Here is a 142,085-nt window from a genome sequence, read left to right as displayed (position 1 = left end):
ATTTCTCTCTCTCTCTCTCCTCTATTTGAACATGAATCCTTAGTGAGGCCCAACAATGAAGGTTTAGATATTTGAAGAAGGTGAACACCCCATAAGAGTGTTTTTTTTTTTTTTTTTGAAAAAAAAAAGATCAATTCAGCTCACTTTGTTTGAAGATCCAAACCGTTCATTTGTTGCAACCAAATGTACATAGGCCTTGCACCAAAAATCATCTCCCTGAGATGGTCCTAACTCTTCGAACCTTAAAGATTTTTATGAGTTGTTGACGTATTGGATTGGAGGGTTAGATCATCGAGATGAATTTTGGGGCACAACCTACTTACGTTGAGGTTCAGCAAATGAACGGTTTGGATTTTCCAACAAGTGGTCCCAATGAATTTTCTAAAGAATAATATGTGTTATATGATGCACGTAGTGCCATAAAATAGGTGGGCGCAACCTGTCTTAGACCCGTTCGTCAATGAGCATATATTTCGAAAAATACAATGAAGCCCACCTTGTTCAAAGATCCAAACCATTTAATTGTAGGGCGATATGCCCCCAAAATCAGTTCCATCGGATGATCCTAACCCTCTAATTTGACGATAGACTGTGCCATGTAGAAATGTCTATAAATCGAAGAGTTAGGATCATCCTGTGGAGATGATTTTCATGGAACGATGTATTTACACTGAGGCCTACCAAACTAAGCAGTTTCGATCTTTGAACAAGGTGTCCCCACATCGTTTGATGCATATTTTAAAAAATAGAAGAGGTGTAGCTGCTTCTGGTGGATTTTCAGCATGTCTTCTTATTCAGACATCTAGCTCCAACATGGTTTGAAATTTGAGTAGGATGGTGTGGGTGATCTTAATTACTTGATGAGAACTGATAAATTGTGCTTGATGTGCAGGATAACAGAGTAAAGTGACACTTAGTTTCATTTTAAGTGATGTTTTGATAGAGATTTGACAGAAGGGAAAGCTGAAGCTTAATCAATTTAATCCTTCTAGAGTGTGTTAGAGAATTCGAGATGTCCTTTGATTGTATGCCTAACTTACTTCTCTCCCCTTTCCAAGCAGTTCATGTTCCTTCAACTCTCTTGCATTGCATCGAGCCTTCATACTTTTAGGCGACCCAAACCAAACCTTCTCACCACTACTTTTTCTTTTCTTTTCTTTTCTTTTCTTTTCCTCATTTATACACTTTACGCCAATCTAGATAAGTGTTCACAATATATGTTAGATAAATGTCTGATTATAGAAAAAAAATTTTGTGATAGTCCTTTCAATGTTGATTTTCTTGTAGTATGATTAGCCAATTATACTTTACTGTTTGAGGATAAATTCATCCCCTTTAACATTTTTCTTTGCCTTTAAAACTTAATGAATAACGTTAAGGGGGAGGGGGGAGGAGAAATATCATTTCCATTTATTTTTTATTCTCTTTATACACAAATTAAAAAGTACATGTTTATTTTGGAAAATCATCTTCTTTCTACTTTGACTACATTTTTCTTTCTCTTTTCTTTTCTATTTTAACTACACTAGTGACCCATGACAGAATTAGGGCTGAGGAAGCTTGAGAAAGGCTAGCACATTCGAGGAAGCACAAAGGCACAAATTATCCAATCACTACACCAGGCAGTGACTATAAATAACAATATTGCGCTATTTGATTCCACTAATTGGAATGAGTACAATATAAACCCTCAAGGAAGAATTGGAGGGAAAATAGGGTGCCAACAAGTGTGATCGTATAGTATTATTATTATATAGAGTAATGATAGAATGAAGGGCGTCCTTGCAAAAATCAGCTCCAAGGGCGCCCCTATTGGTGGATTTTTGCAAAGTGTAACGCCGAAAAAAAGGGGTGCCCTTGGAAAAATCCCTATTAGGGGCGCGCCCTTGGAGCTGATTTTTGCAAGGGCGGCAGGGCGCCCTTCATTCTATCATTCCGCTTATATACAAGCAGTCAAGTACATCATTTTCTGTTTATTCAAGGCAAATCTATCCCCCCCCCCCAGTGTCTTATGTGTTGGTTCAGCTCTCCCCAACGTAGATTGGCTGTGGATACAAAGTCAAATTGATTGAACAATCCTAACCATTATATCTATCATAGAGATCAAGAAAAATGTATCCCTCACTTGGTCCTTGTTGTCGAATTGAGATTTTAAAAAAGAAAATAATAAAAGGAGAGGTTGGAACCAAGTAGGATCTAACTGACAATTCCATGATTTCTGATTCATAAAATGTAGGATCTAAGTGACAACCTCTAAAATACAGCGTTCAAATCAGAAAGGGGAAAGATTGTGCCAAAAAATACAGTCCACAAATCAGAGAGCAAAAAGATTATGTGCCTACTAATGCTTGAAGCTTCAATTAGGATCAATAGCTTAGCAATTAGCATTCAGGAAGTAAGAGTTTGTCAGAACTAGGTGATAGCTGACGTGCATATTGGACATGAGCTTCTTCTTCTGAGCCACGGATCAATACACTGCCACTCCAAGAGAACATATCACCTATTTAGCAACATTGAATAAAAAGCAAGTTCTAAAATTACAAAGATGAGGGGAGTGTCTACTTCTTTGTGAAATTTATGTAAGCATGGAAGGTGGCGAATGATATCTCCTGTGGATGGGGTCTCAAGGCAGACCACACATGCTTCTTCAAAGTTATCAGTCTGCATGTGAGACTAGAAAAGAAAGCAATCAAAATCTTACTTCTACTTATAACACAGGTTTTTAAATGCTTATTTCTATACATTAGGCACTGCCTTTCAAATGCTTATTTCTACATGATTGTTTGCTGTTTCTTGACCATCACGGTCTTGGGAGTTTTCCCCTTTTATGCATTGCAGTTAAAAAATGCTTATTTACACATTGATCAACAAAAAGCAGGAAACTGTTACCTGGACTGTTGACCAGGGCAAGCTATTGATCTGATTCGAAGATGCACCTACATGTTGATGATTGTCCTCATCAAGAGCCAATAGCATCTCGTAGTCATTCCTACAACCAAAAATGAAGCACAATCACAGTATCCATCCCTTCAATTCAGAAATATTCTGAAACAATGTATCAATTAGCATTTTAGTGGCTCGTCTTAAAACCTTGGACCAGTGCCTCGCCCATTTGCTGAGAAATACAAGATGAAGCAAGAGCAGATAAAAGCAGAATGGGAGAAAATATGACCTGGAAATGAAGATCTATCTTAAACCAGCACCAAAGTGGTTATTAATAAACAAAAGAAAAATAGTGAAGGAAAAAAATGGGAAAGCACCCCAAAACACAGTAGGATTGGCTGGGAAACAAATCATGTCTACAGTGTCCATGGTTGGCCAAAGAATTTGCAACTGACCAAGTTACAAATATGTGGCCCTTCAAAGACTGCATGGGGGAGGAGTGAAGACAAGAGAAGCAGAAAAAATGGACATCTGCATCTAGGAAGAGATAAATTGTTCTTCATCAGTGGACCACATTGGAGAGGGTGCGTCCTCTCAACCAAGTAAAACGGAAGATGGGGTTTCAGAGGTTCTACTTGTACTAATAAAGTGTCAATTAGTTGTCAAAGGCCCAGAGTGTAATGAAAGACCATATTCGTATCAGTATGAAGTGCACGACCAAAATAGTGGGACCAAGAGTATCCTACTCATCACAATTAAGCATCCTAAGGAACTAGTAAGTGACGCATGTTGTCGACGTGCCCATATTAAGTCTGACAGTTCGGCTAAATCATAGTTTACCTCTCAAACTTTTCTTATTTCTCTTTTTAAAATTTTAAAATTATTTCCAGTTCCATTATCTTTTAATATTTTTAAAATTATTTCAGCAGATTCCACAATCCAGTTACATGATTCGATTTTTTACACACACATGCATTTGGGTGAAAAAAGAAAAGTGGAGGCATTTAGTAAATTACCATTTGAGAAAAAAATTTACAATTACAAGAGGTCAACAGATAGAGTTGATAGTGTGACAAATGAAGTTACAAGAAAAGAAAGGGCTACGGGTTTAACTTGGACTGTTGTTCTCAGAGAAGTCACAGATATGTCACCAGAAATTGAGAACACTAGTAACCCTATTGAAAGGTAAGGATCCCTTTGAAGTCCCAAGTTGAAAACATGTTTAGAATTTCCCACACATACCACAGTTGGCAATGAAAGTGCAGATTATTAAATAAGGGAAATGAAATCTTACTCATTAAAATCACGCTGAACTTGCAAGAAGTGAGAAGTTGTTGCCATTGCACCGCTGTTGCCAACTGTAGTTTCCAGTGCTTCCAATAAATGACGTCTCTGCTCAACACAATAAATAAATAAAGCTGCATCTTCATATACAAAAGAAAACAAAGCAAACTGTTTTGAGCTCGTCAAATAAATCATCAAATAAAAAAAGCAATGAACAATTGGTAAGCATTTGAAAGAAAGCCAAGAGGAATAAGCAATTTTGACCTACAATAAACAGAAATATCCCGGAACAAGAGCAGGGAAATCATATTTATTGTGCCTTTTTTCCCAGATCAAATGTCAAATACACAATTTTCTTTTGGCTATCAAGTACGAAGTGTTGCTTTCAGAAAATGTTACAAAAAACATTAAATTCAAACAATCTTAATCTCAAGAAACATAACATGGAAGATATGTATAGAAAGCAGTACCATGTCGAAATCCATATTGGAAGGGAATTGGAAATTCCTTCCTTGGGAAGATACACCAACAGAATGAACACGGAAGATATGTATAGAAAGCAGTACCGTGTCCAAATCCATATTGGAAGGGAATTGGAAATTCCTTCCTCGGGAAGATACACCAACAGAATGAGTAAGGAAATTTCCCCTTAACTGTTGCATTCTTGCAGAGGAAGGCAATCTACCACGGTTGTTGTTGACCGAACTGAAAAACTTTGAAAAGACTGTGATGTGTCATGTCTATTTAAACGGTCATGTGTTAAGTGTCTCCGAGCAGAAGGTAGAAACAAATGAAATTCTTACTCGCCAAAGAATAAGTTCAACAAACTTATTTAATGGTTTATAATGGAGATGCATATAAAATACAAGATATAGAAGAGAAGTAATATTTTCCCCCTTTTGACCAAGTTTGTTTTAATGATTGAAATTACTTGGAAGACTATTTTTCATTGTAGAAATGCTTAGTATATTTGAGATACATATTACTTTTTTTGGAATTTTGATAACACCAATTTAATTGAGAAAGAAAAGAAAACACTTCTAAAAGAAAGATAAAGATGACCCAATACACAGTTCATGTCACAATGCACCTCCTTTTTCAATTGTTTAGGCAACCTTACCAGCCTCACATAAATGTGGGCACAATACTTAATGCTGCTACTGCTAGCCTAGTCAAGAATCCATCAATGACACATGAAGAACTCCATAAACCCATACTACACTTCGGCATACGCCTAATTACATAAATTCACTAATACATCACAATATGGTTCCAAAACAAAAAAGAAAGAAAGAAAAGAAAAAAGGAACCATCGCCTTAATTATCATACTGCCTATATATCAGCGTAATTTCGATGTTCTGTCAAAACAAACCCCCAAGTTCATGTGGAATCTGCTGATCAATAATTACCTATGTATAATGGGAGATGATAAATCTGCCCTCATTTCACCCTTCTTTCACCCCCTTTGACTGGCATCCTCTCTCTCTCTCTCTCTCTCTCTCTCTCTCTCTCTCTCTCTCTCTCTCTCTCTCTCTCTCTCTCTCTCTCTCTCTCTCTCTCTCTCTCTCTCTCTCTCTCTCTCTCTCTCTCTCTGTTGTGTGTAAATGAGGGCATTGTTTGGGATGGGAATGAGGGTCAGAGTCGGGGTTGGTTTCTACGCAAATTCAAACAATCTTCATTTCAAGAAACATAACATGAAAGATAACGGATAGAAAACAATACCATGTCCAAATCCATATTGTTAGGAAATTGGAAATTCCTTCCTTGAGAAGATACACCAAGAGAACGAGTATGATAATTTCTCCTTAACTGTTGCATTCTTGCAGAGGGAGCCAATCTACCATAGTTTGTTGACCGAACTGAAGAACTTTGAAAAGACTGTGATGCATAATGTCTATTTAAACGTTCAATTGTTGAGCCTCTCTGTGCAAAAGGTTCAAACAAATGAAATGCTTACCCGCCAAAGAACAACTTCAACAAACTTATTTAATGGTTTATAACAGAAATGCTTAAGAAATTCAAGATATAGAATTAATATTTCCCCCCATTTGACCGAGTTTATTTTAATGAATGAAATAACTTGGAAGACTATATTCCTTGTAGAAATGCTTAGAATGTTAGAGATACATATTACATTTTTGGGAATTTTGATGACAACAATTTGATTGTGAAAGAAAAGAAAACACTTCTACAAGAAAGGTAAAGATGGCCCAATGCATAGTTCATGTCACAATACGCCTCCCTTTCAAGAGTATAGGCAACCTTACCAGCCTTGAATTAAATGTGGGCACAACACTTAATGCTGCTAGCCCAGTCAAGACTCCATCAATGATACATGCAGAACTCTATAGACCCAAATAACTCTTACCCATACACCTAATTTCCTATATATCATTGATACATCACAATATGGTTCTAAACCAATAAAAAGGAATTCATCTTCTTCAATGCCATATTGCCTATATATCAACGTTATTTCGATGTTTTGTCATAGCAAACCCCCAATTTCATGTGGATTCTACTTTATCAATAATTAGCTATATACTAATGGGAATGAGGGTCAGAATAGGGGTTAGTGTCACGGGCATATCTGATCCTCACAACTTTTCTTTCAGGAGATGATGGGTCAGGAGGATGGATTGATTTCTGGTGTTGATTTTCCAAGAAAGGGAGAATAATTGGAATATGAAATGAGGAGATTGTGATTGAGGTTAGTAGTAGGGTGAGATTGGAGAAGAGGTTGTGGTCGAGTGGTTAGGAAGCTGAATGATGGCGGTTTTGGTTATGTGAAGCAGTAGGGTCAATGAGGACCATGCCCTCAATAAGGAACCAAAATCATCCTCTCCTCATCCTCCTCTTAGGACAAAATTGTCGTCCCTCCATCAACACTCCCAATGGTAAAATCAGAGGCTTGAGGTAGACTAAAAGACTAGTACTAATAATAAGATGAACCTTGTTTGCACTGCAAAGGAAGACATGTAGAGAGAGCGAGCGAGAGAGAGAGAGAGAGAGAGAGAGAGAGAGAGAGAGAGAGAGAGAGAGAGAGATGCTTCTCCGGGTTGTAATTGGTCTAGACGTCGATGCTACAATCCACTTAGATCGTCTTTCGAAACTTTTTAACTTTGATAAAAAAAGACTAGGATTTTGGAAAGCAATTTGAAATATCATATTTGAAAGCTTCAGATTACTTCTGGGAACATTCTCATAGAGGTTTTTCAAAAATTAAAAGGGTTTTAAAGAGTATTTTGAAGTGGTGCAAACTCGTGTTTCAAATATGGTTATACTAAACATCTTTAGGCTCAGATCTCTAGGTTTGCTTTCAAAATGGTTATCCTTTTGGTCTTTAGGCACTATTTAATAGATGCTTTGGCACATTCAAAGAAACAAAACAGATCATCATCCCACACATGACCTGATTGATGTCAGGTCAGGCAAGAGAAAATGAGGTGTCTACACAGTGACAAAAATCTCATGATATTAATCTTATAAAGTGAAGAAAAAAAGACAATATCTAAAGATTTTCAAAAAATAGCTAGATTTAACTCCCTTTTTTCCTCTCTACACTATATTGTCATTGTTTTTTTCTTTTCTTTTTTTGGAAGTGAAAAACCGACCACGATATTTTTGTTGTTACGGTTTTTTATAAATTTTTTCCTCAATTTTACAGTTCTGTAAATGATATGAAGAAAGAGAAATAGCAGGATCTTTGAAGGTAAGTTCTCTTCAATCAAAAATATTATCAGAGAAAATATATGATTAGATGGACTTTAAATTGAGTTCCACATGAGGTAGGTAAGATCTATTCAGTGAGTGGTTAGGAGCTAATTTACAGCCAGCACTAGAAGGAGAGGATGTCAAGATAGATTATTCCACCCACCATGATTATTAAGCTCAAATTAAACCAAGAATAGGGACTTGCTCATATCAAGGATGAGATTTTAGACTTAAATTGAGAAGCTAATATTTCTTTTAAACAGATTTTGAGAGACGCAAATGAGGTGGCTGACTCACCCTCGAAAGTGGGTACAAATGGAGATGTACTAAAGTGGGTCAATTGCCACCCCTTTTGCAATTTTTTTTTCCTTTTTTTTGCAGTACTATTCAAAAAATAGAGTCTCTAGAATACCAAGGACATACTTTTCTATCTTGATAAACAGGAAATTATAAAGTAGAAGCTGACTGCTGTCTTTTCATTAGTGAAAATCGGAATCTAGAAGGGCCCACTTACAAGATTTTGTAGTCCTTGATTCCTAATGGAATCAGCAAGCAGGGCTTCCAGCGTCCATGCAATATTTGCATCAAACTGTTACTTGGTATAGAGGAGAAATCTGTCAGACAATAGCTTTTACCCTTATCCAAGAAAACAACTTTATATATTAGAAAAGGGGAGTCAAATAAAGAGAATCAATAAACAATTAGCTGATATGATCAACATGCACACAAGAAGCCTATATTTAAGAATGTATATAAATATCCAATAAGGAAAATGAGAACAGACCTCAGAACCCCCAACTGCCGGTGATTCATGATAGAGTTCTGCTTGGAGTTGACGAGCCAATATCTCATCTGCCTCAACTTGTCTAGTCCTTGCACTAGAATCATCACTAACTATACAACCTGGACCTTGGGGGTTGTTGCATCTTGTTTCAGGAGAATGCAACTCATCAACTTCTATAACCGGTCCTAAGATGCCACGATGCTGAGAATTGTAACTTCTCGTTGGTTTCACATTTGAGGGTTCCCCTGATGAGCAAAGAGATGAGACTTTTGTATTATCAAAAGTAGAACTAGAGCACCTGCCAAGACGATTGCGTGTTGAAGTAGACTTCTTCATTTGTTTTTTCATCAGCCTTTGTGATCCACGCTGCCTTTCATTTTCAGGGTCAGACTCACTCATAATGTTAGGAGAAGCTTGAAATGGATGTGCATTAGACCCAGCATGCTGAATGGGGCTGGGATCCCCGAATTCTCGTAAATCAATCTCGGGATTGGCATTAAACACAGTCATATGATCTGGACCGTCCGTATTTCTTTCATGTCCCCGATCAAATGAGTTACATACATCATTGTCTTGAGTTGAAAGATACAGAACTCCATGAGATGAGGGCATAGATGTCTTCTTTGAACGATTACGTGTGCTTCTCTCCACAATTATTAACAAATCCCTGCAGAAAGACATCATACTATCAATAAAAAACAACATCATAATATCCTGAAGAAGCAAACATATATACAATTGGTCTATGTAGATCATCAAAACCATAATAACCAATAATAAAGAGTAACAGATTAATAGAAGAGTTGACCAGCCAGGGCGCACTTTGTCAGTATTCCGAGAGTATAAATGATGGTGTCGCAGTACCACATCCAGTTGAAGCAGAATTAATTGGGCAGGACATTACAAATACAATTAATGACTAACAAATAAGATGGCCACATTACTCCGATTCGCATATCAATTTGCATGCGTAGCATGATTAGCATCTCCCCAAGACACATAACCTGCCACTTGAGCTGAGAGAGTCCCAGCCTGAGATGTCTCACTTGTTAGAGACATTTTGGGGAACTTGGACACCCATCAACACAACAACACAACACTCCAACACGAATAAAGGTAAAGGGTCTTATGACTAATGAGATAATATAGAAATGTTATGTGTCGGTAACGCGATATGGTAAAGTGAAATGATTTTTCTTAGTTAAAATCTATCTTGCATTTGACATTTATTTGAATTTTATAATTATTGTACATCCAAAGCAACCAATAAAATTATTGCATTTTATAATGCATATAATTGAGGCTGATGAAGAGTGGATATAGAAAGAGATGTATTTGTGTTGCATATTAAAGATCACAAACAAAACATGTATCAGTGTTGGATTAAGTCCCTTAGCATGGAAAATGGTCATATCAGTTAATGGAAAGAAAAATTATTCATGCATAAGGTCCACGCTATCAATAGAAGAATTGTATGCTTTAAAAGCCCAAGAAAATGCAGAATTTTTTAACTACAAAAAGTAATACTAAATCAGAACCAGCCAATATATTATGAATAAAAAAATAACGTGAGATACCTGCTTGACGAAGATCTAATTCTAGCATTGCACTCATTGGCTAGCACAGTGTTGTCCATTACCCCTTTTCCTTTCCTTCTATCAATTTGACTGCCTTCAGAACGAGGATTATGGATGAGTATCTGACATGTCCTGTCAGAAGAGTTCTTGAATGCCCCTTTTCCATTCCCATCCAATTTACCATTCACGATACTGTTGCAATTATTTTCAGATGTGCTTTTGCCCTTTGCTATGTTATATGGAGAGATACACCCATTACGCACTAGCCGCCTCTGCTCGTTCTTCCTTGGTAAAATAACAGGTTGCAACATTGCTGAAACATTTTGTCCAGTCTTAGGTTGAGAGTTACTGCATGGATTGATCCCTGTCCCATAATCCCTATATTTCAATCCGAAAATAGCATCCACACGATCCACACTCGTACCAGCATCATCATATTTACCATTAAATGCAATTTTCTGGGTTACATCAATAATTTTTCCTCTATTTCCACATCGAGCTTTGACATCAGAGGCAACACTTTCACTGATATCAAGAGAATCACTGCAAAATTTAGCTCTATCAGCAAGGTGACCACCGGACACATGAGAACTAGAAGGAATATCTAACTCGATCCTATCAAGATTAAGCATGGTTCCCCCATGTCGAGTTTGTGCATAATGTTTATTATTCTCAAGCTTCTTGGAAGTCAAGTCAGCAAGCTTCATTTTTCTGAAAAGAGGGTTTTCAGACTTGTTAAAGCCATTGGATGTGGAGGTCATACCCGATCCAGATGCAACGAACAAACTGCTGCGCATAATTCCATCATGATTTCCAGTATCTCTCTGACGATCAGAACACAATTTCTTCTCAATTCCATTACTGGAACTCAGCCTACAACTCCCATTTAGTCCAATTGGAATTGGGTTATCCAATAAGCCCACATCTACAGTATCATCAATCACAGATGAAGTGACTTGTTTCATTATATATCTGCCCCACCAATACGCATAAATGACCCGTTAATCTTACGTGAGACCAATCTATCTGGAACATCAATGACCTGATCAGTGTCCATATAGTCCATATTGACCATTAAAGATCCCAAAGAAGCAACACCTACCAATATCAAAACCCTAAAAACCCACTTGTGATAATACCTTAAAATCTATCACAAGATTCCCTTTGTCTCATCATATTAAAACAGTACAGCAAAGAATCAAACAACAACAAAAGACAGAGATTGCACTCGAGCATTCCTTCAATTCCATTAGCATATATGAAGTAAAATAAAAAAACATAAAGAAATCAATAATCCGATCGTAATTCAACAAATAACGCGCATCTACTTCGCTTGCATGTCAAATCTACCAAAGTAAAGAAAATCTTAAAAAAAAACCAATCGATGGTTTAAAATCATGAACAGATGTGAAATCAAAGAATGTAATAAGAAAAAGGCAGGGATAAATAAAACAGGGACCCTAACCGAACCCTTTGAATTAGGAGCCCTAGATTCAAGATCAAAAGAATGTTAAAAATTCAGATTACGGAAATGCGGGTGGAAAATCTGAGAGAAAGGAATGGTAAAGGAGAAAAGAAAGAGTACCTTAGGGTTTGGGTGGTGGTGGTGGTGGATGAGATGTAAGCTTGCGAAGAGCCTAGAAGTAGAAACGAGGATGGAAAGGTTAATGGAGAGGGAGGCATACACACACTCCTTTACGCGAATACATTCCCAGTCCTGGAGCGTCGAGACGACATTACCGTTGGGCGCACGACACTAACGTGTGTACGAGAGTCACATTTCAGAAACGATTCGTCTTAAATGAAAATTCAAAAAACAAGGCTCCTGAGGGCACTGCCCTGTTTTGATAATTGCACTACCTCAACTTTATAAGCTAAAACCTGGATTTTATAAGCTAAAACTTGGATGGTACATTTTCAGTACTGTAAAATCAGAAAGGAAAGTTAAACCAAACCAAAATTGGCCGAACCGAACCAAAAATTCGGTTTCGGTTCGGTTCGGTCTGGACAATGATAAATGTGCCCCTTTTCATAGGAAAATGATACATGCGCCCCTTTTCATCGGTTCGGTTTGGGGGTTTGGTTCTGTTTCGGTTCGGTTTGGTTAGGTTTGGACCAAGGTTTTAAATTTCGGTTTTGGAATGCGTTTCGGTCCTCACTGAAACCAATCTTGAAATTTCGGACGAAATCTATCGTGACTAAATAAAGTAATATTTTATCTCGTCCCGTAATTTCCACGAAATCCCCGAAATTTCGGGATAATATTAAATAATAACTAAAATCTGGATTTTTTCGTTATACTCCTTAAATTTTGACCGAAATTTTAGGGAAAACGAAATTGGAATTTCGATTGAAATTTTGTAACGTTTCGACTTAACCCAATTTCGGTTTCGGTCTCGACCGAAACCCGAAATTTGAAACTTTGGTTTGGACATATATATATATATGTTCGGTTCGGTTCAGTTCAGTTTCGGTTTGGAGTGTAAGCATGTTCGGTTCGATTTGGGGGTCAAACCAAACCAAAACCGAACCGTTGCCACTCATAAGGGAAGTGATACATGCGCCCCTTTTGATTACTTGGGACATCCAACAGTAGTGTACGTGGCCATCAGCCCCATTGAATCCTTCTGACGTGAAGTACATCAGCCCCTCTGCAGTCATTTACACACTGCTGCTGGGTGTCCTGAGTAATCAAAAGGGGCGGACATATCACTTCCCCATAAAAAGTGTATTTAAAAAAAATCACTTTAGCTCACTTTGTTTGAAGATCTAAACCACTCATTGGCTTTGGCCCATTGTAAATACATGCTACAAAAATCATCTTCTTAGGATGATACTAACTCTTTGGTCATAGACTTAGGGAAATGATTTCAGCGCTCCAATGTTTTGATAAACATGCGCTCACTTGTTTGTCGTGTAGTATTTAAAGGGTTTTAAGAGCTTTTTGAGAACCATAATATCCTCTGACATCCCTTTAAATACTACACGACAAACAAGTGGAGTGCATGTTTATCAAAACACTGGAGCGCAGAAATCATTTCCCTAGACCTATATATGGTATCAGTCACATTTGCCCCGTTTTACCTTTGCCGCTTTTACTGGTTGTGTAAAGGTACATCATAAATAGTATGATTTTTTATACGGTGCTTGGTCAGGCATGTTCTTGAAAAAGGCACCACCCTTGTTATTTGATCCAACAACAACCCCTTTTTCATCTTTTTAAGGGACTGTTGGATCGACTGTCAAGGGCGGCATTCTTTTACCAGAGCATGCCCAATTGGGCACCATATAATTTCTTAATGAGTATAGCGCTCTCTCTCTCTCTCTCTCTCTCTCTCTCTCTCTCTCTCTCATGAACCTTTTGCCGGCCTAACAAGTGAATTGTTTAAATCTTTAAACAAGGTAGGCCCTGCATGTACCCTCTTGCCTCTTTGTGGGCTTGTTACATGTAAAATAATAGAAAATTATATTAATCTTGGATGATTTACATTGAACAGAAAGAGTGGTTTTATAGAACACTCAAATGATAAACATAGTAAGAGAATAAGATAATTATGGAAAGACATTATCCTAATCTAATTCACTTGCCTAATCTAACCCAACCAACCAATATAGCCTAATCAAATCAAATCTTTTAATCTCAGAATATTTGACCTTGATTTGATTTCATTCTCTAATATGCCCCCTCAAACAGTCAAACGTATATGGATTGAAAATCGATATATGTTTGATTACAACAGATATCCCCAAAAAGAAATAGAAAAAATTGTAAATTTTGATGCACACTGTCACGATTGATGTCCGTTTGATGTATGTTGCGGATATTGCCGAAGATGATTGTCGCATGTTGTTGAAAAATGTGCCGCATGACAGATGAGCCGCAAAGAGCTTCAATGAACTGGATTTGACTCAAGCCAGAATGAGCGAGTACATAGTGTGATGTAGTTGTAATTAGTGTGATTGAGTAGTCTTGTAGTGTGTGTAAGTGGTAGTGAAGGTGCTGTAGCGTAGGGGGTGGGATGAAATATACAAATAGTTGCCCATGTGGCTGTTGAAACCATAGTTGCGGGGGTTCGAAGCGAAAGTGGGAAGCGGAAACGGGAAGCAAAGGCTTTCGGGGAGGAAGGAAGCGGGGAGCGTCAAGGGTTGGGGAATAAGTTTAAAAAATAAATAATAAAAATAGAAATAAGTTTCAATAATTTAAAAAAAAATTATAAAATTTAAATGCAAGTGTATTTAAGTTTCCAAGTAAGATAAGCAAATCAAATCTAACTACCATTCACGAATTGAAATTTCAATCGAAATTAAATATTAATTCCAACCAAAATAACTAATTTGCATGCGGATTCAATTCCTGACCATTAATCAAAATATCAAATATCAAAGATGGTACAAAATTTTCTCAAGTATGTAAAAGACAATTACATGATTAATCAACTAAAATGATTAAATGATTACTTGCTTAAATGGAGAAATTAACTAACATCACATATCAATTGAAATCATTGAATAAAACTAAATATGCAAATCAACATTACTTATACACTAAAATGAAGTGGGCAAATGGATAAGTTTTTAGTGAATTGAATCATTAAAGAAAAATGAAGAATATGGAGGAAATAAAAAAAGGAAACTTTAAAGACACATTTTTTTTCTTCCTCTTCTTATAATTAATCAATTAAGAATTACAAATTTTCACAAATGAATATTATTAATTTAATAGAAAAGATTTATATAAAAAAAGTGGAAAAAGAATAAGTAGAAAAATCACTTCTCAAAATTGGGAAACTTTCTTCCCAAGAAATGGGAAACTCGCATCCCAAAATTGGGAAACGCGCTTCCCCAGTTTTGGGGAAGTGCCGAGTTTTCCCACTTCCAAAACGCGATTCGGGGAAGCACGCTTCCCACTTTCGTGGGGGTGGTTTGGTAACCATGGTTGAACCAACTAGCCACATCAGACTTTTCAACAACCAACTTGGGCTAAGATTTCTTCTAACTCAGTAAGGAACAGCTGGACATCACTTGCCCTAACTGCCAATAAAGCTAGAAGGTTCATCTCTAGTCTATAAATAGGAGTAAGAGAGGGGCCATTTCAGGAGTTTTTTTTTAAGATTAAGAATTGGGTCCTGTGGTGTTTCCTTGGGGAAAATTTAGGCGTTCCATGGATAAGAGAAGAACTTCATCTCCTCTCCTATTTCCATATTTTTCCTTGACACAATCCGTCATTTTTTAATATTCTAAGTCCAGGATTATTATGTCTATGTTCATGATAATGAATTTCTGTTAATGGAGCTTTCTAGCTTTTATTATTTTCCTCTCAAACTCAAACTAGTTTTTCTTGCCTATGACCGACTAAAATGACTGCTAAGATGATTAAAATATCCCTCAGATAGGAGCTCAAGATTCTGCTCTGGAGGTAAGTAATGTCAAGAACTGCTGATCTATGATAGCAAGTTCACTAATAACTGAACTTGTTGCCATGGATATATAGTTGCATGTCTTAAATGAAGTTCACGATTCCATTTACATATGAGTTTCACCCAGTTGACATTCGAGGTTTCCTCACTTTGTGACCCACAAGACTTGAAGAAAACTTAAAACTATCATACATTTCCCAAAATCTAGAGCTAGTTTTAACAACTAGCTCTTGAATCCTTGTTCTCAAATTTTTTATCAATCCCCGGATCTTCCTATGCTTTGTCTTGAGATTGATTGCGTGGTGTAATCAAAGCCGATCAGATCTTATTCTTGTGCCTGAGCTCCGCCAATCCAGATCCACATCAAAATTGGTATCAGAGCCAAACTGAGTAGAGATATCCATTTCTCTCCGATCCTTAATAGTATTCATGTGTCTGTGTGGTCGTTTCCTTAAACTCCCCTTCCAATCCATCAAAGACTCTTCTTCAATTCCATTTCCAACCAGTGCTGAAGAAGTTAAAGCCAAGAGTTTTCTGCGGGAATTGAAATTAATGCCAGTGCCTCTGATCTGAGGAGGTTGCTAGGGATATGATGTGTTTTCCAGATCCACCATGCTAGCAACTCTCTATATTCTGAGTGGCCTGCAGTTTGATCTGCTAGAAACAGATTTCGAATTCTGATGTTCTTATATGGTTACAAAATTTTCCTCTAATGGCTGCCTTGTCCAAATCTCTGTTAGTGATTTTGGATTTTCAAAATCATGTGTTTTGCATGTTTTAGTGTTTTGGAAAATGTTTTATCAAAAGCGTTTGGGAAAAGAAAATATTTTCTTGGAAAGAATTGCTTTTACAAAAGGATGTAGAAGTGTAGTTGAAAAGATAGTCCCGTACCGGATGAGAGAAAAGAAAGAAAATGGCTTATAAAGCACTACACTTTTCTATTACTTGTTTGATTGCACATTGGGTTGAACCCATGGTTGGACCCGCGGGACGGTGCAACGCACCGTTCGCACACGCGCACGCACGCGGCGTGGGCAATGGGCTATAGGGCACATAGTGGCGCTTTTTTATGCGCACTTTGCACTTCCCCCAACGGTCAAAGAGTGTGATCAAATGGGTTGTGTCCCTTCCCCCAACGGTCATGTGCCAAGGGGGTGCGATCCACACCATAGATGGTTGATCTAACGATGACTGGGTTGGAGAGAGGTTTTACTCAAACCAACAGTCACATCTAGGATCGATCAGGACCGTTCAATATCAATGGGTGCGATCTAACGGTCAGATTTCAAACATTCTGGAAAGGTGCCCTGTAGAGGTGTTTTTCACACTGAAAAGACACCAGGTGGTCTACAAAATGTGCAGAATTCAGTCATTTCAAGATAGAAAACGAATTAGCAATTATGACAGACTTTACACTCTCTTCTACACTCCTACAAAAATCCGAAGTATTTCTACATACTGTTTTTCTTTTGTTTACTGTTCTAGATATTGTTTTTCTGCAGAAACAGAATCTAGAGATTTCTCTAAGGCTTCAAATTTTGGAAGGGCATTTCGGGTTTGATTCCGCTAGTGCTACGCGTCATCAAACATTAGTAGGGCTTTCCTACTGGGCTTCATTGTATCTTGGAGGCAATTCGCGGATCCCCTTTGCACATTACTAGTGAGGGGCGAATCTTGTCTTAAGGAAAGTGATATCACGCCTTGAAGCAACAAGTTTCTGTTTTCTATCAACAACAGTACCCTCAATTTTATCAACAATCTCTACCTGTGTCTATGCAAATTTACAGTTGATAAATGAAATTCATAAGATGTGATCCTCACTAATAACATGATTTCAGTCAAGCTCCAGGAATGTGTTTTCTAATCCTATACACGATGATTAAATTAGAAAGTCATAAGCCATGAAAACCTTCAGGTCCTTGGGTTTTGATCTCAGCCGTCTTCTTCCTACTCAATGATCACAACCATCTCATTTTCCCTATCTACTTGAGTTCCTAAGGGACATATCCTAAGAAGAGTACCGGCAGAAAATGTGTTGACTCACAGATAACTATGGAAGTCCTAAGTTCCTAACTTCTTGAGATTTCTCTGAGATGAGTTAGCTCCTGACCAAAGTTTAAAACCAGAGAGCTCAAGAACTTTCCCCGCAAAAGAGGTGGAAGAATACAATGCGTGATGAGGATCTGTTGTTCTGAGTAAAAGTTTTAGAAGAAACTATCCTTTTTTGCTCTTAGCAAATACATCTCGGTGAAGGCTTATAGAAGAACAGAGAAAGATTCTCCAAGAAGGACTGAAGGAAAAGATAAATGGACTGACTTGCAATAAAACAAGAGAAACTCTGGATGTTCAAACAGACTTGTTCACCACCAAAACCAGTCACGGGCGTGTTGATGCTGAAAATATGAATCTCTCGAGATTGAAGATCGACTTGTGTTCTGGTTCAGGTAGCAACTCAAAGATCAACAAGAAACTCGACTCAGGATAAAAGAGCTAGTCTACTGCATCTCTATTTGATATCGGTTTCACTATACTTTTGGATACATTTACAAGAAGATGTATGTGTGTTTATATAGAGCACTTACATGAATGGAATTAAGATAATTATAGAAGGAAATAATCCTAATCAAATCTACTTTCCTCTCCTAATCCACTTGCCTCATTTAGACAACTTACCCAATCTACCTCCAAGATGATCCAACGGTGAGATCTTAATCCAGTCGAACCATTGGATCCCACATATTCTAACGAGGAAGATGAGAGAATCTGGAGCCCTGAGAGTGATGGAGAATTTTCTGCAAGGCCGTTCTTCGCACATATGAATAACGGAAGTAGGAAGCCATCTAATCGGGCACAAATCTGGAAGGCAGGTGCCCGGATTGTGGCTCTCGAGTGGACTATTGTCCATAGATGCATAAACACATGCGATCGCCTTAAAAAAGAGAAAATTTCAGCTGGCAAGCAGATGTGTTTTATGTATCAAAGCAGAGGAATCGTTGGATCATTTACCACTGCATTGTCCGTTTGCGTACCATCTTTGGACCACGGCTTTGAGAGCATTCGGCGTGTCTTGGGTGTTTCGTAAGAGGATCACTAGTGTTCTCTTGAATTGGGGTGGTGGAGCCTTTGGTGAAACTGGGCGAGTCATATGGAAGCATCTACCATATGCAATCGTCTGAAACATTTGGAAGGAACTTAATAACCGTATCTTCGAGGATAAGGCTCAGAATTTTGAACGGGTGGGGCTAAGTATGAAAATCGAACTCATTACATGGGTGAGACAAAAATGAGGGCTGGCCTATGGGATTGGTGAAATACTGCGGAATTGGAGGGCAGTGATTCGAGAGAGAAAAATTGAGGCAAATATTCAGCCAAAATGGGCTGCACCATCCGAGGGCTGGATGAAGCTTAATTTTGACGGAAGCTCGATTGGAAACCCAAGTAAAGCATGTACTGGAGGAGTTATTCGGGATGCCGATGGGAACGTTGTCATGTCATTCTCGGGACCGGCGGGGAAGGGCGACACGAACGAGGTGGAAGTTAGGGCTCTACTGTATGGCTTGAAGTGGTATTCAGCTAACAATTTAGAGCCTATTTCGATACCTCCAAAAAAAATATTTGGACAAATGATCGCTCCTCTCTCGACATTTCCAAACCCTCTTTTGTTTTTGTTTTCCTGAGAATGACATTAATTTCAGGAGAAGACAAACAAAAGAGGAAGAAATGCTTAGAAGTGGGAAAGGGGATGGAAATTTATAAGTAATAGCTCCAAATAAAAACTTTTTTTTTTTTGATGGGTGAAATAAAAACTTCTTGAGCGTGATATATGTTAGGTATATAATATAACCCATGTATGTTCTAATATAAGCCCAATAAGATAATGGACCGGTGTAGTGGGCCTATTTGGGCTAGAGCCCACTAACCTATTAAAACCCTAGTGTATCTCTATATATAGGGGCTGGAGGCAACAAACTTGGTATTCCAAATTAGATACCTTGGGTGTAATGCTTCAAGCAACCTCTTGCTTGACCTAATTTCTCTAAAAATCTTGAAGCACTATTCATTAAAAAAAAAATCCTAGCCGTCTCTCTCGTGTTCGGATTCTTGGGCGTCTCTCTTGAAATCAAGATTTGGGTGCCCAAATTGGATTCACGCTTTGAGGAATCTGTTGGCATCAAGGAGGAGGAAAAGCCGCTGAACTTGGGGTTGTGTATTCTTTGAGCTGGATTGCACCATCGTTTTCTTTGGGCCGAACTGCATCAGTTCTTGTAAAATTTGGCACTCATCTTCCTCCCACAGAAATTGATTTTTATCGTGTGTTTCTCTCTTCCCCACCAAGTTCGCCTACCTCAGCCCTCTGTTTCCATAAAAATGAGACATCGAATAGAACCCATGTCTCTCTTTCTAGGGTTTCTGTTTCTGGGTTTCTAAAAAGGAAGGTTTTGGGTATAGGGTTTCTAATCTTGCAGGTCTTCTAACCCTCTCTCATACCCAATTGCAGAATCAAGCAACCTGTTGGAGGAGGAAAACTCTGTAAAATAGAAATTGCAGCCCTCTCAAGTTGGGTTCTTCTTTAAGCTGTTTTTCTTTCTCGTATAAGAACAGAATCTCCGTTTTGGGCATGGGTTTATTCCCACATAGAAACAGATTTGGAGCCCATCTTAGTGAGCCGCCGGATTTTGGATTCGGTTCTTAAACTTGTCGTCGGCCTCCTCTCTTGCCGCCGGTTGCTTGGTGAGCCGTCGTTTCTTGGATTCGGTTCTTGGATCCGATTCTTGCTAGTGGAGTCTGTTTCGGTTCTCGGATTTGGTTTGCGATTCGGTTCTCGGATTTGGTTTGCGATTCGGTTCTCGGATTCGGTTTTTGCGATTCGCCAATCAGGTGCACTCTTTCAAACTTTTTAATTTCATCTGAAATATCAAATGGAAAAGAATTCTATGCCTTTTGAGATGGTCAAACTTCAATCCTTTGGTGGGTCTGAGTTTAACTCTTGGAAGCGAAAGACTCAATTCGGTCTAAAATACATGAACTGTTTTTACACCGTTTTGAGTACCTTTGCTGAGACGGATGAAGAAGTTGATGAATCTCAATGGCTTAGAGATGAGGATTTCTGCAAAGACTACTTGTTGAATTGTCTTTCAGATCGTCTTGCAGAAACCTATAGTAAATATAACACTGCTAAAGCAATATGGGACAACTTAGATGCTCAATTCAAGAAGGAGGAATTGTCCAAGACCCATCTGGTGGACAAATTCATGGATTTCAAGTTTCAAGAAGACAAGGAAATCACTCCTCAAGTCACTGATCTAGAGAATTTGAGATCTAAGTTACATAATGAGAAAATAGTTGTCTGTGATTCGTTTCTTGTGGGTGCCATTATATACAAGTTACCATCTGTATGGCACTCTTTCAAAACCAAGATGTATCGGAAAAAGGTGCAAGTGGGACTGGATGATCTCAAACGATTCATTCGAATCGAAGATGAGAATCAAGCTAGGAATAACTTGGAGATGGTTAGATAGCAACAATCTGCTGCTAACGTGGTAACAAATCCCAACAAATTTCCTTGGAAATCCAAGTCACCTAAAAGTGAACATCCCAAGTTGGAGGCCAAAAAGACTATCTTTCAGAAAAAGAAGGGCAAGTGCCACAACTGTGGGAAATGGGGTCACTTTGCTGCAGAGTGTAAACAACCTAAGAAGGCTAAATCTGACACACCACAAAAGGAAACTCATATGATGGTGGGCAGTGCTGCGCCTAAGAGTTTTATTGCCATGTTAGGCAATGGTAAGGCCAGTACTTCTTCAGACTGGTGGTTAAATACAGGAGCCACCTGCCATGTTTGCAACTCGAAGAAACTACTTACGGCTGTTGTTGGCGTGAAAGAGACCGTTACAGTGGCTAGTGGAGCTGAGGCAAAGGTGACTCACACTGGAACTGCGAACCTGGTCCCTTTATTCAGGTAAAATACTAACTTTAAAAAATGTTAAAGTAGTTCCTGCTATTCAAAAGAATTTAATTTCTATTAGTCTTTTAGACAATGCTGGCATGTGTTCATCTTTTTTGGGTGGTAGAGTAACTTTAACTGTTAACTCTTATTATTTTGGTTGTGCTTTCTTAATCGATGGTATGTATAGATTGAGTTTAGCAAATGAAACTGTTAGTCAGGTTAGTTCCACTTTGATTGATCCTAAGTTGTTACACACTAGATTGGGACATGTGAACTATAGGAAAATGGCCACACTTACTAAAACTCATACTATACCTTTAGATACATCAATTAGATTTGACAGATGTGAAGTGTGTGCACAAACCAAGATCACTAGAAAACCTTTTCGTTCGGTTTCTAGGAGCACACAACTTCTTGAGTTAATACATTCTGACCTCTGTGACTTTAAAAGTTTCACTACTCGAGGTGGTCGGAAGTATTTAATCACTTTTATAGACGATTTTTCTAGATATTGTTATATTTATCTCCTAAAATCGAAAGATGAAGCTTTTGATAAATTTAAAATTTTTAAGAATCGTGTTGAAAATCAATTGAACTTGAAAATTAAGCGATTTAGGAGTGATAGAGGAGGAGAATACACTTTGACAGAGTTCAAGGAATTCTGTGCCTCTCAGGGCATAATACTTGAAACTATTGCTCCTTACTCACCTCAATCTAATGGCATAGCTAAACGTAAGAACCCGACGTTTACTGAAATGTTAAACTCTATATTATTGACAGCTGCCATGCCTACTAGCTATTAGGGAGAAGCAGCTTTAATTGCAAATCACATCCTGAATAGAGTACCACACTCTAAGTTGACCACTACTCCTTATGAGTTATGGCATAAACATCCTTGTAGATATGACACTCTTAAGACTTGGGGCTGTATTGCTTATGTGAGGATACAAGACCCTAGGAGACCTAAGGTAGGACCTAGAACCAACACTTGTGTTTATCTAGGTGGTGCAGAAGATAGTGCTGTTGATCGGTTTTTGGATCTATCTACCAATTTGGTTATAGAATCTCGAGATGTAGTATTCTTTGAGAATAAATTTCTCTGAGATCATGGTTTGAACCTACCTGGCGATACTGAGATGGTTACAGAATCACATGTAGAGTTTGAAAAGAATATTTCTGACACCTGTCCTACACTGATTTCTACATCAGAACCTTTACGAGTTTCTACAAGAGATAGAGTACCCAAGAACTTTGGTGAGGACTTTGTGACCTACCATGTCGAGATTGATCCATCAACCTATAAGGAAGCGATGAGATCTAGGGACTCTTTGTTGTGGGCAGAAGCCATTGATGATGAAATGAGCTCTCTGTTACAAAATCAAACTTGGCAGCTAGTTGATTTGCCAAAAGGGGCTAAGATTGTGGGCTGTAAGTGGATTTTGAAGAAGAAACTTAATCCTGACGGATCCATAGCTCGGTATAAAGCACGTTTAGTAGCTAAGGGCTATACTCAAGTCAGTGGGATAAACTACTTTGATGTTTACTCACCGGTCTGTCATTTGGCAACGATAAGAATTCTTCTTGCTTTGGCTTCTATTGAGAAGTATGTTGTGCATCAAATGGATGTAAAAACGGCTTTCCTTAATGGAGACCTCACAGAGGAAATCTACATGAACCAACCTGAAGGATTTGTCATTGAGGGTTTCGAGAACAAAGTTTGTAACTTACACAAATCTTTGTATGGTCTTAAACAAGCACCTAAATTGTGGCATCAAAAATTTGACAAGGTAATAAAGAGCTTTGGTTTTCAGACCAGTTACTCAGATAAATGCCTTTACTTTCGTTCAGTGTCGAATAAGGTTGCGATTATTTGCTTGTATGTAGACGATATGTTGATTCTTGGTTCCGATCTCTCTGTAGTGAGTGACGTGAAAACCACTTTGGCTCAAGAATTCGACATGAAAGATCTTGGTGTGGTTGACACCATTCTTGGTATGAAAGTAAGTTTTGAAAGGCAAGGAATTACTCTTAGCCAAGCCCATTATATTGAAAAACTACTTTCTACATAGGGATACAGTGAGTGTAAACCGATTGAGACACAATTTGATTATACCAAAAAGCTGATCTCTAATGAAGGAGACAGTGTGAACCAGTTAGATTATTCTAAACTGGTTGGTAGTCTCATGTATGCTATGAGTTGCACTAGGCCAGACATAGCCTTTACAGTTGGCATGCTGAGTCGTTTCACTAGTAATCCTGGCCATGAGCACTGGGATGCCCTTATGAGGCTGATGAGATACCTTAAGGGTACTCAAGGATATGCTCTATGTTATAATGGCCATCCTCTTATCCTAGAAGGGTATTCTGATGCCTCATGGGGCTCAGAATTAGGAGACAGTAAATCTACAGTGGTTATGTTTTTACACTGGGTGGAGCCGCTGTTGCATGGAAGTCAAAGAGACAGACTTGTATTGCTCTGTCATCTATGGAATCGGAACTTTATGCTTTAGCTTCTACAGGAGATGAAGCAGAGTGGATAAGAGATCTGATCCTGGACATTCCATTGACCCATTTAAAGATTAACTCTTTAAGTTTGTTCTGTGATAATCAAGCTACAATTACGGTTGTGAAAAACTCACTCTTTAATGGTAAGAGGAGACATGTCAGGCTGAAACATGCCACGCTGAATTATCTTCTAGAACAAGGTATTATCACTTTGGTTGATGTGAGATCGAAGGATAATATGGCCGATGCTCTTACGAAGGGACTGAACAAAGATCGAATATTCAAAACTGTGAGGGAGATTGGGTTAAAGACTGTGTAGACGTGTCTTAACCTACATTCATATTATTTTGAATTTTTCGAATCTCCCTATCTTGGCCAAGATAAGCACTTGATATGTTTCAATGATGTTTACAGTTGTCTTTATGTCATTCCACATTTGATGACATGTCCTTCTTGGGAAATGTTGTTTCATTCCAAACTTGATGATACAGCTTAACTCAATTTGGATATGATGCCTGTAACATTCCAAATGGAAACATGGAATGGTTCTTTGTAAAAGAAACTGTTTAGGTCTTGTTCTTGATTGAAACTTGACATTGAGCTTATTGATATTGATATTTATTTTTTCAGCCATTATGAAATTGTACTAAGTTCTTCTGGTAGAACTAGATACTTTTAGTAAAACACACAAATGATTGGATTCATTTTTAATGAAATTCATATTTGGTAATTTACAGGAATTGGCGAACATGGAGGAGATTTCCTCAATTTGGATCTTGATGAGGATGACTTACTTGATGAGTGAATCCTCATAGAGCAATGGAACTATTATTTTCTTTTCAGTTGATTAAATAGTTCACCTACATATGAAACTGCTTATGTTTGAGTTTAGATTATTTCTAAAAATTTTGGTTATACTTTAAAGTATTCTTGTTTTCAGTTGGATTACAGATCTTTATTGATATGGTGATATGGATGATTCAATAATTTTGTTTGGACATTACATTATCTATCTATTGGATTGTGCTATATGTAGAACATAGGAGGAGATTGTTGGGTATATAATATAATCCATGTATGTTCTAATATAAGCCTAATAAGATAATGGACCAGTGTAGTGGGCCTATTTGGGCTAGAGCCCACTAACCTATTAAAACCCTAGCGTATCTCTATATATAGGGGCTGGAGGAAACAAACTTGGTATTCCAAACTAGATACCTTGGTGTAATGCTTCAAGCAACCTTGCTTGACCTAATGTACTCTAACAAGGAGGACAGGATGAGTTTCAGATGATCGAATTAACAGCTTGGATCTAGAGAGTTTAAAAGAAATTCTAGCTCTTGCATAGGTGGGGAATGTTATTAGTCTTTAATTTGCCCATTAATCAGGGGACAATCATTTCCTAACCTCGGAGTTTAAAAGAAACTTCTAACTGTCATAAGGGACGGAACAAAGGCCTCTGTCAGGCCCTGTTTGTTTTTGGTTTTGGGGACTGATTGGGAGTCCAAAATTGCTTATTGGACTCCAAATTACTTTAATTTTGAGCCTAATAATCAGTTTTGGATTTGCAATTGGTACTCAAATTCCAAAAAAAAATACAGGGTCTTAATTCAAGTAAATCCCATGTTGGATGTTAGAGAAAACAGCACGTTTGTGTGTTATACAGGGCAAACTAAAATTGGTTCATCACATATCACTACTTTAAAGTTCTAAAATAGAAGGGATCGGAGGATCTGAATTGTTGGATCAAGATAATTTTGTGACTTCTGCCTCACGACGGCCGGTGTTGTATAAGGCCGGGCCGACATAGATGAATCCTAGCTAGAAAAACGGGGAGTTGTAGTAGTTATAGGATTTGTGGTTGTTTAATGAGTTGTGGTTGGTTTAGGAGTTAGTATTTGTTTTGGTAAAATTCTAATTAAACTAGAATTTCAGTTTTAGTTAGAATAGGAGTTGGTTACCAAGTTTTTTTGGGTTTAGTTTATTCACAAGCAGTTGATTCTCAAAAACATTCTAATGGTTGTTACAAACAGACTCCAGCATCTCAACCAACATTAATAGTAGTGACAGAGACAAGGCCATTGCTCTTAATCTGGATCTTCCTTTTCTCCCCCAAGAAAAGCCCCTGAAATCTTACAGATATATCCTCCAGATGGAGAGACGGTAAAATTGAATTCTGGACGATGGTAGGGGATATAATCGGAGAGAGCAAAAACTCAATTCTTGCTTCACCTCCTCCGACGCATCAAAAAAAAGAAGTCACCTCCTCTTCCATAAACGAACTTGAATCTTAGATGGTCTTACTACTTGGGTCGAGTTTTACCCGGCCCGCATTGACCCGACCCGACCCGAAAATAGCATGGGTCGGGTTTAGAAATCATGGGTCTTGGGTAGGGTCGGGCTTTAGTTTAAAAATCCGGCTCAATCTTGAGTAGGGTCGGGTTTAAAGGAAAAAAAAACCCGAAACCCAAAAACCGACTTATGTAGGTGTACTATGACATTTTTAATTATCTCTTGAATAAGATAGCAAATTATTTTTCAATATATGGATATTTTGTATTTGGATTTGGAATTGAGTTTTGAATACAAAATGAATAGATCCGGCAACTCATGTGGAGGGAGACATAGAGGGAACGGGGTACTTCCTAGTGGAGGGGAGAGGTTCAGGAGCAAAGAGGGTGAAAGAAACTGCCAGAGGATTTCCAATTTCTTATTTCCACAGCAAATTTAGAAGTCTGATTTTTTTCACTGTTAGCTGCTGAATTAGAAACCAAGAATTTGATCCGATCCAAATTACAATGCAAAAAGGGCTGCGAATGTGAGAAATCCAAATCCAAATCTTCTCGGCATCCAAACGGGCCCTAATTGTTTTCATTGAGGTGATCATCTTTGCAATGTGGAAATATAGTTCCTTCTTCAATTTATACACTTGATTACATAAATGTAGAGATTTTTGGTGTGAAGATTTTTATTTTTTTTACTACAACGCGTCAACGTGAAAAAACCTGACCCGACTCAACCCGACCCGAGAATTATCATGGGTAGGGCCGGGTTTGGGAATCGTGGGTTTTCTGGAAAAAAACCCAACCCGACCTGACCCAAGATATTTCTCGGGTAGGGTAGGGTTCTTCAAAACCCGACCCGCCCGATCCGAGTTGCACCCCTAGTCTTACCCTCGCTGAAGCCCACCATTCCAAGGCTATATGGATTGAATCCGATTCGATGGTAGCAATTAAAGTCATAAAAGCCACAATCAACTGCCCTGGCAGAAGATTCCAACTCTTTCCAAGATAAAGGACATCCTTAAATTTCTCATATCTGGAGAGAAGCAAACAGAGCTGCCGACTTTTTGTCAAAAATCGATGTCTCTACAAGGGCAAAAATATTCCTCACTACCTTCTTCCCTCCTCACTCCTTGATATCATTTGTAACGACTCCTCTGAAGTCTCCTACACCCGATTGTAATTATTTTTTTGTTCTCTATTAATGAGGGTCTGCCTAACCCCAACTTACCAACAAAAAAAAGGTATCCATCTCGCTTGGATGCATGAGTTATATATAATTTTTTTCAATATATAAAAGCATATATTAGTGTAAACATATTATTTTCTACAAAGTTAAAAATAAAAACCGAACAATTACTGTAATATAAGATATCTTCGTTGCACAAAAATCTTCGAGCTCATACTTAAATAAAAAAAAGTGTTTTTGTTAAATATTTTCTTCCTCTATTTTCACTTTTATATATTTTTTGAATATTCTCTGTCATTTATTTACAATCAATGGCATGCTAAATAATGAATATATGAGATTATTAAATTGTATTGTAATAGATAAACTCACAATACCCATATACTTACAGATGTGAATGAAAGTCTGTCTTTGGGTTTTTTCAGTTTCCTCCAATATCTGAAGTTTTTAAGGAACTCTTAGCATGCAAAATTCCTTTAGAGAGAAGTAAAATAGAAGATTAGAAAGCAATTCTGGAAAAGATTACTCATTGAATGATAATTTAGTCTTTTTAAGACGTTGAAGATAATACCTCTTCGTCTTACACTTGCAAATTTTGAGTAGAAAAAATAAATTGGAGTTTATCCTTCCTGAGGTAGAAAATAGGAAGTTTCAATGTCATTCTTATATCTACTCACCTCTATTTTGGCTCCAATGGCATGAATGAACACAAAGATAAATTATTCTCGTGCTTGATCAATCACACAATCAGAGTTAATGGCATCATGCTAAATTGGAGTGCATGCAATTGTTACCCCATCCCCTAATTGGTTGAATACATCATGCTTCAACAGATGTGTGTGTGTGAGAGAGAGAGAGATATGATGGGAACATGCTAACTTTATATTTGCGCGAGTTTGAGTTGCCCCCTGAAATCCCAAAGGCAACCCAAGGGGGGTGAATTGGATTTATAAAACTTTTGCAAATCAAATTAGATTTTCAAATTAAACTAACTCTCGTTAATTGAGAATGAAAATAAGGCAATGCAAGGTAAAGATGTTACCAATCACCAAAGATAGTAGGAGGAATAGGAAGAAGATGAACACCAAGATTTAAAGTGGTTCGGTCCTCCACTAAAGTGTGCTTTGAAAAGACTTTATAGAGAAAAGTGCTTTTGTTTTGTAAAAATGGGTGCTTTTAGAAAAGAGGGAAAAGGTGTTTTGGAAAGATAATCCTACACCGGTTAGGCAAAAAGTTGTAAGTGGGTTTATATAGCTTTTCCCACTTCCTTCTATTGCTTTGATACACAATGGGTTTCAGCTGTTGGGTGGACCAACGGGACGGTGCAACTCACATGCGTTGCGTGGGCAGTGGACTGTAGGGCGCTTTTTTAGGCGCAAGGAGCAATTGGAGCACTAAGTTTTTTCCAGACTAGAGCACTAAATTTTTTCCAGATTAGATCTGGACCATTGGATCTAGATTGAGTTGGATCGGTCAAGTGGATAGACCGACTGGTTCGGTCAAGTTGGAATTTGAGTTCGGGCCGAACGACCGGCCTAGTGACCTCCAACAGCTAGTGTGGCAACGGGTGCAATCGGGTTCGTCAGACTGTGTGGTGATCTGGTGTGATGAGGACAGTTGGATTGTGTCCTATCCTCCCAACGGTCAAGAGCCCAAAGGGTGCGATCCGCATCGTGGATGACAGATCTAACGGTTAAGGGGTTGGAGGGGTTACACACAAGCCAACAGTCACTCTAGGATTGATCTGGACTGTAGAATTGCAAACGAGCGTGATCTCATGGCCAGAATCAAACCCGCATTGAAAAGATAGGTTTTAATGGTGCAAATTAAACAGAAAGGGTGCTAGTTGCTATACAAAAATAGCAGAAACGTTCCATTCTTTACGGGATTCGAAAATTCACTTGTGGGACTTGAATTTCATAATTTCCAAAGCCAAATACTCTCTTGAAAGCCTTTCTAAAGTATTATTTCCAAATTACATTCAGGTATTTTATTTTCTGCAGAAACAGTAACTTGTATCTTAACGGTATAAACTACACCGTTCTTCAATGTATCTTGGAGGCAAATTCATGGTACACCTTGCACTTACTAGTAGGAGCGAATATTATCTTAAGGAAAGCGATATCGTGCCTTGAAGCATCTCTTCTCTTCTCTTCTCTTCTCTTCTCTTTTCACCATTCTACAACCAAATTCTCCAACACTCCACTCTTCCCAAGTTTATCTCCATGGGGGTTTCCACTAACTTGATCCTTCTTCAAATGGCTGGATCCAAGTTGCTTACAATCCGAGTCTTGAAACTCTCAAGGGATTTAACTTAGGTGCCCTTCCACCTCTTTACAATGGTTGAAGATGAAATAGAAGAATAGTACCCTCTTGCCTCTTTGTAGGCTTGTACAACAATAAAAGCTATCTTTAATATCTCTCCAAATGATTACAATAACAGCCTATCGAGATCTTTTTCACAAATGGTAAAGTACAAGTTCAAAGCTCTAAGAAGTAGAAGAAGAAGAAGAAAAACTTGAAAGAACATGAAAGTTTAAGTATGTAAATGATTTGCAGTTTCAAAAAGTTGTAAATGCATATCGATGCTATATTTATTAATAGGTTATAGAAGTAAGAAGTAATAAGAAACTAAAACAAGAGTGTTAGTATCATTTCCCTATTTCATAATAGGTTATAGAAGTAATAAGAAACTAAAACGAAACGAAGAGTTTAATGGTGTGGGGGTGCCATTCAAAACAAGAGTGCGAGTATCATTTCCCTATTTCAAAATATGACTAAGAGAATTTCATTACTGCCAGACCCTGGAATTTCTCTTCCCATTGAATATTTTTCCTTAGGCTCTGTTTGGTTGCAGGCATTTAGATAAAAGACGGGAATATGTCTGGAATTTTGAAATGCCAAACCCCATTTGGTTGCCATTTGCATTTCATTGGCATGCTTGACCACCGGGCTTGTCGGGTGCTTGTCTGCCCACGTGGACACCCAACCAAAGCCAAATGGCAATCCACATATTTGGAATTTTTTTGCTGGAATATCAAGATCCCTAGCATGTAGAAATGACGGAGACGTGCTACGAGAGTGTTTTCTACACATGTTTCGAACAAATTCCGACAACCAAACGTCCAAAGTGGATCATATGCCGCCCAAATGCCTGAGCAGAGCCTTGTAACCAAACAACCCTTGGACGAAGTTCCAAAAATCTCCCCCTTGACTGCCCGGCTTTGGAAATGCCGTTTGACTATGCCGTTTGGAAATGCCGTCTTCTCTCATCACACCCAAGCTCCTGCAACCAAACAGAGCCTTAAGGAATTTCTTTTCCCTAGATCCAGATAGTCCCCAGCATGGGTGGAAAGTACCTATTACTTGGGAGGTAAAGCCACACTTCCACAACCCCATTTATATTATGGGAAGTGATATATTCGCCCTTTTTTACTTGGGACAGGCCCTTTTAGTGTAGCTGTCCCAAATAAAAATAAGGGACGAATGAACATACCATTTCCCTAAATATTATGTACAATATCTGATCGGGTCGGATTGGGACGAGCTTTCAGTGAGCTAAACCCAAACTGGGCATGATTGGGAGCCATAATCAATTATTCCTTGGAATATTTGTGGGTCCAATTATAAAAGAGGAGCTGAGAAGGAGAGGGATGAAACTTGAGAGGGCACGAGTACAGAGCACGGAGAGAGGATGAGAAATCCCCAAAAATAGTGAAAAATAACTCTACTTCAAATTGGGTTTTTTTTCCTGTTTTTCATGGACTTTTCATGCTCCCCTTACTCCCACTCTCAAGTTTCTCCCTCACAGGATAATTTTTCATGGTTGCCAAACATACCCATTGGGACTAGAAAGCTCAACATGATCCGACTTGAGAAACAATAACAGAAAAAGAAAAGATGAAAAGAAGAGAATGAAGAACTGGGGGAAAATATGAGCGCAAACGGAAAAATGGGAAAAAAAACAGAAAGAAGATAGAAGTAAAACAAAAATAAGAAACTAATAAGCCTTGCTTGAGGTATCTTCTCTTACTAAAATTTGAATGTCCTCTTTTCCAAGATCATTCCCATCACATATATCCAAGGTCCCTAATCCAGCACTATAACATCCAGCATTAGAAACATTTTCCATTGGTAACAAACTAGATTCTCCAGAGAATGGCTTGGTAAAATGTATGTGCTGATTATCACCATTTTCTTCTGACTGCAGATTCCTGCATTTTTGGTGCACAGGTTTTCTTCCTTCCAAATCAATGCCATCAATACAACTATTTCCAGCGAGCTCTTCCGTAAATCCAACTGTTCTCATGGATTTGTCATCAAATCCTGCAATGCCAAAAAATAAAGAACTCAAAGAATTTAATTTTTTTTTTTTTTTTTTTTAACAATTTGTAGCAATTCCAAACCCTGGCCTAAGTTTAGGATCAGGTATTCCTTCCCACCAATGTAGGGAACAGATTAGTACATACTAAAAGATAATCAATGCTAGAGAAATAGAGCCAAGGATGAAAAGAACTGCTCACCAGCTTTTTCAGTTTCAATAACCCCATCTCCATATAAGTCCTTTGTCATCAAGGTTGTTCCAGGAAACAACATCAAGTTAATGTTACTTAACTGTTCTTTCTCTTTATCTTCCATTAGTTTAAACCCAAATCCATAAGTCCATGTATCCACTAAAGTTGGAATTGCAGATAGTACCAACTTTTTCACCTTGAAGGATTTCAACATCTGCCACCCACAAAAGGCAAAAAAAAAAATTAAAAAAATAGTAAAAAATGATCAAAAAGTAATTTGTGGGAAAGCACAAGAAAACTTACCAGATGTCTGCAAGTCTAAACGCACAAAATGAAAATACATCGTGCCAGATGCAAACTAGAGAATCAAAAGATATTTGTAATACACAAAAAGCACCAAAACATCCTCATTTGTTGACAATCGTGTCAACAAAACAGGCTAGAATGTGGGAGGTTTCATTGGCTCAGAAGAGATCTATGAAAAACTTGTCTGAGTTTATACACAAGGTGTTTTGTTAAGGGCCAAAATGAGTCAAGTCAGCCTACTTATGAGTTGACCACGAAAGTTTCAGGACACTGGTAAAAACCATTTCTTGTAAGATCCAATAACAGTTGGGAAATGCTTTGTTGAGTTGTTGAGTATGAGCCCAATAAATATGTTGATTGGCATTGGGGATGGCCAAAAGACCACATAACATTTGAGTAAGTTATCACTCTGTCAAAGATACATCCATACCTATTGGTCTGACTAGTGTGTACATGGCTAACCCATTATGGAAAAGAAACCCAAGCACACAATATATATTCCATGTAACTGAGATACCTCTTCAATTGCATTCATGAGACGTCGACACATTCCTTGGCGGCGATGTTCGCTGCAAGTTGCAATAAGAGGCAACTCCGCCACTGTTACTCCATGCACCCTGCACAACAATGAGGGCTTTATTCCAAGTACGCTGAAAAAAACATACCAACATTCGAGTACATCTTTTTCTACTTTTCATACATGAATTAGACAATGAGAACAATGAAAATGGACTCTATTATCTAGGCATATATTAAGTATGACGACTTCCAAAGAAGTGCTTGCGAAAAATGGTAAATCTTTTTTTTTAATGGTAAAAAATGGTAAATCTTCCAAATAAGAAAAGATAAGATACTTCATGGAAACTTCTGTGGCCCAAAATGACTATCATGTTTTAATACATCTCCCTCTCTTCAAACTAACTATGATGCTTTTTGATAGGTAATGTTGAATGCTTGCAATTTATAATTTTCAGTACATACATATTACAGATGGTATTATAAATTTACTATAATTCTGTCTCCAAATGTAAATCTAATCAGGTTATATGGTGTTTTATCTCATTATTTGCACATGTTTTGTGTTTTATCTCATGGTATGGGAGATTTTGGAAAATTACCGTGATGTAACTCTGTTCACATGTCTGGGTAGATAGGTGTCAGCCCCTTAAAGTGTTGGCACACATTGGCTTGTGGTGACACCTTGCACCCTTGCCAATGTGCACTGAGAAAATCAAGGTGGGAAGAAGGCCATGGGACCAAGGCTTTGGCATGGCATAAGGGGCATAGGCATGGGCTATGCTCATCTTGCACTAGACTGGTTGTGGGCACTGGTTAGGCACTGGACTGGTTGTGGACACTGGTTAGGCACTGGACTGGTCGGGCATTGAACTGGTTAGGCACTGGACTGGTCGGGCATTGAACTGGTTAGGCACTGGACTGGTTGTGGGCACTGGACTGGTTGTGGGCGCTGGTTTGGCACCATTCGTAGGCACCAGATTTGGTGTGCACTCATTGGTGGGTGCAAGCAAAACCAAGGCACCAGTGGGCACCGGACATTTGGCAACAAATTGGCTTGGTTGCAAATGGCGGGAACGGTTACAAGACAAACCTGGGCGCTCTTGGGCGTCACTTGGGCAACACTAGGGTGTTTTTGAAAAAGAGTGGCAACGGTTATATTCAAATGAAGGCTGTTGTTTGTGGCTATTATGCTCACATTGTGGGTAGTTGTTTGTGCCACATGGTGGCTTTGTATTGGTTTGTAACTAAGCACATGGATTGTGCAAAGTTTGAATGTAATAGGCACTCATGGGCAAAAACGCCCAAGGCATAGGCAATCTTAGGCAACTGTGAGAGTTTCCTTGTAATTGTACTATTGCAATTGTAAATCCGTGGAGTAGGCAGAGATTTGGCCGAACAACGTTAAAAAGTCTCTTGTGTTGTGTGTGGTTGTGTGTTCTTTGATTGTTGCTTGTTATTTGTGTGTGAAAACTTGTTTGGCTTGACTAGCTTGGTGCTAGGCCATCACGGACAGCCCCTCTATCAAACGAATTTTGTTTTTGAGTGAGTTGAACCGTGACAATAGGTCAGTACGTGCAACATGCTTGACATGCGGGATAGCACTTCTCTTATAAGTAGAGGTAATCAACAGACTAATTGCATACTAAAAACTATCAAACATTAAACCAGATTTATCAATTCATAAAGGGCGGTGATAAATCGACCCCCATGTAGGGCAGTGCTGAGAGAGAGAGAGAGAGAGAGAGATGGGGGTCCATTTATCACTGCCCTTCATATATTAGCAAACAAATATTGAGACGATTTCTCTAAACAATATAACCACATTTCACTAAAAACATGAGAACACTTAATTCTCATGCAGAAAACCATAGAAAAGTTACACACGGCCCTATCCCTAGATCAATATCTAGTGTCAAATAAATGTTCAGTGACACTTTATATTAAAAATCCCTCCTTTTGTGTGAATAAATATTCAAACCCACGAAAATTAAGGATGCAACATGCACAAATATCAAGAATTGAGACTTAAGTGGTATAAAATATTCCCAGGCATTAATTCATAAATCCAAATCTAAAGAAATCCCTGGCACAATAAATTGGTACCTGATAGATGCTACAGAAATAATTTCATCACCTTTCTCCAAGACAACCGTGTAAAAACCTTGAAAATTTAAACGCGGGAAATTTGATCTGAAAATCACATGGACAACAATGAAACAGCATATCAATAGTCACAATTAAAAAAGAGGGAGGCAACAAGGAACAAAACTAAAATCAGAAAACATCTGGTGTACAATTTATTAGAAGTTCCTTAACATTCTTAAGAGATAGTTAGGAACCATGAAGGGTAAAAGAACAGTGGAAAGGCTATTATGTAAAAATTCTATTTTAAACTACATTGAAAGAAGTGGTTCATTTAAGAGAGAACTAAGAGAATATTTTTCTTCCATTTGCAGTGAACAGAGCCCAACTAGTTTGGGACAAAGACTTAGTTTGAGTTGAGTTGTTGAGTTGCAGTGAACACAGCACCTGAGGCAGACTTCTAACCATGCATGGCAGTATATTTCTCAAATCTATATGGCCTTGAAAATACTAAAGGAGATTAAACAAGCTGATTGGGTGGTTTAATAGTGGAAAATTGTATACCATTCAACTTAGGGAATGATATTCCCACGCCTTATCCTCAATAACCACATGACCTCTGTTTTCTTTTTGTGTGGTAGGAGGTTCTGGGCGGTACATTTTCCTTTCTAGATTTTTACTCTCCCATTTCCCTCTTTTTTCTCTGCAACACAGATCTAATTCATTTTTTTTATGTCACGTGTTTGTTTATTGGATAATGATGAAATCAAATGGGATGAGAAGGTAGCATTCTTCAGAATTACAGATTGGTCAGCATGGTGCCAAACCCTAATCTTCTTATTCGGTATGGTGTTGAACCCTAATCTTCTCGGTGTTTTCTCCCGAATGCCCCACAACGTCGAGAGTGATTCCCTGAAGGTCTCACATCCTGACGATGCTAGAACTACCTCCAAATTTGAGCCCATCGACACCAGTAGCGATCTCTAAGACTACAAGCTTCTTGTTAACAGGTGAGATGTCTTTCTTTGAAGATGGATCTGAGGTGTTTGTTAAGATTTTTATGTCATTTTTTGGTTTAGCCAGTCTTGGGAGACAAATCCATTGAAGGAAAGGAGTGATTTTGGATAGGATAAGATAAAGTTAGGGTTTTCATGGTTTAGTGTTTTGGGCTTTTAGTGTTTTTGGATTTTGTAGTTTCAAGATTTGGGTGTGGGAGTGTTAGGGCTTTATGTCTGGTGGGGTTCTTAGGATGTTGTGTTTTGCAGTTTTTGAAATTTTAGAATTTTACGGTTTAATGCATGGCCTTGTCTCTGGGGAAAAACGCCCTTACTCATTAGTTGTTGAGCAAAGAGATCACTTGTATAAGATTATGAATGCAATGGTTTTGAGACTTTTAATTTATAGGTCAGTTCTGCTTTGCTATTCATTGCTTGCTGTGAACAAATATTCCACAACTGGTGTTACCCCAGCTGGTCCTACCACACAAAACAAGAACGAAGGCCATGCGGTTGTTGAGGATCGGGCGTGGGAATATCATCCAACTTTAACTTCCATCAAAGGAAACGTTAATTTTTGAATGAACAGTCTATTCACAAGAGGAATTCTAAACTGAAGGGCACCCTTGAAAAAAAAATGGGGATGAAAGGGAGCCCCCATTGGTTGTAAATCACCAGAGTGCATTTAATGTTCTTGGACTTTTCATCCCATTTAATGCACTTTGGTGATTTACAACCAATGGGGGAGCCCTTTCATCCCTTTTTTGCGAGGGCACCTTCAGTTTAGAACTCCTATTCACAATTCAACCATGATATAAATGATTCAGAGGAAGGTACTCACTCCCAGTTGTATAAGACATGAGGTATCATGTCAATGCATGTTCTTGTATCCACCATGGGGACAAAACATTCCTCCATAATAGTAAGGGCCACAGCTAATTTTGTGTTGCATTCTGCCATTAGTGCAAATTTTTTAGCAGAGTGAACTTTTTGGTTACCATGAATACATTTCAGAAGTGTCCAGGAAAAGCCATCAGAAGTGTGGTTCAAGACTCCAACACGAGAACATAGACCTGCGTAAATCTGCTAACACCAGTGAATCAAATTGTCTCAAGAAAAAGAAGCATAACAAAGTCATAACAGCACAATTCACGCAAAATATTAACACAGACGTCAAGGAAACAACCAAATACACATAAAAAATAATATTTGTCTATGATAAGCGGACACGTATAAGAGGTGTCCGACAACGGCGACCGCTAAAAATCTAGAAACGTGGGCACGCCCTTACACATGTACATATAAAATTATTGATTATCAATCAAAATTTGCAATTGCGAGTGTAAAATGTGTATTCATTTAAAATACTAATAAATCGTAGGATTAAGCAATTGCGAGTGTAAAATAAACAGCAAATAATCAAATTGCAATGCATTCATCAATCTAACCTAGTTCTCTTCATTCTCCAAAAAGCAAATGGGAAAGAGGCACCAATAGGAGCTAAACACAATATTGAAAGGAGAGTATGTTTAGGTTTTAGGTTTCAGAAGAGAGAGGGTGGGAAGATAGAAACAAATAATTATTAAAGAAGAGTTATTAATTAAAAAAAAAGTTACTATAAAAGAGGAGATAAACATAATCTTCAATAATAAAATTGTATTTCAGACGTGACATGGTACAAAAAAAAATGTCGACACGCCCACATCAAGTCTGACACTTAGTAACGAAGGGAGTATCGACGCATGTTGAAACGCGTGTTAGCGTTGAGGCACATGATATCAGTAAATCCAAAATGTTGGCTAAATCATAGATATTTATTAAAAACAAAAGCCACGTCTACAACACAAAGCTAAGGCCTTATGAAGTCATTGTTGTCTTTTTTTTTCTTGTAGGAACTACTCCTTCCATTTTAGTACTTTTGTGTGCCCCTTCCATTTCTTTCAAAATCAGAGGAATGGTATTGTAAAATTAAGAATGCTTCTACACCATGGAAAATAGAAGTTGATACCATTAAGTCAAGCACCACCAATGCTAACATCTGAGAAAAGGTTCTACAAGATTTTAATTAGAGCTTGCAAACCTCTCCACAAAACAATAACACTTATGAATTAAGAAAAAGATGAGTACCATGTCGGAAATGCATTGACAAGCAATTAGGAGTATTAGTAAGTCGAGTGTGAGTTTATCCAATACTCACAAACAGATACTTCATGGAAACTTCTATTGGTCAAAAGAACTGTAATTTTTTACTCTCTTCGAATTGCATACTAGTAAGTATAATTTTGAGTATGTGAGTTTGTAGATGATATTTTCAATTTATTATTGGTTTCATCATTTAAGGTTTGTGCTATATATTATTATATTTATACACGTCTTGTGTCCTATATAGAGTTACCGTTATCCATATCCATGTCCTAGAATTAGGAAATGCTGATATGTATCACTGCTCATGTGTCTGTCTGTATTAGTATTTGTATTAGGTGATGTACGACCGGGAAGAGAAATAGAAGAAAGAGGCTTTATGGGGCCATTGGGGCTGTTTCGGCTGAAGCTTAATCACCTAGAACTAAGGATGAATGGAGAGATTAAAGTGCAGAGAAGTGCCGCTGATATTAGGTTTGGTCTTTTTGCAGTTTGAAGGTCTTGGGTTGGGTTCGGACAAAGAGGGGATGGGAGTATGGAAGAGGGTATGATGGTGTAGGGAAGAAAAGGCTAGGGTTATCAGGGGTTTATATGGGGACTGATTTGGGTATATTTTTTATGGTGTTGTGGGTTCTGTTAGGGTTTAGGGAAAGGGGCTAAAATATGGAATTGCAAAGGGGTGTGGTGGGGCTGAAAATCTGGTTTTGGTTTGGAGATGGTGTTGAATGAAAAATCTGCAAAGGGATCATCGGCGATTTGGATATTTGCTCTAGTGATTTTTTTTCTTAGATCTTAGGCTCTGATACCAAATTTGATGTAGGACTAGGAAGAGAAATAGAAGAAAGGGGAGAAAAGAGAAGAAGAGGAAAATAATAGAAGAATAGGGAAAGAAGAGAAGGAGAGGAGAAGAATAGAAGAAGAATAGGGAAAGAATAGAATAGAAGAAGAAATATGGGGGAGAATAGGAGAAGAAGAGGAGGAATAGAGGAAGGAGAAGAACCTGTAGAGGGGAGAAGCCAATCAATCTTTATTAATCATCCAAACTTAAAATCTCTAATACATGAGGCCTATTTATAGGCAACTAAAATAAAATTCCATGGAGAGTAAATAAAAGCCCTAAATCTAAATAACATGGAAAATAAAATCCTAGAAACTAAATAACATGTAAATAATAATCCTAGAAACTAAATAACAAGGAAATAAATCCTAATGGGCAAATATGCCACTTATTGGCCTACTATCTGAATCATCAAGGTATCATAGGCCACATAATATACGCACGCGTACACACACATGCATATGAATATATATATATATATATATATATATATATATAAGGAAATGATATCTGCGCCAAGGTGTTTCGATAAGCAAGCGCTCAACTTGTTTGTCGTGTAGTATTTAAAGGGATTTCAGAGGATATTACGGTTCTCAAAAAGCTCTTTAAACACTACAAGACAAACAATTGTTTATCGAAACACCTTGGCACAGATATCATTTCCCTATATATATATATATATATATATATATATATATATATGAGGAAAAGGATTGTACGCTCGAGCGTACCAAGCTTATGGTACGCTCGAGTGCCCAATCTTTGTTAGGATGATCTAAAGCATTCATTTGAAAGGCCCTCACATAGATGGGATGTGTACCAAAAATCAGCTCCATTGAATCATCCTAACCCCTCCAAAAGTGGAGGGCAAAAATGGGCAGATTTGTGGACAAACAGTGTGTGTCCATTTTGACCTCCACAAATGGATGTGTTAGGATGATCGTATGGAGCTGATTTTTGATACACATCCCATCTATGTAAGGGCCTTTCAAATGAATGCTTTGGATCATCCTAACAAAGTGGGCCCACATGTGATTGGGCACTCGAGCGTACCATAAGCTTGGAACGTTCGAGCGTAAAATCCTTTTCCTCTTATATATATATATATATATATATATATATATATATAGAGAGAGAGAGAGAGAGAGACTTTTCTACATGTGTTGACATCACTATGCTGTAATTTATACTGTTACGGTATTTTATCCTATGCAGGCCCGAGCGGAGATTGTGATGTTGCGGACACAGAAGTTCGCACAATATCAAATGTCAGACTGATTTTCCTAATCTATGTTCAAAGTTGTGGGTGGAAGGAGATCTGCTCAACACTATTTGGTGCTTCATATGAAGTCTACCCCTTGAAGATTTAGAAATATCGTTAGAGAGATCTACGGCATTTTTTAGGGTGGAAGACTTGGCGTATGATATCTGCTTTATAGTTTTTCTTGTGTTCTTATTTCGGTGAGATTGCGTCACTCCACCCCTTTTTTGCTTCTATGGCATTAATCTCCCTTTGCTTTCTATTAGTTTTACCTATTCGAAAAAAATATATGACTTTTGGGGGTGTTCGAGTCAAAGTTTTCTGATTATTGTGCAAAAAATCCTTGGATTCATACTGAGAAAACTTAAAGTATTAACAAAAGAGGAAGTTACATTTGATGGCTATAAGGTTTTAATAGCTAGGAGAAAATTAAAATTTATAAGGTTTTAAATGAACTAGTGGGTCATCAAACTTTTCTAAATTGTATGGCTGCATAGATAAGGTATTTAATAACTAAGAGAAAAATCAATTGATAAGGATTTAAATGGCATTAGAGGGGGCACCCAAATTTTCCAATTATGTACTATATAGATATAGATATAGGGTATAGATGAGAGGAAATTCAAATTATAAAGTTTTAAATGACTTAGGGGGCACCAAATTTTCCTATTTTACATTGTATAGATGTATGTATTTAATATCCAAAGGAAGCTTTATATTTAATCGTATAAATTAAATCTAAAATTTATGTGAAATGTAGAAGATATTTATTTGTATTAATTAACTTACGTTTAAAAGGTATTTAATAATTAAAGGAACTTTATATCATTAGGCTCGGCCTCAATGGAAAAAAGGAGCACCTAACAACGCATCCTCATAGACCAAGAACTACGAATCACCCCCTTCATTTTGGGGTGACGGAATGATCGTACCATTCGAGCCTTTTCCATGTTTTTCCCTGAGGTCTAGAGAACGCAGAAATCCATTGAACTTCCCTAATACTCCATTCCCGAAAGGAAGAACATGAAATTCTTTTTCCTTTCCATAGGCAGGGACCAAGCCCAGCACCGATCTTTCAATTTGTTTCGGTATTGTTGTTTGGCAAACCGAGCCAACTTCACATCATGCCTTGGTTACACATCAATTGTTTTTTTTTAATGGCAACAAATCAATAAGTTTGTTGCTATAACTGGGGGAAAGTGGTCGAACAAGGGGTCAGCCTGTCTCTGGTTCAATCCCTAGCAAGAGTTCATCGGCTCATCCTAGCCTATTCTATCCTCTTGGCTTTTCCTATCAAAATGGGAAATAAATAGATTTACTTCCTGCCCGAATCGATCTCAGAATCAGGATCTGGATCTTCTTTCATTGGCCTTAGCTTGATATTTAATTGTATAAATTAAGTTACCTATATAAGGTATGTAATAGTTAAAGGAAACTTTATATCTATGAGAAATAAAGAAATTTACATTTATAAAGTATTAAATAGCTATGGAGAAATTCACATAAGATATTTAATTAGACAAATAGATAGATAAAGAAATTTACATATATAATGTAATTAATAGCTACAGAGAAATTTCCATTAGATATTTAATGGTATGAATTAATTTACCTTTAAAAGGTAAGTAATAGTCAAGGGACACTTTATATTTAGAATGTTTTATATGACATAGAAGCACCCAAAATGTCCTAATGGGCCACCGAAAATTTTCAATTATATGTTATATAGATACAAGCTACTTAATAGCTAAGAGGAAATTCAAATTTATAAGGTTTTAAATGACTTCCAAATTTTCCAACTGTATATTTTATACATATAATGTATTTAATAGCTAAGAAGAGATTAGACGTTGAGACTCTAGCTCAATTGGTAAAGACTATGTTCTTCAACCCTGAGGTCGGAGGTTCAATCCCAACTAACCTAACCACAAAAATAGCTAAGAAATTAAAATTTATAAGGTTTTAAATGACTCAGTGGGCCACCAAACTTAATTTGCCAAACTTTTCCCCTTATACGACCACTTAGATAAGGTATTTAATAGTTGAGGAAATTCAATTTATAAGTTTTTAAATGACATTAGGGCACCCAAAATTTCCAAATATACACCATATAGATATAGGGTAGAGATGAGATGAAATTCAAATTATAAAGTTTTACATGACTTAGGAGGCCACCCAAATCTTCCTATCATACATTGAAAAGATATATGTATTTAATAGTTAAAGAAGAAATTACCATTTAAAAAAGAAATAGCTAAAGAAGAAATTTATATATGATGTATAGGATATTTAACGGTGCATTAATTTACTTTATAAGGTTTATAAGGTATCGATTAGTTAAAAGAAACTTTATATTTATAAGGTTTCCACCCTATTTAATAGCTATGGAGAAATTCACATAAGATATTTAATAAGATAGATAAAGAAATATACATCTACAAGGTATTTAATAGCTATGGAGAAATTTAATTAAGATTGTTAATTTATTTAGATAGAAACGTAAAGAAATATACATATATTAATATAAGGTATTTAATAGCTACGGAGAAATTCACACAAGATATTTAATGGTATAGACTAATTTACCATTATAAGCGATGATTTGGCCGACATTTTGAATTTATTGCCAACACACGTGTTGTGTCGTGTCCGGGTCGTGTCCGACACGACACCCTGTCCACACGTGTCCACACTCCTTTAGACACTTTTAAATGTACTGCAAGAAGTGTCAATAACTTTACACGTATGTATGTGTATGAGGGTGCTACTATTTTTAAATTTTTAGGGGTTGCCATGTCAGATACCCCGTATCCGTGTCAAAACTCGAAACATTAATGATGAATATGTGTCAACAAATCATGATTATATGTACTTTCTATTTTAGCCATGTCCCCGTTTCTAAATTTTGGAAGCTTGCCGTGTCCGACACTCCGTGTCAACATGCGACTCTCATATCCGTGTCCACAAATCATCGGTTATAAGGTATTTAATAGTTAAAGGAAATTCATATTTATAAGGTTTTAAATGTTTTTTTTCCGTGTGGAGGGAAGGAGGGGCAGGCGCACCAAAAAATGGCCTACATAGCAATCCCAAATTTTCAATTATATGGTCTCTCTCTCTCTCTCTCTCTCTCTCTCTCTCTCTCTCTCTCTCTCTCTCTCTCTCTCTCTCTCTCTCTCTCTCTCTCTCTGTATATATATATATATATATATATACAGAGAGAGAGAAGTGTTGGTGCGGTGCGCTTAAGCACACCATTTTTCTGATCCGCTAAAGTGGTTATAACGCCTCCCATTGGTTCCTGTATGTGGGACCCAAACATTTAAACGAATGGGAGGCATTATAACCACTTAAGCGCACCAACGTTTTTCTCATATATATATACTCAACTCAACAAAGCCTTTGTCCCAAACTAGTAGGGGTCGGCTAAATGAATCCTTTAGAAAAAATTTCATGAAGAAGATGAAAGGAATCTACCCGGCTCTAATCATGGCTCTAGTTGGGTTCTTCTACGTGGATCATTTTCTTCCATTCTATCCTATCCAAGGTCATGTTCTCTGTTATGTTCCTAGCTATCAAGTCTTTCCTCATTGTTTCTACCCAAGTTGTTTTCGGTCTGCCCCTACCTCTGTGTGTGTGTGTGTGTGTATATATTATATATATAAAGTAATTAATAGCTAGAGGCATATTCAAATTCATAAGGTTATAAATGACCTATTTGGCCACCAAACTTTTCCAATAATCTATATAGATATAAGGTATTTAATAGCTAAGAGGAAATTCAAATGTATAGCAATATATTTAAATAAATATAGATATCATGGGGAATTGGGAGTGCTCATCAACAGTGGGGTACAAGAAATGTATACTGGCCTTTTTTTTAATGGTAAATGTATATTGGCCTTAAGCATGAGATTTCCATTCTAGAAGAGATCAAGAGCAATTGAATCGCCTCATGGTGCTCTACAAACTCCCCGTCGGACCCATATATGAGAAGGAACTACATTGGTCTCACATATAGATTTAAACTTTTTTGTTTAAATATCAAATTTTTGCAATGTTCTTTACGTGATTGGATCTGTTGATCCCAATAGACACAATAAGGCCAGCCAAATGACGTTGATATCACCCTGATCAGATGACCCTAGGCCATTGATCCATCAAGCCAAATTTTGGGTTTTGCCAAGAATGCGGTTCATTGATTTTCTCTATTCTTGATCTTACACATGGGATGTCCGTTTGGAAGAGGTCCAAGACCGAGTCGCCTCGTGATGCTATACAAGATCAACGGTCATGATCTCAGCTACATGCACCCTGTATCCCTTGTAAGGCCAATATATGAGAAGCAACCATATTGATCTCGCACATTCTGAAAACAAAAATTTTGCAGCCTCGCTATGTGATAAAAAAAAAGGATAATCAAAACCCAATTATAGGGTTAGGGTTTTTAGGGTTGTGAAACAACCAGATACTCCAAAAGCTTAAGCAGTTGGAGATGGCATTATTTAATCTTTTATGCTTTAATACTCCCCCTCACGTGTGGCCCCTCTTTTTTTTTAGGTTGGCCTACACGTGGCACATGTGGCCCCACTTTTGGGTTGGCCATTGCATGTGGATCTTTACTAACAGGGAGGTTTGAACTCGGGGCTTTTGCTCTGATACCATGTGAAACTACCAGTTACTCCAAAAGCTTAAGCTGTTGGAGATGGTGTTATGTAATCTTTTATACTTTAACAAGGGTTTTAATATAAAAGCACATGGTTTACGCTTCAAATATATATATATATATATATATATATATATATATATATATATATATATATATATATATATATATAAGCACATGATTTCTTTTTTGAATCGACCTACCTCTTCTTCGTCTCTTCAGCTCCTCGTCGATTTATCATGCAAACAGTGATAGTGGCCCTTCCTCACACGAATGGCAGCAGCAGCAACAGCAACTCATGTCCACACAACCATGGCCGCCAACAATGACCGGCAACCTCGATAACTTGTTTTTCTTTTTCAAATTTACTAAATCATATACATTGACATTTCTGTCATTTTTCACAAAATCTCCTCTGAATATCTGTTTGTCAATTTATAGTTGTCAAAAATGTTTTTTATCTTTCAGTCAAAATGTTGGAATTTTGATCAATTTCTTGAATTATTTGCATGGATTTGCATTGTTTCGGTCAACATGACTGAAACAAAACAAATATGGGTCCAAAATTGTTAAAATTTTGATAAAAAGATGCAATGACACGAATCTGTTGCATTTCGTGCCGGGTACATGTCGGATTCGACCGAAATCTTAAACCATGACAAGAGGGACAGTCTCACACTAGGAAGCGCTCCTCCGCCTCCCCCTCCCCCCCAATGCAGATAGTAGGATTTATTTACATGTTATTTAGTCTCTAGGATTTTGTTTTCCATGTTATTTTTAGGGATTTTATTTCCCATAGAATTTTAGTTCCATTGCCTATATATAGGCCTCATGTATTAGGGATTATTAACTTTTGGATGATTAATTGAATTGAAAGCTTCTCCCCCAGATTTCTTTCTTCCTGTATTCTTCCACTTCTCTTCTACTCTTCTTCCCTCTCTTCTCCTATTCTTCTTCTACTCCCTAAATTCTTCTCTTCTACTTCTAATCTTCTCTTCTTCTTCTTCTTCGTCTTTATCCTCTTTCTCTCCCCTTTCTTCTATTTCCCTTCCCGGTCCTACATCCCTTCCCCTGGCCCCCCCCCCCCCCCCCACATCCAGGCTCCCCCCCCCCCCCACATCCAGGCTCAAATCAACCATCCACTCTTGAAAAATCATCTTTTCTCACTATAATGCAATCAACAAACACATTCATCACCTGGGATAACTCCTTTTGTTTGCCCTCCCCTAATCTTTGTTTGAACTTTCATTTCATGTGGTCTCAAATTCTTCATCAAAAAAGACCAAATTTCCCTTCAAGCCGAGCTGATATTCCACATGTCGAAATATTCCTCACATCCATTGGATCCACAAACAATTTGGACTTCGAAATGTGAGGAGCTCCATTGTAGGATCCTCATGTGCAGACATATTACCATTTTAATTTTCACATGCAATCATTCCAAAGCGTGGGCAAGAAGACTCCACTGAAAAGGCCCAAGTAATGTTGCACGCATACTGCCACATAATTCAGCACTCGTGTCCACACTAGTCATGGGATGTTAGGGATAGTCATGTCAACATCCCTGACCATGATCTCCCTAAAATGACCATCCAGTCTCATCTTGGCAAGATGGAACCTTTATAGATACTCTTCAGTTTCGCGAGCCGTGAAGACCGCAAAACACAACCCCACACAAAATCCACTCATGAGTAAAAAGGGATTTCTCTATAAAATTGAAGCAAGAGGCAAGAATTCTCCTGCCAAATCCGTAAGACAAACTTCCTGTAACATATATTTGTCTGCCTCCTGGTGTAGATAAGGATGGAAAGAAATTGGCAATTCAAATATATATATATATATATAGAGGAAAGTGAAGCTACACCGCCGGTGTAGCTAACTTAGCTACACCGCCGGCTTAAAATACAATGGGCCCACATTGTTTTGGTGATCCAAACCATTCATTTGATTGGCCCTCACATAGATAGGGTGTCCACCAAAAATCAGCTCCATAGGATCATCCCAACCCTTCAAACTGTGGAGGCAAAAATGGACAAATTTTTGAAGGTTTTTACACGTTCATTTTTGCCTCCACAAATCGTAGGGTTGGGATGATCCTATGGAGCTGATTTTTGGTGGACACCCTATCTATGTGAGGGCCAATCAAATGAATTCTTTGGATCACCAAAACAATGTGGGCCCATTGTATTTTAAGCCGGCGGTGTAGCTAAGTTAGCTACACCGGCGGTGAAGCTTCACTTTCCTCATATATATATATATATATATATATATATATATATATATATATATATATATATATATATATATCTGTGTTTGTGTATTAATGGCCTCATTGGGTGAGGCAGATAACCCTCATCGAAGCCTCTCTCATAAAAATGGTTGGTGAAATAGGACGCACAAATTCTCTTAGAAAATCTGCAAAACAAACTATCTACATCATATATCCATTAACCTCATGGTGTGGACACCACTTTGGCCGGCGACACTGAAAAGGATGGAAAGAAATCAGCCATACAAAATAATGGCCAATCTTTGGGTGAGCGGATTTCCTTTAGCGAAGGCTCTCTCACCACGCTAGCAGATTATTTCATGTCCTTATTTGAGATTCCAAGTACCATTGCAGAGAGACTAAAGAAGCATAAACGGGATTCCTCCGGGGAAGGAAGAGAAAAAATTCAGAAGATTTAAGTATCTCAACAATTGGAAGGAAAGAAAACACGAAGAAGTTGAGTGTTTCATGCCTCAACAATCAAATCGAGGAATTGGACCTCACTTGTAAAATGTGGGTGTGAGTGTGTGTGGTGGTGGTGGGGGTGGGATCAATAAATTATGTCTTTAATTCTTTATCCATCAAAAGATGACATTTAATGTATTTTCTTTCATTTTTTATTTCTTTGAAGTCTCATGGGTTTTCTCAGCATTGACTAGGAATATGAGCAATTACAGATGAACAGCGATGAATCCTTATAATTTTTTCAATAGCAAATCCTTATAATAATTCTCCTGCCAGATTGGGATTACGGACTCCAGTGAAGCAAAAGTCTGAGTGTTGCTTGAGGAGGCTTCATATTTTTATGGTGGATTCTACTCGTAATCTTTGTTTGAAGGTTATTTGCCTAATATAATAGCAAGGCCTAAAAAAAGAACTCGGCACATTGGAGATTAGCCAACTTCATCTAGAAAATCTTGTATAGAGAGCTCTCCCCATCTTTTTCTCATATTCTGCATAGTACAAATGACATGGCAAATGGTCTCTCTAGCAAAGACGTTGATAGTAATACTATCCCTTACGTATAGGGCTTCTGTTTTCCTTATCCTATTTTTTCTCTTTTCGTTTCATTTGGGCCATCCTGACCCTCCTGTACCTTTTTGTTTTTGAATAATTTCTCTCATATTCTGCACAGTACAAACGACATGGCAAATGGTCTCTCTAGGAAAGACGTTGATAGTATTACTATCCCTTACGTATAGGGCTTCTGTTTTCCTTATCCTTTTTTTTCTCTTTTTGTTTCATTTGGGCCATCCTGACCCTCTTGTACCTTTTTGTTTTTGAATAATTTCTGTTGCACCTCAAAAATAATACATAATAAATATGGTTTCATTTGAGTCATCCTGACCCTCTTTTCACTGTTGAATAATTTCTGTTACTCAAAAATAATATATGATAAATATGGTGTGGAATGATCACATATCAAGTTCATCTTTAAAATCAAATTTAAACCAAAAGTAAAATGATTTTTTAGTCTAAGCCAGATCCCTCTATTCAATCTAAACTAGCCATAAAACAAAATATTTAAAAGAACCATTAAAAAAAAACAAAGTATTCAACAGCCATTGAAAAAGCATACCCCATGACAGTTTCCTCCACAAAACCACATGTCAGAGACCAGTTCTCCTTTATCCATGCCATCTTCAGTTATGCACGCCTTGTGATCTGTTAATGACAACAAAGTATCAGGAAGCAAATATGGCAGAAATTCAAGACCAAAACATTAAGTTTACCGGGCAACCCATCTTATGTGTCCTCGGGAGTGCCCAAAAATTAGCGAGTCGAGAATGATTCATAGCAGGGAATTTGTGCAACAAAACTTCAGAATAAATTTAGGATAACATTAAAAAAAGGCAATTGACATTGGCATTATCGTGTTTTGATATTGCACAAACTCATCTAGTCTTTTATTATTTAAACGGCTGTCAAAAGTTATTACATTTCCCAAAAAGCTCTCATAAACCAATTCAAAAAAAAAGACTAAGTTGAGTTTGCGCAATTATCAAAACATGGTAGTGCCAACATCAGTAGCTTTTCCTTCATTCTGTCAAGAATAAAGTTTATGTTGTGTATGATTGAAGTGCACAAACATGATGTCAGAAATAAAAGCGAAAACATTCTGGACCACTTCATTTTTTATTTTTTTTGAATGGTGGCGAAATTTTATTAAGGAACAAAAGGACGACAGATAGAGTCAACCCAAAAGAAGCAATACAAGCAAAGAACAACGAGCAAAGAAAAAATACGAAGAAATGGACTAATGAAGGAGGCAAAAATTCAAACCCCACTCCAAGGCCAACCTATCTACTCCCGCCCTAGTCAAATGATCAGCAGTACTATTTGCTGATCTTTTAACATGATTGAAAAAGATGGAGGACCTGACAACATAGTCTGCAATCTCATCAAAAAATTGTGCAAACCTCCAAGGAGGAATCGTAGAACCCCGAAGCCACCGGATGGTATTTAGAGAATCCCCCTCCACAATTACACGATCAAGATCTCCCTTTCTAACCGAAGAATCCCTTGGTGCACGGCTCTTACCTCAGCTTCACTTGAGTCAACAATCCCAATAGGCCCTGAAAAAGCCCAAATGACTTCACCACTTTGATCTCTTAGAACACCTCCTATACCTCCTGGACCTGGATTACCTAAGCTAGATCCATCAAAATTCAATTTCAAAAACCCAACTAGAGGGGGTTGCCAAGCTTGCACAACAGAGGTCCTGCACTCCACACCAAGACATATCTCCCTCCAACCTTCCCATAAATCATAAGACGATAGAAACCGAAAGAGAGGGGTGCTTCTGGCCCAAGCTATTGTCAATGCTATGACTTTGATGAATAGTGAGTAAGACGACTTTGCTACTCCCTCAAAAACCCTAGCATTTCTCTCCTTCCATAGAACCCATAAAGTTGTTAAGCAAAGAGACCAAAGAACTCTCCCCTTTCTCTTCCAAGGGGCGAAGGACCAACCAACAAGCAAATCTGGAAGATTGGAGGGGAAAACCCAAGAGATCCCAAACCTCGTTAAGATTCCACTCCATACCTCCCTGGCCACTCAACAATGAATGAATATGTGGTCCATTGATTCCCCTGACTCAACACACAAAGCGCAATGATCAACTATTACCATTTTATGCCGTCATCATAAACATAAGATCGTTTTAGTAAAAAAATGAATGAATCAGTGTTTACAAACTCGGACCCGGACAAGAACTCGGCCAAGGTAGAAGTGAGTCGGCTCAGGCCTATCAATGGTTGAAACAGTCAATTGGGCGAGTCGAGGTATTCTTGGCAGATTAGATAAGAAAAAGGGAGCTGACAAATCTGCCCCTTTTAATTCTGTGACACCAACTATGAAGGGCAAGAACCGGTTTTTTCTCTTCCTTTATCTTTTCCCTCTCCCATGTGGGCCCCACGTACAATACGGCTCGGCTGGCTCTTCACCTCCTCTTTTCCCGTTTTTTATCAGAGATGCTCATTGAGCTGGCATTTTCGATCGAATGAGCCCAGATAACTACCTCCACATCACCATTACCATCATTGAAATTCCTACCATCTTCTAGGTTTTGGTTACTCATCAGGGCATTTTTAATTCTGTCCTTCCTCTTTCATTACTTCTTCTTCCATGGGTTTGTGCGTGTTCTCATTGGGTTTTTTTGGAAACAAGAAAGAAGGGGGTGGTGGTGGAGAAGGTGAATGCTGCCAAACAGTAAAGTATGCTATTGTATCTGTTATTTTGCATTTCTGCAAAACTTGGGAGAAAATAAATCAATCCTAGATTGATCCAAACTATTCAACCACAGACAAATCAGTGGCTTCCGTGCTCCTTGGAGTGCTGCTGGTACTTGAGGTGGCGACGCTCCTCGAGGAGAGCGACGAGGTATGAGATCATGCTGCCGAAGCAGACATGGAAGAGAAGCTCAATCAAAGCCCCTGTTGATCACTTTCTTTATGTAATTGATTCAGAACATCTGCTTCAGATGAGAGGGAAACTCCTTCACTTTCACCCCTTTGATCTCGTAGTAGAAATTTCTCATCGCCATTGGAGCTGCAGAGAAGAGGGGAAAAGATCTCCAAATCCCAAATAACCTAGCCCTGGTTTTTCATTGATTAGGAAAAAACTAAGAGATGGATGAGAAATTGAACTCAGATCTTGTTGGGTGTGGTTGCATATGACAAGAGAGAACGGTTACCGTTTCCACCAAGTAATAGCGGATATCCCCAGAATATAAAGGGGCAGATTTATCAGCTCCATGAGAAAAAACTCAGGCTCAAATGAGAACCTGTAGTCAACTAGGGCAAGTTGATGGGTCACATGTTTTTTTGGTGTGTGTGTGTGTGTGTGTGTGTGTGTGTGTGTGTGCGCGTGCGTGCGTGCGCGGGGGGGGTGACTGAATGAATGAGATTCAAAATCTGCAGTGATTGATCGACCAGCTTTCACAAATGATATTTGGAGAGGAGGGAGGATCAATCCTCCATATAAGTAGTGACTGTCATTCAAGATATTTGATTTTTTTTAATGGTCATTCAAGATATTTGATAAATTATAAAAGTTGGGACAGTTCAACAAGTGAGAAAAAGCAACCTCACTCGCACCGCCATTAGCACGTACAATGAGATCCATACCGCATCAAATGAAGACCAATGCTAATATATAGGGAATATTTTCACAAATTGAATGCAAGATGGCTTTTCTCACTTGCACAGGTGATACAGGTATCAAGTTGGCAAAATGATCCTGACATTAGGACGTTTCTGCCTTCTCAAAAACTAATAATCACTTCCAGAGCACTTTTTCCTCCTTTTTGGTTAAGGTACTCAAAATGATAGCCTTTATTGTCATGTATAATCTAAGTCCATATCCCGTGTTCATCTAATAAATGGCACTATTTTGTTCTTATATTTTCACCAACAATTCAGATTGCATTGGCTTTCTACCCACACTACCCGACAGTTTATGTTATTTCCAACACTTAAAATTCAGATTATGAAGTGTTCCGCGTGATTCATCACTGACAAACCAGTTTGTGCATTCTTCGTCCATACTCTTTAACAATTTGCTTGAAGCACAACCACACTTCCCAGCCAGGAAATGGACTAGGGCAGCTACAAGGCGCCCAAGGTATATACAGCTCAAATGATAAAATACTAGCAAAAAAAGTTACAAGGGAAAAAAGTTACACTTATGTTCACATTGAGAGCATTTTAATACAGCCATGGAACTTGAAGGATCTTTGTCATTGACCGCATCCTGACAAACTTCACATGTGCAGTTTGAGCAGTACCAACTGCCTTCAGGGAGCTCCTGAAATAAAGAAACAATATTAGGAAAAATCAAGAGATTGTGCATAAACAAGCATGCCATCCCTACAAAATTTGGGACAAAAACTAACTCCCAAGTGTGGGCCGTGGGGAATATCTTGGCCCAATTTGTGAGGTAATTGGATCACCAGATTAAGTAATTTATGATGTATACTGTAATTTGCAAGTGGCTAGTTCATCATCTCCAGCCATACTAACGTTCACAAGTCACCGCTTTCTGGGGTGCAGAACTAAAGATAGCATGAGAAGATGATACCGTCACCATTATCCTCTCATATCCATATATAGCTTGGTGAAAGTAGCAATGTATTATATCTTTTCCTTTTTTTAAAAAGAATTAAAGAATTACAGCATTGCACTCAACTCAAAAGCAGCATGTAACCTATAGGTTTCCAGTTTCAATTTCGGTATGCATTTCGGTAGGGATGGATATGGAAACATGTCGGTTTCGGATGGAAATTTCTGTAGAAATCCCTTAAAATTACATAACCGTATGGAAACATATGCAAAGGATAGAGATTTAAGATGAAACTTCAGGAAATGCTAGAAAAGGCAAAAAATGCACACTCAAAAATCCTCACATGAGCAAAAAACAGCAATGATAGTTTAACACATCAAACACCTAGTGACATGCACTGTCGAGCATGTCTAATATTTCACTACATACTACACTTCACATGTGATTTATATAAACATTTATACATAATACATAGTACATACCCACATTTCACATGCAACACATAGAAATATAATTATGTAACACATATTATTATAGATGCTATAGCATACCACTGATACAGTTACGGTTTTGGTTTCGATACGCATTTCAATTGCGGTATGTGTTTATGGGGGATGGAAATGGAAACATTGTGATCTTTTCGCGTTTCAATGAAATTTAAAATTATGGTCTTAAATTTGGTTTAGGAGACAGATATAAAGCCATTATTTCTAAAGAAATTCAATATGATCGGGAATTAAGTCCCTAAACCAAAACCATCAACTATTAGTGTTATTAGGAATATATTCATGTCATGAAGTCAAATCATGAATTCATCTCTCTCCAATGATCTCAGAGTACGACCTGTATTCAATTGGAAATGTTCAAGTCATACGATCACATTCTTTAATTGAATGCTACGATAAAACCATGATGTGGCAAGATGAAAGAATTTAGCTGGTATATGACCTGCTTAATATCGCGATTTTTTTCATCGACAATCACATAGCATATTTAGATATTTGGAGATATACGACAAGTGGTGGAGTGAAGAACAGTGGTCATTTAAACAGAACTCGAGAGATAAACAATGCATTTAAAGAATACAACTGCATACAATGTACAAGTTTGGCAAAAAGACAAACCTTTGCAGACAAGCACACTTGATGAAAAGTAGATGGGCAGTTATCACAACATATCAACTCACCCCCATCGCCACAAAGTCCACAAGTGTCATCATTTTGATCCACTTCCTCAACTTCTGCTCGTGTGGCACCTTTCCTGGCCTTGTACTCGGCGGACCAAGCTTGAAGCTGGCATAGGGTGAATTGTCTACCAGACTCCAGGAAAAGATTCAAACAGGGCCGGTATAGCTTAAAACCAGCATGAACCCTAAACTCGGAAATAGATAGCATCTTGTTGCAACACTTACAGAGGACTCCACCCTTAGAAACCCAGCCATCTTTTACAATTGCACCACCCTTTGGGCTCCGGTACTGGATTACATCATTCATAGATACAACACCGGTGTCAATCAACCAGGACAGTACCGTCCTAGCTCCAAAGGAAGGCCACTTCCCATCTATGGAGTGGGTCCCACCTTTACCCGGACTTCGTAGAAGCAATTTGCGACTCCCTCTTTGACTCTTGAACTTCCTAACAAATTTCAGTTGAGAATTCCTTGTTGTAAGAGTAGAATGTTTACTGTTGGAATTAACATCTTTGTTCTTTATGATAGCTGCAATCAGAAGATCATCATCATCAATCTGGCATCCATTCAGTCTTTTTCGTCCGTTTTCACTGTGGACTTCAGATTTTTTCACCTTCGCAATTTTTCTGCTAGTTCGAGGGTCCACAGACTCACCATTTGAATGACATAAAGGGGCTTCATCAGTTTTCTCACATTTAGGCTTTGTTGGGCTCTTTCCACTATAAGCTGCCACAAAAATTTCATTCCAATCTCCGGACTTGCGCCGAGACTTCTTAAATTTAAATGGGCATACACGTTGACACTGGGAAGATCCGACAGAAGGGGGTGCTTTGGGACTGTCATTCCTTCTACTACCTTCATAGCGCTTCCGGCTTTTTTTGTAAAGACCACAGGTTACACCTTCTTGGTCTCTCTCCAAATTAATGGAATTCATATTCTGTGGTTCATTCTTCTGAGGCATAGATGATACACCAGCTTTCTGATGCTCAATGTGTGACTTGGTTGCTTTAATTTCCGACAACCTTTTAGACTTCTTATGTATCTTTTTAGACTTGTTATGCACCTCCCTCGTCAAACCAATTCCTGGTGTCACAGCAGATGTACCCTCTATATCAAATTTTGAAGCTCCAGAGAGAGTTCCACTATCCAATTCAAGATCTTCAGAAGGTTGCAAGCCATTAGAACCCATTTCCTTTTCAGAGAAAACGGGCTCTTCTTGGTGGTCTCTGGTAGTACTATCCCAACAAACAGGAGACCGTTGTTCTTGCTGACTGGTGACTCCATTGACAGCATCTAGTTCGTTCTCATCCATTTCATGGTGTAAATTGTCCTCATGTGGACGATATGGCATCTGCTGTTCAGTAGTCAATTGCTCGCACTGTTGATTAAGTCCAGAAGGTAACATAATATCCCGGGCTTGTTCATTTACCTTGTCCTGCATATCCATCTCATTGATTTCCATGTTCAAATCAAAGCGAGGAGGGTTCTCTTCTCTTGTGCATTTAAGGTTTCTTTTAAGCACTTCTCCATCTTGAGAGAGCCTCCCAGTTGATACCTCCAATGTAGACCCAAGTATAGAATCATCATTTGTGCAATTACGCTCATCGAAGAATCTTTCATCGCCATATTTCTTATTACAGACATTTTCAGTCGCCTCAACAATCATCAGTAAAGGTCCAGCAACTAATGGAGTGTCGTGCGGGTAAGTATCTACTTGTGCATATATGCTATCGGACTCGCAAACTGGCACTGAACTCTTATTCAAGCTGCCTATTTGATCCCCAAAGATTCCCACAAGATGATTTTTGTCCAAAACCATCTTTTCAGGTGCCAAAACAACAACATTTTCCATGTTCAACCCAATCGATACACCTTTGACAACTTTCACAGGCATTCCTGATCTCAGCATGCAAATTTTCCTATCAATCCACACCATAGTCACAAATGGATCGAGAAGACTCCATCGATGTCGAAGTGAAACAGAAGATTTCATTTGTTTTATATCATTTTCAATGTACGCAAAGGTATTGGATAGGTCACACAAAAAACCCATATAATCCACCCACAGTCTGCCGTTTTCGTCCTTTGCTGCAAATAATCTCTCACCGCATGACCTCCAAGCTTTAGAGAATGAACCGATCACTCTTCTCTTGGGTGAGGGAGATATATAAACTGTAACTTGATGAGGCCTGGAACTCTTTTTACGCGTCTCAATTCCCCAGCCTGCAGCCATAAAAATCTGATTGATATGCCAACGGAGACGGGGACGGATATCCCTTATACAAGTGTTTGACTGTGCTATATCAATTGTATTCGACTTCAAAGGAGCGGATCCCTGGGATCTTTCATCGCCGTATATAAGGGATCCTGGATTCTCTTCAAGCGGTGTGACAATGACAGCACCTGTCAACAAATGCTCAGCTAACCTCTCCTGAGAAACAGCCAATAAGATAGGTTTAGCTTCAGTAATTTGATTAACAGTTCTTTCAAGTGGACTCGGTATTTTAGTTTTACAAGCTTTTCCATCTTTTTCCTCATGTCTAACGCCCTTAGCATCAGTAACTCTATTAATATTTCTTTCAAGAGGGCTTGCAGTTTTAATTTTAGAAACTTTACCCTCGTCGTCCTTGCGTCTAACCTCCACCTTTCCATGTCGCTTAGGTAGAACACAACTTGATATAATGCCCAGACTGGAAGACTCGACTACGTGGAATGTTATTGTTTCACCAATGGATTGGACCAAATCCTTACTGATATCATAAATTGAGTCTTTATTCTTCTGATTGGGAAACTCTCCGAACGACAGTTTCATTCGCTTAGCATCCCTGTCATGACCAAACGGTCCTACACACGAATAACTTTCCTGAACATATTCTGGCCCACTAACTCCTTCACTTATTCTTTTGGGACACTCCGCCACACATACAATACCCTTGTTTACAGAACACCCATCCTCCCCATACGAATCTTTCAAGGACGACTGACTCGTTATAGTCGAATTTTCACAATTTGAATAGGATAATGCATTTGTGTGTTTTCTATCTTCTGATTCAAAATCAATATCTCCTGTAACAAGGCATCCCTTACTTACATTTCCAGCACTGTTTCCATGGAAAACCTGCATGAAAATGCAACGCTCCTCGATCGATCCTTCGAAATCATCATCACACAAACCACCAATTTCTTCACCAAATAACAGCTTCATTGACTCCCCCTCCGCAAAAGTCCTCTCTGGTTTCATCTTTGTCCGCACAATTTATTCGAACACCTATCGTTGCAAAATTGAACAAACAAAGCCCCTCATGATGTGAGATGAAATCCCAAATGACGCAATTTCATTACACAAAAAAAATGATACCTTTGAACAAAAATTATACCTTCGAATTCAGATACAGATGCACACTCGTTGAAGCCATGTCTAGTGAAATACCCTCAGGTTGTGCCATTCAAGCGTTGATAATAACCCCACAACCAGAAACCCTGAAAGAAAAGGGCAAAAAAAAAAAAAAAAAAAATTGAAAAAAGGATCTAGATAACTACAACACTCACCATAATACAGCAGATGTGAACGAAATACAGATAATTGAGATATCAAAATTTTAATACTGCAGATGTGAACGAAATACAGATAATTGAGATATCAAAATTTTAATCTATGTGCATTCGCAAATTCCTACCCACTATGCCTATTAACCTCAACAGAAGGCATCCAGAAATCTCACATTTCTGCCTAATATTCCCATTTTCCAATCCCCATTCAAGCCCCCAAATTCCCATTAAAAACCCTATATTCCTTCATATAGAACGAGATAGATAAAAAAAAGAGTCGAGCACACAAACAGAGACAGAGAGTAAGATAGGGAAACCCTTCTTCTCAAAGCTCGAAATTACCCAAAACCAGGCATTAAGAAGGATAAACCCTCCCGAAAAAACTCACAAATCAAACCGTAATGCAAGAAACAAGCAAAAATCCCATGAATTTCAACAACAAAATGAAGGAATTCCAAGAGAAGAAAGGAGTAGGATTACGACTCACCTTGGAAATTTAGGGTTAGGGTTTGGTTGCTGGTGCAGCACGTGGCGTTGGTCAACAGTAGAGCTAGGGCAGTAGTACTGGACACAAAAAACAGGTCGCCCCACCCTAAAACGCACCCTCCCAAATACTTAATACAATGTAGGAAAGGAAGGAAGGACAGTTTTGGGTTTATGAAAAGTTTGCAAGGTGATGGTCTCCTTCTTCGTGCCCATAACAAGCCCATTTTAAATTTTTGTAACTCCTCCTTGTGAATGCGACTTGTGACTTTGTGAGGGAGTGGCAATACTCCATAAACCCCTCATCTAGGGTTTTAATTAGTGGTAGTTTTTAATCAGCTGTTTTAATTAAATTATATCCTGTTCTAATTTTTTTTAACAATCTTAATGTAAGCATGTTGGAGGTAAAATATCATGGTTTAAATGCATATTAGATAGGCATTGGCCTGATTAATATCGACATCTTTCATCGTTTCTATGATTACTTCTTAAAGGGTGAGGTCCTCTCTCAAGATAGAGAGGCGTTCAATTGAATGGTCCCTCGGATGCACGGCTGAGAATTGCCGTGCACGGGACCCTCCATACTCTCCTTTCTCTCGGCTCTCTAGGAGAGCTTTGTTATAAGCATCACAAACACAGTGAAATCTCCAGTGCATAAGCAAAATGATGGTTGCCTTCGCAAAAACCAGCTACAAGGGCACCCCCACTGGACCATCTCACCGACTTGCATTTATTATTCCTTTAATTTTTATTTTTTAGTGACATTATAAGTGAGCTTTGGTGCGAAATGGGGGCGCCCTTGTAGCTGGTTTTTTGAAGGGTGCCCTTCAGTTTTAGCATTCGTCATATTATGGAAAAAATTTCCCTGGTTCAAGTTATTTTTCTTTCACGCGTAAACTATAATGGAAAAGAAAAAAAAAAATTATGAAGGATTTCCTTTCCAAAATAAAGCAGCCTTTAATTTGCTCTTTTCCTTTACCTCAACATCAATCTTGAGGTTCAAAACCTTACTCAATTCAGCTTGAAGCTCAACCTCAAGAGTAGCCCTTATTGCAAGCCACAATCTGAATGCACCGTAAGTACAAAAATAAATCAACCTTTTCAGTGAGTTTCCTACCCCAAAGGAAAGGTTGTACGTCATTTTGTGTGATGCGTACAGGATTCCCTAGCATTATTTCTCTTAAAGAGAAATTATATGATGCCCGACCGTCAAACATCAAGGGCAAAGAGAGAGAACTCCTGCCCTTGATTTCCGATCCAGCAAAAAGTCAAAAAAGGGCTTTTGCTGGATCAGAAATCAAGGTGGAGGGGTTCTCTCTCTCCGCCCTTGTTTTTTTTACTACCGGGCACCATAGAAAATCTCTCTCTTAAAAACGGGGTTGTGTTTTTTATAATACAAGTGTTAAAATGACGAAAGTACCCTGATTTAAGGATTAAATTTTCAAACAAAACGCCATCGTCACAAAAGCCATTACTGGTAGCTGTGTGAGATAAGGTTGTCATTAGTCAAGCCTGGCCTACCAGAGATCGATGGTAATTCTTTTGAAAATTCACCATTGAAATAAGGTTGTTTTAGTCATTTAATTATGTCTTCTTTACATAAATGACAATTCTATAGCCGTCATTGCAAGGGAAAAGGGTCCCCATTTTCATAGCAGCTCTCATACTCATACTTTAATACCAAAAGCCCAATAGATATCAGCAACAGATATCCCAGCTACCATGTTTTGATAATCACACAAATTCACCCTGTTTTTTATTATTTAGCCAGTTGTCAAAAGCTATTACAATTCCTAAAAAGCTCTCAACATCTAATTTAAAAAGTGATAAGACAAGGTGACTTTGTCTCATTATCAAAATGTGGTAGTGCAAATAATAGCACCCAAGATATCTGTGAAACAATCAACTACTCCGTAAGCTTAAGCTGTTAGAGTTGGTGTTATTTTTATACTTCAACACTCCTCCTCACTCGTAGCCCCTCTATTTGTGGTTGGCCTTACACCTGGATGTTAATATCTAATATCAAGAACTAGCGAGTTACATGGCTCTGTTACCATGTGAAACAACCAATTCCTCCAAAAGCTTAAGCAGTTAGAGTTGGCGTTATTTAATCATTTATACTTCAATAAATGATTAAATAATCAGCTTGGAACTCACAATCGGTTGCCATAATCTTAAATGAACAAGGCCTTACCCAATTTGTGAGCCCAAATTGTTTAGGCCCGTTTGTCTTGGATTTTGAGCACCGATTGTTAGTCCAAAACTGACTATTGGACTAAAATTTACGTTTATATTCGGGTCCGATAATGAGTCTTGATATAAACGTTAATTTGAGTCCAATAATCAGTTTTAGACTCGCAGTCTGTTATCGAAATCCAAAACAAACAGAGCCTTGGTGTACATCCCCATCGAAAAAACAATGTTATTTTACAATCTTGTGGCAACACATTGGTAAGCCTAAGAAATTTTAATAATTTGAAAAAAATCACCTGAATGGACCCCACTTTACTTTGCAAAGACAACAATTTTCGCCCCTTGAAAGTGGAGATTTCGAGAAACAAAGAGAGCGGGTTAGATTTACACATTGGTTGATGAACAAGACCTAGGTTTCACAATAGGCCCAGCCTGACAATGTAATCAGGCCGAAGTTAGCCTTGAAATCGATCAGATTGGGTCAGGCCAAAACCATCGGGCCTATTCAATTTTTGGCCCATAGATCTTGATGGCCGGGCTCTCTTCTGATGCCATATCGGCTGGGCGGCAAGGCTTTGGTCGGTCCTGCTCACAAGAGATGACGCCCGAAAGTTTGCGATGTTTTTTTAAAAATTAGCCCTTGAATTAGGGGTATTTTTGTTATCTGCTCATTGCCATTTTTATGACATGATTACATTTTCAAATTATTTTCCATATACACATTTATATATAAAGTTTATCGATTTGATAATGGCACCCTATATTTGTGAGACCAAAAAAATTGACCGTTAGGATTGAACCCATGTGATTGTCCTAGTTGGAGTCTGTTTACATGAAATTCACAAGTCCAGGCTTGTTTTAGGAGGGGGTGTACATGTTGGGAAGGATAGGGGAAGAGGACAAATCATGACACGATTTCTAGATACCACGCGATTACTTATAAGGGAGATGTTGTCAGCACTACTGTATTTTGATGAGTGTACTTATTTTATTAAAAGTAGGTATGGCTTGCACCAAAGGATGATCCAAACCATCCATTAGATGAGCCACAGCCTAAATAGGTCGTGCTCCAAAAATCTTTTCCATAGGTTGATCCTAACTCTCAGATCTGAATGTTAGAGGGTTGACGACCCTAACCGTCTATAGATCGGAGGGTTAGGACCAACCTATGGAAATGATTTTTAGGGCACGACCTATTTAGGCCGTGGCCCATCTAATGGACGGTTTGGATCATCCTATGGTGTGGGCCATATCGTATTTTTAATAAAGTGAGTAGTGCCCTCATCATTATACAGTAGAGCTGATAACATTTCCCTACTTTAAACATGTTCCAGTGGCTGTTTTTTTTTTTTTTTTTTTCTATTGTAGCAGTAGCGCATTTATTGATGCCACGTGATTAGTAGGTCACCCATGTGAAAACAATCCAGAACTTTTCTAAGAAAACTTTTTCCCATTACCTTTCAAGAAAACCTAATTAGCTGTTTGGTTCAATATTATGGAAAAAGTATTAATCAAGTTCGGGTGCTTTTGGCATAGAAAAAGAAGAGATTTTATATGATGTGTGCTTCTCTTTGTATGCAAAAAGCATCCCAATTGGATGAATACTTTTTCCATAATATTAAACTAAACGGCTAATTAGGGTTTCTTGCAAGGTAATGAACTCCACCAGTACACTAATAAGTGACCTACTAGTGGGGCTAAAATAAAGGGTGAAATGACTAGAGGCAATAGGGCCCATGGCAGCATTAAGGTGGCCGGAATCCTGTGCTTGGAACTGGCATCCTATTCTGATTCTGACCAATTTCGACAACGAGGGATACTACCGGAATCTGTTTCCAACCCCCAAGAGGTGGTATTCTGATTCCACATTGGTCTGAATGAAATTTGTATCGTAACTTTTGAATAAAAAATTTTATTTTAATTTTTTCCAATTATGGTTACTGGGGAATCGGAATAGGATGCCAATTTAGATTTCCGATCCCAGCAATCTAAACGTAGCCAAGAGTGTTCCTCCAGAGGGAGCGAGCTCTCTGATCATTTTTTTCAAACAATCTCTTCCCATCCTCATAAACAGAAGATCAACAGGCAAATAATATGCATGCATACATGAACATTTTGATAGAGTTCCAAAGGTTATAAGGCGAATGTTGATAAACCTCTAGATTGGGCTGCCAAACCCACCAAATGTTTCCAAAGAGGAAGAGCTCTGAAATGCTATTTCATCTGATTTCCATCTCTTTATAAGCTCTTGATATTCTGCTGTCTCCAATGCCTTTGCCCCTAGTCTGCTCTTCCAAACTTGGGTTTCTTTAACCACCTCCTTTTCTCCTTCCCTTAGCATAGAATCCAAATCCAAGTCCAAGTCCAAACTCAAGTTCAAATTTTCCTCCAAATCCTTCTCCCATGCTACTATTGTATCTGATCTCTCTGCCTCCCCTGTTTTCCCCTGTTTCTCCTCAAGCATTTTGAGGAACTCATCTTCCACTTGGCAAACTTCAGACTCTTCATAAAAACCTGCCAAAATACATGTACTTTCTTTGTCAAATTCTTCACCATTGGTTTCTTCTGAACTTATCGAATTATCCGACGGAGGCCTCCATGATCGAGTGCGTATGATTCCTTTCTCAATTGTTATAAAGTCCTCCTCTTCACTGTTGTTCTCTATAGAGTTCTCAATTGTGATGAAGCCGGGATCATATTCAAGGGACGAGACTCTTCGGGCGGAACTAGATTGTGGCCTGTTTTTGCTACATTTCAAGTCAGGGATGCAGGAAAAGCACTTGCTTTTACTCTTGGCAGGCCCTGCATATTTTCATATGGAAGTTATCTCAATCATGTATTTGGATAGAATTTCAAACATCCAAAATAAATCCTTGCAGACCAATTTTCATGTCACAGACTCACAGATAATGCTAATTCATACAGTCTAGTTATTAAATTGAGATGTTTATAAACTCCTCACAAGATTTTTCTATTTTGTTTTTTTAAGAATAAATTTTTGATAATGAGTTAGAATATCTAAGAACATTGATTGATTAAAATCATAGCCGCGTAAAGGAGACCTGTTTCAGAAATTGCAAAATTAACCCAAACATTCATGAAATTATAGTACAACTAACTACATCTTCCAAAAATGACATTAATGCTCCTAATTTCTCTAAGAAAAAACTAAGCACTAAATATTTTTTGTTTCCAGTGATGATCCTATGTTTATATATGCTAAAGGTCTGCGTTAAGAACCATCTTTATTGTCCAATGTTGCACAGGCCCATCGATCTAGACCATCTAATCCATGGAATTTTCTAACCATTTAGTCTATAACAAGATCATATGAGAGGGAGATTAAGTACATGAATCAGATGCCGAATAATGAGGACTATCCTTCATTGTGATTCTTGGGCTAAGGCCCAACCAAGTTGTAACCCTTTCATTGGATGGTTTGGCACGATGGCATCTGCACCCATTGGATATTAGTAATGATTTAGACAAGAGTTTTAGTTGGGAGTTTTTGCACAACATTGGATCCCCGCTTTACCCTTATAAATGGCAAAAAGATGACACTGGCCTAACAGTTCTGTAAGACCCATATGCAAAAGTGTCCCTTTCTGTTCCATAGGTGTTGTTGTTAAGCGGCATTTAGCTGAGCAAATTCAGGAATGAAAATTCATTCTCTGATTGAAGATTCAGATTTTCTTTTCCTTCCAAAATCTGCACACTTTTCAGCTGTCCACTTGTCCCTCATAATCCCTTGATAAGTACATTTTTATCCAAGTTAAATATCACACAATTATTATGCGAAGGTATGAAAAAAGAAACGAACTTCAACTCCAAATTAACAATGAACTCACCAGTGGAATCACTCCTTGTATAATGCTGCAACTCACCTGATTCAGGAGCTATGACTGTATAACAGAAACTCACTATCAGTTTCCCTCCATTTGCAATTCCACCAAGATTGAAACACTCGGTCTTCCCGCTGAATTTCGAATTTGAATTTCGGAGCGACATTAATTCTCCTAAGTCCATATGGAAAGTGCCTAAATCACACTCACTTGAATCACCTAAAGAAACCCATATGGTGAAACTCTTCAAAGTACAAGGGATTTTTACACTAAAATAATGTAGGAAAATTTCATCAAAACTAGCCATCCCCTCAGAGACATGAACTGGCAATGTTTGCTCTCCTTCCCACCCTTCTGTACGCCAACCCACAGCCATAGCTCTCCCATTCATACAGAGTGGCAAATCCTTTGCCTGATGAACTTGTAAACACACCAAGCATCTCTTTTGGCGTTGCTGGATTTCAGCCGGGACCCGGAATCCTTTCCACTTCCCAAAGCAGAACATTCGACTCCAGTTGCAGGAATCCGGCGGGTTCTTACCCATCTTTCTTGATGAACACTGATAAGCACTCACAGCTTCTTTTTCAAGGCCCTTCTCTATTTTGTCCTCTAAATACAACCCATTGTCACATTTACCTTGTTGACATGGACGAGCTTGATAGAGGAGGTCTAGCTCCTCTAGAATCTTAGCCCCCTCTTGGGTTTTGTTCTTCATCTTTGAATTAGCGAAGAACTGTAGGAAAGTTCTTAATAACATTTAGCTTAGGCAGACATATAGTAGTTGGCATGAACCAACATGATTTGTCTCACTACATGGAGTATAAAGAACTACTAGGTAATGAAAAGTTGGATTAGTTTCTATATAGATATCAAAGAAGGAAAATAAAAAGAACTCATAAAGCATCGAGTAGCGTAAGAAGGCTTATCTGGAAAGTGAGTCATTTAATAAGAAATTTAGAGGAATGGTTGGTTTTGCAGAAAGATGGAGAGTAAATAATAATAATAAAAAGCATGGTTTAAGAACATAATCATGAGAGAGCAGAACTGTTGGTTTCGGGATAGCAAGAGATGGTGATCATGTTGCACCATTCCTTCCCTTTTAATATGGCAAACTCGAAACCAGAAGGTGTTAATCAATTTGTGGCTTTAAATGAATAGTTAAAAAATAAAACAACAACCCACCGCCTTGAGAGAAATGTAAACAACGGTCTATATTCATCAAGAAAACCTCTATAAATAATTCGTTAGGATACTTCATAGAAGATCTATTGCTAGTTTTCACTTTTACTTTTTATCTTGGAAAGAGAAAATTAGTTACCCCAAGGCCATGTTAAAATTATTACATACAATATTTATTGGACCAATTATGATGGGTGGGGTGGGGGGGGGGGGGGGGGGGGGGGGTGCGGGCGTTGATATTTTCAGCCCCCCTGCAGCAGGGCTCATGGGTACTCCAGGCGGGGGTGAAAATATCATCGGGGGGTGCCCTTGTAGCAGGATTTGTGAGGGCGCCATTGAGTTTAGCATTCTTCTAAATATAAAGGGTAATGTAGTGAATTTAAAAAAATGAGATAGAAAAAGGATATTCCTGTTTGGATTCTAGGATTTTTCTGGAAAAGTTTGGAAAGGAAAAAATTTCAAAAATTTCCTACCTTTTTTTAACACATGGAAAGAGATAACTCCCTATTCAATTTTTGACTTGGAGAGACCTTCCATTCATCACAAGATCCCTCCAAATTAACCATACTAAAATAATTTCCCAATAAATCATGGAAAGAAAAAAAAATTCAGCAAAAACTTTTCCATCAGAAAGTTTTTTCTTGCAATCAGGGAAGAGGAATATAAAAAAAAAAAAAAAAGGTGAGAAAGCCATGAGAAAGGAAATCCTCCAATCCATCCACCGAGTAATAACGAGGAAGGTATAAAAATTGGAGTTTGAGGGGAATTTGCTTACGTTACAGCACATCTCTCTCTCTTTCTCCACATCAGAAAACCACCAAAACCCTAGCCTTTTTCGAACAAGAAAAAGGGGCAAATCTGCGGATATAGAAGCAAGAGCGTCTTTTCAAATTTCCAGCTTAATGAATTCAACTCTGCGATATCTCGAATTACTGTAAAACCCGTACCTTTTTTCTTTTTTCTCTCTATATATTTTTTTTCAATTTTTTTTGGGTCGTGTTTTTAGGGCTTAATTAATCAATTATCCTTTTGGATCTGATCCTTCGCTTTCGATGTGTATCTGTTATTGTCTTCACAGGCGCATCGCAAGCAGTCGATTGCCTGAATTTCTGTTCATTCGTTGTATAGGATCATTTCTGAACCTTCTGGTTAGGGTTAGGGTTAGGTTTAGGGTTTGGTTCGGTTTTGGAAGAATCTCGGACATGTCATGGGTGGGTTTGGTTTTCTTGTATTGTTGGAAAGACCAAAGTATCTAATTAGTTTTGGGGAAGAAAATTTGAAGTTAGGGTTTTCAATTATCTTCCCACGATTTAGAGCTATGGACGATTGCGATCCAAAAAATGTTTTTTATCTGGTTTCGTTTCAGATCTTCTCATTGTCGTGTCTAATTTTATTAGTTAAAGTAATCAGGATCTGTAATTGTTTAGGAGGTTCATCGGCAATGTCATAGATGGTTAGATGCCAGCGTCAGTAAGACCCAGGTTTTAGGTTTTTGACCCGGGGATGGGATCTTAAAGAATACTTATTATTTTGTTTGCTGTTCTCTTTAATGTATAATCATGATTAGATTATTTGGGGATTGATTTCTGGTGTTAAACTGTTCGTAAACTCGAAAATTTTGAGTTGCAACCTAAATGTGATGTCCTCACCCTAAATGTGATGTCCTCACACTCCTATGAGTTGGACCATCGATACCCTTCTGGGTTTATCTTTCGGAACTGTAAATTGTGCTTGTCGATGATTTTATATGCTTTTGTATTTTCTGATTGTTGCGATGGTTGGATTATCTGTATATGACAGTCAATGAATCAGTGGTGACTTTTGGAGCTCGAGATAATCATTATTGCTTTAGTCCAAGGCTGTACTTTCTTCAAGATAGTTAGGACACTGGATTATTTGTTACACTCTTTGGAAGATTCAGCATTGGCTTATAGGATTTATTCATCAAAATAAATCAAGATTGCCATCTTTTTCGCGTATAAAAGTTCATTACTCATAACAATTCAGAAGCTACAAGTAAGGGACTAAGTTCAGAGTTCCTTTTTCTGGGTGAGTATTTATGTCTCGATTTTGTTGAAGTGATATTGGTTAGCTTTTAAAGTCCTTTCCTTTTTATCTATATGTTGTTTCTAGATATCCTTATTATGTGATGATCTGGATTCCTTTTCATTTTTTTCCTTTGTCCCAAAGTTCATTTTCAGCTAGTGTTGCCTGCACTAAATTTTGTTCAAGTGCAATCATTTTACTGTAGTATAAATATTAATTGACCATGGAGGGATTTAACTTTGAATTGTTAGTATCTATTTTTTTTGTTGTTGTGTACTATCTATTAGAGGTTACAATTCAAAAGAGTGGAATGCAAATACTGAATGCAAGCTTTGAGGGATATGATTCCAACTCTTAAGAAAAAGCCTCCAAGACTGGCTAAACCATTGGCTATGGAAATTCCCTTGTCTATGCACTTGATTTATTGAATATCCACTTGCAAATTGTTTACAAACCTTTTTGTATACATTTACCACTGCCATGAATAGACTGACTCTGCTTGATCCAATTTATCACATTGAGAAAGTCTCCGTCATCAGCATAAACTTCTTCATGCCTTGTCGTTTAGCCTTGATGCAGTCTACTTGCTCATGCCATGTTATTGTATCTGTAATGGATCCACTCATCCACTATCCATGTGAAAAGCACCATCAAAATGTTGGGCGTGGGTTCTCTCTATTTGTGCTGTCTAACTTAAGCTTAGTTGGGCCTTTAAGAGGAGGTCTAACTTAAACTTAGTTGGGCCTTTAAGAGGAGGTCTAACTTAAACTTAGTTGGGCCTTTAGGAGGAGGCCCTGACTTCCTACAATAGACAAGCCATAAATCCATCAACAGTAGGGATGAAACTAGTTGTGATGGTAGTGGCATTTTTTCATCACAATTAGGATTGGTCCATTATATAAGAATTTTTTCTTTGATATAATCCTGTTGCCGAGGTGTGAATAAATGGCCAAGTAACCTGATATAACAACAAAGAGAAATAAATTGTATACGAAATAGCTTACCTTAGTCCTTGTAGGTTGTTCCCAACTCTTTTTTGTTATGTCTCTTTATATTTTTTATGGAGGAATCACCCAAAAAAAAAAAAAAAACAACAACCAAAATATAGAGATAACAATAGGTAGAGTAAATTCATCACACCACAATGAATATGTAGAATCACTTCATCACACCACAACGAATATGTAGAATCACTTCAGAAGAGCTTCTTGAGCATCACCCCAAGGAAAGAAGAAATATTCTCTCTATTCTTTCACCTAAACTTATAAGATAACCCCCGAAAAGCACTATAAGCAGTTCCAAAACGAATTTGTAGAATCACTTTATAAGTGCATCTTGAGAATCACCCCAAGGAAAGAACAAAAAACTCTTTATTTTTTCACCTAAATTAATAAAATAACGCCCAAAAAACCAATATAAGCAGCTCTGTAAGGTTGTAAGCTTTGCTTAATTCTTAAACCTAGATTTTAACCACTGTACGGTACTAAAAAAACACACACACAAATAGAAGCCCCTAAGTTTTCTAATTTAAAACCAATGAAATTTGTAGAAAATGGACTAAAATGTGTTGATTTTTTCCTCTTTTTAAGTTTCACAACAACAAAACCTTCCAAAACAATTCAAAACACCGTCCTTCTCTATGTTGACTGGGGAAGCGCCAGTTCGAGATCAAGTACTTTTTCTTTTTTAAGAGAAGAGACTCTAACCGCTTAGTTGTAAGTAAGGTAACAAAAGATTCCCTTTTTATGTGGAAAAGACCCGTATCAATAATTATGATCTTACATATCGACAATTCCCCATCAAATAGAGATTTTTTCTTTCGACACGGCCCAGACTCCTACGGGAGGCAGCAGTGGGGAATTTTCCGCAATGGGCGAAAGCCTACTCAAGTTATTTATATGAGACCTATTTTAAAGCATATTAGAGATTGGTTTCCTTCCCAAATTCACATCACAAATCCAAGTTACATGAATTTTCAACCACTTTTTTAGGCAAGTGATAGGGCTCTCTTCCTTTCATTTAAGAGAATTATTAAAAATCCATAAAATACCCCACTTAAGACTTCTAAATTACATATTTCAATTTTTCTTTAAAAACAAAAGAAACCCACTATTTTCTTATCTTTTCTTCAGACATTGAACCTTGTACATGGATAAAATACCCCACTTAGATCTCGAGTTTGTTTCACATCCTCAGTTTTTTGTAAAGTATTATGGGAACCCCTTCTATGTAATGAGTGCTTGGATTTCATCATAACTTTGTCGTAAAGTACTGTTCGGAATTCTATAGATTTTCTATCCATAACTTTATAAATTTATGTCCTTTGAATTTCATCATTAACGTATCCGCTTTCGTACCAAGGGGATTTCTGTTGGTTGAATTTCTATCCATAACTTTCATACCAAGGGTCCTGTTTAAGGCATGACGACAATATGTTAAAAGTTGACCTTTGCAGGGTGTTACTCTAGAGCTTCTAGATCTTTTTTTTTTGAATGGTGGAAAGATTTATTAATAAGAAATAATGACCGAGGTGGTCGAATACATATAAGCATAGAGAAAAGATCAGCCAATAATAGAAGGCATGACTGAGAGATACAAGAAAGCGGAAAAAGGAAGCAAAAAACTTAAGGCGGGAGAAAATCAAACCGCTCCCAAGACTCCAACAGAACCCCGTCCGTAGCAAGCCCCCCAACATCCCCATTAGCGGATCTTCTAACATGCCGAAAGGATAATCTTGAGCTACGCACTAGATCATGAATCTCATCGAAGAAGTGAGCAAATCTCCGAGGGCATACAAACCATCCACTCAGCCAACATATTACATTGAGGGAATCCTCTTCAACTACCACTTTGTCCAAATCTACACCCTCCAAAAGCTTGATACCTTGATGGGCTGGTCGCACCTCCACCTCACTGGAGTCGGCAATCCCAATGGGACGTGCAAATGCCCACCATTAAAAAAAAGAAAAAGAAAAAGACCCCCCCCCCCATTTTTTTCCCTCCTCCATCCCTCTCAAGACTCTCCCAATCCCTGCCAATCCTGGGTTTCCCGCCTCCTTAGACTCCGCAATGGTGGGAGCCTCGTGCACTGGACCGCCCTTTTCATAACCTTGAGGAGGAGGCTCCCATCCTTGCAAAATCGGTGATCTCGACTTCGAGCTATTGCATACCTCCCTCCACTCACTAGATCCCTAGTTCTAGAACTTCTAGACCTTGATTGCTTCTCTTTGTACTTTCTGTCATGTGATGTAATTAATGAGCTATTTCATGAAATTTCTTTTCATCACCTATAGAGAAGTAGACATGATCGCTATTCAATGCACACACAACATTTCTTCATAAGCTTTTTTGAATTCGAGAGGATGTTGCAATCCAAACTCTTGTACTTGTAGCTGCTCCTCTGTGCATGTCTGCACCGTGTTTGCGTATGTGTGTGGGTTTGTATGCGTGTATGCCTATGTTGCATGGATTCTTGGCCCCCCTATGCCGAATCCGTGTCGGCACGTCTCCGCATCCGAATTGGACATGGATTCACGTGGGACACACCTGGATTCTTGTCGTAGCTGTGCCCTGCACAAATCCTGTTTTTTTGGCCGAATCTGATTCATCGTTGTCTCTTTTGAAATGCGAATCCCGTATATATTCCCTTTAAACGTGTTTTCTTCTTATCTTTTTTTTTATTATAAGAAAGCACAACCGGTACTCTTTTAATAAAAACCCTAGCGCCTCGACCTCTAACATCGACCCCCTTCCTCCTTTTAACTTTCTTAATACAAAACTCGCCTCAACCCTCTACCCTCATTTTTTTCATGAACACACACACACACACACACACACACACACACACGTATATATTGAAATTTTTAATTTTGAAAATTTTATTTTATTTAAAAATTACCGAATCCGAATCCTACTTTTGGGGGTTTGTCGAATCCGACACCTCGAATCCATGTCGGATCCCGACACGCGAATCCGAATCCATGCAACACTGGTGTGTGCTTGATTGCTGCTGCATGCCTTCACAGAACTTCCAACTTTCAGTTTAGAGTGCACCATGAACTTAGAACTAGGCAAATGTTATTCCTTGAAAAAGGATATTTCTGGAAATATAACAACCCTTTCTCCACTTAGAGACAAAGATGAAGCATTACCCCTTGGTTCTCTCCTCAATGACCAATTGTCTTAACAAAAACCTTAACAAGAAAAAACCAATATGCTACTCGCATTTGATTTATGGAAACCCTTGATCAAAACTGAACTCTCAGCAGAATACCAAATTGATGTTAATGATATTATCGAAAGCTCTTAAAATCTCTCCAGTTACAACACTCACAGCTTAAATCAGTTTCTTGAAACAAGCTATGTAAGTATAAGAAAAAGTGCAAACAAGATCACAATTCAGTTCTGGCGTGGAAGGAAAGAAACTCAAGAATTTTTTATGGGAGAGCCAAATCGCCCTCCTTTTTATTCATGAGAGTTATAACCTTGAGGATAGCGTCGGTAAAATGTCTTCCCTCTTTTAGATTTGTTTCTGCTTATGATTTATGGGAGGGTTGGAAGGAGGTTTGTTCTGGCGTGGATAGTCGCCCTCATGTTTTGCAGCCATTGCTGCCTCCATCCCCTGGGAATCTCAAATTAAACTTCAATGGCTCTAGCCCGGGCAACCCTAGCCTGACGGGAATTGGTGGAGTCCTCAGAGATTCTAGGGGTGAGGTGATTTGGGCGTTCTCTGGACCGATTGGGCACGCAGATGCTATCGATTTACCTTTCTAACACCCATTTTCCTTTTATCTCACACACCAGAATTAAAATGCTCCTACTTAGGGATTAGTTAATACACTGCCAGACTGCCTCACTAGCAATTGTTTGTGAAGCATTACCCCTTGGTTCTCCCGCAATGACCAATCGTCTTAGTGGAACAAGTTCATATAAAACAAAAACCTTAACAAGAAAAACCAATATGCTACTGGCATTTGATTTATGGAAACCCTTGATCAAAACTGAACTCTCAGCAAAATACCAAATTGATGTAAATGATATTATCGAAAGCTCTTAAAATCTCTCCAGTTACAACATTCGTATAGCTTAAATCAATTTCTTGAAACAAGTTGTGTAAATATAAGAAAAACTGCAAACAAGATCACAATTCAGTTCTGGCGTGGAAGGAAAGAAACTCAAGACTTTTTTTATGTAAGAGCCAAATCGCCCTCCTTTTTATTCATGAGAGCTATAACCTTGACGGTAGCGTGGGTAAAATGTCTACCCTCGTTTAGATTTGTTTCAGCTTATGATTTATGGGAGGGTTGGAAGGAGGTTTGTTCTGGCGTGGATTGTCGCCCTCATGTTTTGCAGCCATGGCTGCCTCCATCCCCTGGGAATCTCAAATTAAACTTCAATGACTCTAGCCCGGGCAACCCTAGCCTGGCGGGAATTGGTGGAGTCCTCATAGATTTTAGGGGCGAGGTGGTTTGGGTGTTCTCTGGACCGATTGGGCAATCGGATGCTAGCGATGCTGAGGTTCGGGCTGCTCATCAGGGGATTAGACGGTTGGATAAAGAATCTTTGGATTGTGTCATTGTAAAGGGAGACTCCCTTAATGTGATTTGATGGTTGAGAGGGTCGTTGTGGAGGTGTAGACGGCATGGTGCCGTAGAAAGAGGATTATGCATCGTCAAAACATCGTTGGATCTCAAGGAGATGAGGAGTTAATTCCTACTTGATAATGTACAATTCTTGGCTTGAAAGAAACCAGTGCGCCTCAAGCACTAGTGATCGATTCATGAGTATGAAGTATTTCATAGCACTCATGCTCGATCTTCCGAGTATGGTGGAGGATAAACTCTTATTCTTTATGAACAGACTACAACCACGGGTCGAGTAAAAACTCCAACAACATGGAGTACAAGACTTGGCTTTGGTCTTGACGACAACAAAGAGAATGGTGTTCACTAGGAGAGAGGAGTCTTCCAAGAAGACTAAGACCCACCACGATAAGAAGGTGGGGGAGACATGAAGTCTAATTATAAGGTAGTGCCAAGTAAGATGCCAATGATATGAGTATGCCCAAAGCCCTATGAAAAGACATCAGGTTGCTTCATATGTTGTGGAGGCCGTCATGCATGGGATCATAGTTGTCAACCATGACTTGACTCGTGACTCGATTTCTTAATTTAATGACTCGTGACTCGATTTCTTAATTTTATGACTTGTGACTCGACTTGTGACTCAATTTCTTAATTTTATGACTCGGCTCTACTCGACTCAACTCGTGACTCGTAAGAGTTTTTGATAAGAACATAGATTTAGTTGAAAAAATATAATTATATATCAAAAGATGAAGCATGTAAATAATATATTCCAATAGCACATAGATAAAGCACTAGGCTAGCAATATAATAACTACATGCTTGTAACTTGCATGCACAAAAATAATTAAGTCATAAGTTTCAACTTCCACGTTTCCAACCATCAAAACTAGAAAGCCCAAGTCCAGCGACTCAACTCGTCTTGGAGTTATTTTTTCGACTCGACTCCTAGCGACTAGTTCGAGTTTTCAACCAACAAAACAAGAAAGCCCAGGCCCAATGACTCAACTCGACTTGTAAGAGTTATTTTTTCGACTCGACTCCTAGCGTCTTGTTCGAGTCTCTAGACGACTTGGACAAGTCTTCAACGGAGGCGAGTCACCCATGCAACTCGCCTTGACTCGGGAGTTGACTCGTAAGAGTTTGACAATATGTGAGTCACCCATGCGACTCGCCTTAAAAGCCCAACCAACTACTCGACTCGACTCAGGAGTTGACTCATATGACTCGTAAGAGTTTGACAACTATGCCTGGAATTGTCGAAAGAAAGAGGCCCTTAGTGCTATCAAGGTCGAAAGGAAGGAGTGTGAGGTGCCTAGTGAAGGCGAAGGAGGAACGATCGGTTGGTGCCTTGCGACTTCTCATCGTGATCAAGGGCCAAGCAATGATCACTAAACCCTTGAAGAGAGAGTTGATGTATTTGGACGTGAGGCTTCAGTGTACATATGCATAACTCGCAACTTCGTGTTGGAGGATGCTATGCCGTTAGGCCTACAATTTGCGAATGACTTTACACCTGTGAAGGTCGTAAACTTGGAGGCCCACCCTAGGGTGGAAAAGGTGTGGAAGTAAAGTTCGTAGAGTTCCATCAACCTCACGACAATGCCCTTGTATGACTACTAGGTGATACAAGGAATGGAGTTCTTATGTGCAGCAAAGGTAGGTAGTTCCCATACATGTTCCCCATCGCCATACGAAGAATGTCAAGGATGGGAGAGTCTCAACCTTACAATTAGTTGAAGGCCCTATGATGGAAAGAGCAATCTGGGCAAGAAGGAATGGGCGCTTGGAGTGTCCCAGTCGGTCGAAGACTCGAATGGAGGATCGAGCTCCTCATCGGAAGAATCGATGGAGGAATCGTTGAAGGAGGTGGTATGCTGAAGGAAAGAGAAGGACGTCAATGAGATTTGGTAGGGGAGGATTGTCGTGCGATGACAATTGGTCTCCCTTGATATCATTTTATAGGCCTAAACGAGGCTCAACCAAGGTTTTAAACTTCAGTTTCGAATTCGGTTTCAGTCGTGAGAGAAACAGAAATGATTCGGTTGGAAATTTTGCTGGAAATCCTGTAAAATCATGAAAACCTATGGAAATGCTGGACATTTAAGATGAGATTTAGGAAATGCTAGAATAAGTACAAATATCTAATTTCTGCTATTACGTCATCTAGCTTCCAAGGTCCTGACGATTTACTACCAGCCCAAGCGATGGCGTTAGAGGAGTCCCCTTTGATGATCAGTGGCTCTAGTCTAGCATTTGAATACCATTTCAGCCCCCATAGTAAGGCACGGGCTTCTCTTGTTTTTCTGTCCTTGTAATCTTTGGAGTTTCGACCACCTTGGTCTTCTTCCTTTTAATGAAAGCTTCGACATTCAAAAAAGAAGAAGGCATGGGCTTCTACTTCATTTGCATCACATATGCCCAGTGGTACAGAAAAAAGATAAGATTTTTTAAGATTTTTTTTTAATGGCATGGGATTGTTTACCCATCGTAGTTACGGAAGATTACCCCAATCCTTACCCAGCCCGGGCTTCCTTTGTAGCTTCTGTCAAAATTGAATTTGATTGATCCAAGGGGTGGGGTGTACCACTTTAGCGAGGCTTTAGGTTTTTCACTTTTCTCCATGATAATCGTTCTCCGACCCCTTAGAATATCACTCACCGTGTTTGTGGCTTTTAGCTTGTTCCCTCTTCCTCATAGTATAAGGTCAATCTTGATATCTAGCAGTATTCTTCCTATTTCTCTCTCGCGCGCCTTGACTATTCAGTTGTTCCTTATTTCCAAAGTTGACATATCAAAACAAATGGGACATTCTTCCATGTGATTCGACCCGCTTCGCCGAATGGGCATATACTCCAATCAAGAATGACTTTCTTGATTGATCCTTGAGATACCCTAGCTATGCCAAAACTCTTGATAACGTGCATCCACAGTTGATAGGAGAATTGGTAAGTCAACAGGAGATGATCTTAGGATTCTTCGCTTTTGTTGCATGCCACATACCTAGTGGTTAGTTGAACATGTCTTCTCTTGAGTCAGGCGCATGTATTAATTATTTTCTTCGCCACCGTCCAACTGGATGCTGTCACACACGGGGGTGGGTGGGTGGCGCGCAGGGATGCTCATATTTCCAGATTTTTGGCACTGTGAAGTACCTCGTTTCATTACTGCTAGGTGTTGGAAGAAGGAACTCATTGAGAAGGCTCCTTGGGAGTCAATTATCAGAGTTAGGGGAACAATAACAAGAATATAATAAGCTAAGGAGAGTTAGGCTCTCAATTTCTTTGTCTTTGAGGTTCCGCACTTCCGCCTAAGCCTAATGGTCCAAATCAAACAACCCCTCCCCCTTCCTCTTTTCCCTTTTCTCCACCCCTTCTCCTGTCCATATAGTCACTAACTCCAGCCTATTTCTCTTTTTCTTTCTGTGTGATTTAAATTTCCCAGTTTCTAAAGATGTCCTGCACGAGGTATTTAGATAATATGTTTGCACCCCTTCCCCATAGAACGAGGTCCATTTCGATGTTGAAAATTATTCTTCCCATGTTCCAAACTTGCCAAATCAAAGCAAAAGGCACCAAACTCCAAATCAACTGACTCGACTCACCGAATGGGTCTCCACTCCAATTAAGGATATGGATCTTTCTAATACCCAAGTCACTCCAAAGCTCTCGATGATAGATCCTACATAACCTCGAAAAAAAAGGGCAATGCACCATAATATGGAAATTTCAACACACTTTGAAAATGGAAATTTCTCAAAAGATATCTGGGTTGCCCATTGTTGATGCAATATAACTACTGCTTTGCTTTAAACATAATAGTTTTGAGCCCTTCCATTAAAATATAATTGCTCTGATCAATTTGTGATTTGTTTGATGATACAGTTGCCATCCTAGTCAGTCTAATGTTTAAACTTAATACAGTGCACTACAGATGACAGATATGAAAGGTAGCACATCCACTGGTGCAGATACCCGTGCAATGCACAAGGAATTGGATGAGGCTTCGTGCCCAATCTGCATGGATCATCCACATAATGCCGTCCTCCTCCTGTGCACCTCTCATGACAAAGGCTGTAGGTCTTATATCTGTGATACAAGTTATAGGCATTCAAATTGCCTCGATCGATTTAAAAAACTGAGGGTTGACATTAGGAGTGGTCCTATTCAACCCAGCCCCTCATTCGATGAAAGCCCAGATAGTGAAAGGCTGGGTCAGAGGTCTCTTCACAGTCTAACATCTGAACCCATCTTTGGGAGTCCGAGAATGAGAAGAAGCTTTGTGGAAACTCGTGAGGACCACACTTCAGAAGAAAATAGTGGTGGAATCTCAGTTGGGCTGTTGGCAGCACTAGAAGAACATAACAGCCAAGACCCAGATTTGTTTATGGAAACTCAGATGATAGAAAGTGGGCCCGATTCGTACGGAACCATTTTTGGGGAGTCTAGTGGGGGAAGCTTATCAGAACCAGGCTTGAACTTGAAGTGCCCTTTGTGCCGAGGAGCCGTGAGGGGTTGGAAGATTGTAAAAGAGGCTAGACTGTATCTCGACTTAAAGCATAGGACCTGTTCTCGGGAGTCTTGCGCATTTTCTGGCAACTACCGGGAGCTGCGTAGGCATGCTCGTAGGGTCCACCCAATGACACGACCTGCTGATGTGGACCCATCAAGGCAACGCGCTTGGCGCCACCTTGAGCACCAGCGGGAATATGGCGACATTGTGAGTGCCATTCGTTCAGCCATGCCGGGTGCCATCGTGCTTGGAGACTACGTTCTCGATAATGGAGATGGGCTTTCAGGTGATGGGGAAATTGTTGGCCCAAGTGAAGGCAGTGGCCCATGGTGGACTACATACTTTTTGTTTCATATGATCAGCCCATTGTCTTCTCTTGATGAACCAAGGGGGGGCCTGTCAAGAGCTTGGAGAAGACATCGCCGGCCATCCGGAGCATCTTCCGGTCGCCGGAATCTGTGGGGCGAGAACCTGTTGGGTCTGCAAGACGAGGACGGAGATGACTGGATCCTGGCGAGCGACATGGGTGATGAGGTTCCAGTACCAAGGAGGCGTCGACGGTTCACACGGTCCAGGCCAGATGAGGATCAGCCCTGAGATCTCATTCTGGTAATTATACAATTTACACTTTACAGCCATATCCTTGGCATTGTTTCTTAGTTGTTTTCAATTGATTTGTATTTCAATGTATCTGCTTTACTGTACACAATTGCAAACCGATAAAACTGCATTTTCCAGTCATTGTGTTGAAATTTCTTAGACTGTTGCAGAGCCATGGATTTGGATATCCCAGGAACCCAGAAGGGATCTGCCTGGAGAAATAGAGGAAAAGTGTTCGAAGATATCTGGAAATGAAATGTGGTGGTATCATGTTAGTTATATTCTGTTAGTAGTATATCTCTTTTGTTCTCACAACTATTATCCATATAGTATGATTTGTTTGTTTTTATGTTATGGATAGAGAGCATAGCTCCCAAAACTTGGTGTCCAAGGATGATGATGATGATGAATTAACCTTGGGCCATGATAATTTAATGCTTTGATACACAACTGTTTAATTTGTGTATCTTGATTGACTTGCCCTTCTTCACATATAACCTACTTCATTATCTAATATTCATATGATTGGTTTTAGTTGCTCAACTGTTGGTGGGTATTGATCGATCTCTCTCTCTCTCTCTCTCTCTCTCTCTCTCTCTCTCTCTCTCTCTCTCTCTCTCTCGTGTATGAGCAAAGCTCCCAAAAGGAGGGGGTATCCAAGGAGGATGATGATGATGAAGAAGAAGAATTAACCTTGGGCACTAATAATTTAATGCTGTGATACACAACTCTTTAATTTGTGTATCTTGATTGACTTGCCCTTCACATATAGCCTACTTCATTATATAATGTTCATATGATTGGTTTTCGTGGGTAAGCTGTTGGTGGGTATGGGTGAGGAGAATACTGGTTTTGCCAAATCTTTTTGTAAGGACTGGTAAATGTAGGTACCTTTTTTTAACTGATAACTAGTGATAAATACTTAATGACTTTACGCAAATGATGTAGGCACAACCATAACCATATTTTGATAACAGGCAGGAACTCAATTTGTTGCATGTCAAAAGCTGCTGACAGTTTTATAAATAACAGATGTCCATGCAAACTGTAGAAAAAACCAATGGGCAAAAATCTATTTAACAATGCGCAAAGCGATACAGGCCAGAGAAGGGCCCTTGAATAGATCCACGTCATTTTTAAAGTCGGTTGAGAAACTGAAGTCAGTTACCGTTAATGCTGTGGTTCTATTCAAGGGCCCTTCTTCAGGCCTTGCATAAAGAGGGCCCTTGCATCTACCATTCCTCTTGAAAAAATAATTAAAATGCAAGCACATACACAAGAAAATGAAATGCATAGGTTGGCAACAATGCCTCCACATGGTAAGATCCGATCTTCCACTATGAGAAAAGAAACAATACAAAGATTACAATGGGATTAACCCAATCCCACAACCCATGAATCTTATCGTCTATCAACCCGAAGGTCGCCCAATCTCTCCCTTTCACACCCCAAGAGAATACCCAAAGGTATGTCTTCCTGGCACATAAAAGCCTCTTTTTTTTCTCAATCAATATAAAAAATCACCCACATCAAGAGAAATGATCCCTCCGGTGTTCTCTCCCTTGTGTATGAGGCATACCACATACCTTATATATCTAGGTTTCTTAAACCGAAACCGAAAGACATACTTCTCCAGGTCTAACTAAAAGACTGGAGAAAAGACCCTGCAAAACTGTGGGAAACAAAAAAACAAACCCAATAAAAACAGTCTCTCACAGAGGCCACGATTTTTTTTCCATGGAGTATTTAGTTTATCAAGTAGTGGGAGAGGGTGAGAAGTGGCTAAAAAACATGGAAGAGAAAAACGATTTTCAATCCAGGTTTTTCTCTTCCATGTTTTTTAGCAACTTCGCACCATATCCTCACTCATGCCCTCTCAGCTCTCCCTACCCCTCTCACTCTCCCTACCCCTCTCAACACGAAAAAGTTGCCAAACATTGTTGGCCTAAAAGACCAAAAAGATGATACACGTATGGGGACATAAGATAAAGAAAAGAGGAGAATAATGAAAAATACATGAATGCTGACGGGTGGAGCCTGCAGCCATACAACCAGAGGAGGCAAGCAGAGCCAAATTACAAACTGAAAAACCAAAGCTAGAGAACGCGAGAGTCATTAATTCTGTGCAAAAAATATTAAATCATAACAGTTTCTAGATCAGATGAGTTTCATTTTTAAGATCCCCAGGCATGTAAAGTTATAAAAGTTCGTTCATTGGACACAAGTTGCTACAAGTCTTTCATTATCAAGCATTCAAGTGCAACATGAAGGCCCTCCTTGTGAAATAAAGTACCACCAAACTAATAGGTCTAAAGTCACAAAGCTTCTCATCACATCACCCACAGGATGTAATGTAAAACAGGTGAAACTAAGGTCGGTCTTATTAGAAGCTGAAGCATACAGTTGATGAAACACTTCCATAAGATCACCTTTAATGATGTCCTAATAAGACTGGAAAGACACCATAGAGGACATGTCAAGGCACCAGGGAACAATCACTGCCTATTTGAAAAACTCTATTTTGGACTCTCTTGTTTGCTTTCCACCATATCTAATCAAATGCTAACCGTCTGGTCTGCTCCTCCACCTAGGTGTGTAAAGATTGCAATAAAATTCAACAGAGTGCTTATCAAATCCCAGACAGGTGGTCAGTTCTATCACAATTTACTAGAAGACTTCCTGCTCTGCTATGAGAGATTTGGTATCTGTCCCCCTCTTTTTAACTATAGATATCATCTATATTCAACATATTTACTCTTCCCTTACCTTGTCTTCGCTTCAAACCACATATTCTCAAATCAAATTGGAGCTCCTAAAGACCTCCACTCAGAATCAAGCATCATCACACTTTTTTTTTGGAAAAGTGACATATTTATTGATACTATGAAAGGTACAAAAGGGACAAGAAGTCCCTAGTAACATCACATAGCATCTGTACAAGCAATTCAGGGCATACCCTGAATTACCAAAGGAGTATTGGGACTATCAGTCCTACACATTCGATGATCATTTTATTCTTCAGATGAGGCACCGTATACTTGGGACCATCAGTCCTACACATTCGATGATCATTTTATTCTTCAGATGAGGCACCGTATACTTTCCAAAAGCACCCATATATCTCTTCCAGTTTTAGGACACCCTCCAGGACTTCCCACCACCGAATGTGTAGTGACTTTCCAAAAGCATCATCCCACTTTAAATCAAGCATCACAGGACCACGACCAGAAATTAGCAAGGACGATGTAAGCCCTTTTAAAGAACTTGAGGGAAGTTGAAGTCACAATCCCCAGAAATGAGACAATAAAAGTGTCATAACAGATGCACCTAATAGTTCGCCGATGTGAAAAAAGCACGCTCCTTTAGAAGATCCAAAAGCTGGTGTCTACCCATAATCTTTGCAAAGCCTATCTACTTAGTAGTTTATAGACTAACTCCCCCCATCAAGGGAAATGCAAATTACATTAAATCACCTCCATACTAAGGGAGATCCCAAGCATTACAACCCCTCTTCTCCCTAGCTTTCTGCCAAAATAATCTCCTGACACCAGATTGCTAGGAACATACACTGCCAACAGCACCAATTGAGACCCATCTGCCACTAGTGTAAATCATACAAAACCCCAGATTCAACATAATCTAATTTCCTTGAGCAGCCCTACGAGCATGTTTGACAATAGTGAAAAGCTTTTCCCTGGAAAACACACTTTCGAAGGTCCAATAGCAGGACAAGTTATTCAACCCCATGTTATCTTCTTCTGCGTACATAAAAATACTCAACTAAGCCTTTGTCCCAACCCCATGTTATCTTCTTCTGTGTACATAAAAATAAATCTGAAAAAAAAATACTGGACAAAGCAAGTATTATTGTTTCCCTGTTGGGCACTTGGGCTACGCTTTTACTGCAAGTTGGAAAAATTCCATGAAATCTTTTCCGTGGTTGCCAAACATGAAGCATTCATATTTACCCATAGTATCCAAGCATTCCAAGGGTTAAAATATTGGTATTGGATGGCGTATCAGTCAGTGGCCAAACCTCTACGAATTAGGCATGTTGGTTGATACATCTGAAATATATCTTTTATTTATCACATGGTTCAGAAGTAGATTGACACATTTTTCCCTATAGATTCTTGTTTAATATCACTTTTAATATCTTTTGGCATATTTTATTTGGAATATTTTTCTGTGTAAGTAATCGTAATATATGTTATAACGTTTCTAGTGCATTAGCGAGTATGTCAGGATTTTCCTATTTACTTGTTTGCGAATTTTTCTCTTTACTGCTAGAACTAGAATTCTAAAAACAAGTGAACAGCTTGAATGAACTATGTATAAGTTGATGAACAAGAATGTAATGTACATGTCTTGAGAAAACACCAAGTACATGAAAATACGGGGAAAAACAAAAATATGATAAAAATTGTGAATGGAAAAAAAGGGAAATGATAAATGCGCCCCTTTTCATCACATGGGACAACCAATTGCAGTGTATGTGGCAATCAAATCCGCTGAATCCTTCTGACATGAAGTACATCAGCCCCTCTGCAGTCATTGATACACTGCTAATGGGTGTCCTAAGTGATGAAATGGGGCGCATTTATCATTTCCCAAAAACATTAAGCATAAATATACACATAATATGCTGTGCAGATGTCTTGTATTCTTGAGTAATGTGCACGGCGCACACGCAGGTCAAGCAGTCGAGCTAGCAAGAAGTTTGGCCACTGGCCGGTATGCCGTAAAGGGTATTTCGGTAATTTTCTTGATGTAGTGGCATTGATATATAAGCCACAAATTAAGGTTTCGGGCGAGTGGTTTTCTTTGTGATTTCTTGGCCAAGGAGAGCTTTGTAACCCCTAAACCGAAATAGTGAAACTCTTCTCCCGTGGATGTATGCACACTGTCAAACCATGTAAATCATGTGTTCCTGTTCTTTGTGTGATTTTGTTTGTTTCTTTCTTTCCTTGTTTTTTTTTTTTTTTTGAATGGTTGCAAATTTCATTAAAAAACAGAGAGACCAAGATGGTCAGTCCAAGCAATACAAGGGAGAAGTTATTTCTTGGTTTTCTACATAATACACACACACACACAGAAAATAAACAAATGAAAATTGCCCAAAAAATTGTAAAAAGGAAAACTAACTAAATGGCATATCGGCCCATAAATACATGGACTAAACTCACAGATAAACATTGAAAGATTGGATAAGAATGGAAAAGAAACACAAAAACATAAAAATAAATAAATAAAAAGAAGAAAATAACAAAATAGATGCGTAACTGCATGGATTTAGTAAAAAATTGTCTAAGAAGCATCAAACAATGAACACAATACTGATCATATATCAATATATGGGAAATATAGAAACAAAAAAGAACGAAAGAGGAATTCATGAACAAACACCAAACAAATGAACTACGAATTTTTATTTTTTTTTGAATGGTTGAACTATGAATGCTTTTGATTATTTAAGTTGCCACTAAGAAAAAAACAAAGCAATATTATATCATTTACTGACGGAGAAAATCCCCAAAGTCACCGATCTGCCTTCAATCTTTGATTCATGTATCGATTCAAGTAAAGATTATTAGAAAATGGCAATATGATCCTTAATCCTTGTGATATAGGCTAAAAGAGTAGAGCATGATCAGAAAAGGTGAAAAGCAGTATCTATTGGCCAGTATTTGAAACTGTGTCTTCCCTACAGACGAAGACCCCAATCAAATCTTATCTAGCAATACCTACTCAACCACCAGCCTTCACACCACCCAAGCCCCTTACATTCAATTTTGGAGTTTTATGGGAGATAACTTTCAGATTTCTCTATTCACCCTTTGCTTCAATCTTTTCTGCCCTGCCATGTTGACGTTATTTATAGATACGTAATTTAAGCAGCTCACGAGAATCTCTAGGCTCCTTCCAGGTTTACTCTCCACTTTGCTTTCTTGCTTCCCCCTTCTTTCATAAACCTAAGAAGCTCCTTATCTTTCTCCTCATATCCTTCAAAGGATGACCCATATAAACTCTCCATTTCCATTTTCAACTCCACCTCATCCCTGAACAATTATCTGTCTCAACGTCCTCAAAGAGCAATATAACCAAGTCTTCTCGCTTCATACAATAGGTCGGCCAATCTCTATTTTTTACTTCCTTAGGGCAATCTGTATAAATGTGGTCTATAAGACTTGCAGAGTAACAAATTCTTTGGAGAAGGCTGCAACCTCTACAGACTAAAACACATGCCTAGTAAGGTTTGATAGCCATTACTGTATCTTTTAGGAACCACTAATAGGCACATGAGATCCTCCATATTGAGATGCAGAAGGTGGCCTCAGCAACACTCAAAAGACACTTTCTTGTGCCCTACTTAAAGTTTGAACTCCTCTGAATTAGACCACCATCCTCAACCTGGATCTCGAAACTTCCCTTTATCATATTCCGGATTTATCTTGTGACATAAGACACCCACAAACTGCCATGCACAAACCAATGGGTAAATTAGGTTTTTTCCCTGGCCTAAGACAAAGTTATCCAACTTGTAGGAGAGAGTTGAGTTTCTATCAGCCCCTTTTTAAGCCTTTTTCCTTTTCTTTTCTTTGTTTTTTTTTTTTTTTTGAATTGCATGTACCAATCCTTGAAACCTCAACCGATAAGTTTTAAGGAACGTTCCAAGCCAACGCGGCAGTGGAGATATACCTACATCTTGATTTTAATTCCAAGATCCAGGCATACAACTATTAACATTCACAGGCATGATATGTAACACATGCAACATATGCCCCCCACAACCTACAGGACTTTTTGTTGAACATATTTTGCCATAGATCGTTCCCATGGTAAAATAAAAAGGTTGACACAAACTTTTTTTTGAACTACATCTACATAACACTCTCGTGTAGAGAAGAAATCAATAGAGGAAAGCTATTGGAAAGAAACACCATTCTGAGAATAAATATACATTTATATTGATATAAATGTACAGGAACAGAACTGAACTGCATACAACTTTTTGAGATGCAAGGTGCTACTTATAAAATTGATCTCACAGGTAACTGAAAAGCTTCTGGTAAGAACTAATGCCTATCACAGGTAACTACAAAGCTTCAGGTAACAATTAAAGCCTACCACTTTGATCATCTGATATTGTTTCCTCAGAAGATGCCTCACTATCAATGACAATCAAGTCATTTGGTCTAAATGGATCTGAAGAAAACTGGCAAAAATCAGCAGTATTATTCTGATACGAGACTCGAAACTCTGATGCAGGTTTTAGAGTGGTAGAAGTTGAACCCAGAGTTGGAATAAGACTGAGTCCACTTTCCATCCAGGAAACATTGGTAAAACCAGCCACAGGATGTGCAATAGATGCCGGTAAGTCAGACACCCTTAGAGTACCAACTTTACTAGTTATCCCGCCTGTCCTCCCTGGCCTTGGTCGGGGATCTTTCGGTGGAACTGGTGGTGGTACACCAAGATCAGAAAAAGGTGGAATAACTGGCTTGTCATTATAAAGCACACCCACTGAGTGTGCAATGGCTGAAATACCAGGAGGTAATTCCGGCTCTGTTGGCCGTGAAGGGGCAGTTAACACTTCTCTGAGCCAATGAGGAAGATTACCCTTTGTCGGCAAACCAGCAGGCAGATCATCAGTAGATACCGATTCATTCGAAGTTGCTTTGTCCTTCCCACAGCCAAACAATTCTCCACTCCATAGTGGATGACTTGGGGATCTATCAATAGGTTTTTGGGGCAAAATTGATAACCCCCTATCATATCTGACCTGCTTGCTGTCTGAATATAAGGGATGCCTTTGGCCTTTAATAGGTTTCTGTTGTTTGGCACCCATTTTCTGTAAAGCTGAACTTCTAAGGTTGCTGTTGATAAGATACAAAGAATCCATGTTTGACATGTCATTTTTTGCCATTGAAGGTGCTGAGCATGGACCCGACAAATGGAATGGGTACCTCTTTCTAGTGTTTTCTTCTTTGTGACCATACACATCTCCCAGGGTAAGCTGAGTTTCAGTTGTCAAGGTCTGAAATCTAGGTGATTCACGATGCTCGGTAATATAACTACTGTGTCGACTTTCAACCATAGGTCCATTCAAAAGTTTTGCTTGCTCCTCATCCCATCGCATAGACAGGTCTTCTGCAACCCTCCATTCTGAGAAGTGCAATTTTGGGTCCCCTAACATAGCATCCCAGTTATCTCTTCCATGTCTTCTCACGCCTATCCAGAGATTATCCAATTCTTCTTCTGACCAAGTATTTGCAAATCCCACTAACTTTTCTGATGAACAGCATTGGCTTCCTTTTAACATCCCCGCATTGTTTACAACGTTATCAAGCAGCTGCTTGTGTCTCAGAAACGATGAGTTTTTATGTGAGGCAGATGGGAGCAGTATATCTTGCCATGCAAGTCGCTGGTCAAGTGATGGTATACTTGGTGGAAGGTCCTTCACAGAACAAATAGTGGGACCAGGCTTCATTGGTAGAGACAGACCTAAAAAATTAGGGCATACGGAGGTTTTGGTTGCTGTTTTGTATTGATTGTTTTCAAAGCTTGAGTGGGGCAGAAAAATTCTTCGCTGAAAATCCAAGCAAGTGGTTGCATCTTGTGATATACACGATACCGGTGGCACCTGATTCAGGATGCCTCCTGAAATACTCTGCATGTGGAGTGCAAACCTCAAATTTCAGCAAAGGAATTTTGTAAAGAAAGAAGGGTTGAAACTATTGAAAATTTTGTCCAGTAAAAAATTATAATAACTCAACATTGAAACACGTAGACTTACGTAGGAAGTCACTCCACCATATGTCTTTTTGTAGCAGATACCATCTTCCTCGACAGATGAGTATCTTTTTTCATCTTTCTGTGTTTGATGGTATGGTGTTTCTCCTGTTGTCTCATCTAGGGTTTCCGAAAATTGCAATCCTTCTCTTTCAATGGTTTCCTCGTGCAACACAATTGCATGTTGTGAGCTTGACGAATTTGGGGAACCCAAAAAATTTTCAGATACAGCATCAATAGATGGTTTGCTTGTAGGCAGTGAGTTCACCTTTTGATCAGATACCAAGTTACTTGGACCTATAGAACCAGGAGGTGCAACAGATAGCTCTAGATGGGCCAGGGAACTCCCATTTTCTGAAATATTATCCAGTCTAGCTGTTCCTTCAGACTTTTCTGCACCAGTTATCGTTGTTTGGGATGCCTCCCCAAAGAAGGGCTTCTTGATTACATCAGTTGAAGGAGAAGTGTCCACACATTTGATAGGGTGATTAGGTCTGGGATGCAAGGAAGAAAGACTATGGCCCGGGTTCAGTTCCGGTACACATTCAACCATAGATGACCCTTCCAATAAGGACTGCCGAGAGTTCTGTTCAGTACGATGGTCAGCGCTGTTTACAATCACCAAAGCTATGTCACTTACATAAGCAAACAGACTGAAAGCACATAAGAGAGAACTAAGTTAATGCACATTTACTTCTTAGTTCCAAGGGCATACTTCTTAGTTTCAAGGGCACATCCAGAAGAAGTGGATTTAAAATTGCCATCCTCTTCTTTGTCGTCAATCTGCTCAACATATTGCATAAATAAATCAGTGAGATAAATTCTTAAGTCAATTTGTAGAGAGTATTTCGGATAGGATAAGATATCAGTTTCACAGTAACCTAAAAATAAAGAACCGGCAGGCCACATCAGCTTTCAAGCCCAGATATACAAGAGAAAGGCCTCCACTAGAGTAGTTTTGAGAAGGATGCAACAAACAACCTAAATGTTTTTTTGCCATTGTTGATGTTAAATCCATGCTATGTAAGTCAAACTATCCATTTGAGATAATGAAATTAACAAGAAAATGAAAACATCACAAACACACACACAAAATCAGAAAAGCAAAGTTCAAATTGGATTCAGCTCTCCGCCCTTGATATGTGGAATATTTTAGGCATGTGGGACCCAAAACAGTAAACAGGGCCTACAATGGATGGTCCCATTGTATAACCATTGGTGATTCCTAGCCTTCCTAGCCATATGAACAATGGTTAACAAATAACAACTGTTAATATGCTTGGGTAGATTTGTGGCACCTCACCAATGGGTGAGATTGTTGAGCCACGGACAATCCACAGAGAGCGCCATCTAGGGCAGGTCACACAAGCCAAGATGTGCCACATGTATTCTGGTGGCGCCAGGTGCAATTTCAGCCATAGTCCTTAGAAGCAAGCATACATCTTTTGTGTTTTCTTTTTATATTTTTCAAGTAGCCATTGATTTATCATATTAAAAGACTGTGTGGAACCTTTCCATGAAACCCTTCTCATTCATTAACAAAAAGAGTGTTAGTTACAAACTAACAAGTTCAAAATGTTTCCATTACGAAAAACAAGTTCAAAATGCTTCGGTATAAAAACCACAAAATATTACATGATCTTCTCTAGTCACAGCTTCTCCATTAAGAAACCAATCCTCGTAATATCATCATTCAAAAACATAAACAAAAGCACCACAATTTTTAAATTAAAAAAGTTTAATATCAAAGGACTTGAAGCAAAAAATAAAACTAAATGCATGCATGAGTGCACTTCAGTAGGCATACAGTCTCCAAGAGGAAGCCTTACACAGGGATCCCTTATCCATAAAGAGCAGAAGGCCGATAATCCAATCTAACGAGAAAATTTTGAAATGCTACCGATGAGATCAGCAGAACATTGACCTGTCATACTTACAGTAACAACTGCTTTTTGTATCAAATTAAAATATGACATACTTATATGGTTTGTATCATTATACTTATATGGTTTGTATCATTTGTAAGTATTTTTTAATTTTTATCATTTGTAAGTATTTATTAATGAAAGATATTACTAACACTTGCAGGTGAGATGGAGTTCCATGCGTTACCATTCTTAGCGTACAAAAAAATGTATGGCGGTCGTAGCCACTAATATGGTGAACTGTCGTCTTGAGGATGGGTCATAGACCACAAGCTATGGTAATTAGATGATTCTATCTGTGAAATATTTGGCTGTAGAATGTTCACAGTATTTATTTTTTTGCTCAAATTTTATCAACGGCCCATTTGCAAGCTATTGATCAGATTGATAAGATAGATAAGGCACCAAGATTTTGGCGCATGGCCCATCCATGTGGTGGGCCTGATGTCCACCAGATTAAGGGTCCAATGATCCAATCACTATATAAGTGTGCTACATGTAAGTGGGGATGAAAAGGACATCATGACATGGAACTATATGCCATGTGTAGTGGCCAAGGCTGCATTTTCATCTTGACAAGACCTGATTCTCTTTCTATGGAAATGTGGTCCACAATTAAGTATGAAAAATAATTCAGTGGATAACTGATTCATATTATTTAAAACAAGCTTGTAAATTTTCCAACACTCAGAGACTCGGGATTGTCTAAGTGTTGGAAAACAAGCCATGTGTAGTGGCCAAGGCTGCATTTTCATCTTGACAAGACCTTGATTCTCTTTCTATGGAAATGTGGTCCACAATTAAGTATGACAAATAATTCAGTGGACAACTGATTCATATTATTTAAAACAAGCTTGTAAATTTTCCTACACTAAGAGACTCGGGATTTGTCTAAACTATCAAATATTATATTCATGAATTGGTTGATACAGCTTTTATGATTCTTCATTATCAATAGATGACTCCCTTGACATGAAGCATCGATCTTGAGGGTTGAAACTTGAAACCAATCACAAGTTTGCACGACGCGACGGAATGCTCCGATACCAAATATGATGCAGGCCAGGGAAGAGAAATTGAGGAAAGAGGAGGAAGAAAAGAAGAAGAGAAGGAAGAAGTCTGGGGGAGAAATATCTGTATTCAATTGATCATCAAAACTACTAATCTCTAACAGAGGAGGCCTATATATAAGCAATGGAAATAAAATTTCATGGAAAACAAAATTCCTAAAAACTAAAACATGGAAACAAAAATTCTAGAAACTAAATAGCATGTAAATAAATATCCTAGAAACTAAATAACAAAGAAATAAATCCCTAAGAGTCCTAAATCCTAATGGGCAAATATGCCTCTTATTGGGCCTACAATCCGCATCACCCACTAATGATACACCACAATTTCATTGATACATCAAAATGATATGGCGAGGCATGTGTGAAACAGCTGGTGAGGAAATATGAATCTGTCAAGACGAGAGCAAAATTTGTTAACATAGAAACACCTTGGAAATCTTCCCTTTGAAAAATTCTCTTAATTTAGAGGTGAGATTGGCCAATTTCTAGCTCCGAGAACACGATTCATGAACCGACATCAGAAGCAAGCTCTTCAGGATAGTTCTCAGAAATATTGCCATGTTTCATATTGTTAGTCAATTTTAAGGGCAACACGGTTAAGAGTTTTTTACATAATTTTTAGCACTGAGAAATGATGCCTACATAAAAGGGGTACTTTAAAGATCCAAATTTCCCCCGGCTTGTTTTCAATCTAGATCTAGTACTCACCTGCACAAATTTGTTCATCTTTTGTTTTAGTCCTAAGTTTCATATCTTAACAGTTTGAGGATATTTTAATATGTTGTGTTTTACATTAAGAGCTCCATAGCAATGTGCATTTAGTGAATATATGTTCGTGCTAGGGCATTTTCCAGATTGGCGGCATATAGATGCCTAATGCAAGCATGTTGACTGAGTATTGGTTAGTCCCTAACTCATCAGTACTATTGAAGATTTTATTTTACTACTAATTACAGAAGTTTCTTATCATCATCCCTTGACTCTCTCTTTTTTTGGAATGTGGCTCTTGTCCAACTCGGGTGAGGGTCTTCTTCTTCTTCTTCTTCTCTCTCTCTCTCTCTCTCTCTCTCTCTATATATATATATATATATATATATATATATATATATATATATATATATATATATAGAGAGAGAGAGAGAGAGAGGAAAGTGAAGCTACACCGCCGGCTTAAAATACAATGGGCCCACATTGTTTTGGTGATCCAAAGAATTCATTTGATTGGCCCTCACATAGATAGGGTGTCCACCAAAAATCAGCTCCATAGGATCATCCCAACCCTACGATTTGTGGAGGCAAAAATGAACGTGTAAAAACCTTCACAAATTTGTCCATTTTTGCCTCCACAGTTTGAAGGGTTGGGATGATCCTATGGAGCTGATTTTTGGTGGACACCCTATCTATGTGAGGGCCAATCAAATGAATGGTTTGGATCACCAAAACAATGTGGGCCCATTGTATTTTAAGCCAGCGGTGTAGCTAAGTTAGCTACACCGGCGGTATAGCTTCACTTTCCTCATATATATATATATATATATATATATATATATATATATATATATAGGGAAAGGTGTGCGTACTCGGTCGAGTAGATAAGCTTATCTACTCGGTCGGGTTAAAAACAGTGGGGGCCCACATTTTTGGGGTGATCCAAACCACTCATTTGAAAGGCACTTACCTAGATAGGGTGTCCACAAAAAATCAGCCTCATAGGATCATCCTAACCCATGCAACAGTGGAGGGAAAAATGGGGAAAAATAGACAAACACAGCTTGTCCACAAATCTGCCCATTTTTCCCTCCACTGTTGGATGGGTTAGGATGATCTTATGTGGCTGATTTTTTGTGGACACCCTATCTAGGTAAGGGCCTTTCAAATGAATGGTTTGGATCACCCCAAAAATGTGGGCCCCCACTGTTTTTAACCCGACCGAGTAGATAAGCTTATCTACTCGACCGAGTACGCACACCTTTTCCTATATATATGAGGAAAGTTTCTCTAGTCGGCCGACTAGAGAACCTTCTCTAGTTCGCCGACCAAAAACACAGTGGTCTCATGTTGTTTGGATGATCCAAAGCATTCATTTGATGGGCCCTGATATGGATGGGGTGTGCCCAAAAAATCAGCTCCATAGGATCATCCTAGCCCTTCGATTTGCGGAGGTTAAAAATGGACAGTGGGGGTTAAAAACACAGTGAGCCCACATTGTTTTGATGATCCAAAACATTCATTTGATGGGCCCTAACATAGATAGGATGTGCCTAAAAAATCATCTCCATAGGATCATCCTAACCCTTCGATTTATGGAGGTTAAAATGGACGCTTATAAACTCCACAAATCTGTCCATTTTTAACCTCCACAAATCAAAGGGTTACGATGATCCTATGCAGTTGATTTTTTGGGCACACCCTATCTATGCGAGGGCCTATCAAATGAATGTTTTGGATTATCCAAATAATGTGGGACCACTGTGTTTTTTAGTCGGCAGACTAGAGAAGCTTCTCTAGTCGGCCGACTAGAAAAACTTTCCTCACACACACACACACACACACACACAGATATATATATATATATATATATATATATATATATATATATATATATATATATATATATATATATATAAAGCTTCATCGTTCAAAATAAGTTAAAAAATTACCCAAGGCCAATTCGGTCAAGGGTCATCTTGTCTCTCTCTATCAATAAAGCTTCATTATTCAAAATAAATAAATAAAAATTAAAGAAGTTTCCATTTGAAAGAAACCATGAAACAAAGAGCCTCATTGTACCCTCTGAGAGAGACCAAAATCATTACACAGGCTTTCCTGTCTGCAGGTAAAAAGCAAAAAGACATAGTTCCTGTTCCATGATTGATCAATCTTCTTCAATCTCATTAATAACTTCTGGATTTACAAAACAATTTCGTAGCTTTTTTTTTTTTTTTTTGTAGCTTGATTATCTTTCAATTTCTATGTTTTTGCTTGAGATACATAATCATTCCAGTGTAACTAAGCTGAAGCTGACTAAATTGTCCCAAATCATTCCAGTGTAACTATGTCATTTACACCAGCTGAATACAGCCAAACCAGTTAATTAGATGATCAGGTCCGATTCAGGTCCGTATCTGTTTCAATGCATTTGTTTGATAGGACGTGTGTGCGTGGGTTTTGTGGGGGGGTATTTCGCGGATGGTCTGTTGCATGTGAGAGTAACCACATCGTGAATGAAGACAGAATCTGCTGAAAAGTGAGCCTGTGTGGGTGCTCTCACATGCAACATACAATAACGAAATGCCTTTTGCGATGGACGCTAGCAAATCCCTTTATATATACATACAGCATTTTCACAAATTTCGAAACAAAAAAAAAAGGATCCACTGCTCATTCCAGTCTAAAACATAATCAGGAGCTGTTTTAGAAAGGATTATGTATTTTTTATTTCAGTATCCCGTTATTGCTGACATTATTAAATTACAAAAATCCATGGAACATTCCACCTATGGGCATATTGAATTCATAATTCCACAAGGTAAAAGTTGGAAAGCAATTAACCCCTATGGTTTCCTTGATCATAGTGCCGATACATTTCCAGATTCTAGTGACAAAAAGAAACCTTATTCTAAAAATTGAGAACGACAAAACCCAGATATTTCTGATACCCAGAAGGGGCAATGAGAGGTTCTAGGATTGAGACTAATAGGATTCCTCTGTTGGCCACAAACATATCATCACCTAGAAGTTTGCCAAAACAATCATGATGAAATTATATATGTGTACCATTTAATATATATATATATATATATATATATATATATATATATATATATATATATATATATACAGAAAAGTGTGTGTGTGTGTGTGTCATAGATATATATCTGTGTGTCCAGTAAAGGAGAGAGTAGGTCCACAGAGTTACTTGCCTTCAGTAGCAAAAGCCTGCTGATTAAGGTAAAAGAAATAAGAAAATACCTTATATTGTCTCTGCATAAGCAGCGGGCTCATCTCTTGACCTTCTATTAGATCTACAGCTGTTGACGGACCTTCTGAATTGTATTTCCGAGAGGCTCCTTCACGTGAGCCGCTTACACCGGTTCCACAGTTGCTCCATTCAATTCCTGAACATTTACTTTCCTCGGTCTTGTTTTCAATAGCTCTCCTGTTCACAAGCTCTTTCTTTTTGGCTCTCCGACTGAATGTAATCAACGGACTATTGAACTTATTGGGAAGCACATCACTGCATGGTACATTAGAATTAACTTGATGGGGTAAATCACTAGTTTCTGAAGGAAACGTCTTTGATAAAGAAGCCTCCTGATATCCAGGACCATGGTTTTTTTCAATAGATGAATCCAAGCATACAGAACTTGATCTGTTCGCGGTGTCCATTTCTATTAATCGAGAAAGTGATCTCCTTTTAATGTCCGCAACCTTGCAAGGGGTGCCAGAACTCAAATGTGAATCTACATCTATCTGAATGGAATTCGAATTCTTTTCAGAAGATGCATCTTTTTTAAGGGATATATCTTTTTCCTTACTGGAAGTATTCTTATCACGATGCACCTTTAGTAACACTTTACGAGAACGAAGTGTGTTTGGTCCCATCTCCGATCCTTCAATGCATTTTTTTGCCCTTGCTGTTCTTGGCTCTCGAACTCTCTGTTGCGAAGACTTTCCAGGACCACTATGCTCACTACAGACAGAGCATAGCCATTTCCCAGGAGGAAAATGCTTCAAACAAATAAAGTATATGACATCAGCCCAAGTGTTGTAAAAAAAAAGGGAAAAATGTTTCTGCTCGATCGAGTAGATACGTTATCTACTCCATTGGCCAAAAAATACAGTGGGGGCCCACATTGTTTGGGTGATGCAAATCATTCATTTGATGGGCCTTGACATAGATAGGATGTGCCCAAAAAAACAGCTCCATAGGATCATCCCAACCCTTCGATTTGTGGAGGTTAAAATGGACGGTTATAAACCTCCACAAATCTGTCCATTTTTTACCACCACAAATCAAAGGGTTAGGATGATCCTATGGAGATGAGTTTTTGGGCACACCCTATCTATGTCAGGGCCCATCGAATGAATGATTTGGATCATCCAAATAATGTGGGTCCACTATGTTTCTGCCGACGGAGTAGATAACGTTATCTACGAGATCGAGTAGAAAATGTGAGCCCAAAAAAAAAAAAAAACCATTCATCTTAATGTAACTTTTTGTGATATGCAAACCTGAAGCGGTGGATCAACACAATGAAGATGATAAGTTCGAGGGCAGCTATCACAGCCCAGCAGGTTACCATCAATATCACAGATAACACATTGAACATAGTGCTGCAATAAAATCAGCAACATATGAGCAAAGAGAAAAAGAACAAGAACCCAGCAACTGCCGATCAGAGACATCATAGCATTTGTGTAAAATTCTGATTAAAAAGCATAGAAACACTAATCTTTAGAACATTTAGATTCCTCCAGAGAATGAAAGAGTCGATCAAACATTTAATCAATGCTTTGAAATTGCAATTCAACATATGCATTTTTGCCACCAGTTCAATCTGAGTTCCTTCTTGTTAATTGATAATAGGGCAAACGATATGCATAGATGGAAAAGGAAAAGATACTAAACAGGACAGAAGAAGAAAATACTAGTTCTGCCACATGCCTTTCAGCTCCTTAATCCAGAGGCTGTGAGCAGTTGGCTTCCTGAGGGACCACACTATTTGGAAGTGCAGAGAGATTACACATTACTCAAAAAAATTTAATCCAGCAGAGGTTGGTGGGGGGTGGGGGGGGGACCTAAGCTCCAATGCCATCATGGGAAACAACCCTTCTTCCTCTAACTTTTTACGAAGTTTCTCATCAGAAGCACTAACCAAAAGAAATAACATATACTAGGAGTACCTGTGTGATGATTGCAACTTACAGAATTTAGTAATGCAATTGTCTCCCATCTCTGGGACACATGTTCATCAATATGACAGAAAGCATAAGAAAATCTGCAATGATTCTAACATATATTGAACACATAAAATCACATTCATCAGTTCAGAAAGTACACTAAACAATCTCTTCCCTTTTTTTTTTTTTTGAAATGGGCTAAACAATCTCATATTAGTAGTTACAGACTTGAAACCTATAGACGTTTATTTACTAAGACATCCTCCAACATAACAATTTCAGCATGCACACCAGTAAACAGAAAATAAACTTACACATACTCATTACCATAATAGACTGGCATTTTATAACAAATATGTTAGCAACAAATTTAGGAGTTTATTGGCCCCACCAAGAACCCAAGATGAACAAAAAGATCAAGGTGCACATCATTCTTATCACCCTAAATATTTCATATACAGTGGGAAGTTTAATATGATCACCTCATCATCGCTTTTCTGCTTTGCTGTCAAATGCCTTGTCTTTGAGTCATCCTTCTGAGTAATTATCGTTGGAGTACTCCTTGGAGAGTCACAAGAAGTGCTAGCGCCTTTGATCCCTTGAGGAATTTCAAACTGAGAAGAGAGTCTCTTTCGCTTGTACGTCAGAACAACCTTGTTGCTTATCATTTCTGCCTCCAGATATGGTTTCTTTTTCTCCCAATCCTGACCCCTCGAACCTTACAGCAGCCCAAGAGAAAAGCAAGCATGAATATCCGTGAATGCCTACAATCTGACCGGATCCAAACAGGCTCAACAAATGCCTACAAAACTGGAAGTTCACTATACACAAGTTAGAAGTGACTCAACAAATTAAGCAATCCAGGCTCTTGCAAGAATACTAAGAGCCTGTTTGGATACGCAGATTTTTTTTTGAAAGATGATATATTTTCATTGATACTAAAGTAATTACATTGGGGACCAGGAGTCCCTCCTGCCATTACGTAATATCAAAGAAGACTGCCCATTACGTAATATCAAAGAAGACTGGCCAAGGCATACCCTGAGCCAAAATCTGAACAAAAACAACGACAGCAAAGTGTGGGCCCTTTTTTTCTTGCATCGATCCATGGTCGTGCCTTATACCACAAATAATACAAGAGAAACTTTACCCGACCATGCCCTGCCAGATTTCATCACTACAATCCTTCCAAGTATATCTATCATCTTCGTCAACAGCCTCCAAAAAAACGCATTACTTCTTTAGCAGCAGCAACACCACATTACTTTCCTAGCACTAGAATCTAACCTTATATGGGACAGATACCATTGCTATATTCCCAATCTACCAATCTAAGATATCACCTTAACACCAACCAACAGAACTATAACCAATTGTCAGGGATTCCACAATACCCGACTTCCCCTCTGAACATCCCTTTTTCCTTCCTCACTCTACTTAAAAGTTAAAACAACAAAGAAAGCCATATCTACTCAGTACTTCATTGGGATAAGCCCTCATTACCCCAACAAAAAGTGAAAGGGCTTACTTTTTTAATATGAACATTTTTCTAACTCCAAGAGAAGCTGCTCAATCTCAACAGACTTCTCATATGAGATCTTTTCCCCTGCTCAATCTCGCTGATTTTAGAATCTTGGATTTCCTCAAAATCCAGGATGGGAGACAAGAAGAAGGAGACTATCCGTTTCGCTTCTCTTTAGAATCTTGGATTTTAAGTAAGAAATCCAGGTTTTAGAAATCTCTCCCCCATCCTGAGATTTCTAAATCCTGGATACATGGGATGATCTCCTACCCTCTTGCCCGGACAGAAGGGCGAGAAATCAGAAAACGACGGCTGGTCTCTTTCTTCTCTCGTCTCCCATCTAAAATTTTGAGGAAATCCAAGATTCAAAAATCCGTGTATCCAAACAGCCCCGATACTCGGATTTTAGAATCCAGGTTTTAGTTTGAAAAACAGTGTAAAAGAGGGTTCATGATCAAGCCGCTGTATGGTGTCCTGACAGTGTTTCTTGGATTTTAAGTAAGAAATCTAGGTTTTAGAAATCTCTCCCCCATCTTGAGATTTCTAAAACCTGGATACATGGGACAATCTCCTGCTCTGTTGCTGACGGAAAAAGGGCGAGAAATCAGAAACAACTACTGGTCTCCTTCTCTCGTCTCCCATCAACAATTTTGAGGAAATCCAAGATTCTAAAATCCACGTATCCAAATGTTAGCCCTCCATCAGTTACTCGAGAACACATGTGTATTCAAGGTTTGTATTATGAAATAATCTCCCAAAAAAAACACAACATCAGGAACTAATCACAACTTCCAATTTCTGGAGAAATAAAAATGAAAAGAACCAACATGAAAAATACATACATTGTAGACAAGATTCACACTTTCATGCCTAGCTTCCTTTTTACATCCCCTCCCCCCATTTTTTCAAGAAAATGCAATTCCACAAAACACACATCAGAGTGTTCCAAAAGGAAAAAAAAAACCAAGTTTTTACAATTCGGATTCTAAACTGCTCGCAAAAAAAACACATAAAAAGAAAACAACAAAAGCAAAAGCAAACCTAGAAATCAAGCATCGAAATAGAAGGTAAAGATACCTGATTTTGCAGGAAAATGCAGGTAGAGATTCTACGGAGGAAAAAAATGAGGGGAATGAGGGAGATTGTATGGGGAGGAACCCTCGGGCTTTTGTTGAGTGAGTGAGGTTTTTGCTTTTTTAGTGTAATGCCAAGTTCCGTGAGGTAACCTTATATTAATAGCGAGGGGTGTTTTAGTAATTTTACGACGCCGTTTATTTCGAGGTGTGAACTACCGAATGAGGGCGCTGTTTTTTCATTTGACGCTGTGGGCCCTGCCCTTTCTACGATCCCACGTTTTGTTTTCCTGTTTTATTCCTTTTTCTCTCTTTATTCCTAAACAGCCCTCTTCTTCCAGGTAAGCACAACGTTTCTGTAATTTTTTTTTAAAGAAATTTAATGGGTGCATGTGGTAGCTTAGCAGAGTAGTGGTGTGGTAAGGAGTGTCATTATCCTGTAGGTAGAGAGAAGAGAAAAGAGTGCTAAAACCCAAGACTTTACTAGCAAAAGAACTTTGCTCAATTAGTTTGGTGGGTGAAAGGCATGCCACGTGGGTTCGACTACCTTAATAAACAAACGATGGTTCTATTAGCGGATATAAAGGTTTGAGTGGGAAAGACTTTGGCAGTATATTTAATAATGCTGCCCTTCCTGGTATCTGGTATGGGGTGATCGACCGCCTTAATCAACTATGGTTCAATTAGAGAACATAATGTTTTGAGTAGTAAAAACATTGGCGGTATATTTAATAATATTGACGTTTCTCATTGCGCGATTGACCGCTTCAATCAACGATGATTCGATAAGTGGATATAACGGTTCGAGTGGAAAAAATGCTGGTGGTATATTTAATAATGTTGCCGTTTCTGACTAGGGCGATCGATTAATTAACAATGGTTCGATCAGAGGATATAACGGTTGGAGTGGGAAAAACATTGGCGGTATATTTAATAACGTTGCCGTTCTTAATTTAGAGTTTTTGTTTGTTAGCAACGACGGGTTGATGAACGTTGCCGGTATGACTAATAACGTTATTGTTATTAATAGTAGGGTTTCCATTCGAGGGCCACGTCATGAAGGGAATCGATGTGTATTAAATGCTAGCCAAAAGAGACAACGAGAACTAATAAAATATACAAAATGGGACTGGAAAGAGAATTATTTAGATTGAGTTTGGGAAGGTTAAAAGGGTCTTTCTACCTCCACCTTTTCAAGATTCATGCTTGTTTTGAAATGAAGTCCAACACTACCCGCACCACACATTAGTTTGCAATCTTTATCCGCGTGCCGTGCTTTTGTCCAAGCAAAAATATGCAACCAAGTACTGCAACGACCTGACCCGCCAAAACCATCCAAAATACACATTAAACGGTGGGAATTGTGCAGCCAGAGAGCAGGCAAAAGCACTAGTAAATATCGGCAATCTAGCTCAGTTAGTCAAGACTTTAGTCTACATCCTCAAAGATTGAAGTTCGGTCCTAGCTTACCTACAAGAAAGGGAAAAGATATTGGAACCAAGAGTATAACTAGCTTGAACAATCAAAGTGTGCCACTAATACAAAAAAAAAATTCACTTTTTACCGAGTTTCCTTGTTTAAGCTAAAGGAAACCATGGTAGGTTGTTCTCTTGAGACGCCGGTGCAATGATTGTTTTGTTCAGTTTTCTACCCTTTCACTGTTCCCATAGCATTACTCGAAAAAAATAAATTCCATGACGTAAATGGTTAATTTGTTTCTCCTGCCATGCACCAAAAATCTTCTCTAAGAGAAGACCCCATCCATGCAAAATCTTCTCGAAGAGCAGATACTACCCATGCATACTGGAATGTAAAATGGACAGCCCAAAAAACCAAAAGGCAACATTACAAAAGAAAAAGAAAAAAAAAAACTTGGGTTAGGATTTATGTGTTTTGGTCACCGAACGATTGTGATGTAGGACATTAACTTAAGGAAATTTATGAGTCTTTTTCCTTTTTTGGATTGATGTAGTTTGCTTATAGAATACTATTCTAATAGGAGCTTGTGTTAGAGTTGGATATGAATTGTAGTTCGATGATTCAGAGAGAAGAAGGGTTGGATTTCTATTAGGGGCAAGTGCTTTTTTTTTGGGGTGGGACGAGTAGTTTGTGTAGATCTATCTTTACATTGAATAAAGTTTGAATTAGGTTTGTTAGAGAATCAGATATGATTGGATTGTGGCAGATTAGGCAGCCCGGTTGGATTAGGATTACGTTTATCTCTTTCCATATTTATATTTTCCCTTTCCATGCTTATATGTAAGTGCTTATTTAAGCACACGTTCGTGTTAATGAAAAACATCCAAGATTAGTAAAATACAGATTTTATCATGGTATTAGAGTAGGTCAATCCGGCCATGCACCGAGCACAACGTTTCCAACACCGATCTTTGGCGGACGGCTAGGTTAGCCGTCCGCCCGGCACCACTTCTATATCTTCTTCTTCCTTTCATCAACTTCGCTTCTATTTCTTCTTTTTCCTTTCAACAACTTCTTTGTCTGGTGCCCTTACTCCCATCGATGGCTCAGACCCTTTTCTTCTCTGTCATGAACGGTAATCAAAGATCCAACCCACTCTTGAAAGTGGATCAGTTTCGACTGCAGAAACCTTCCCTCACAAGCTTCCACCCCGTCAAACTGAACCTCACCAGTACTCCTCCCATCAATATATTTCCTTCAAAAAATTACACGAGGATCTACTCAAGTTCTAAGAAGATATGCGAGAGATTGTAGCTTTGAAGATTGCAACCTTATATAATTAGCTCACACAAGAGAAAGGATGGTGGATAAATGCTCTTAGTAGTAGGTCTAACATTTGATATGAATGGCCCACTTGATAGCCATTGTTTTGAATCTCCCATCTCCCAAAACTCATAAATCATCTAAAGCTAGGCACATCAAATGGAGAGAGAACAGCCACCTCTCATGAATTGAGCAATAAGACAAAATAAGATAAAAAGTGAGCCTATGTGGCTGTTCTCTCCTACAAAAATGAGCCGCAAAATGGCTCTCCCCGAAATTGCCTAGGAAATCTCAACGAACAATTCCTAGTAAATCTTACGCCGTCAAATCAAATATCGGACGGTAACAGATGCGGGCTTTGCTTGTTTAACTAGTCGGGACTTGGGAGTGAAAAAGCACATTTGGTAGTGTAAGTTTCCGGCCAGAACGCAATGGACAAAAAAGCCCTCAACGTAACTACTTTTTTACCCGACAAGCCCCTTTGTTCCTCTTTCAAGGGTTTTTACTTTTTAGGGGTTTAAGCCTCTTCTTCCTGAGCTTCCTCCTTCCCCGCCTGCCAAATACCAACAAGACTCAGATCAAAATCTCAAGTTTTCTTCAAATCTCCCATAAAACAAACCCATTAAAACTCAATCTCAATAACCTATTTAACCCATCCACCCCCTTTTCAATCTATCTCACCCCCAAATGGCTTAGACAAATCTCTCCTCATTTCTCACAATGACAATGTCAACACTCACCAAAACCAAGACCACTTGGACTCGCTTCCTTCTAACCCTAAACCCTAAAAAACCCATTAACAATCCCATCATTTTCTCCCGAACAATTTCAAATTCCCCCCCTTTCTTCCCCCAATTCCATTACATTCAAAAACCTAATTCTAATTTCCAAACCTCTTTTCGATTCGATCGGTTCTTTTCATCTGCAAGAACAATCCAAGAGCTTTTGGCGGAGGTCGAGATGGAGAAGCAAAGAGAGAGAGAGCAGAGGAAAAGGGCAGGCGAAGACGTGGGAGAGGACAATGAGGACGAAGAGGATTATATGGGTGTGGGGAAACTTATAGAGAAGCTTGAGAAGGAGAAGGAGAAGGAAAAGGATACAGGAGACCTTGATAGTCGTGAAGAACCAACGGATTCGGAGAGCGAAGATGATGAAAGGTTCTCCCCAGATGAGCTGAAGAAACGCCGTGATGAGTTTGAGAAGAAGTTCAAGCGCCATGAGGAGCTTCTCAACAACTTCACGGAGGCCGGTAACCCTTTCTTTTCCTCCCTCTGTCTTTTTTTTTTCCAGCACGCTAAACAAATTGGGTAGAAACAGTGAAGAAAGACTTGATAGCTAGGAACATAACAGAGAACATGACCTTGGATAGGATAGCATGGAAAAAAACGATCCCCGTAGAAGAACCCAACTAGAGCCAGGATTAGAGCCGGGTAAATTCCTTTCACCTTCTTCATGAAATTTTTCTAAAGGATTCATTTAGCCGACCCCAACTAGTTTGGGACAAAGGCTTTGTTGAGTTGAGTTGAGTAGGCTAAATGATCTGTTTTGGCATGAAATGGATGTATCTGGATATCTCTCACTCATATTTATGTGATGCTAAAATATGACAAAACCTATGCCAAGAATTGGTTCATGTGGGAATGGGTGTATTAGTTCACATAAGAATGGATATAATAACGAAAGGGTTTATTCATGTTCAAGTGAGTCCCAACAATACCATTGTAACTGTTACGGATGTACGAGGTCGTAGTTTTTCTTTGGTTCCATCAATACATATTGTGAAACAACCAATTACTCCAAAAGCTTAAGCTGTTAGAGTTGGTGTTATTTAATCATTTATACTTCGACAAGTCCCCTAATGTGTGGCCAGTGGATTTTTAATATCAAGGAGTTGTTGGGTTTTGAACCCATGACCTGTCGTGAGGCAATAGCTATTTTACCATGCGAAACAACCAATCGCTGCCTCCAAAAGCTCAACCCGTTGAATTTCCTACTTTACTGTATTTAATAATGAAAAACAGAAGTGTAACTTGTTAGTGATTTTGGATTTTCAAAATCATGTTTTTTGCATGTTTTAGTGTTTTGGAAAATATTTTATCAAAAGCGTTTGGGAAAAAGAAAATGTTTTCTTGGAAAGATTTGCTTTTACAAAAGGATGTAGAGGTGTAGTTGAAAAGATAGTCCCGTGCCGGATGAGAGAAAGGAAAGAGAAGGGCTTATAAAGCACTACGCGCGGCGTGGGTAATGGGCTATAGGGCGCATAGTGGTGCTTTATTGACGCTTTTTTAGGCGCACTTTGCACTTCGCACGTACGCAACGTCGCGAGGAGCGATTGGAGCCTTTAATTTTTCCAGATTTGATCTGCACCATTGGATCAAGATGAAGGTGGACCGGTCGGATGGGTGGGTCAAATGGTTCGTAGGCCCATCAAGCCGAATGGTTCGGTTGGGTTGGGCTTCGGTTCGGGCCTAATGGTCGGCCCAACGGGCCCATAACTCCAACGGTCAAAGAGTGTGATCAAATGGGTTGTGTCCCTTCCCCCAACGGTCAAGTGCCAAGGGGGTGCGATCCACACCATAGATGGTTGATCTAACGATGACTGGGTTGGAGAGAGGTTTTACTCAAACCAACAGTCACCTATAGGATCGATCAGAATCGTTCAATATCAATGGGTGCGATCTAACGGTCAGATTTCAAACATTCTGGAAAGGTGCCCTGTAGAGGTGTTTTTCACACTAAAAAGCAGGTGGTCTACAAAATGTGTAGAATTCAGTCATTTCAAATAGAAAAACGAATTGGCAATTCTGACAGAATTTACACTCTCTTCTACACTCCTACAAAATCCCCAAGTATTTCTACATACTGTTTTTCTTTTGTTTACTGTTCTAGATACTGTTTTTCTGCAGAACCAGTATCTAGAAATTTCTCTAAGGCTTGAAATTTCGGAAGGGCATTTCGGGTTTGATTCCGCTAGTGCTATGCGTCATCAAACATTAGTAGGGCTTCCCTACTAGGCTTCATTGTATCTTGGAGGCAATTTGCGGATCCCCTTTGCACACTTCTAGTGGGGGCGAATCTTGTCTTAAGGAAAGTGATATCACGCCTTGAAGCAACAAGTTTTCTGTTTTCTATCAACAACAGTACCCTCAGTTTTTTTCCAACTATAATTGTATTAACTGAGTGTGTAATGCATCTATAATTGGATCCATCGATGGTATGGTAGTTTTTTAGAACCTGTACTTTGTCATGTTTATTACTGTCTCCTCCACCTGGTATTGCATTCCTTAAAAAGGAAAGTAGAAAATTCTCTAACTGGGTCAGGATTTTTTTGTTTAGATCAATGTGTGTTTGTTGCTTTGGGGTTTTATTTGCCTTGCTTCACGTCATTTCTGTTGATTTTAATTCTGTTTTTTCTTCAGAGGCTGTATGCAAAGTAAGAAAATTGACAAGGGTATAATGTTCTTTTTGATTTCTCTTGGCGTACTGTTTAGAGTTCTACTGGAACTTCTTCATTGTGGTTCATTTGAAGCAGTGGTGTTCATTCGTTCAAAGCAAGATGAATACATTTTTGCTGCAGTCTGCATTTTTTATTTATTCATCCACTTTTAGTTTTTCCCACATGGGATACAGAAGTTTAGATTGTTGTTTTCCTTTAAAAAACCTTGATCAATTTTTATAGGTTTTTTTACCATTAAAAACAATTTTTATTGGTTTAGTTTTCCAAACAATTTTTTTGGTTTAGTTTACCACTTTAGGCGTGTTTGCTTTTCTAGTTCAGATCTATGGAACATGAATCATCCTATGAAAGGATGTATTGTCTTCTCTATTATTGGTTCTTTAATGCACCTTTGTCATTTCTTCTCTCCTGACAGAAACTGTTGATGATGCATACAAATGGATGAATAGGATCGACAAATTCGAGCAAAGACATTTCCGTTTGCCATTGGAATACCGGGTTATCGGTGAGTTGATGAACCGTCTGAAAGAAGCCACCGACAAGGAAAGATTCATGCTTCTTCATAAGTTAAACAGGGCTGTGAGGTTGGTTGAATGGAAGGAGGCCTATGACCCTAACAATCCAGCGAATTATGGAGTTATTCAACATGAACAAGTAGGCCCTTCGGTTGATCTTCTAGAACATGCCGGGTTTGAAAAAGAAAAGCAAATTATTCAAGGGGCTGATCTGGAGGAAGATGATGATGAAGATTTCAGTGACACAAAAGACAAGGATGATATGTTGTTAGAGAAGCTTAATGCCATAGACAAGAAACTTGAGCAGAGATTGGCAGAACTAGATTGTACTTTTGGGAAGAAGGGGAAGCTTCTAGAAGAAGAGATCAGAGACCTTGCAGAGGAGAGAAATTCTTTGACTGAGAAGAGAAGACGGCCTCTTTATAGGAAAGTATGTAAACAAACCTTTCTACTATGTTCCTTTCTTTATATTGTAGGAGCTGCTAATTTAGTTATATTTTACTATATAAGCAGTGGGCCTTCCATTGAAATAGTATCGTGTCACTTCTTTCTCTCTTTGTCTGCCTTGGTTTTAACTGGCCTTGTAGCTTCTAACAGTTTTAGTTATTCTTAGCTGGAAGAAAGTACATGAAAGTTATATGAAAGTGCCTTCCTATTTCTGTTTCATTTGATTAACATTAAATTTACAAATTTAGAACATTTGGATATCTTTCCTGTCCATATATTCTATTCTCGTATCCCAGTTGATGTCATAACATGTTGCTGCATGACTGTGCACCATCTTAGTCTCTTTACCTGGATGACTGATCCCTAAAGCTTATTTTGATGTTTTTCTCCTTTGCTACAGCTGGTTACTTCTATCATGGGGACTTTATTTGAATTACTATCACAGAAATGTGAGGAACCTCTTTTATGTGGATAGTTGGCACCAGTTTTGAATTTCTTATTTTCATCATTTCTTGAGTAACAGAAATAGGTAACAAGCATTCTGTTTAGGGCAAATTAGCTGCTATGTACATACATTTGCTGTTCTTGGTCAGACATCTCCATCTGAGGTACTTGCTGGTACTGTTCCTTTGATGAATTTTGATCCTTGGGGCATTGGCATCCGATTAAGGGAAAGACACCAAAGCTCAAGGAACAACATAGGACATATTCTTCAATGCTGCTCATTCTCCGATCTTTAGAGTGGGTAAAACGGGCAGAACCGAATCGTTTGGACTGACTCTGCCTTGCTCTGATAATGTAGCGCGTATCATAGCCAAATACTGCTCGAGATTCTAAAATCAGAGAAACGGGCTGAATGGGTTGGATTTACCAAACACCATTCTCCATTTTTTTCTTTCTTTGCTACAAAAAAAAAAAGCGCAAAAGCGCTGCTAAGACGGGTTAAAGAATGCTACCATAGTTTACAGACATCACTACTCTATTGACCGCCCCATCTTCCACCCCATATGAATTGCTAAGTTGTTGGAGAAACATCGCGCAACCATTTGAGAATCATAAACATGCACTAACCATTCAACTTCTTAAGTTGGACGAGCTGTTGTCATTTGTGGAGTCTTTGTCTAATTATATGTGGATACAAAGCTATGGCAGAGGAAACCAAAGTGCTTATAGAAATGACACATGGGATATTGTCATATTGTGGTCAGATCATTTTTTTTTTTTTTGACAATGGTGAGAATCTTATTAAAAGCCAAGTAAAGAAACTGCGAGGAAAACAATAATTTTTTTTTTTTGAACGGTAAACAAAAGCAAAAAAAAAAATGGAGGGAGCTCATCAAATATCTCAACCCTTAGTTTAGTAACTCCCGATCGGACAGGGCGATCCGCCTCTCCATTCGTCGTTCTTCGCATGTGCTGAAAACGAACCGGAAATGAAGGGCCTTTAACACCATTCAGAATCCTTACCCATCTCACTATTAGGTAGGAAGAATCCTTACCCATGAAATAATGAGTGAGATGATTTTTATGTAAGAAAATGAAGGGCCTTTAACACCATTCTTAAAGAGATGGGCATTTCTCTCCTTCCAAAGAACCCATATAGTAGCCACAAGCGTCACCTTCCAAAAAATCCTACCTTTCTTCGGCCAAGGCACATATAATACCAACTGTCTAGGATGTCAGAAATGTGGTGAGGGAACACCCAAGAAACTCTGATTCTCCTAATTATGTGACACCACACATCTTTGGCATACATGCAGATAAGTAGATGATCTAATGACTCCCTCATCTCTACATAAAGAGGGCAATGATCGATGATCATCATCTCACGATTGCGGAGGTGATCCACTGTCATGATCTTGTTCTGGAACACACTCCCAAAAAGACAAAACTCTAGGAGGTGTAGATATTCCAAACTCTAACTAAGTGAGAGGAAAGCAGACTAGAAACCATATGGAGATGGAAGGAACAGTGAAAGAACTCGGAGTGTCCCAGATCCAAACCCTTTTGTCCCTGCCATGCGTGCCAATGTATATAGCTTCCAGAATGGTTAGCATTTGTGGCCAGATCATTTGATAGAAATGTATTAGGATAAGTGGGTTTACGAACTAAAGTAGAAATCAGACGACACTAGACATATATAAGGCTAGATTAGTAGCCAGGGGCTGCAACCGGCATCTTGGTTAGACTATGATGAGACATTTTGTTCAATAATCAAGACCCCATCGTGAGGTTCATACTTTAGCTAATGTTTTAGGGTGGAATCTTCATAAGATGGATGTGATTAATGCCTTGCTGCATGGATCTTCAAAAGAATATGTCTCTGCATGGGGCAACTTGAAGGGTTTGAATCAACAAACAAGATTAATTTGTATGCAGACTTAAGAAAGCCACATATGGTCTAAAGCAAACAACTAGTGCATGGTTTGTAAAACAGCTATATGAGGTTCTTAGCAACAGGGGTGACAAAAGAAGCATATTAGGCAAGTCTTGGTTTGGTAATCATACTAGGACAGATATGGTATGGATTTTGGTTTATGTAGATGATATTATTGTCACAGGGAGTGATAGTCCTGAGATACAAAAGTTGAAAAACAGCTTGAGCAAAGGCGAGTTGCATTATTTTCTAGGTGTTGATAAAAAGAACAAAAGAAGGAATGATATTATCACAAAAGATGTATCAAATCTTCTAAGTAGATTTCTCAATCCAGTCAACAGTGAATAGTGTATAACAGGAAGTCAAGTGCAAGGGAAGGTGAAAAGATCAAAGGCCCACACATCAGTCAGAGTATGGTAGACACCCTACAACATCGTACCTTTACTAGACTAGAGATCGTTTATGTTGTAAATCAGGTAAGTAGGTAGTGAAATGGTCTTAGAGATAAGGGCATGTAGGTAGCGAAATGAAACATAAGGTACATTTAGGCACGCTACGCCATGTGATGCGATTTAGATATAGTTTACTTGTTTTTCTTATACATTATCTTTTTTTGATACTTTATCATTTATATATTTTGCTTTGTTGGGCTTAGATGTGGGGGATGTCCAAGTCACTTATTTCATACCCATCTACCCCTCCCCATTGCCCACACGGCTTATCAATTAATTCCCAACCCACATCCTAAATCTTATTTTATTATTTTAACCCATGGCCCACATGAGCCATCATTAATACTGAAACTCACTTTCTAAACTTATGGTCTTCCACTTAAACATCCAAACCCGCTTTACCTACTTATCACCATAGTTTTTAATTTCCACTGAAGCCGACACGAAACAGCCAGAATGTTTTTGTTTTCACCCCTATCGAAACCGAAACGATCAAAATGCATAAACCAAAATCGTAAGTGTAATAGTGGTATACTATATTAGAATGCATAACATAATTATAGTGATATGGATTGCATGCGAAATATGGTGCATGTATTATGTATAAATATTTATATGAATTACATGTGAAATTTCGTTTGTACTAAATTATTAGACATGAATGACAGTGCATCTGTGCATGTCAGTAGGTATTCAATGTTTTAAACCATTTTGGGTGGTTTTCTTGCTTATATGATGATTTCTAGGTGTGTATTTGTGCTCATTCTATTATTTTCTGAAGTTTCATCTTCAAATTCTGTCATTTGCATATGTTTCCTTATGTTTTTGTGATTTAACAGGATTTCCACGGGAATTTCCAATAAAAACCGGAACGGTTTCATTCCGTGGCAACCGATCTGAAATTGAAATATAAAACCTTCTCATTACTTTCCAATAAAAACCGAAACAGTTTCTTACTATTGCGAGCCTTGGCATAACAGTAAGGTTGCTCCATTGTGACTTGGTGGTCACGGGTTTGAGTCACGGAAACAGCCTCTCTACAAAGCAGGGGTAAGGCTGCGTACATCTAGTCTCCTCAGACCCCACAATGGCAGGAGCCTCGTGCACTGGGCCGCCTATTTTTTTATTACTTCCCATGTCCCACCAATTACAACCCTATTTAAGTCCCTTCTTACCACCTCCTTGCCTTCTCTCCCTTTTTTCCCCTATCGTCTCATGTAGGGCTGCATATGAACCGAGCCGGATCACGAACATGTTTGGGTTCGGCTCATTAAAAGCTCGGCTCGGGCTCGTTCGTTTACTAAACGAGCCGAACCCGAGGCCCAAAAATTAGGCTCGTCATATAAACGAGCCGAACTTGAGCTTTGTATAGTTTGGCTTGGACAAGCTCGTGAACTTTTTAGGCTCGGTTCATAAAGCTGAGCCGAGCTTTAAAGCTCGAATTATGTTCATTATATTACTATATATATTATATTACACACACACACACACACACATATATATATATATATATATATATATATATATATATACGTGTAGCTAACTTAGCTACATCGACGGCTTAAAATACAGTGGGCCCACATTGTTTGGGTGATCCAAACCATTCATTTGATAGGCCCTCACATTGATAGGGTGTGCCCAAACAATTAACTCCATTGGATGATACCAACCCTTCAAACTGTGGAGGCAAAAAATGGACAGATTTGTGAAGGTTTTTACACGTCCATTTTTGCCTCCACAAATCGTAGGGTTGGGATGATCCTATGGAGCTGATTTTTTGGGCACACCCTATCTATGTGAGGGCCCATCAAATGAATGGTTTGCATCACCCAAACAATATGGGGCTCACTGTATTTTAAGCCGTCGGTGTAGCTACACTTTTCTCATATATATATATATATATATATGAGAAATATGTGGACACCGTCTCTATGTCAGGGCCCATCAAATGAATGCTTTAGATCACCCAAATATGTGGGACCCATGTGTTTTTGGGTGGCGGACTAGAGAATGATCTCTAGTCGGCCGGACTAGAAACACTTTCCTCTATATATATATATATATATATATATATATATATATATAACTTAGAGTTAAGTGAAGCTACACATACGTGTAGCTAACTTAGCTACACCAACGGCTTAAAATACAGTGGGCCCACATTGTTTGGGTGATCCAAACCATTCATTTGATAGACCCTCACATTGATAGGGTGTGCCAAAAAAATCAGCTCCATAGGATCATCCCCACCCTTCAAACTGTGGAGGCAAAAATGGACAGATTTGTGAAGGTTTTTACGCGTCCATTTTTGCCTCCACAAATCGTAGGGTTGGGATGATCCTATAGAGCTGATTTTTTGGGCACCAACTATCTATATGAGGGCCCATCAAATGAATGGTTTGCATCACCCAAACAATGTGGGGCCCACTGTATTTTAAGCCGTTGGTGTAGCTAAGTTAGCTACACGTATGTGTAGCTACACTTTTCTCTATTACTTAATGGTATTTATTTTATGTGTTTACTAAACGAGCTGAACCCGAACCCAAGCAAGCTCGAGCCTGGCTCGGCTTGGCTCACTAAAAGTTCGGCTCGGGCTCGTTCGTTTACTAAACGAGCCGAGCTCGAGCTTTGTTAAATTTTGGCGAGCCAAACACGAGCCCATAGTAAAAAGCTTGTCACGAACACGAGCCAACGCTCAAACTAAGCGAGCTGAGCACGAACACCCCAAAGTTCGGCTCGTTTGCAGGCCTAGTCTCATCGGTGGTAGGGCAACGTCGCCTCCCTCCTCCATCAAGTACACCATATCCCTTCTTTTTTTTTGAAAAGGGCAGAATAATATATATATATATATATATATATATATATATATATATATATATATATATATATGAAAAACAGAACCGAGGTGGTCCTGAAGAAACAAAGAAAGAAAATTACAATCAATCAGGGAGGTAGATAATCAAAACACTCAAGAGCTGTTCTAAAGACACCTCCTCTGGCTAGAGAATCTGCTTCTGCATTGGCTGATCTCCTGACATGACCGAACTCAATGGAAGATCCCTGAGTTAGATCCTCTATTTCCTCAAAAAAAGGCAAAAATCTCTAGGGAGGAATCGCCTCACCCGAGAGCCAACGAATAACATTTAAGGAATCCCCTTCGACTATAATTTTGTCGAAAGCCTGACAATCCAGTAACTTGATCCCTCTATGAACGGCTCTAACCTCTGCTTCATTCGAGTCTGCGATTCCTATAGGTCCCGAGTAAGCCCAAAGGACTTCCCCTTTGTTATTTCTACATAGACCCCCAATTCCAGCCGCCCCCGGGTTACCGAGAGACGAACCATCGAAATTAAGCTTCATTAGCCCCTGCGAAGGAGGAATCCAGGATTGAATGATTTTCGCTTTGCTAACCCCTTCCATACAGATGACTGCCCATCCTTCCCAGAGGTCAAAAGCTGAGACAAAACGAAACAAAGGAAGACTTCGAGCCCAAGAAATGACCGCATCGATCAGATTTGTATAAATTCTGAAGGGAGGCTTGGCCTCTCCTTCAAAGACTCGCGCATTCCTCTCTTTCCACAAGAACCACCACACGGCTAGAAGGCTCATCTTCCAAAGAATTCTGCCTTTCTTTCTCCAAGGACTCCATTCTCAACTCCTAATGAAATCATTTATAGATTTGGATGGTACCCAGCTGATTCCAAAGCGAGTGAAAATGAAGCCCCAAATATCTCTAGCAACCTTGCAGTGGATGAAAAGGTGATCAACTGATTCGCCAACGGATAAACAGAGAGGGCAATAATCGACCAACCACATTCCTCGCTTCCTCAAAAAATCCATTGTCTGAATACGACCCCAGCAAACTGACCACCCAAAGAAGGCAACTCTTGGTGGGCAAGAAAAATTCCAAGCTGAGGAAGAAAAAGATTCCGCTAAACAAGGGATCAATTGGTGATAATAGGATTTGACTGAGAATAAGCTCGAAGGGTTCCACTTCCAAACTCGTCTATCAGCACCCGATTTCTTGATGTAGCAAGATTCTAGAAGAGACAGGAGTTCTTGGAGATGATTTAACTCTCTGTCAAAAAAGGCTCTTCGAAATTTAGGAGACCAAACCACTTTTGCAAGTACTTTTTCAAAGCAATCCATGACCCAAGCCTCTTTCTGAGCTGACACCATAAATAAGTCAGGAAAACGCTCCTGAAGAGGTTCCTCCGAGCACCAAGGATCCTGCCAAAACCGAATCCTATCCCCCACATAGACCTTGAAACGGACTCCGTCTGCGAAAATGAACTTTAACTTCAAGATGTCTCTCCATACCGTGACACCTTTAGGTTTAAAGTTATCAATAGAGCACCAGTGACCTTTGGAGAACCCGTACTTACTCCCAATAACTCGAACCCACAAAGAGGATTGTTCTTCTCCAAACCTCCAAAGCCACTTGCCCAGAAGAGCATGGTTAAAGCCTTGAACCCTCCGAATACTCAATCCTCCATTTTTAATAGGAAGACAAACCGCACTCCATTTGACAAGAGAAATCCCCTTTGAAGACCCCGATCCTCCCCACAAAAAACGTCTCTGAATTTGCTCAATTCGCTGAGCTACACTTACGGGACATTTAAAAAGAGAGAGGAAATATATCGGCATATTGGATAAAACTGCCTTTATGAGGACCAGCCTACCGCCTTTGGACACCAAGCTGCGCTTCCAGGTGTCCAATCTCCGTTCAATTCTTTGAATAATGGGTATCCATAAGTTTTTGTTTGGTCTTCCCACTCCTAGAGGTAGACCCAGATAAGAAGCTGGAAGAACATCTAAGGCACACCCCAAAATACCTGCAAAAGAGGATGCTTCACAGTCGGGGACGTTGATCGCATAAAGCCTAGATTTCGCAAAATTAGATCTTTGACCTGATACCATCTCATAACACCTTAAGGTGGCTTTAAGATTTAGTATCTGGGATGCTACCGGAGGGCAGAACAGGAGAGTATCATCCGCAAATTGAAGGATCGATACTTCTACCTTATTTTTGCCTATTAGAAACCCTTCGAAGAGACCTAACTCACATCCTTTTTTCATCAATCTGCAAAGGGATTCTGCTACGATCACAAAAAGAAAAGGAGACAAAGGATCCCTCTGCCTCAAACCTCTAGTCGATTTGAAGAAGCCTTTGGTCGAGCCATTGATGAGAACAGAGAACCAAGCAGGCGCTAAGCAGTTTCGAATCCACCTTCTCCACCGGCCACCAAATCCCATTCGACCTAGTAGGTAATCTAAAGCTCCCCAATCCACCCTATCATAGGCCTTCTCCATATCAAGTTTGCAGAGGATTCCTCCTTCCCCATTCCGACGATAATAATCAATAGCTTCATTGGCTATCAAAGAACAATCAAGAATTTGACGGTTATTTATGAAAGCACTTTGACAGTTCGAGATAATTGATGGTAAAACTGCTTTGAGACGATCCGCCAAAACCTTGGCAAGAACTTTGTAGAGGCAACCCACCAGACTAATCGGGCGAAAATCCGAAACTTTTGACGCTCCATCGATTTTTGGAATGAGGGAAATGAAAGTAGCACCTGTCCCTTTGTCAAGGACAGCACCCTCATAAAATTCATGGAAGAATTTTAGTAAGTCCGATTAAACAGCTTCCCAACATGATTAAAAAAAAGCCAGACAGAAGCCATCTGGGCCGGGGGCTTTGTCTTTCGCTAAAGAAAACAGAGCTTTCCTGATTTCCTCCTCAGAGAAGGGAGATTCCAACCAAGCTGATTCCTCCAAGCTTAAACTTTCAAACAGGATCTCTTGAGGAATTGGGCGAAGCGTCTTATCGGCAGCGTACAAGGAACTGTAGAAGTCGATAATTTCTGCAATAATCTTCTCCTTGTCCGATACACAGACCCCCTCGATTACTAGGGATTCGATTCTGTTCCTTCTCTGCGCGCGCTGGCCATTGCATGGAAATAGGCAGTATTTTTATCGCCTTCAGACAACAACTTGACTCGGGATTTTTGACGTCAAGAGATTTCGTCGATCAGTAGCAGCCCTTTATGCTCTTGGCTTAATCTTCCGCGGAGCTCATATTCTTCTTCCGAGGCCAAGCCGCATTCTTCGAGTGCATTTAGCTCCATCATTCGATTCTCAAGCATTCGCTTCCTGCCGATGACAAACTCTTTCTTCTCTTTTGCCCACTCTTTCAATTGTGCCTTAAGGAATCTTAATTTTTTGCCAATGATTACATCTGCCGGACCTTCAAATACGCAATCAGTCCACCATCTTATTAGACGAGGCTCCAGAAGAGAGTCTTCCAACCATGCTAACTCGAATCGGAAAGGGGCCTGACCCCACGACTCCATTTTAGGAGATAAGAGGATAGGGCAGTGATCAGAAACTGAATGAGATAAAGCTTTTTGATAGACCTCTGAAATTATTGCCAACCAGTCTCCCGAAAGCAGAAATCTGTCAATCCTACTCCTTATCGATCCTCTTGCCCAAGTAAAGGAGGCACCACCCAACGGTAAGTCCACTAGCTCATTGGATGCGATGAAATCAGCAAAGTTTCTCATGCCCGCGTTGACTCACTGGCATCCTAAACGATCCCTTATTGCTAAAATTTCGTTGAAGTCTCCCCCAATGCACCAAGGGAAGGAGCAGAGGCTTCTCAGCTTTGCTAATTCTTCCCAGAAAAGGCACTTCTCAGAAGGTGATGAGGGTCCATAGACTCCAGAAAATAACCAGCCAGAATTGTCATTTGATTTTCGGAATGCTGCTGAAAGAGAAAAAACTCCACGCCAGACTTCCTTTATGGTCCAATTGATCGAGTCCCAAGCCACCAGAATACCCCCCGAAGCGCTTTTTGAAGCTAAGAAAACAAAATCCCATTCGTTTTTGAACCCCATGCTTCTCATGTCTATTCTACTAATATGCTCCCTTTTTGTTTCCCGAAGGCACACAACCTCAGGACGTCATAATTTTATTAATTCTTTAATTTGAATTCTTTTCTCCTGAAAGCCCAAACCATTGATATTCCAGGACAATATCTTCATTAACAACCTTGATCAGATGAAATCTTCCCCGCTCTGATACCGACCGCTCTTCCTTTTTTCTTGGATTTAGGGCCTTTACTGTGCGACCCTGAATCATAATTGATATCATATTTTAATCTTACCACCTCTCTTTCCTTTCTTTTCAAATTCACTTCAGAAAAGGTATTTGAAGTGATGGCACCACCAACCTCCCTGAGCTCAGTCTCCTTAATGCTGGATCTGTATTCCTCTTCCGGCCCCGAAAAAACTAAACCCAGGTGGTTGCTAATATGCAGAGTATGATCCACCATCAACTCAACCACATCCTGAGGGGAGCCTGACTCAGAATCGATTCTCGGCAAAACAGGAAAGAGCTCTGGACCAACAGGCGGCAAAAAATTCACCGCCTTGCTGCACCAACTTAGAGAAGAGAGATTAGAGCAACTTCCAAGTGTTACCCTTACAAGGTAACGAAGAGAAAGCCCCCTGGTTCCGCCAGAAAAATTAGGCACCCGCCCTCCAAACCACTAAAATCAAGCAGCACCTTTTTGTAACCCAAAGAGCATTTAAGGATAGAACTGCCAACCAGTAGAAAGTTAGGATGCTTAAGCTGGTGCCTAGTCTCGTTCATACTGCTCTCCATTGGACTACCCTCCTCAATCTCCTTTTTTGTCTCGAAAGGGGGATAAGAACCACCTGGAGAAATATCGATCTCTAAGGAAGCAGAAGAGATAAACTTTCTTCATATGACCTTCCTTTCCTTTCTCCCCCCACTCCCCTCTTTCCTTCCCTTTTCTCCTATCCTTCACCTTTCTTCCTATGACCTTCCTCTCCTTTCTCCCCCCACTCCTTCCACCTCTCCTCCTCTTCATTCCCCATCTCCTTTCTCCTCCTTCCCTCTCACCCCTGGTTTCCCCTTCCCTTTTATTTTGTCTCCTCATCCTGACCAACCTTATATTCTCTTGTTTTCTTCCCTCTTCTATTTTCTTTCCCATCTTTCCCCCTTTTCCACATCCCTCTAACTTCCTCTAAACCCACCACCAGACACCCTTGAATCTTGCCCCATACACCCCCATCAAATCCAGCCTATTCACCATTGCCTGACACCCAAATCAGCCCCTATATTCATATTTTGGAGTCTACTTTAGGCACTGATATGAAAATTTCTGATTTGCTATTTTTTTTTCCTTCTCTCCTTTCTATATTTGCACCTACTTGAAGTGATTTGTCTTTATGATGTGCTTAGGTTATCATGGAACCATCATGTTGAACTTTATTGGATTAGATTAACTGTATATATTGTGGACCTCCTCGGTTCCCTTATTAATTAAATCATTTACAGTTTCAAAAAAAAAGATTAACTTCTTATTACTGCTGTAAAAAAAGGATTAAGTTATTTATATTTGAACTGGACAGTTATACCTTTCATTGAATGTTATATTTGTGAATGACTCATGTTTTCTTAAATTGTTGGAAATCATCCTTGCTTCTCCAATTGAACTACTCTCCGTTAAGTTATTAACGCCTCTAAAATTTCAACGGATTTGATATTTGCACTCTTTAGGAGTTTGATAAAAGTACCTAAAGAGACTCACTTAGTTGTATCCGTAAAGAGACTCACTTAGTTGTATCCGTAAAGAGTTCTTTTTACATCCTCTAGGTGTTCGGTAACAATCCTGAGAGAGTATCAATTAATTGTGTCTTGTCCGTTAGGGATCTTTTGATAAACTTTGGGGTTCGTAGTGCTGTCCCAAGTCTTAGACCATCTTAGAGGGTTTTGTTACCCGTTACCTAGCATAGAGTCCTTCCATTCCAGTTTGTTTAAGTTATTCTAATCTCGTTCTCTGTTTAGGAGTTCTTTTAGCATCACCTCAAATCCATGAGGGTTGTCCTGCACTATGTACATCTATTTTCACTTTTGAAATGATATTTGTTGAAATTTGAAAATTGATTTCCGCTTTGTTATTCGTTGCTTTGCTGTGTAGTCAGCTTCTTAGTTGATTTTCGATGTGCCAAAGAATTTAAATTGCCGGATACCTTCACCTTTTAGTTGCAATGTACTATAGTCAATGTGCAAGAAGTGAGCTTTTAAAAAGCTCATGAGATGCTTATCTATATTGGAAGCAAGTCACATGCCTAACTCATAAATTCACAATTTTATTTTAAATATGATATGTACTCCCATCTTTTGGATTACTACTACTACTTTTGTGAAACCTTATATGTAAACTTTATAGTTATTTTTATTGCAAGTTATCATTTAATTTATTTGTATATTTGTCTCCATTTGCATATGACTTCTTGTTCATCAGGATAATAAATATTTTCTTGAATAATGGCAGGGTTTTGATGTGAAGCTTATCGATATTAACCGAACATGTAAAGTTACAAAGGTAATACTACATTTACATGATTTATTTCTTTGGAGTGAGAGATTCATTTTTTTGATATATTCAATTTTTTCATTTTTGTTTCAGGGAGGACAAGTGATCAAGTACACTGCCATGTTAGCTTGTGGAAACTATCATGGAGTTGTGGGCTTTGCAAAAGCAAAAGGTCCAGCAGTTCCCATTGCCCTTCAAAAGGTATCTACTTAAGGCCTTTGAGGATGTGTTTTAATTTGAAAGTAGAGGGTCATTGGGTTTCTTTGATAAAGTTGTAACCTATTAAAACAAGGAATAAGAAAAAAACTTCTGCATTATGCATGGTTTATCAGCCTAGGAGCATAGATCAGAATGAGGAGCTTGTGAAAGTTTTACCTCTGATATTTGGTATAGATGCAGCCCGGGTGTGATAGAGGGGGTCTTTGGGGTGTCCATGCGAGCTTCTTTTTGTCCATACTTTATGAGTCTTGTAGGTTTGGTTCTTGTTGTTTGGAACTTTTGGTCTTTTCCTGGTTTAGTAGTAGGCTTGTATCTACCATTGTTTAGCATACTAGGTACACTCGATACAAAATATAACATAAATAAACTAAAGTTGAGAAAGAGGAAAACCCTACAATCGAGATGGTCAATACAGGCAAACGCAAAAAGAGCAAAAGAGAAGACCTATATACAATCTGCTCCAACTAAAAGTACAAGGCCAAGGATAAGGGTAATAAAAAAGCTTCAATTGAGTACTGTCTACCCCAGAGCTATCCAGCCGATCATCATAATTGTAAGTTGTTCTTCTCATGTGACAAAACTACACCAAGTATCCTTCCATGCGATCCTGAACTTCTTTAATTGCGTCCACAAACCTCCAAGGTTGAGGGTTCCACCGATCTATCCATCTGATAACATTTAGAGAGGTCTCTTCGACGATCAATCAGTCTGGCTCCGTAGTCTCATCGAACTGAATGCCATGCAACAATGTCCTCACTTCCACCTCGCTGGAATCCTTAATTTAAGTGGGGCCATAAAAGGTCCACGCTGTTGAGCTATTCTCATCCCTATGAAATCCCCTACACCAAGTCCAGAATTTGCCTATCCTCGACCTGTCAAAATTCAGCTTTTGCTTGCCTGGTTCTGGAGGAGACCAACAGGGGGAGGGGGTTTCAATCACTTCAACGGTGGAACATTCTCATCCTATAAAACAAGGCAAAGTCTTCAGTCTTCACCCGCATAATAGTAATGGATATAATATTGGAGGAAATATAGTTATACCCAGGCTTTCTTGATGAGTTTTTGAATATGTGTCCGTTTCTTTTTTCTCATGTAACCAAAATGGCAGCCAATAACCACTTGCCATAAGATCCTCCCTTTCCTTGGACAGGGAGTGAAAATCCAGCCCTCGAAGACCTAGGCAAGCGGATACGGTAACACCCAAGATACCCCAAATTTCCTAAGAATGTGCCCCATACATCTCTGGTGATCTTGCAGTGTAAGAAGATGCCGTCAATTGATCATCCATCCTATAGGCATAGGGCACAATTATCAACAATTAGCTTCTTTTGATTTCAAAGATGATCTACCGTCATAATCTTATCAAGGAGAGTCGTCCATTCAAAGGCGTACACTCTAGGCGGGCAAGAATCTTTCACATTCCAGAGTTCCAGGAGTTAGCGAGGAATGAGATGGTGATAGAACGATTTGAAGCTAAAAACCTCGCAGGAGTTCCACATCCAAACCATTTTGCCCCTTCCATCATTTTTTATGAAAACAACATCCAATACCTCTATGAAAAAATTTCGTTAGAAATTCACCTTACATAATATCTGACTGTCTAGCCTCGTAAAAGAATCTTGGACTCTAGCTTCTTTTTGTAGCCAGGACAAAAAGATCCGAAAACACCTCAATTAAATTATCTCCTTGCACCATCTATCCATACAAAACCTGATTTTGTCCTCCTTATGCACTCTAATTCCGATCCCTTCTAAGAATTGGGTTTTTGTCTTAAAACATCTCTCCACACTGTCATTCCAATACTCCTATGCTTATCGTTGGAAATCCAATTGCCACGGCTTGCTCCATACTTATGCTCGATAACTCGTGACCACATATGCTCTCTCTATCTCTCTCTAGAGCCCAGCTTTAATAGGTTTACAAACATCCTTCCATTTGACCAGATGAGATTTTTTTAATTCATCGGAATGCTCCCTTCCCTCATAAAGTTTTTCTGAAGCTGCTCTATGGGTTATCACTCCAACCGGGCATCTGAACAAAGAGAAATTGTAGAACGGAAGATTAGCCAACACCGCCTTTATAAGGGTGATCCTTTCCTCTAGCGAGATAAGGTTCCGCTTCCAAGAAGATAATCGCTTCTCTACTTTTTCGATGATTGGGTCCCAAACCGCCTTCTTTAGTTTCCCCTCACGTAAAGGGATGCCTAGATATCTGGTGGGGAATTGATCCATCACACCATGGTTGCCTATAAGCTTTGACTTGCAGAAGTTTGACCTTTGCCTAGTGACCACCTCGTAACAACGGGGGATAGCCTTAACTCTGAGGACTTTATCCTCACCGATATTACTGAAAATCAGCATGTCATGATCAAATTGATGATGTTTTATTTCCAACCCTGTATATCTAACGATAAGTCCTTAAATGAGACCAAAAGACCTTCCCTTATCAAGCATTCTACTTAAGAGTCTCGACAATAATCGAAAAAAGAACAGGGGACAAAGTGGCCCCTTGACTTTTGGCTAGTTCCAAATTCTTGTAAAAACAGTTGAAAAGTTGAGGATGTCTTCTTTTGCAACATCCCAACAAGCCTGGAAAAAGTAAAGCAAAAGTCATTCAGACCCAAGGCACAGTCTCCCTTCAGGGAGAAAAGCCCCAATCTGATCTCCTCAAGTCCGAAGTCTTTTTCATGAAAACTCTATCCAAATCTTCCAGCATATTAAAACCAATACCTTTTGGCTTGAGGAGGCACCTTTTTCTGCGAAATATAAGGTCCTGTAGAATTCCACTATCTCCTTAGTAATGACCATTGTTTTAAATTTTCACTGAAACCGATACAAAACGATCGTAATGTTTTCGTTTCCATCTCCACCAAAACACATTGGAACAAAAAATAAGTGCATTATTGGTATGCTCTATCAGTATGTATTACATAATTATATTTATATGAATTGCATGCGAAATGTGGTATATGTATTATGTATGAATATTTATATAAATTACATTTGTAATATGGTATTCACTGAATTATCAGACATGCACAGCAACACATCTCACTAGGTGTTTGATGTTATTAAACCATTATGGACGATTATCTTGATCATGTATTGTTAGTATGTGTTTGTGCTTATTTTAGCATTTTTTGAAGTTCACCTTATAGTTCTATCATTTGCATGTTTCCACACGTTTCCGTGATTTTACAAGATTTCTACCAAAATTTTCAACCGAAACTGAAGCGTTTCCATTTATGAGGTGACCGAAACCGATCTTCTGACATGGCTAAAAGTGATAGAAGAACCTTCTATCCGATCCTGAATCTCGTCAAAGAGACTTGCGAATCTCCAAGGGGGCACAACCGTTCCTTTGAGCCACCGAATTGCATTCAAAGAGTCCCCTTCGACAATCGTATTGTTCATTAAAGCTCGGTCTAGAAACTTTATACCATGAAATGCCGCTCTAATCCACCACTCAACCATCTTATCCTTCATCTCGGGAACATCTAGCCAAGCTAACTCAAATCAGAAAGGCCGCCATGTTAGGGGTCCTCTTACTGCTTCCTGCCCTTCGATATATCCCGTCACATTAAAGTCTCCTCCTATACACCACGGATTTGGCCATTGGCTTCGTATCCCGTCTAAATCCTCCAAAAAGTGTTGTCTTCTGCCACATGATTCGGTTTATACACTATGCGAAAGTCCATCTAGAGTTATTGAAAATCTTTCGAACTACAACCGAGATCGAAAATCTCTTTTTTAACTCGCCGACAAGAGAATTTGACGAGCTATCCCACACAACGAGAATTCCTTCAGCCGATCCTTCAGAATCCAAAGTTATAAACTTGCAACTGGCTCTGCAATCCATCTCCCTTAGCACGGACCCACTAATGCTGTCCATTTTAGTTTCCTGAATACAAACATTGTCAGGTTTAGTCTTTCTTCACAAGCTATTTTCGTGGGCCCTTTTCTCTAAAGTTCATAATCCTCTGATGTTCCAGCTTAGAATATTATTGGTAGAATCACTAATTGTAGATTACCCCAGGGTTTTTGTTTCCCCCGGTTGTATCTCGCCACCATTTCCTAAAGCAATTTCCTTGACACTACCTATCTTCATTCCTCCGTTAATTTCACACTTCCTTTCTTCATTCTTCCGTTGAATTTCGCATCTGTTTGTCCCTAAGTTCTGCTTTTAAAAAGATGCGGGCTTATTGAGAAGCCCGCTTAGATCCGATTCGTCCCCTTGATCTGTTAGATCTTCTGCATATACGGACACCCCAATTTAGGGGCCTGTACTCATCCTCTCCCACAATATAATGGGCCTTGTTGTCCTGTTTTTCGCTGCACAAGCACTGCATGAGTGTGCACCATATGAACACTCAAAAGTTGACACTGTATATCTATTCTATTTGGCTAATGATAGGATGAAGGGCGCCCTTGCATAAAACAAGCTACAAGGGCGCCCCCATTGATTCATCTCCACTAAGTGGGAACCTAAAGTCAACAAAGTGCATTTATTGCTCTGCCATATCATGATTTTCCGTGTCCGTTTAGTGTAGATGGACCAATGGGGGGCGCCCTTGTAGCTTTTTTTTTTGCAAGGGCGCCCTTCATCCATCATTCCTCTTAAATTAATTGCACAAACTCAGCTTGTCTTTTCTTTTTTAATTGGCTTCTGAGAGCCTTTTGGGTATTGTAATAGCCTTTGACGGCTTTTTAAATAATAAAAGACAAGATGGGCTAGCGCAATTATCAAAATGTGGTAGTGCCAACATCAGTAGCCTTCTATTATTACTATTTTGTTTTGAGACGAGGCATTCGGAAAGTGTCATTTCATTACAAATAAGCCATAATTGTTTGAATATTTCCCAATCTATTATTTTTCCGAAAATGGCAGCAAACTTCCCAATCTATATATTATGATAGAATTTTCTAGTCTCTCTCTGAACTTGCTATTCCAAATTAAAAGCCGTGCCTACTTCTGTTAATGATTGATAAAGGATTTTATTTTCTGTTCTATAGGCATATGAGAAATGCTTCCAGAATCTTCATTATGTGGAACGACACGAGGAGCACACGATTGCTCATGCAATACAAACAAAATATAAGCAAACCAAGGTTCATCTGAACATTTTCTTTCTTTTTTTGATACGCGCGATAAATTTTTTAATGTCCGCAGCATCATTTCTGAAACTTTCTATTTTGTTAGGTATACCTATGGCCTGCTTCCACAAGAACGGGAATGAAAGCCAGCAGAACTGTTGAAACTGTGCTACATCTGGCTGGGTTCAAGAATGTGAAGTCAAAGGTAATTGGGCTACCAATTTCTATTGTTATTCTTCCTACAATCTGGGCTTGCTAATCATGGTTCTTTTAAGCAGGTCATTGGCTCAAGGAACCCACATAACACTGTTAAGGCTCTTTTTAAAGCCCTGAATGCAGTAAGTCCTATTTTCTATGTGCATTGCCATGGATATCATTTTAAGTTTATGATGTTATTTAAATTCTGAGTTTCATGTGATTCAAATCTCATCTTTGCCTTGTGCAGATTGAAACACCCAAGGATGTTCAAGAGAAATTTGGCCGAACTGTTGTGGAGTCATACTTACTTTAAGCAGTATTTCTTCTTCCTATGTTACGATCCTCACTGTTTAATTTTCTTTTTTTGTTTCTTCTGAATTGGAAGAGGTTTTTTGCTCTGTTCTGAAATGAAAGAAACAATATCTGGATATTGAAACAAGAAGGAAGAGGAAGGGGGTCCTTCCTGCTTAGCAAAGCAATTATTCTTTTTAACTTACCAGATTAATGCTTTTTTTATTTATTCTATGTACTTTCTCTAATGCAAATTGATTCCTTTTTTGGGGCAATACCTAGTATTATTTACTCTAGTTAGATTTTTTTATGGCCCGTTTGGATACCTCCCATTTTGTATTTGGATTTGGAATTGAGTTTTGAATAGAAAATGAATAGATCCGGCAGCTCATGTAGAGGGAGACAGAGAGGGAAGGGGGTACTTCCTCGTGGAGGGGAGAGGTTGAGGAGCAAAGAGGGTGAAGGAAACTGTCACATATGTGGATTTCCAATTTCTTATTTCCACAGCAAATTTAGAAATCTGATTTTTTTCACTGTCAGCTGCTGAATTAGAAATCCAAGAATTTGATCCGACCCAAATTACAATGCAAAAAGGGCTGCAAATGTAAGAAATCCAAATCTAAATCTTCTCGGTATCCAATTGTATTTGGATTTAGAATTGAGTTTTGAATAGAAAATGAATAGATCCGGCAGCTCATGTAGAGGGAGACAGAGAGGGGAGGGGTAGAAATCCAAGAATTTGATCCGACCCAAATTACAATGCAAAAAGGGCTGCAAATGTGAGAGAAATCCAAATCAAAATCTTCTCGGCATCCAAACGGGCTCTTATGGTATTTGCTCTAGTTAGATTTCCGGTTGGCTTGATCAAAGCTTTACAAGTATCAGTGATCATATTTTTTGAGTGGGACATGCTTAAAAAAGTCGTTCTTTTTCAAAGGCTCAGGTGGGACAGTGCCTGTCCAAATTAATTCGGACACCATGAGTTCAGCCCAAGGGTCCTCACTGCCCCTCCGCGATGAAAAGATCTTAGGCCCTTGTTCCAAACATGTTTATAAAGTTCTGATTTGGGAATAATTCAGGGGGGCAAAAGTTAGGGGAAGAGTTAGGAAAATTTTAGGAAAAATTGAATGTGATTTTCTATTCACTACTGGCATATTTATTATATTATCTGTACTTAATTTTCTAAATAAGACGCGACAAATAACATGAGATTTTGACTCTATACACAGTAGCATTATTGTGAGTGAGCCATGGATTTCTTTGGTATTTCTACACAATGTAGTCTGGGTCTTAAAGCTTGAGATTGATCAACTTCTAACCTACAATTTAAGTAATACATGTTGTATAAATTAATTCTTCATTTTCTAGTTTTGCTTAATCCGTTGGTTGCGCTAAGTTTCTTGTGTATGGTGATGATCTATTAATCAAAGGATTATGATAACTAAGCAAAACAGGTCAAACAGGAATCAAACCATGAAGGTTATTTTATTATGCTTCTCATTGATTATTTATCTTAACAAGCAGGTCTCATATTTGACTCTACCCAACACACTGTTTTTTTGGTTCATCAGAGCAATCATTTTCTCCTTGATGAATATACAATATTGAAATCCAAATCACACCAATGACAAAAAAAATTGAAAAAAAAAAAATACAAGATTAAATTTTATATTGGATTTTCTGTGTGGACGGATGACGATAATCGAATCACAATCTGGGGGAGATCTCAAGCCGTTGATCGGCACTCCGGGCCCGGAGATGCCTCCTAAGAATCTTTCCAGAAGGTGATCTTGGGATGGAATTTATAAACACCACCTTCCTGATCTTCTTATAAGGTGCTACCTGTAAAATTAAATGCCGGTAATAAATCTAACCTGTTAGTGCAAATTTATAATTTTCCAGCTAAACATACGAATAGGGGAGCTGATATTAATGTTCCACACTTATTTTGATATTGCCACCTACCTTATTTAAATCTTATTCTATTGCCTGCTGACAGCTTGCTGTGAAATGTAACTATTAAAGAGGGAAACTTGAAATAAAGAGGGGTGGCAATATCAAAACATGAATTTGGATATCAACTTCCAAAGATTTGGAATGCCTAATCACAAAGAAATTATGGATAATATACATGTGACACAGAAAGCTTTTCTACCTTTGCTGCTGTGAAATTTATGATGTCTTCCTCTGTGATATTGCTTTCTGAAGTTCTCACCACACAAGCCATAGGGATCTCTCCTGCCTCCTCATGTGGGTAGCTGAAAAAAGTAAAAGGAAATAAAAGAAAAGTGCTTAATCCATAGGAATTTGTGCTGGAGGGATTTGCTAAGCTCCGGTGCAAAAGGCTTTTCGAGGCTGGTCCGTCGCAATTCAGACCAGCCACCTCGTGAATGGAGACAGTTAAGACCACCCACCTCGTGAATGGAGACAGTTAGGCTTTTCACGGCTGGTCACTGTCTCTATTCACGAGGTGGCTGGTCTGAATTGCGACAGACCAGCCGCGAAAAGCCTTTTTTGCAATGGACGCTGGCAATTCCCATTCTCTTAAAAGTCCCAATAAAATATATGAAGAAACCCAAATAGAATTTTATCAAATTTTAAAATGACTAAATCAAGGAGGTGATTTCAACTGGCTTAAACAAATTAGCAGTTAAAATGTAATTGAAGTGTATGAAAAGCCATGTGATAAGCAACTTGGAGCTTCAATGCTTTGGGACCCACTTACGGTATTACGGCAGCGTCACTGATCTCTGGGTGTGTGGACAGGATCTCCTCAAGCTCGGCCGGAGCAACCTATGAATCCAAGTGCATTCATCTCATAGTTAGAAAATTCTTCGAATAATCGAAAAATTCTTGAAAAAATCATAATTTTTAAAATAGTGAATAATTAAAAATTCTCACATTTTCAAATTAAATGCGAATTTTCTGAATTAACCTAAGTTTTTTTAACAAAAACTGAACACACATCCTAATCTAACAATAACTATCCTTCTCTGTTTCTTCTCGTGTCTTATTATTTTTAGAATATACATAGGCAAATGATACAGGCACAGCCATGTTTTGATAATAGGCATGAAATCAACTTGTCTATATCTGCTTTAACAAGCGGCTAAAGGCTGCAGCTTTTTGGGACTTGTAACATATGGTTAAAGCATATAGGACAGGGCGAGTTAGTGCACATAATTTCTGAATTTTATGAACATTTGCCTCGCTGAATTATTCCCCATGTTAACTTTGTAGCTAACATGGTTTTAAATTTGGACCGAAATCGATTTCGGTGGGGACCGAAACTGAAATTTTCCAAAATTCTGGATTTCGGTGGGGACCGAAACCGAAAATTTCCAAAATTCAATTTTTCGCCATTTACCAACATGACCGAAATTTCGATTTAATGACATTATTTAATAATTTTAATAATAAAAAAAAAAGTGTTACAAAATTTCGGCCAATCGGAATTTCTGTCCGGAATTTGGAACCAAATTACCAAATTTCGACCGGAAACCTCCGAAACTGGTACCGAAATCGAAATTTTAAACCTTGGTAGCTAAGATAGATAATACACATAAATATGTGTGTATGGTGTGGAAAAAAGAGGTGAGAGAAAACCTGGTAGGCTTTGTATTTGATAAGCTCCTTGATCCGATCTACCACATATACAAGTCCGCGGTTATCGATGAAGCATAGATCACCCGTGTGCAGCCACCCTTCCTTGTCAATGGCCAGGGATGTAGCTTCTTGGTTCTTGAAGTAGCCTAGAATGAGGATGAAGATTTTAGATCACCAAATTCATATGTGAATAGCCAAAGATTATATACCAAATTATTTGTGTATGTATGATAATTGGGAGGAGGATAGGTACCTTGCATAACAGGAGGCCCCCGAATGTAGAGTTCTCCATATTTGCCAGGAGGGAGTGGTTTTTCTGTGTGTATGTCAATGATCTTTGCTTCTATGGATGGGATTAATCTCCCAATTGAAACATGGAACCTTCTTTTAACCCCATCGCAGAGTGTTATTGGCCCATTTGATTCTGTTAATCCATAGCACTACATCATAAAGTAAAGCATATGTGTTTAGATTAAGAGTAATAAAAACTATAGACCGAGACTCGGTGTATAAACCACCCCCACATTAAATTCATTGAACATGGAAATTTATGCAGAGAGTTTAATTGACATGCAACCATTTGGATGGGGGTAGAAGGCTGAAAATAGTAGCCACCGAATAATCCTAACCGTCCAATACGGTCAAGTGAAGGTGGCCACAAAAAGCCCATCAAAAGAAGGTTAGTGTGAAAATTTGTGTGCTGTGGCTAATCCAATTGGACGGTTGGATGAAAACAGCGTGACCCACGTGATCCTAGTTGTGTGAACCCATGCTTCTTTACTGAGGTTTGCTCGAAAACTAATAAGATTCGTACAATTGGAGCAAACCTCAAAAGGGAGGAGGCTCCACAGAAAGATATTTTCAGTATCGGACTGTAATAAAGGGTGTGAAAGGTATCGGTGGGGGACAACCGATTTAATGATCACGACCATTCATTTGCCTGATAAGCCATCCTCACCCTTGGGCTATTTGTGCCATGTTAAAATGAAAAACATGAAAATACCTTCAGAGGAAGTTGGAGTTGGAGATTTTCATTATGCAGCCCGTTCAGTGTCAGGTGTAGTAGATGAATGAATTTAGGGTGGTAATAAATGCCCCCAAAATGGGTTGCAGAGAGGCCTTAATGTCCCATCTGCAAATGGTGTTTTTCTCCATGGGAACAGTAATCCGAGGTTAATTTATTTGTTATTCTCTGTTCCACTGGGTAGGGTATTCAAGATAAAGCCATCCAAGCAGGATAGCCAATCCCTAAGAGAGAATAATATAATTTACAAATAATATTTACTCACCTGAGAGAGAATCACTTGAGGATAACACATGGTAAAACGCTCCAATTCCTTCCTCCCAATCGGAGCCCCTGAACATATCACCTCCTTTAGACTACTCAATTCATACCCCTTTGCCACGTCGGCCGATCTCGCCAATTGTATCACCATAGGTGGCACAGCTGGCAGCCTCGTCACCCTGTACTCCTCTACGGCTAGTAACATATTCTCCATCGAGTACTTACGAGCAATCACGACCGTCGATCCGACCGCCAATGTCCCACACACGAACATCGAGAGCCCAAACATGTGGAATAAGGGTATCACACACATGTATACCTCGTCACGTGCCGTCCCCTCTGCATTCCACACGTGCCTCAACAGGCAACTCATTTTTATTAGATTCCGGTGCGAGCACACGACGGCCTTGCTCTTTCCGGTGGTTCCCGACGAGTACATGAGCGCCGCCGTGTCGCCTTGGGTGACCTGTGGGAGGTCACACGTGTGTGGTTGTGGGGCACCCTTTAGTAAGTTGTCTAGGAAGTGTTCCACTAAAATTGGAGGCCTAGGTAGTAGCCCGTCTAACTTTGGTTGGAGGTCTTTAGTGGTGAGGATTAAGACAGGATTAGAGTCTTGGATTTGTGTTTGTAGCTCTAACCTAGTGTTTAGTGGGTTGGCTGTGCTAAAAATGGCACCAATGGACATAATCCCTAGGACAATTAGAGGGAAGTATAGGGAATTTGGGGAGATTAAGAGGACCACATCCCCTTTGTTAACCCCTAATGTGTGTAGGGCACTCGCTACGCCCGTGATGAGCGTGCGAAGCTCGCCGTAGGTGAGGGTTTCGCCGGAGTTGGCGTCCACATAGGCGGGTTTGGGGAGAATTTGAGGTGTGATTGTGAGGAGGAAAGAAGGGAGGGAGAGAGAAAGGATTTGAGGGAATGAAGGGGAATCCCATTTGCTATAGTAGATAGATGTGGAAGGACAAAAACCACTCTCCTCTAAAAACTCCATATTACTTGATCTCTTCTCCTCCACCTTTTTTTTCTTGGGTTGCGTTGCACTGCAGTTTGCAAGTGATTTAATTAGAAGTCCTTGGCAATAAATAAGATAGGTAGGAGTTCAGCCTCTTTGCAAAGTTTCATTGAACAGTTGGGGATGCGCTGCTACTATTAAAACAAATGGAGTGCCCGTATCAATTCCAGAATAACAATAGCAATTATTATTATTGTTAATATGTTGAGTTGATACTTGATACACAGAACGTCAGAAGGGATAATCCAACTCCTAACACCATATTATGATACGAAGGAAATGGTATTCCCACCAACTTTTGCACCATTTCCTTCTTTTTTGTTTCTTTTTCTAAGAAATGGATGTATTTCTACTCCTTTTCTTGGTCATTTCTTGGAAATAACATTATTTTCAGGAAAAGACAAAACAAAAGGGGATGGAAATACTGGGAAAGGGAGTGGAAATATCATTTCTCTTTCCCTGTAATGTCCACCATCCAATCAAAGTGGCTTGAAAAGTTGAAACCAACCCACGTTAATCCCATGGGAATGTTATCCCAATTGAATAGAGAGTCCAAAAGGTGGTTGGAAAAGAGGATAACGAGTCTTTATAATTTTGTGGGCTGTTAATATATCTATTATATAACTTCTCCGTACCTGATTAGCCTTGTTTAAAATGCAAGAGAGAAGGGTCAGATGGCTGCCAAAACGCCATCTCTTGAGATGACTAATGACACGCTCTGTAGCATGTCTTTTACCATGCATGTAGAGTAAAGAGGAAAAACATATTAAGGGATCCATAGGCATATAGGATGTACCATATATATGTGTGGACATATGTGTGTTTTACTAGGAACTATGTTTTACTAGGAACTATGTTTTATTACGAACTCTTCGGACAAGTACTCTGTTAGCGCATTCATAACTTGAGACAGTCAGAAGAGCTTGTTCGACTTTGTATATTAAAAGCATGGACTCGGCAAAAACGCGGCCGTGGTAAAAGAGAGTCGATTTGAACGAGTCAACAATTAATGAATCCATGAGTTTTGAAACTATTGGTTGAACTTTTATGAAGGGGTGGAGAAGTAACCGTTAACTCCAAAAGCATAGAAGTTAACTCCAGAAGATGTGGGTTCCACTCTCACCATTCACTCATGTACTCATGGTAAAGTGATGCAACATGATAAATGCTTGGATAGTGATATAATACGATAATGTAGTAAATCTAGGCAGTTTGCGCTCAGTAAGTTTGTCATTTAATACTATTAAATCATTGCACAGTAGCACTTTATCTCTTTACTTTGTCTGTGTGCATGTGGTTTTTAGCTTTCCGTGTGCTTGTAATTGTTTTATTTGTTTTTGTTTTCTAAGTTGGATTCAACGAGGGCAAAAGTTTTGAAAACCCAATTCACCCTCCTCTTGGGTTGCCATCTAGGGCTCATAGAATTTCATTTGATATCAAAGCTTTGGTTCTTCAATCAAGAGATTTTTAAAAACTTAATTGGGTTTTTAAAATCTAACAAGGGAAAGATCTTTTGGTAACACATATATTTGTAAAATGACCAGCATTGGAATTCCTTGATGGCCATTTTACAAATAGATGGGTTACTACCTTTGGGAACATGATTTTTACACATGTTTTGATAATAAATTCTCCAAAGACGTGTAAAACTCTCAAAAAATGTGTAAAATCAAGATTCCAAGGGCAATTAAATGCCCCTTAAGAACACTCGTTAGCAGATCCAATTCGAGGACGCAAAAGTTCAAAAATTTTGGGAAATGTTTGTGAAGAGTTCGGAAAAAACTAGAGAATAGGGAGATGTGTTTTTATAATAGTTTTAATAGGAATTCTAGAATGAAGGGAGCATGATGTGCAGCCAATAGGAGAGCCCTTTCACCTCTATTTTGCAAGGGCTCCCTTCAGTCTAGAATTCCTCTCTCTAGTTTTAAATTTCTTGCAAAAAAATATTATATATATATATATATATATATATATATATATATATATGAGAATAGAGTTCCTAAGGTGTCACCTCATATAGCTTATATGAGGTGGCGCTTAAAAACAAAAGGGGCCTACTTTGTTTGGATGATCCAAAGCATTCATTTGATAGGCCCTCACATAGATAGGGTGTGCCCAAAAAATGAACTTCATAGGATCATCCTAACCCTTCCATTTGTGGAGGTTGAAATTGATGGGTATAAACCTCCATAAATTTGCCTATTTTTAACCTCCATAAATGGAAGGGTTACAATGATCCTATAGACTTGATTTTTTGTAGGCACCATATCCATCTAAGGGCCTTTCAAATGAGTGGTTTGGATCACCCAAAAAATGTGGGCCCCTTATGTTTTGTGAGCGCCACCTCATATAAGCTATATGAGGTGACACCTTAGGAACTCTATTCTCTCTCTCTCTCTCTATATATATATATATATATATATATATATATATATATATATATATATAATAATTTTATGAATTATTTGGAAAAATATTGTTTCATTTGGAAAAAAAATCGGGTTTAATTCAAAAAATCACATTTATTATAAAAGTTGAAAGATTTTTTTTTGTTGAAAAATTTGGAAACTACTTACATTTTGATATAAAAAATTAGAGTTAATTTTCAATTATATATTAAAAGAATTTTGTAACTTTTTTTTGATGGGTAAGCTGGGGTTAGGAGGACCCTTACCAGTGTATTAAATAAAAGAGAATTTTTAACTATTCACAAAGGACCAGGATTTACCCAAAACGTTGGATATTTAAAAAAAAAAAAAAAAAAAAAAAACTCACAAGTTCATAAATGCTAAAGAAAAAACTCACTTCCATGCTCCTTCCTAAAAGATACTTATTAGGCCTCATTTATGTGATTGGATCAGCTGATCCATAATGCAATTAAGAATTCCTTGATATGGGTCCTTGATCGAAAGACCAAGGAAAGTTAAAGGGTTGATTTTTGTGCTCGTTTATCATGCATTGGATGTCCGTTCCTGAAGAGACCAAGAGTACATTGATCGTGTGCTCACCGACCGACGGTGTTGTACAATAATAATAGTCTAGATTTCACAAGACATGCTAATCCTAAGTTTTTTCGGCACGTTCTTTTGGTGATATTCTCGCCGTGTCCCGCCTGTTGATGGCTATTCTTTCGTAAATGTCCTTCGTTCCTATCGTTTTTTGGTCATTTCAATGCCCCCTCTTACCCCTACAAATACGACAAAAAAAACTCAACTGTCTCCTTTCCCTTACCGCCACGTGCCCCTGCAAAAATATCCAAAAAAACACTCTTTTTGGCAATGACTCAAGCCTATTGCGTGTCAAGAGAGAGATCCGATAAAGATGTGGGCCCACAATACCTAGATGTTTCTACGCCCACTCACATGTACTTTACGGCTTACCTCATAGGATGATCCAAACCGTCCATTTAATGGGCCACAATGTAAATAGGTTGTGTGCCAAACATCATTTCGACAAGATGATCCCAACCCTTCGATTTATAGAGGTTTCCAAAATATGCCCTTCATCTATAGATTGTAGGACTAGGATCATCATATGGAAATGATTTTTTGGGAACAACCAATTTATATTGTGGCCCATTAAATGGACTGTTTGGACCATCCTATGGTACAGGGCGTACAATACTTTTAAAAGATACTTCACTGTACGGACTTACACCATAGATTGTATGCCAAAAATCATTTCCATAGGATGATCCCAACACAATGATGAGGTTTCCAAAATATGTCATTCCTCTATAGATTGTAGGGATGCATGCTATCATCATTTGGTAATGATCAAATGGACGTTTTGGATCATCCTATGGTGTACGCCGTAAAATATTCGCTACAATGTTTTTCTTTTTTGATAGGTAAGCTGGGGGGAGCCCTACCGGCTTATTGAAAAGTACTTCACTACATGGGCTTACACCATATATATTTTAACAAGAATTTTGTGACAAAGATAGCAAACCAATAAATATTTCTTACACTCCCTATTCAAAAAAAAAAAAAAAAAAAAGGTACTATATAACTTACACCATAGGACGATCCAAACCGTCCATTTGATGGGCCACATCGTAAATAGGAAGTTCCCAAAAAACACATTTCCATGTGATGATCCTAGCCCTGCAGTCTATAGAAGAACGGCATATTTAGGAAACATCTATCGATTGGAGGGTTGTAATTATCCTATGGAAATGGATTTTGGCACACAACCTACTTACATTGTGGCCCATCAAATGGACGGTTTGGATCATCCTGTGATGTAAGCCATACAATACTTTTTGAAAAAATACATTTGCCTAAAAAATTCTTTTCCGTAGGAAATGTTTTTCTTCCAGTCCAATAAAGATTTCTCTTCAGTAAAAGTGTTTAGGACCAAAATGAGATTTATATAATAATTAATGTTTGCTATAGGCACAAGTTAAAGAGTCTTAAACAACACATGGATTTAATTACATGAACTTATTACCGCTTTTACATGTTATGAGTTTTATATTTTTTTGCTATTTTGGTTTTAAATTGAGCTTTAAAATTTTATATTATTGGGTAAATGTTAGGAGGCATATCTATCTATCTATATAAAGCTGAATATGGTACGCTGAGGGTGTGCCACGTGGCACCCCCTCTACATAACGCATTCAGCTACCACCCTCTATCCTGTTTTTATTGCCTTTCGTTTCCTAATAAATCGTTTTTATTGGCTTTCGTTTCATAATAAATCATTTCATATTCCAAACGTCAAAAGCTTCCTTAATGAGGACTCCTTTACAAACGTATCTACTATTTCAGAATGTTTACATCTTGCTTCTATCCCTAAAATCTCCCCCCCCCCCCCCCCCCCTATAAAATCTCTAGAAACGGACAACGATTGAGAGAAGCGGAAGAAATTCAAAAGCGTTAAAAAAAAGTTATGGGGGTAGCAGGTCTCTACGGGCGGATTCTCCCATCTCCACCGGTTATGACCAATTCCAATGGTAGGTTTTTACATTATGAAAAGTTTATAAATCCTAAATCATGAAAAGAAAACAATTCCAAGAAAAGTTTTTACATCTGAAAATTTTAGAATTGTTTTAGAAAATTTTGCAGCTCTACCATTTAAGTTTTTAAATGCAAAATTAACTCGATAAATGTTTTTGAGGTCTTGCCATTAAAAATAAATGTTTTTCAAGGAGGAAAATTTTTAGTCTTCTAAACTTTTTAAGAAAAATATTTTAGGATCATAATTTTTTCGTCGCCCCGTGCATCGCACGGGACTGCAACTAGTTAGTAGTATTTATGCACTAAAACTTCATTGGAAAATCAATACGATTGACACAAGGCCTTGTTTGGATTGCATGGTATCAAACCTTATCTGATTGTTGAGTTCAACACCTGTCAGGCTTACTTCAATTAGATAAGTGTACAAATAAAGTATAAGAATCGTCATAGTATGGGAGTGCACTGCAGTATATCATTTTCCTTTCATTATTCAAGTTTCATAAATAATGTGTAAAAGGATAAAGAGGTTTTCTTTTTCCCTCTTCATGTCTCTTGTTGGACTAGAGCCAAGGTTATATGTCCTCTTCTAACTATTTTTTTCTTATGAATAAAATTAAAGGTACTGCCCCGGGTCCGAGATAAATTCCGGGTTAAAAAATTAGTTTAATTAATAATGAGAGCTAAGGAGTGTCATTATCAAAATATAAGAATGCAACATATCATTTCCCCTCCATTAATCAGGAGTTTCATGAATATTGGGATCTATGGTACCAGTATATGGTAGAGAGCAGCAGGATTTTAATTTTGTTTTATATTGGTAGAGGGCAGCAGGATTTTAATTTTGTTTTTTGGCATAATAGTAGTGACTCCAAAAAATTATAGAAAGCTTGTATTAAAATCACCTTATTGGATATTGGCACCCGTCTGTCTCTATCACCTTATTTTAATTACTTGACAACTTATTTTAATTAATTGAAAAATGGAAAATTTCTATAAAATTCGAAATAACTTTTCTATGCTTATACTAAATTTCATTACAAAATACCTTATTTGCACGCAGGTGCATTGCACGTGTGATTTTACTAGCATCCATAACTTGCCAACTATAACCGTAAATTGCCTCATCACCATTGATCGTAAAAGTGACTTTGTCCATAGTACTTCTCATAACGTAAACATATTTTAGCTACTAAATATAATTTTAATAAGGGATTTGCTAGCCAATTTCTTGGAGAACCATTTGGTGGCGGGCTTTTGAATGTGGGAACAGCCAAACTGCACTTGTCATTTTCATAAGATAACAAGCTTGTCCCTTTCTTTGTTAAATGTGGCAACACAGGGATAGCTGTTTGGCTAGCTCCAGCTTGGGGCATCCGGGGCCGACATGAGTGATACACTACGGGCCTATTCGGGGTCCATAGGGATTGCTGACTCTAATGAGGTGGAAAATAGACCGGTTCACCGAGGAATCAAGTTGATTGATGGAGAGTTTCTAGACAAGGTCATACCTTTGAATGTGATAAGATGGTTGAAAAGAAATGATGCCTATCCATGGTGGTTTGCTCAGTTGATTGATGGGATCTTGGACTGCGTGGTCGGATCCTCCATTGCATTTTATCATGTGAAAAGATCAGTGAATGGTGAGGTTGATTGTCCAGCTAGGGAAGGGGCCATATGGGTGGAGTTGGAAATTTTGTATTCCTCCCTCCTTAGATTGGTTGTTATGTTTTGTATGATTTTTCTTTCCTTCCCAGTAATGTTTCATTATCTCGACCCTTGGGGTTCTCCCGTAGTTCTTTTCATTATTAATTCAAGGGAAATGATATCTGTACCTAGGTGTTTCGATAAATAAGTGCTCTACTTGTTTGTCGTGTAGTATTTAAAGGAATTTCAGAGGGTATTACGGTTCTCAAAAAGCTCTTTAAACCCTTTAAATACTGCACCAAAAACAAGTAGAGCGCATGTTTATTGAAACACTTGGCGCAGATATCTTCAATTCTTTACCATTTCTTTATAAAAAAACATTGGTGAATTCTGAATTCTGATATATAGAGGACTTTTACGAGATTCTATGAACCAAGTGCGTCTTCCTAGCAGCTGTAATATAATAAAGACAGATGCCCCAACCATATTTTAATACATGGTGAGTCACAGAGCTGTTAGTTGTTACATCTATTTCAATGATAGGTCGTATGTTGTATGTTTTTTGGAACTAAAAATCACGTCAATCACCCTCTTTTGCTGCATGTTTGGATATATTTGGATGTAGGGATTTTTTTTCTTCCCTTTGGCCCGTTTGGATTGCAAGAAAAACATTTCTGACTGAAATTTTTATCCCGGGAAAATTTCACCTTTCCACAATTTGTAGGCAAATAATACGAGGGAAATGTTATCAGCACAACCATGTTTTGATATTTACGCTAACCCATGTTGTCTTTTAATTAGTATTTAAAGAACAAGATTTTATATGGTGTAAGCCCTTGTAGTCCCTTATTTTTCAAAAAAGTACTGTACGGACCACATGATAAGATGATCCAAACCGTCCATGTGATGGAACACAGCGTAAATAGGTTGTGCCCAAAAAATCATTTCCATAGGATGAACCTATCCCTCCGATCTATGAGGAACTGCATATTAAGGAAAACTCTATAGATAGGAGGGCTAGGATCATCCTATCGAAATGATTTTTTTGGGCACAACCTATTTATGTTGTGTTCCTCCACATGGACGGTTTGGATCATCATATGATGTGGCCGTATAGTACCTTTTGAAAAATAAGGGACTATAAGGGCTTACACCATATAAAATCTCATAAAGAACTGTTAAAAGGTTATTACAGTTCCCAAAAAGCTCTCAAGTCACTTAAAAAGAAAAAGACATGAGCTAGAGACTGGGAAATAACAAGATGTGGTTCTGCTGATATCATTTCCCAAATATGGGAATTGCTAGCGTCCATTGCAAACGCATTTTGCGGCTCGTCTGTAACATATCAGACTAGCCACCTTGTGAATAAAGACAAAACATGTTGTCTCCATTCACGAGGTGACTGGTATGACATCGACAGACCAGCTGCAAAAAGCCTTTTGCGATGGACCCTAGCAAATCCCCCCAAATATAATTGTGCTTAATGTATAGGGACTAGTTGCAGTCCTGTGCGAATGCGATGCACGGGGCGAAGAAATAATTATGATCTTACGGATTTGTACAAATCAATTAGAAAAGTTCCTATTTTTATAGGATTCTTTATTGGTAAACTTTATTGCGTTAAATATTTATTGGAAAACTTTATTGCGTTAAATGTGTATTTTACAATTTAGATGAAATCAATTTAGAAAAGTTCCTATTTTTTGGGACTCTTTATTGCCATAAATGTTAATTGGAAAAGATACTTTATTAAGATTACGTGGTGATAGAGGAATGCGTGTGAAACGGTGTGCGACATCCCCTTAAAGCGTTTTTAAATTTCGGAATGCAGAGGGGTGCCACATGGCGCCGCCCCAGCTTACCACATTCAGCTTTATATATATATATACACAAACTAAGACTGAAAAAATTTGAAAATTAATTAAAGTAAAAACTAGATAAGAGAAATAATGTTATGAAACAAAGCGTCAATTCGTATATCTTCCCACTCAATTTGCATAGAGCATCAAATGTTCAGTTGCATGTATGTAAGAAATAGTTGGGTGCCCAATCTATTTAGGAGACACATAGGGAGAGTATCAATTGAAGCTTCTTAAGAGATAATAAGGTTATTAACAACATTACCTTCGATTCAACTATAAACAAATATCCATCCCACCCAATTCTTAAAAAAAGGAACGAATGAGCCACACAATTAACCAAAGAAGCACCTGATCCAAGTAATTACAAAAGATTATATGAAAATAAATTTCAAGGGAGCGGCCTCTAGAGCCTCTGTGAGTACATCTAAAAAAATTTAGATATAATCGTATGCAAGAATGGTTTTGAGGTTAAATATGATTATTTGGAAATAACTTCAACAGTTTTAGAAATAATGGCTTCCAAAGATGTCCTAATGTCTCATTTGAAAATAAGATCAAAAGAAAATAATCTTATTTGCAAGGGATTTGCTAGAGACTTTCTGGCTGGCTGTTAGAAACCATTTAAAAAAGAAAATATAAGCCGAGTTTATGCAATTATTAAAACATGGTAGTGCCAATATCATTAGCCTTTAGATTTTCTTTATTCAATACCAAGAAAATATTTTGTATGCACTTTCAAATAACCCTAGATACTATTTGCCCATGTAGATATAATTGTCGATAGGTCATCCTTATTGTGGGCCATATTTAGGATGGACCACATTAGAATACCACACGCAACAAACGATATGAACCGTCTTAGTGGTAGCAGGTATAAGTAGTTAATAGGGAGGAGACAAACATTTGATTTAATTTATCTTGTAGAATACGTACTGATTAATGGTGTTTGGTTGCTTGCCAACCTCGTAGGGCGGTGGGAGGGGGAAGAGAAGGAAGAGAGAGAGATATAAAGAGAAAAAGCAAGAAATTTCAAACCAAATTCCTTCATTTTTTAGTAATTTGGCATGGATAGTATAAGGATGGGCATTGATGCCACATCCCCATACATGCAACTATTACCTCTTAAACTTGTCTAGTAGTGTCCAATGATTCCGACGCTACATTGGAAACCAAGAACCGTAAAGTTACCACAAAGTGTTTTTTTTTTTTTTTTGGCTTGGGAAATCCTTGGGGATGCCAGGGATGTGGCAACCAAACAGAGCCAAAGATTTTATCAAGAATAGGAAGAAAACAGATACCTCTTGAACCCACCAGCAAGAATTAATCTCAAATAAACAAAGAATACTATGAATCAAGGATATAACCATGCAATTTAATGGAAACAGAAAAATGCGAAATAATTTGCCCCCTCTAGTGTATTTATTGACTATTCTTTTGCATTAGATGGGGCTGCCCCAAGTAAAAAAGAAGAAGAAAAAAAGCAGGGCTAATATATCATTTCCCAATTAATAAATATGCATGAAAAATATGATTAAATTTTCATCCTAGGAATTCTTGAGATCACCATAGACCATATGGCTGATAGCTAAAATGGCCACATGAAATAAAATTAGAAGGAAAAGAGAATCAGAAACATAGGTCGAAAGATCGCTCCACTGGATAGTGTAATACAATGGAATAAATTCAATTCAAACTTATAATATAGAGAAGAAGATGAATGAAGAACTATATACCTCACTTGGCACAATAAAAGTAGAGAAGCAAGAAACTACATTTATTTCTCTCTCCTCTCTCTCTCTCTCTCTCTATACACTTTCCTACTTATTGATATGGAGTTTTGCTATTGCTCACTGATACTTAGTTATCTCCATCGATTATATCTAAACAATGAGTTACAAAAATGTTTCCCAAACCTGACCTGCTAGTTTGCAGATTTTGTCATTCTGAATCTGTGTTTGAAGCAGGATCGTGTTTCGAAGCAGACATCAAGAAACAAACCTTGGTTCTCCAAAAGAGTCTGTAATTGAGATTGAGTCTTCAATGCTTCCAGGTAAATCCCATCTCCACAATGCTGCAAATGCCTTCATTAGGAACAAATTGAAGCTTTTATTCATAGATGATTTTCTTGAGTAGTTTTTTTTATTAGGAGCTGCTTTTAGGAAGATCTTAAGGGGAATGTCTTTTTACTGAGTAGTTAGGCTGCTAATAAGTCGGTTGCATACATATGTTTTCCCTATTAAGAAGATATTAATAGCAAGATCTCTTTAGAAGATCTTAACTTCAACTGATTTTTATGGAAATACTATTTTTAGAGACCAATATAAAAATCAGCAAGATTTTAGGAAATCAAATCTAATAGAAACCAATAGGGTGTTTTAAGTTTTTCTTCGCGTCTTTTGGAGGAGGGTGCCACGTGGGATGAAAGCCGGATGGGGGGACTGTCCACATCAGCATGAACAGTGAATTGAAGCTCCCTCTGAGTAAAAATTGAATAGGATTGGTTCAACTTATTCTTTTTTGAATGATGAAGCGTTAATTTTCTTCTACTTCTGTTTCAACAAGATGAATGTTATCAGGTATTAAATTGTCTGTAATTAATGGCAATCTTTCATTAGAATAAAAGAAGATTGCACCCTGTAAATGCATATCTCATGTGATACCTTCTTATGAGGCCCATAGTGCCCGTACACATTAAAGCTATCAAATAAATGTGAAAGAGAAGTCAAAGATTGTAGAGATGATCTGCTCCATCTAAAAATCTACTAATTGCAAGTCTGGTGTATGTATCCTAACATGCAATATATGTAATGTAAATTATTAGCCACCCAAATTGCAAAATTTATTAGTGGAAGCTGTTGTTAGCATCTCTTGTTTTGATATTTGCACTTCTCTTATTTATTAAGTTGTAACTTTTTAAACTTCTGTCCACAGCTTGTTCATAACTCTTGGCAAATACTGTCCACAGATTGACATATTTTTCTTTAAAATTTAATGATTCAAACCTTCAAACTGGGAGTGTAACATGAAGAAATCAGAATCTTCAGACAAATATAAGAAAAATAATGGTTAAAAAATACTCACAAACTGGAAGACTTTGAATAGTTGGGTCTATGGCCTGTCTATTGGAGTTATGGATGAATAATTTGGTTCAACAAGGCTATAGACTAAACAATTAGTTTGCCACCTATACTTTATTACACCCGTCCTACCATGTTGACCTACAAGACTTTGAATAGTTGGGTCCCTATACATTGCAGTCATGGATGAGTAATTTGGGTCACCAAGGCTATAGACCCAACTATTGCTTTGTCACCAATACTTTATTACACCCGTCCTACCAGGGCCAACCGTCTAGTGTATTTATGAGTTATGAGTTATGACTAATCTATCTACACTCGAAAAAAAAAGGGGAGAATTTATCATTTCCCTTTTTGTTTTTCACATTTTGATAACGGCATTTTTCTTTACAACACCAGCATGAGAGGAGAGTTATGAAGGTGGATAGGAACACCCACATGGGGGGGGCACTATTGAAACCCTTGTTATCATACCTACCCAAAATAGATTGACACGTCTGACAAAGCCAAGGGTTGCTGTAGGGATCGATCCCAACCGTCAATTTTTTAGGATAGTGTATGTGGAATTGAGATAGTTGATTTTGTGGACCTCCATACGGAGGCCCAAAAAATTGTGAACCTTTTTTTTTTTTTTTTGTTCTTTCCATAATTTAGAGGAACTGATATGATTAGGGTTAATTTAGAGGGATATAAACATAAATAAGTAAAAATTGAATACATTTGGTTCAAATTATCTTTTTCTTGGATAAAAAAGTTAGAAAATTTTAGAAATATTTTTCCTTTCATACTTTGCAAATAATTCCTGCATTCCAAAGAGGGCCTTAAATAGCATATACATTTTCTCTTGAGGTGCTGACATGGTTTCGTGGAATTGGAGGGGCATGAGAGGGTGACCCAGTGGGTTCAAACTTCAAATCCCATGCTGAATGGAGATTCTAGTCGCAGGGTGACATGTTTGGCAACCATGGAAATTTTTTCCTTGAAAATCAATTTTTTTCAAGCATTTTAACGCAGATTTTAGGTATAAAACTATTTCAGCTAAAACTACTGAGCAAAAAGGCTTAAGAAAGTTTTACCTGAATTATTAATACACGGGCATGTTTGGAAACCATAAAAAAAATAAAAATTACGTAGAACAATTGTCTACATAATTTAAGAAGGAGAAGAGGAACAAAGAGTTTTGACGGGTGTGGTGAGTGAGAAGAGCATGGGAAAAAAAAATCCTATTTT

General features: G+C 38.6%; 6 protein-coding genes across 23 annotated transcripts; 2 read left to right on the top strand and 4 right to left on the bottom strand.

Annotated features, from left to right (window-relative positions):
• Positions 1 to 2,197: 2,197 nt before the first annotated feature.
• LOC143862523 (uncharacterized) lies at positions 2,198 to 12,003 on the bottom strand. Of its 11 annotated transcripts, none has more exons than XM_077373593.1 (9): positions 11,829 to 12,003; positions 10,244 to 10,786; positions 8,667 to 9,333; positions 8,397 to 8,471; positions 5,891 to 6,091; positions 4,178 to 4,275; positions 2,890 to 2,989; positions 2,563 to 2,673; positions 2,198 to 2,475 (listed from the first exon to the last, which is right to left on the bottom strand). In XM_077373593.1, the coding sequence occupies exons 1-9, from the start codon at positions 11,924 to 11,926 to the stop codon at positions 2,413 to 2,415; spliced, it is 1,956 nt and encodes a 651-aa protein (XP_077229708.1). In that variant the 5' UTR covers positions 11,927 to 12,003; the 3' UTR covers positions 2,198 to 2,412. The 11 variants fall into 11 exon arrangements, 7 of the variants coding, with proteins under 7 accessions (XP_077229708.1, XP_077229703.1, XP_077229705.1 ...); XM_077373588.1 differs by having other exon boundaries at positions 10,244 to 11,269; positions 11,829 to 11,950; XM_077373590.1 differs by having other exon boundaries at positions 2,563 to 2,661; positions 10,244 to 11,269; positions 11,829 to 11,950.
• A 19,531-nt stretch (positions 12,004 to 31,534) lies between these two features.
• Positions 31,535 to 58,206, bottom strand: LOC143860195 (increased DNA methylation 1-like). 2 transcript variants are annotated; one of them, XM_077370756.1, is made up of 10 exons: positions 57,963 to 58,206; positions 57,304 to 57,406; positions 53,862 to 57,194; positions 52,359 to 52,482; positions 48,755 to 48,840; positions 36,841 to 37,082; positions 35,026 to 35,112; positions 32,921 to 33,020; positions 32,107 to 32,311; positions 31,535 to 31,909 (listed from the first exon to the last, which is right to left on the bottom strand). In XM_077370756.1, the coding sequence occupies exons 3-10, from the start codon at positions 57,165 to 57,167 to the stop codon at positions 31,584 to 31,586; spliced, it is 4,476 nt and encodes a 1,491-aa protein (XP_077226871.1). In that variant the 5' UTR covers positions 57,168 to 57,194; positions 57,304 to 57,406; positions 57,963 to 58,206; the 3' UTR covers positions 31,535 to 31,583. The 2 variants fall into 2 exon arrangements, with proteins under 2 accessions (XP_077226871.1, XP_077226872.1); XM_077370757.1 differs by lacking the exon at positions 57,963 to 58,206 and adding an exon at positions 57,604 to 57,858.
• A 7,636-nt stretch (positions 58,207 to 65,842) lies between these two features.
• Positions 65,843 to 78,458, top strand: LOC143862730 (uncharacterized). Of its 5 annotated transcripts, none has more exons than XM_077373813.1 (4): positions 65,843 to 66,106; positions 66,973 to 67,221; positions 76,727 to 77,924; positions 78,086 to 78,458. In XM_077373813.1, exon 3 carries the CDS (start codon positions 76,737 to 76,739, stop codon positions 77,910 to 77,912), a length of 1,176 nt encoding a protein of 391 aa, XP_077229928.1. In that variant the 5' UTR covers positions 65,843 to 66,106; positions 66,973 to 67,221; positions 76,727 to 76,736; the 3' UTR covers positions 77,913 to 77,924; positions 78,086 to 78,458. The 5 variants fall into 5 exon arrangements, with proteins under 5 accessions (XP_077229928.1, XP_077229929.1, XP_077229931.1 ...); XM_077373814.1 differs by having other exon boundaries at positions 78,076 to 78,458; XM_077373816.1 differs by having other exon boundaries at positions 76,737 to 78,458.
• Positions 78,459 to 84,859: 6,401 nt separating this feature from the next.
• Positions 84,860 to 98,324, bottom strand: LOC143861144 (uncharacterized). 3 transcript variants are annotated; one of them, XM_077372070.1, is made up of 7 exons: positions 98,210 to 98,324; positions 96,093 to 96,431; positions 94,942 to 95,043; positions 93,679 to 94,437; positions 87,403 to 87,491; positions 86,713 to 87,316; positions 84,860 to 86,586 (listed from the first exon to the last, which is right to left on the bottom strand). In XM_077372070.1, exons 2-7 carry the CDS (start codon positions 96,276 to 96,278, stop codon positions 85,033 to 85,035), a joined length of 3,294 nt encoding a protein of 1,097 aa, XP_077228185.1. In that variant the 5' UTR covers positions 96,279 to 96,431; positions 98,210 to 98,324; the 3' UTR covers positions 84,860 to 85,032. The 3 variants fall into 3 exon arrangements, with proteins under 3 accessions (XP_077228185.1, XP_077228184.1, XP_077228186.1); XM_077372069.1 differs by having other exon boundaries at positions 96,093 to 96,420; XM_077372071.1 differs by having other exon boundaries at positions 87,424 to 87,491; positions 96,093 to 96,420.
• A 3,120-nt stretch (positions 98,325 to 101,444) lies between these two features.
• Positions 101,445 to 123,680, top strand: LOC143860756 (Ribosomal protein S5 family protein). The gene is made up of 8 exons (XM_077371570.1): positions 101,445 to 102,196; positions 104,820 to 105,349; positions 117,563 to 117,613; positions 117,698 to 117,805; positions 122,836 to 122,931; positions 123,023 to 123,121; positions 123,195 to 123,254; positions 123,362 to 123,680. Exons 1-8 carry the CDS (start codon positions 101,668 to 101,670, stop codon positions 123,425 to 123,427), a joined length of 1,539 nt encoding a protein of 512 aa, XP_077227685.1. The 5' UTR covers positions 101,445 to 101,667; the 3' UTR covers positions 123,428 to 123,680.
• A 1,187-nt stretch (positions 123,681 to 124,867) lies between these two features.
• Positions 124,868 to 129,415, bottom strand: LOC143862116 (peroxisomal OPC-8:0-CoA ligase 1-like). Its single transcript, XM_077373108.1, has 6 exons — positions 128,301 to 129,415; positions 127,265 to 127,451; positions 127,012 to 127,157; positions 126,131 to 126,198; positions 125,561 to 125,663; positions 124,868 to 125,247 (listed from the first exon to the last, which is right to left on the bottom strand). The coding sequence occupies exons 1-6, from the start codon at positions 129,288 to 129,290 to the stop codon at positions 125,113 to 125,115; spliced, it is 1,629 nt and encodes a 542-aa protein (XP_077229223.1). The 5' UTR covers positions 129,291 to 129,415; the 3' UTR covers positions 124,868 to 125,112.
• Positions 129,416 to 142,085: the final 12,670 nt, after the last annotated feature.

The sequence above is a fragment of the Tasmannia lanceolata genome, unplaced genomic scaffold, assembly GCF_043159265.1.
Source record: "Tasmannia lanceolata isolate RefF3 unplaced genomic scaffold, GAP_Taslan_0.1 ptg000037l, whole genome shotgun sequence".
Classification (NCBI taxonomy): domain Eukaryota; kingdom Viridiplantae; phylum Streptophyta; class Magnoliopsida; order Canellales; family Winteraceae; genus Tasmannia; species Tasmannia lanceolata.
This window is presented reverse-complemented; position numbering and strand designations above follow the sequence as displayed.

Coding starts and splice junctions, on each gene's coding strand:
- LOC143862523 (XM_077373588.1), bottom strand. CDS start 11,208: ATGAAACAAGTCACTTCATCTGTGATTGATGATACTGTAGATGTGGGC. Junction 9,334..10,243: donor ATTAGATCTTCGTCAAGCAG/GTATCTCACGTT, acceptor GTCTTTCTGCAG/GGATTTGTTAATAATTGTGG. Junction 2,674..2,889: donor TGCCCTGGTCAACAGTCCAG/GTAACAGTTTCC, acceptor TTTCTTTTCTAG/TCTCACATGCAGACTGATAA.
- LOC143860195 (XM_077370756.1), bottom strand. CDS start 57,167: ATGAAACCAGAGAGGACTTTTGCGGAGGGGGAGTCAATGAAGCTGTTA. Junction 32,312..32,920: donor TCATGAATGCAATTGAAGAG/GTATCTCAGTTA, acceptor TGTGGGTGGCAG/ATGTTGAAATCCTTCAAGGT. Junction 31,910..32,106: donor TATTGAAACTGAAAAAGCTG/GTGAGCAGTTCT, acceptor TTGGCATTGCAG/GATTTGATGACAAATCCATG.
- LOC143862730 (XM_077373816.1), top strand. CDS start 76,737: ATGACAGATATGAAAGGTAGCACATCCACTGGTGCAGATACCCGTGCA.
- LOC143861144 (XM_077372070.1), bottom strand. CDS start 96,278: ATGATAAGCAACAAGGTTGTTCTGACGTACAAGCGAAAGAGACTCTCT. Junction 94,438..94,941: donor GTGTTGATCCACCGCTTCAG/GTTTGCATATCA, acceptor ATTTGTTTGAAG/CATTTTCCTCCTGGGAAATG. Junction 86,587..86,712: donor ATGGTGGAGTGACTTCCTAC/GTAAGTCTACGT, acceptor CTCCACATGCAG/AGTATTTCAGGAGGCATCCT.
- LOC143860756 (XM_077371570.1), top strand. CDS start 101,668: ATGACAATGTCAACACTCACCAAAACCAAGACCACTTGGACTCGCTTC. Junction 117,806..122,835: donor TTCCCATTGCCCTTCAAAAG/GTATCTACTTAA, acceptor TCTGTTCTATAG/GCATATGAGAAATGCTTCCA. Junction 123,255..123,361: donor TTTTTAAAGCCCTGAATGCA/GTAAGTCCTATT, acceptor TGCCTTGTGCAG/ATTGAAACACCCAAGGATGT.
- LOC143862116 (XM_077373108.1), bottom strand. CDS start 129,290: ATGGAGTTTTTAGAGGAGAGTGGTTTTTGTCCTTCCACATCTATCTAC. Junction 127,158..127,264: donor GGGGCCTCCTGTTATGCAAG/GTACCTATCCTC, acceptor TCCTCATTCTAG/GCTACTTCAAGAACCAAGAA. Junction 125,248..125,560: donor TAAATTTCACAGCAGCAAAG/GTAGAAAAGCTT, acceptor TTAATTTTACAG/GTAGCACCTTATAAGAAGAT.